Source organism: Anomalospiza imberbis, chromosome 11, assembly GCF_031753505.1.
Source record: "Anomalospiza imberbis isolate Cuckoo-Finch-1a 21T00152 chromosome 11, ASM3175350v1, whole genome shotgun sequence".
In the NCBI taxonomy this organism is placed as follows: Eukaryota; Metazoa; Chordata; class Aves; order Passeriformes; family Viduidae; genus Anomalospiza; species Anomalospiza imberbis.
The window spans coordinates 4584301-4728479 of NC_089691.1; the positions used below are offsets into that span (position 1 = coordinate 4584301).

The window sequence follows — 144179 nt, forward strand, 5'->3', positions numbered from 1 at the left end:
TCTTCTCCCACTTCTTCTTTGCCTGCTAGGAAATGTCAGAATAAATATTTTCTTTTTTTCCAGCGAGTCTGGAATAGTCCTGCAATTGCAAAGATGAGCTGTATGCTATTTTCATGGAATCACAGGATAGTTTGGGTGGGAAGGGACCTCAAAGCTCGTCCAGTGCCAGTGCTGCCATGGCAGGGACACCTTCCACTGTCCCAGGCTGCTCCAAGCCCTGTCCAGCCTGGCCTGGGACACTGCCAGGGATCCAGGGGCAGCCACAGTTGCTCTGGGCACCTGTGCCAGGGCCTGCCCACCCTCACAGCCAGGAATTCCTGCCCAATATCCCATCCATCCCTGCCCTCTGGCAGTGTGAAGCCATTCCCCATGTCCTGTCACTTGTAAATCATCTCTCTCCATCTCTCCTGCAGCCCCTCCAGGCCCTGCAAGGCCACACTGAGCTCACCCCAAAGCTTCTCCTGTCCAGGTGAGCAATGCCAGCTGTGCCAGCCTTTCCTGCCAGCAGAGCTGCTCCACCCTCTGCTCCTCCTGGAGCCTCCTCTGGGCTCTCTGCAGCAGCTCCACTTCCTCCCAGGGCTGGAATTTGTCCTCACGTGTGGAAAGCCCTGTGCTGCCTTTTGTGAGAAGCTTGGAAGGGCTCTCAACAGAGAGGCCAGTGCCTGTGTTTGGGTGGATCACCCCAAAATAGGGCAAAATCCACACCAAAATGTTTCAAATGATATAATTTTCTATAAAACTCCACATCCTGAGAAGACAACTGCTGGAGCTGCCTGCATTGGATTTTTTGTGTGTGGAGGAGGGAGAGATCTGGAATTCCAGCTCTGTGGACAATGTCCAGCCACTGCAGGGAAAGGAGGATTAGGATGGTGTTCTGCTGCACTCTAAATTTTGGTTATTTTGAGGCAGCCTGAGCTCTGCTTTGGTGCTGGAGGACTGGACAGGAGAAGGGTGGGAGATGAGGAGCTCCTTCCACTCCAGCACCTTCCCTTTCCAGGGACAGCACCAGGGCATCACCTCACCAGGAGCCAGTGCCATTTCCCCCTGTCCTCACATAGCTTTTCCCTACAGACTGATTTTTGGAACCAGGGAATTGTCACTGATGTGCACCATTTGATTTGGGAATTGCCAAGGGGAAAACACAATGGTGTTGAGTTCTTACCTGGAATTTTGGTACAATTTAAGGATTCAGGAGAAGACCAAACAGATGTTCAGGAGGGAGGGAGGAGGACAAAGACTGGAAGTGCCCAGACTTTATTTTGGCACTTTGGGTTCACTGCCTGCCTTGGAGCCCTGAGCTCAGGCAGAGTTGGAGTTTTGGGAAGCAAGGATTTGTGTGCAGAATGTGATGCCTTAGAGGGCCCCTAGAGCAGAGGGCAGGCAGGGTTAGGAGAATAAAGTGGGTATTTATTAAAGCCTTGGGCAGCCACAGCCTCCAGAGGCTGCACCCAAGGTGGGCGATGGGCACGAGTTTTTCACACAATTATCAGTTTGGGCCATTTACACATCAGGGGTTAACGCTGCAGTTCCAGCTGCAGGTCATGGAGTCATTTACCCCCTGTTTGCTCCCCCAGCTCACTTTTGTTCATACTTTGTGGGGCCTGAGGCAGTGAGGTGTCCTTGAGATTCAGGCCCAGAGAGGAATTGTTGTATATCTTATAATGTACACCATTTATGAGTATGGCAGTGCCTGTGTGTAATTAATAATTGTGTCTGACCAAAGTGTGAAGACAGTAGCTAGCACTCTGGAACTGAGAGTTATGCACTAATGCAGTACAGGAATTGAAAAATACAAAAGCTAAAATCCTAAGGGATCAAATGGAGCAAAGGCTGATTGTACCCAGCTGCCATTCCTGGAGGGTTTTACCTGAGTGTTTCTCTTTGCCATCTGAGAGATTCCTGTTCCAATCCTGTTATCCCAACATAAAACCAGGCAGCAGCACCTGCAGAAGGGCACAGAGCCATTAACTCTGGGCCATCTAAAAGCTGGGACTGATATCCAATTTCATTAATGTCTCATGTTGCAAACCTCGCTTGTTAGGATTCTTTTTTCTGTCAGATTTGCATATAAACAATTCAGATTTAAACTCAACCAGTGTATTTTCAGAAATAACTCCAGTAAGTTACTTTAATCCCCAGTGTGCTCTGTTAAATATAGTTGTTGTTAGAGTGTAAGCTGATATCATTAAAAGATTTAGCTGAGTGATGTCATACTCTGCTTTATCTAAACTGCCTTTTGCAGCTGAAATAATTAAGCACCAACATTTTTTCTCAGAGGGCATCCTGAATCTGAGACTATCCAGATATATCTTATTTTTCTCCAGGTTTTGGGATTGTTTTTCTGCAGTTAAATATTTTAACAGAGTGAGCCTCACTGGTACTATTTTATTTGGTTTTTTTTCCCTTTCTTTTGACCTTGGTGTGTCCTCAATCTTTGCTGGATTGCTTGGAGGCTCGTCTGAGCGAAGAACCTCATGGGTGTGATGTCAGCTCCATGCCACAAGGCTTGGAAGGTGAAGAACACTTAGATTTTCCTCTGAAAGGCTCTATGAAAAATATTCTTTTGCGACAACATAAATTTCTATCACCGGGTTTTGGATTTTGCTGAGACGTGAAGGGTGAAATCAGCAGCAAAATGGGAATGGGGGGAGAAAAGATTGTAAGGAGGTATTTGAAATTACTCTTCAAAGTATTTATGATTTATTTAGCAGAAGAGGTTATAAAACACAAAAGGCTTGTGATTAAAAATAATAAAAAAAGAAAGATGAAAGGAGATGCAGTAAGAAGCTGCAAGTGTTCTTTGAGATTAAGTTGGCTGATCAAATAATAAGAACTAAAAAGTGTGATCTGCTCCATTCATAAACCGATCTTGGATTAATTAAATCTGCCATTTATTTATTTTAAATACATGTCACATTGCCATATTAAGATTTCTACCTAAAACAAAAGGATTGCCGGGAAAACCAGAACAATTTCGTTTAAAATCAAAGACACGAGCACAAGCTGAAGATCAGGAGGTGTTATAAATTCCACGTGTGGCTGCCTCATCTCAGCATTCTGGAATTTATCATCCCCCAGAGTTAGATGGGCAGCATCCATCTTCTCCTGAAGCTCTCTGGGAACATTTCAGGAAATGTCACTTTAGTTTAGAAGGTTGTGCTATTCCGTGTTTGTCTCCATGGTCTCAGTTCTGCTGAGCTTCTGTGAAACAACCAAATTATTTTCCTTTCATCATCCAGACAAATTTTGGTGAGGAGGAAACCTGAATTTGTGCTGAACTCTGTGGAGTTGCCTCGTCATGAGCAAGCCCACAGATGACAGCGAGGCAGAATTCTGGTGCTGGGGCTTTGCAGAGCAGCAACCTGAGCAGAAAATAAATTATTTTCCCCACTTTTGCTGCCCTGGATAAACAAGCACAGCTTGCCTGATGTGGGGAAAAGAGAAGAGCCCTTTCAAACAGACCCTGGGACCTGAGCTGCAGGTGCCAGATGAAGCTTTGTGAAGTTATTTCCCATGAATTTTATTTCAGTGGCTGCAATGGAAATGCACTTTGTCATGGGCAAATATTTCCAAATGTAGGGAAATATTTGTGAAATAAATGAATGTTAAGTATAAAAAAAAAGGAATTTGGACAAAGTCGGAGGAGTCATGTTCCCTTCAGTGCCCTTGTATCAGGTCACCAGAAACGGAGATTTTCCACAGGAAATTTCTGCAAGTTACAGGGAATAGCATGAGTGAACCAGAGGAGTCTCTTCCCTTGCTTGCTTTGTGTAAGAATTTAAATTTTTCAGCTTTTCATAGAGTTCATGAACATTGCAAAGTCATCTGTGCCTTCCTGTGTATGAATGTGAATTTCAAGCCAAGATTTATTACAGATAGGGGGAAATTAATGGAATTTATCACTTCAGCAGCTTCAGAGGGGTAGTGAAGTTGTTGCCACTAAAGAAATACTGTTGAACAGGTTGATAGAAAACATGGTGTTTTCTGTGAGAGGAAATGGTGTTTTCTGTTTCCCTCTCTGCTCTCCACACAGATTGTGACTTTCATCTTGTGCATCTGAGAAAAGCTGCAGCAAAAATCTTGTGGGAAATGCCTTTAAATCTCTCAGATCCCAAAGTCCAGAGGTGCTGCTGGAGCTGATTCCAGGACCTACCTCAGCAGGTTCCTCAACTCCTGCAATGCAGAAAGGGCTGGGGGAGCTGATTCAGGACTGACAGAAAATATCTGAATATCCCAGAAAATGTCTGATGGTCAAAGCACAATTCTCTGCTCCCCTGAAGAGCACGGGATGGGTGCAACTGCCTATAGCAAGGAGAAATCAGGAGAAAATGAAAATTCTTCACCTTTTGGACTTGTTTTCCACTCCAGGACAGAATTGATGGAGGCACACACTCCAAGGAAGCCTTTGTGGGGTTTGGTTTTCATCTCCAGCTGCTTCCCAAGACCTCCAATTTGTCCCAGCTGCAAAGCTCATATGACAGGGTGATTATCTTGATTGGTAGGCAAAACAAGAAGGCTCTGAGACAGACTAATGAAGTCAATTGTGCTGCTGCAGGGGCCAGTATACTTTGTGGGAAATAGATTCACTCAGCTTCTGCAGAATGTGTGAAAAAAATCTATATTTTCCTAAATTCTTATCCCCCAGATTAATTCTGAACTTTAATCCTGTTTAGAGCCATGATACATTTTGAAATAAGAAGTTCCGGGCACCCTTCAGTTTTCATTAAGAAGGAATATTCTGGTCCTTTGCTTGATGCATTTTGAGAAAAGGAATTTTTCAGGCAGTGATGTTTTGGGGTGACCATGCTTTGGTGTGGGCTGGGGAGGGAGTCCCAGACAGAATTCCCCAGAGTCTTAGGGTGCAATGCAAGATGTGGCTGGGCTGTGCATTCTGTCACCATCTGTCAGAGCTGGGGCAGTTCTCTGCTGCTCATGGGGCAGTTTTCTTTATCTCTTCCACAACCAATCCTCCCTCCAGGAGATCTCTTCTGTTCATGGCCAGTGAGTGTCCCTGCATGGCTGAGAAAATTCCATCATCCATGGGGAGAGGCTCTGCCCAGGGGGAGGAGCCAAGCATTCCTACCTGGATACAATCTGACCTTGGGAACACCACAGCAGCCTTTTCCCACTGCATTCCCAGAGAAGCAGCTTTCTTCCCCACTGCATTCCCAGAGGAAGCCCAGGCCCATCCCCAGCAGCCCTGGAGCTTCAGAGGAAAACTCCAGCCTTGTGCAGGATCCCTGCTCCAGCAGAAGCACAGCTGGCACTGCAGGAGGGCTGAGCCACCATGGGATGGGACTGCTGCCACCCCCCTGACCCACAGGCTGCCAGGGCCTGCTCTGACTCTGGCAGTGCTGTTTTGTGTTACTGCGTTTTATTTTAATTTTCCTAATAAAGAACTGTTATTCCTACTCCTGTATCTTTGCCTGAGAGCCTTTTAATTCAAAATTGTAATAATTTGGAGGGAGGGGGTTTACATTTTCCATTTCAGGGGAGGCTCCTGCCTTCCTCAGCAGACACCTGTCCTTTCCAGCCAAGACACTGTGGGAATTGAACACCTCTGGAGTGCTGGCCCTGTCTGCAACTGGACAGTGATGGGAGGGCAGTGAAGGAGCTGCTGCCCTGTAAATCCTGTTTATGGGTAAATGGGATTCAGACCTTGAATATCCAGCCCAGGGTGTGCTGCTGGTACCATTGAAACCCCAATGATCTCATTCAAGGTTCATCAGCAGGCTAGATGGAGATGATGATTTCTTCTATTTTACTCTAGGATTAGTTTATGGTCATTTTTCATATTTGCTAACATGATCATACATTTTTACTTTCCTTCTTCCCTGAACTGCAGCTCCACAATTCATCTGAATTTACTATACCTGGTACCTTTCACATATTTTAAATAACCTTTTTTTTGTTGCTTTGTCCCTCTCTAGGTCTGCATTTCTCAATATTGATGAGCTGTTTATTGCCTTGGAGGTCTCTTGTGGCCCAGATTTTACCATCCCACGTGTGATCTCTTCCTCCTGTGGCTCCAGTTCTCACTGCTGCACCAGACCCTGCATTTTATCTTTGCATTGCAGTCATTAAAAAGCCCCTTTCACACAGAATTACTGCTGTGACTATAAAACTATGTTTGTAGCACACCAAGGTAACAAAACCAAACCGGATTATCCATAGATAACTGGTCATTTAGAGAAATTGCTGTCACAGCTAAACCAAATACCACAAAACTGTGGGCAGGTCAGGAGAAGTTCAGACTGAGCAGCCCCGAGGTTCTGCAAACCCTGCATGAAACTGATGGCTTGTTACTAACACAGAAAATGCCAAAAAATTCCACTTCCTACGGCCTCTTCCTGCTGGTGAAGATGATCATGTTTTACACAGAAGAAGGTCAGTGTGTTTTCCTAATTTCCTTTTGAATCGGGGTTTTTTGGACACACGGAGTTTGCCTGCATACACCCCTCACACTCCTGATTTGTACAGATGTTTTTAGGGATGTTACCACTTGGACAACATCCATCAGTGTAGGTTTTCTAACAAGGAATTCCAAACTCCTCAAAATGCCCAAACTGAAATCATTAGAGGCAAACCCTGCAAAAAATCTGCACAAAGGAAGAAAAATCTGCATGTGGGAAGATGGATGAAGAAAACATCTAAGGCAATCTTTAATTATTCAAAAATCAACCCAAAGAACCCCAAACCTCATTGCCTGGAAAAGTTTGTTTATAGGAATGAGTATATATATATATATATATATATATATATATCTGTATGTATTTATAGAAAAAAAAATACACAAATTATATATATAATATATGTTATTTGTAATTTATATATATATCTATTGATAGGAATTTGTATGTGTATATACACACACAAATTATATATACAAAAATATATATTTATTGTATAATTTTTAATATATATATTTATTTTTAATAGTGTATATATATAATATATATAATATATATTATAATTATTATAATTATTATAATTATTATATATATAATATTATATATATAATTATTATAATTATAATATATATATATATATATATATATATATATATATATATATATATATATATATATATATATATATATGGTTGCTCAGTGCTGTCACCAGCAAGGAGGATACTGGAGCAGATTTCCCTCCTCCTCCCCTGATTTTCTGTTTCTCAAGAGGCTTTGGAAGTGCTGGTGCTCCCCTGTGTTTGGATTTTGCTGTCATCACCTGCCCACACAACAGATCCTCTGCATTTAGCACAGGAAACAGCCTTCCCCTGACAGGGGGAATTTCCCACTGGAATTCCTGCTCCCTGTTTAGCACAGGTGAAATTTTCCAGGTTTTTTTTACAAGCTCCTAAATTCAGCCCTGCCTCCCTTTCTGCACTCTGTAGCTGCGTTTTTCCTGTGGCCCCTTTCCTCTGAGAGGTTTTGTGTGCCAGAAAGATGTGGTGCTTTGTTAGAAAATTCTTGGAATCAAAAAGACCCTTTTTAAATTAACTGTTTCATAATTCTCCTCATTAGTAAGCAGAGGGAAAAATCAGAAAATCATTAAGGTCAAAAAAGAGCTCCAAGTACCTTCAAACCAACACCACCATGATGCAAAGAGCCACATAGATGTAATTTTTTTTACATTTTCAGGAATGGTGACTCCGCCACCTCCCAGGGCAGCCCATCCTAATTAATACCTGAACAATTTGATTTTTTTGAAGTAATTTTTTAACTTTGAAATGAGGACATGTGTATCAAAAGTATGTTTATCTGTGATTCTTCAAGGGAAAAGAAAGTAAAGGTTCTTTTTAGCCATGAATAAATATTTTAAAAAGTATGTTATCTGCAATAATTTATTCAAAATACTTTTGTTCCAATTAATTTCTAAAGTGTTAAGAAATATTTGCATAAGGAAATCTTTGTAGTTTTGACTCCTTTAAAAAATAAAATCAGCCATTCATGATGTAATAATTAGTGAGAAGTACAAAGTGATTTAATACCCGTTCTTCTGCATCAAACTGGCTTTCATTTTTAATCATAAACGCTGCCATTCTTAGCTCTGGAATAATTACAATTTCCATCGAGCTGCCCTGGGGGATGTGCTCAGCCCTGGGAGAAGGAAAACAGGTCACTCCTTTGTTCTTTTTCTCAAAGGCCAGACCCAAACTTTTCCACCCATGGTGAGAAAGGTGTTGAAAACCTCATCCCATAAACACATCCACGCTTCTCCCTCAGCTTTTGGCATTGCTGCTTTGCCTTCTGTGGCAAATATGGGTCTGGAGAGCCTTAGGAAATAGAATCATAAAGATCTGTCTCATTAGTGTGTCATTAGGAAATGCTTATTACTCTTAAATCAGCTCATTGCAGGTTCCTCCAGGTTAAAAACCAGCCCAGCAGTTCCTGAAGCAGTTTTATTTTGCATGCTGTAAGTAAAATAATCAGGCTGCAGAGTCACAATTATTACTGAATTTAGGGGCCACATGTTGATGCCTTTTCTGGGGCTACCTAAAACCAGAGGCAGAATTAAGAGAATCAAAAGCAGTTTTAGTTACTGAGGGGCCTTCAGGTACACTTAGGGCAGACAAAGCTCCCCAGGGCCTACACCCAAAATGGACCATGGGTCAGGGGTTTTATACTTTTGTAAGTTTGGTCCATTTGCATTTTGGGGTTAATCTTCCAGTTCCAGCTCCAGGTGATGAAGTCATTTACCCCGGGTTTGCTCCCCCAAGTCCCTTTTGTTCCCATCTCTGGGCCCTGAGGCACTGAGGTGTCCTTGACTGCCAGGCCTGGAGAGGAATTGTTGTGTCTGCCCCAAATGGGAAAGCTGCAGCTGGCCCTGGGTGTGGAGTTTGGAGTTACACACTAAAGAACTGCAGGACTGCAGATAGATGGAAAATACACAAGCTGAAATCCTAAAGCATCAGTGCCTTTTTGCTGAAGTCTGCTAGGCAGTGTGAGTGGGTAAATAGCTGCTTTTGCAGAAAAACCTGATGCTCCTTTCAAGTGATGAAAGGAAAAAGGAGCTAATTTGAGTCCTCACAGCCACCAGTGGTGTCTCTGGAAAGAACATTCCCTTGAGCGTGGGAGGTGTGCAGTAATACCGAGTATTTGCATGTACAGGTGTCATAAGTCCTGTGGATTCAACAAGATTTTGTGGAGGGAAGTGTGTGAAGATGACTTCTTGTCTGAAACAGCAAGATTCAAAGTTCTGGGGAAGACCCCTGTGAAAAGCAAAACTGGAAGCTGGACCTGGTGGGGTTCATTTTTTAAAAGATGCTGAGCACCTTCTGTGTTGAGGCTTCTGTTTCCTTGTCCTTTAGGATGCAGTTGGTGGGGATGTCACCTGAGCCTGTCCTCACCCAGACTGGGATGTCCCCCTGCCATGGGAGTGGGTGGTCACTCAGGATTTGGATTTGTTATTCACAGATGAACAGCGCCTGGTGAAGGAGCTTTTAGCCCTGCCTCCAAAGCTGAGGTAAAACCAAGCCCTCGAAAGCCAAGCCCTGCTTGTGGCTTTGTGTTTGTGCAGTGTTGAAGGAATGAGAGCTTGGCTTAGCCAAGATCCCTGTGCTGCTCCAGTGGCACTGGGAAATAAGGAAATAAGGAAATAAGTCAAGGAAATAATCCTTGAGCAGATAAAGCCCACGACAAGTTGTCAAAGTGGTGGTGAGGTTAAAACACAGCCGATTGAGCTCTGATGTAATCATACAACCTGCAATTTGCCACCCTTTAAAACCCATCAGGATGTTCCCAGGGCACTGTGAGGGCAGTGTGTGGCCAGGAGGTGTGAATTTGGTGAGTTTAATGGGCAATGTTGCCCACTCTGTCCGAGCTGAGGCTGCCCATCCCTGGGATGCAGAAGAGGAGCCACAGGCTGCCTGCCACCCGGCTCTCAGCATATGGCCTCACCAGGGACTTCAAGGGAGATGAACTTCCCTCCTTTTTTGCCTCCATCAGTCCCTAAAAGAATGTCCCTGGCTGGTTTGAAGGCTTAGGCAGTTGTGGCATTTGTACTTGCCCTGACAAAAAGCCGGGCTGCGCGGAGCGGCGCGGGAACATCGTTCTGACAGCCCAGTGAGTTTTACACTCCCAAACTTTCCTGGTTAATGTACCATGGGCTCTGGCCTGCTCCCTGCCTCCCTGTGCTCACTCCAGGCCCCAGGAGATGCTGGCACACGTGGCCTGCATGGCTCCTGGCAGCTGGGATCACCCAGCAGGAATGGGAGTGGGAATGGGATATTTCTGATCCCCCTCCTTTGCCAGGGGAAATCTGTGCAAGGGTGGAGAAAGAAAAGTGGCCTTGGCAGGAGTGGTAAAATGCTCAAAAAAGAGACAATGAAAAGGTTGGAGCAGGGAGTGCTCCTTGGGAAAAATGGGGATTTCCAACACTTGGACAGAGGTGTGGTGGTGCTGTTCTCTTATTTACATTTTTGTGCTAATGAAAACTGCTAATGAGGCTGCTCCTACAGCAGTGACTTATCTTGGAGAATTTGGAATGCAATGTTTCCTGAAAAGCCAACAGTAAATAAAAATAACCCCTCATCCACAAGTTCCAGTTCCATAATCTTGGAGAATCCAGGTTCATGAGATAAAGAAAAATCAAAGCAGAATGTGGAAGTACAAAACAAGCCAGAAAACCCTGGGAAGAAGTGTGGCTTACAAAAGAAAAAGATGAGCCAAACCCACAACAGATCATTAAATATTGAAAGGTAAGTAACACAGAGCATGTAAAGAACAAAGAAAAAAACTTCTCTGAGCATATTTGGGCAAGTTTTCAGTGAAAGTGAGAAGCTTAAAAGTGACACACACAATGTTTTGTGCTGACACTTGAATGGCTTTGAGTGATGGAGCTGAGCAAAATTCCCCTTTTCCACCAGCAAAAGGCAGTGGATTGGTTCCTTGATGTTCTCCAGATTTGTTTTACTGTGCCATTTGCTTAAAAGCTGCCATTTTATTATTTAACTGCAAACATTCAAATCCATGTAATTTCCCCCTCAAAACCCCAACAGCAGCCCCATAAAATAGTGTGTAAAGAGAGCAAGTGATGAGAGCAAGTCCTGGGAGAGGCTGAGGGAGCTGCAAAGGGGCTCAGCCTGGAGCAAAGAAGGCTCAGGATGGCCCTTCTGGCTCTGCACAGCTCCTGACAGGAGGGGACAGCCAGGAGGGTTCCAGGAGGAGAGGGAATGGCCTCACGTTATGCCAGCTGGGACATCAAGAGGAATTTCTCCACAAAAAGTTAGAACAGTGATGACTGAGTTGGGCAAGAGCAAATATCCCTTCTCTGTCTCGTTCCCAGCTTGCATTTTCTTATCCCAGCTGGGCTGGAGGACCTGGTGGATGAGCTCGGTGCCTGCAGGGGGAAGTGGACTGGAACGCATTTCCCCTCAGTACCACGGGAGGAGTGAGGCAGAATGGTTTTTAATGCACACCCAAGTCTAAATGTGTAGGTTTGAAGCGGATCCTGACAGGCAAGCTCTGTCACGATATGGGATGCTCAAAACAGGAGGAAGCAGGCTGGGAAAGGTCACCCTCAGCCCTCAGAGTGAGGCTGGATCTGAGGAAAATCAGCAGGAAAGGTCATGTGCTGCTGCTGTGTGACAGCTGGGAGAGAGCAGGTTAAAAAGCGCTGAGCTCTGTCACTGTCGGGCAGAGTTTGTTGCCTGCAGTGTGAGTTGGTGTTTCTCCCCAGTGTTTTGATTAATTATTTTGGTCATTCATTCAGTGAAGAGTTTGCAGTGCAGTGCAGTGAACTGAAATGACCTAGAAATAATTCCCTAACACAACCTGACTCTCTGGCTTATATTAAGAGAGAGATTTATTGTTTTACTCCTCACCAAAGCGCTCCTCAGCCATCCCAGGGAAGCTGGCGCCTTTCCTGCAGGACCAAACAGCTTTCCATGCACCAGGTGATGTTTAGTGGCTTCCTGCTCCAGCACTGGAGTGTCTTGGAACAGAATTTTTGCCCATGGAGCTTTGGAGGAGCCCTGTGGGACCTGCCCAGAGGTTGAGCCCCAGCAGCATGAACTGCAGCTGATTTGTGGGAATCATCCCCAGGTTTTGGGAATCAGCAGCTCCTCAGGGACAGCCAGGGCTGGGGGAGCTGCTGTTTGTGGGGTCCGGTTAGGGTTTTACCAGCGTCACTGCCCTGCAGGACCTGTAGTCCATTTTTGGTGACTTTCCACTCACTGGGAGCACTGGGATGCAACAGCAGCTCTGTGTCTGCACAAGGTATGGCCAGTAAATAATAGTGCCAGTGGGGCCTGGAAAACTTTTTCCTAGACTAAACCGAGCCTCCAAGGCTTCTTTTTTATGTTAAACAGTTTTAGACATTCCCAGGTTGCTTTAGAATAATTATAAGGAACAGGAAGTGCACGATGTAAGGGAATAAGGCAGCGACTCGTTCCGTTCCCTTTTATTCCCTTCCAGCACTACGTGGGTTTCCAGTTTGGTGAAGTGCAGGGGAAACGCCAGACTCCCTCCAATTGAACATGTACGTTTTGGCTATTTTCTACCTCTGATACTTTGTTTGTAGCCACCTCTCAGCTGCTGATCCCCAAAGGCACGGCAGGCAGCTCTTGCAGCCTGACTAAAGCATCATTGCTGGCAAAACAGATTAATTTTTGTCCTGGTGACAATGCCTGATCCATCCTGTCCTTCTCTTAGGCACTGTTGGACACATTTAGCACCAGCATGTACTTATGACTCACAAATAACTCACAGGATTACTTCAGCCTGTTTGAAAGTCCAAAATAATCACTCAGGATTTGCCACTGAGTTGAATGTGAGACCGTTCACAAACCTGGGGGGAAAAGTGATCAGATGTGAAGCTGCAAAATCACGGAATCATGAAATCACAGGATGGTTTGGGTTGGAAAGGACCTTAAAGATCATCTCATGGGCAGGGACACCTTCCACTGTCCCAAGCCCCAACCTGGCCTTGAACACTGCCAGGGATCCAGGGGCAGCCACAGCTTCTCAGGGCTGGAATTCCTTCCCAATATCCCACCTAACCCTGTCCTCTGCCAGTGTGAAGCCATTCTCCGTGTCCTGGCACTCCAGGCTCTTGTAAATAGCCTAAAAATTCTCTCCCACCAATCCATACATTTTAAAAATAATGACAAATCCTGAATGAAAGTGCCGGTGTAGTGTGTGGTCAGAAGGAAGAACAAACCACAAGAATACGACTTTAAAAGTTAATGGGATTTTTGTTAAAACAGAGGAAATTTGCCCATTCTCCATCAGTTGTCAGTAGGAAAGAGTGATGTAATTATTGACTGTAAAGGCAGGAATGAGAAGTGGCAATACTTGGACCAGCTTCTAAAGAATACCAAGCTTTGTGGAGGGATGAATATTTTGTTTACTTTACCCCATTTGTGCTCTAATATTTTTTTAATTTTGTTTTTTTAGGTTTTTAACTTCAGAAGAAGAAGAGAGGAAGTAATTTAGATTGCAGGAAAAAAATGTGTATACGGGTAAATCCCCTCCTTGCACCTTATTTTTATTTGGTTTATTTAAACACCCCCAGGAGGGCAAGAAACTGGGAGAGGAGAGTGAGGCAGGAGTAGAAAGAGCCTTTAGGGTGTAAAGGTGGGTGCCTTCCTTCCTGAGCAGTGAAAGTGGGTAATTGTGGTGCTTTGGCAGAGTCAAAGAGGGGCTGGCAGCTGCTGCAGCTCTGAGCTGGTCCCTTCAGGTGCTGGGAGGGAGAATTTGGTGTTGCTGCTTCCTCGCCATGTCTGTCCATGGATGTCTGTCCGTGCTGTGCAACATCTCCCGGCCTCCTCGTTCTGGGAGTGGAGCCAATCCATCCCGGAGGGAAAGGGATCAAGAGACGATGTCCAAATGCTTTAGTGCAGCCCATTTTGGCTGTGGCCTGCCGGGCAGCGCCCACAGAGGGGTGTTGGCAGCAGGAGCTGCTGCCCTGTGCCATGGGATCACCCTGCCTTTGGGCTCCAGCCCCCAAGAACCAGTCAGCAGTGGGGGCTGAGCAGTTCTAATAGTTAATTGTAATGCTATCGTGGCCTGAACAGAACAAAATAGAAATAATCAGGCTTAAAACAAACAAAAAACCCCAAAAGCAACACAGTGTTATTTTAGAATAAAAGCACATGTAGCTGAACTAATACTCCTGACGAGCAAGGACATGGATTTCTCCCAGGGCATCCTGCAGTCCTGTAGGGAAGAAGTGACCTTATTTGCATTTTTCTTGTTGAATTGCTGTTGGGATTTCTGCAGCACAGCAAGAGCAAATTCCTCCAGGAGAACATGGAAATATCACAGCACTAACGCAATATCCTCCAAGTAGCTTCCTGCTCCTCAGCCCCTGCTGCCCCCCTGCCCTCCCACCACCCCCAGCCAGCATTGACAGCCCTTGGCATATTCCTTTCCCATCCCCTCTAATTTCCCTCTGTATTCCCAAAATCGCTGCCTCCTCTTTTCCAGAACAATCTGGGACCTCCCCTCCCTGCTGTGCCCTCGCCGTGCGCTCCTGCCGAAGGTCAGCACTTGGCACTTGAAGGCTGCGATTCCAGACGCCTCTCTCGGGAGAGTTTTCCATTCTAATCAGGTCCTCTAAATTGCTTAGGCTCTTCCCCAGCATGAAGCCCTGCTCCAGTTTTGCAGGCAGATAATTAAATCCCGAGCCCAGGAGCGGTGTCGTGGCTGCGCCGCGACTTCTTCTCTGCATCTTCTCCACATCTTCCCACCCTGCCAGGGCAGCTGAGACAGGACCACGGAGCTTTTGGAGCCATGGATCATCTGCCTGGGGGGGATCCAGCACTGGGATGGCTCCAAAACCAGGGAGGTGCTGCAGCTCACAGCAGCAGCAGGAGTGCACCCGAGGAACCGTCCAAAACATTCCAAAATCTGATTTTTCCTTCTCCTGGATCTCACTCTGCCATCTTCCCGCAGGAGAATTAAAGCAGCAGGATGCCAGGAAGGGCTATTAGCTGTCACCTCTTAAGCTCCCTGTATAATGTATGCACATACTAATTACATTGTAGGAATAGCATGGATTAATTATACACATCACAAGTGGGATACAACATTTTGGTATTTAAAGGATATTTTTATATAAATGACACATTTGGAACTTGAAAATAGCACAGATTGGGTTTGTCCAATGAAAGACTGCAAAATTCTGAATTTAATGTATAATATAACCTTTATTCTTTTCCTCTAAACTCTTGGAAACTTACATAACAATCGTGCTTTAATTATGACACCGTTTATAGACATTTAAAATGCATCTTAATTTATAAATATTTTACATTTGGTCCATAGAACAGGTTGCAATTTACTAAATAATACTGTACTCTTTTAAACAGGCTCTGTATATATTTTTGAATATGTATATATTACATATATATTTTTATATAGAGATAGATTTGCTTGGTGTTGGATATTTCCTTATTGCAAAAAGCATATATGATCATACAATAATCTTTCTTTTTCAGGGCAAGTACTACAAAAAAGATACAGCTATTCACACTTTACACACAGTAGTTCTACAACACTAGTTTGTGCTATGTGATAACGTTTGTACAGCTTTTTGCTAAAGAGCAGGTCTGTCAAACATCTGTCATAATTGTTTACAATCAAACATTAAATACTGCATTTTCCTTAGAACAACATGGGACTTGGTTACATTAAACAATAAAGAGAAAGTTGGAGTTTTTATCCTTAGTCTAATGAAATTCACAAGTATGATGTATCACGTGTGATGTCTGTGTAGGATGTAGGGGTTCCTCTAAATCCCAAAGACTTACAGGATGTTTGCATCTCAGCTATGGCCGTTTAGGATGGAGCTTAGATCTCGTAGTATTTTACATTTGACCTAGGTATGAAACAGTTTAGAACCTACCCAACATACTCTGAGAGTTTAGGATGTAGTTTGAAATACATGTGTATTATATATATATTATTTCTACATAATGTGCTTGACATTCTGAGAATAATACCTTATTGCAAGAACATGTTTGTCACCTTCAGACGAGAACAACGAAAAACCCAACATTCACAGGTAACATGTTTTTTTTTTTTCCACGTAGTAGTTCTACATAAATTGTGCTATCTAACATTGTACGGTGCACAAAAAAAGTTTGCTGAAAAGCATGTTTTCATTGCACAGTTCTGTCACAGTCATTTACAATCAAACATCACCCTCCCAAAAAAAAAAAAAAAGCCTCCGTGCCTGTCTTATAGCTGCCAAACGAGAAATGCCAGCCGGGGCTCCCGCTGCATTCCCCACACAGGGAAAACTTCCAGGGGCTGGCCGGGCTCGCTGGCCGTGTGGCAAATGCAGGACGGAGCCCAGAGCGGGATTGCATCGGGATCAAAGAGCTCTCCCTCGTGCCCTCAGCACCACCCAGCCCCTGGAAATGGAAATCCCACTGCTCTCAAAGTGTCGACCATGCGGAGTTTGGGATTGGGAACTGGGAAAGTTCTCTAGCAGGTTCAATCGAGCCCGAAATTGGAACTTACTTCGATCTTTAAGCCGTTGTTTTGGTTTCTATTTTGGTGGCAATGCAATAATAGTAGAGTGACAACAGCATGATAAAAGCTCAGGGAGTCTGAGCTTGAATGGCAAATACTTTGTATTTTACTCCTGGGAATCTTTAAGAGCTCTTGGCTATTACTTTGCTAAAAAAGTTAAAAGTCGTATTGATGCCTCTAACATTGATTCACACAGATATCTTCTTTTTATAAGAAGCAAGATATGTACTTCTAAAGAAATTTATGACCTTTTTTGAAAGTCACCCTGAAAGGCTGAGCACAGCCAGTGTGTTTGGCCTGGGCTGCTCTGCCACAAAAAGACTCAATTTTTGCACTAGGAATGTTTATAAAGGCTGTGCCTGTGTTAATTGAAGGAAGAGTCTCTTCCTCCCTCAAATGGCCTCAGCTGGAACAAATTTTAAGGGCAGACTTTAGCACTGGAAATCACTTGTTTACAAAATACTCCATTCTCTTTGTACAAAACAACTCCAAACTTAATTTTACTCCTGCAAAGTCAGAAATAACAGTCTTGGGATTCAGCAGTAAGAAATAGTGATCAACTACTAAAAATCAGCAGCACAAAACTTCAAATAGTCGTGCTAAAAGGTAGATTAAAAAGGTCTTGGCACATCAATTTACAAATTCCAAGGTATGCAACTATCATTGTGAAAGGATAAAAACATTAACAGTCTGTGGATTGCTGGAGAACACAAAAACACTGTCAAACATCTGAGCTCACGACGGCTGGATCGAACCCATGGCGATTCCCTCGGAGTGGAGATGACCTTGTTGCTTTTTTTTCCTTTTTTTTTTAACATGTATTTTTTTTTTTTTTTTTTTGCCACTAGAGGTAGGTAATTATATTCTCAGACGTGAATTTGTGGTCATATTCAACCATATTTTTTGTTTTTCTGGAGGAGGAGCGGTACTTGGACGAGAGAGGAGTTTAGATGTAGGCTTCTTTGTTGGCAGAGTTGCTCTGTTGGGCCTGGTCTGGCCCGTTCTCAGGGTGGGTGATGTCTTCACTTGGCTGAATCATCACTTGGATGCGCTGTTCAAAGGACAACAGTAAATGTGAGGCAGCCAAGAAACTCTTTCTAACCTTACTCTTCTTTTTTTTTTTTTCTAAATATTTAAGGACAATTCTTTGCAACTGCCTGTCTTCCCAGAGACCAGCAGTGAGCCACTTCCACTAAATTGAATTCCAGCTCTGTCCTGAACGTGACAGGAGGAGCTGAAAAACCCCATGCTAAATGCTGGGTGCCAACAAGGAGCTTTCCTGGGGAAAAGCAATGAGGAGAGGCTCTGCTGTGAGCCCAGGGTCCAGCACAGGGCTGCAGTGGGCAGCAGTGCTGGGCACCAGAGTGATGGGCATCTCCCCAGGAGAACTGAGAGTTCCTCCAAGGACAAACCAGGTGAAACACACTTGTGTTTTGGAGTGTTTTATTCCCATTCTGTCTTTCCTTGTCCTTTTGTCCTCTCTGTTTATTCAGCTTCTCTGCCCAGCTCATGTTCATATCTCAAAAAAAAAATCCTAGTTTGGCTCCTCAGAGCCTCCCACTGGTGCAGGCTCCTCCCATCACTTAACAGTAATTTGTCAATGCTTTCAAAAATGAACCCTTAATCCACAACAAGACTGAGATGAGGAACTGTAACCATGGTCTCACACTACCCTGCCCAAACAGCAGCTGTATTTTAGAGCAACAGTTCTCCTTTTGCACATAAAATTTTCTGTAAGACCAAGGGAAATCTATTCAAAATGTAGGAGCTAAGAACAGGCATGGGGGGAACAAAAAAAAAAAAAATCAAAACCCAGATGTTTTTCTGCAAACTTCTTTGAAGCCTAACTGGGTCCTTCAAAATTTGTTGAAGACAAATACTTGGATCAAGATCTGAGCATTTCATGAGCCTCACTCGTCAATTCTGCTTAAGATCATCCAGCCCTTTGCAAAGATGGCTCTGTCAGCTGATTTTAGAATATTCCAGAAGCTCTGACAAATTCCTTTTGACAGTCTTTGGTTCCCACAATCACAGAGTGTTTCAGTACTTGGGCTGGAGAACTGGCTGTGATGTACAGGAGGAGCTGGAGAGGGAAAACTGAGGATCCACCCAGATTGAGAAAATGAGGTTGGTGATTGTAGGTGGTTCCTGAACTGTGTGTGAGGCAGTAATGTGGTCAATATTTCCCACCCCTTTAGCAATACATCTCTGAGGACTTCAGAACTGACTGAAATAGAAACTGACTGTAAGAAAAACTGACTGAAAAAACCCTGATTGTCTTCCATGAGAAATGTTACCTCCTTTAAAAAACAGGATGAGCAGTCAGGGAGAGGCTGAAAATGAGAAAAAAGCCCCTAATGTTCTTCACAAAGTGACTGCTCACAGAAATCCCTTGAATAAAGGCTAGAGGGAAGTGCTCCCAAGGGATTCCATGTGCTCCCTCCCAGCTGCAGCAGAGCAGGGCAGGTGTGACTCAGAGCAGGTGAAATGCAGGAGCTCAAGCCTTGGGGGCCATCAGGGAGATGCAGAGCAGGGTCACTGAGCAGACTCATGCAATCCCAGAATTTTGTAGCTCACTCTCTGATTTTGATTCCAGCTCCCCAGAGCATCCCCTGCCGTGATCCACGGCCGCGTGTCTCGCATTAATCAGGACAAATTTCCATATTTTGCAAACCCCTCCTCTATTTTCTAGGTGTGAGGAGCTGGAATGCCAAGTGTCTGCGGCTGCCAGAGCAGAGATAAGGACCCTGTGGAACGTGGGGAATTGTGTTCAGCAACAGATGGCTCAGACACTCCCTTGTCTTTTGGTTGGTGCTTTTATAGGGTTTTTTTTTTGGCTCAAAGCAAAATATCTGAGGGGCAAATAGATGACAGGAAAGAAATGTCCAGCAATCTCTGATTGCACAGGTGCCAAGGGGGTCGGGACAGGCAGACTTACCTGTTTTAGGGAGCCTTTCAGGGTTAGGAACATGTATGCCATGTAGCCAGGTATCAGCACCATAGAGGACAGGGCCATGAACCAGCCGACCCCCTGGCCCCATTTTGGGAACACGTAACTCCCCATGGTCAGCGGGGTCATCTGCACAGCACTGAAGATGAACACTCCCTGCAAAAGCAGAAGGGAGGGTTTGGGGTGCGATTCTCAGAGAATTCTGGCTTCAAGAGTTTTTCTGGATCTTCTCAAGACGCCTCTTACCAAAACGAATGTTTGACCTTAACGCTGTATTTTCACCTTATAAACCTGCACCTCAGATGATGCAGGTGTGCTGCTGGTACCAGTAAACTCCTTGGATAAGCTGCACAGAGCCAGAGGGAAGGGGCTGCTGGGGAAAATAGGGATCCTGGGAATACCTGTGGACATGTGCCATTGAGCAGCAGCTCACATGTTGCTTTTGGGATGTTCTCCAAGGATGCCCTGCAGACACGGTATTCCATAGGCTATTCCCAGGAAAAACTCCTGTCCTGACCTGTCTCAAATGTCTAAACCAGCCAGGAAAACCTGCTAAAGTGAATCAGGAGAGAGGAAGGCTCATTCTGATCCCAGGCTGAGGCCTTGTGCAGGACATATTCCCAGAGGAGGATGCAGAGGCAGATTTTTGTCCCTGCTCTGAGCTGGGCTGGGCAGCACATTCTGCTGAGGACTTGGCAAATCTGACCAGTTTGACAATGTTTGGCATCTTCCTCCTGTGCCACTAAAATCAAATGTATTTTTTATGCCTTCCTGAACACTTGTATTTTACAAAAATGAAATCTGCCTTGATCTGGGAAGGGATGACTCGAGGAACCCTCAGCGTGAACACATTTCTGTGTTTTTTAGTGCTCCTCATTTGCTTTTCTCTGGTTAAATGCTGGCTCATGGGTAATAGTGGCTGCTTGATTAGTTTGTTACATTGCATCTGGGTTCGGTGTATGTGCAGTACATTTACATTTATTTGCTTACTACTTCACAAAGTACTGAATGGGATTAACTGGGTAAAGTTTAGAATCAGAAAAAGGCTGTCCTGTGGTTTCCAGTACAGATTCCTTGCAGAGTTTGCCAGAAAACCCACAGCAATGTAGTACAAAATGATTAATACATGCCACAGAATCCCCTGAGGGAAGAACACGAGTTTAGAACCCTGCTCTGTCACCAGAAGTGCTTGTGGAGGAATTCAGTTTACAGAATGTTGGCATTTTTGTGTATGTGGAAAATTTAGATTTTAGATTGCTAAATTCTATTTTAGAACAAAAAAAAAAAAAAAAAAAAACCCAAACAAAACAAAACAAAACAAAAAAGGGTCAAAATTTGTTCCTTACAGTTTTCTAACTCTGACAATCAACCTCTTGAGCATTTCCAGAGGTCTAATAAAAATCTTGGCTTCTCTTTTTGGGGCACAGTCTTCCTGGAATGACACTGCTTTTTGCATATTACCTTCAATGAGATTGTTCAAATCCCTAAAAAAGGAGTGAGGGCAGAACTAATATGAACCTGTGGGGATGGAAAGGACAAAGCTGCAGCACTCAGGCCACTCATTTACATCCTTTCAACCAGACAATAAAAGTTTGTTCCTTACTGCCACAATGATAGGAGTGAAAAAGGACCAGCAGAGTTTCCACCAGATGCAGGGTCTGTATCCCACCATCTCTTGGATGTTGTCATAAAATCTATTAACACCTGGATGTAGAAATAAGAAACAGCACAGAAACATATCAGGTAGTGGAGCTGACGGGAAGCTCAATGGTTCTGAGAGACATTGTCATAAATTATGATTACATTTGGACACTCTACAAAGATCTCAAGATAACTTTTCCTCTGTCTGGATGGCAAAAAAAGTGTGCAAGCTCAAAAGCACAAAAAATTACCTGTTCTCACTCTTCCACATCATAATTAATTAGAGACCAGCAAACATGTTCCCATGCCAAATGAGGAAGTTGCGCATGGGAAGGTCAGATGCAAGAAACACCCTGGATTGATTTCAACTCTAGGTTATATCAGAATGAGAAATTTAGGGTATTTCACAATTAGAAACCTCCCCAACCCATCCCAGCTTCGTTGCAGTGCCCACCATGCATGGGCAGAAGTGGAGCTGAAATCAGAGGGGCCCTCCTGCTGCTGCTGCTCTGCACCAGCCTCCCAAAGCTGTGTGTGTCACTAATTCATGGCTTTGATTTCTTCATGGAGAAGAAATCTGGAGCTCATGATTCCAAGGTGTGGTTCAAGCCCTGTATGGACCATCCACTTAAGTTCCTTGTGGGGTCCCTTCCAGCTCAGAATATTCTGTGGTTTCTGGGAGAATATTGGTGTGTTTTTTCCATTTGCTGGGTTCACCAGCAGTGCCTCTCGCCTGTTAAATGCTGTTCCATCCTCTCAGGCCCACTGAAATCCAGCAGGAAGGCTCCTGGAGCAGCTGGAGTGCCTCAGTGATGATGGGAGCAGCTCCTCAGAGGAGCTGACACAGCTCTGAGGTCAAAAATGCTCTGTGACAATATCCCACAGATCCATTAATCCTTAGAGCCAGAGATTGCCAGTCCAAGCTTCTGGATATTTCAAGGTGATTATTCCCTAACTGACCAAGGAGCCTGGCTCACTGCAGGACTCTGGACTAAGAGACTTTCTGGAAAAATGAAATATTACAAATCCCAAGAGCCCTGAGACAATATGTACCAACACCTCTGAAGATCCAGGCTTCCCAAGGGAGTGGGACAGGAAAAGTGATGGAGTATCACCCTGTTAATGCTTCTGAAACACTTTGTAGCTCCCAGGCCTCTAGGCAGGGTGTTTAAAAGGCAGCAGCACCTTCCACAAGCCACCTTTGAATTACATCCACAGAAACCAAGACCACTTTCAGTTCCACCCCCAGCACGTGCGCAGATCAGAGGATGAATTATCCTCAGGGTGTGTAAAGCTTAAGGGAAAAATACAAACAGGCTGTTTACCATAGCACCAGGATATCGAGATGCACTCAAAGAATACAAGGAACAAGAGACTCATTCCACTGGCAGAGTAGTAGTCAAAAAGCTTAAACACATAGATTCCACCCTGAAATGGAAAAGAAAGTATAAAAACATTGAGCAAGGCTCCAGCTTCAAAATGTAAGATACAAACTGTGGTGGGTAGGTTAGGGCTTACTAGTGTAAATTAAACAGGGTAAATTTTTTTAAGGCTTGAGGTCAACCCTGACAAAATTAAGATTGTTACTGTTTAAACTGATGTTTCATTTAACTTTTTGCTCTTTATTTGATAATTTAATAATTAATAATTTCCCTCAAACAGTTTGCAAAGTCAACATCTCCAGCTGCCACTTTTTGAACTGTAAGAGTGTGGGGATGTGCATTTTGCTGTCCTTGAGCCCTGCAGGGGACACCCAGGTGATGCCTTTTTGGGAGTACCTATAACCAGAGGCCAGACAGAATTAAGGGAATCAAAAGCAGTTATTTTTATTGAAGGGCCTTCAGGTACACTTAGGGCAGACAAAGCTCCCCAGGGCCTACACCCAAAATGGACCACGGGTCAGGGGTTTTATACTTTTATAAGTTTGGTCCATTTGCATTTTGGGGTTAATCTTCCAGTTCCAGCTCCAGGTGATGAAGTCATTTACCCCGGGTTTGCTCCCCCAAGTCCCTTTTGTTCCCATCTCTGGGCCCTGAGGCAGTGAGGTGTCCTTGACTGCCAGGCCTGGAGAGGAATTGTTGTGTCTGCCCCAAATGGGAAAGCTGCAGCTGGCCCTGGGTGTGGAGTTTGGAGTTACACACTAAAGAACTGCAGGACTGCAAATAGATGGAAAATACAAAAGCTAAATATATAAAAGCAAAAAATCCTAATATAAAAGAAATAATCCTAACATTAAAAAAAAATACAAATAAAAATATCAAAGGTAAAATCCTAAGGCACCACAGGGTGTTCTACGCTTAAACCACCAAAACCTGGCGAGCGCCAATCCCTGACAATCCTGTGGCTGGCAGAGATTCCTGGCTGGAGTGGGGAAGGGAGAATGCTGCTGATGGGCAGAGCCAGACCCCAGGCCAGCAGTACCTGAGTGATGTTGGACAGCCCTATCACGTAGGACACGATGCACACCACGGCGATGAAGAGCTCGCGGCGGTTGCGCAGCAGCTTGGGGAACTCGTCCACCAGGGCAGTGATGAACCCTTCCACGGTGCAGAACTGCAGGGAAAGGGGACACAAAACACAGTCCAGAGCCCAGCTGGACACAAAACACAGCCCAGAGCCCAGCATGGAGTTTTGGGGACCTGTTTGTGATTGGACCCTTCCCTGGCCTAAGGCTGCAGCCGTCCAGCGAGAAGTGAAAATTCGCTTGACGGCAGCGGAAGCTCTGCTCCTGAATATCCTTGTTTCTGTCAAAAGAGATCTGTGCAAAAAGATTTCCAGCTTGAGGAACACTCAAAATTCTAAGCTATGAACCGTTGCTTTTGCTCTGTGAACAGGAACTGCTGTTTTATTGTAATAAAAATTATAAACCTACAGTTGAGGACTTTGATCCCTCAATTCTACTTATAATAAACTTATTTTTATGTGATTTACTCCCTTACAAGAAAGTTAGCACACAGAGAAAGTCTAACCAGATTAGTGCTTCATGCAGAAGGTTAAAGATTCTCATGTGATTCTCATATGGAATAAATAAAATATTCTTTGTATCCCAAGAAAACATTTTTGTTGAGGCTGTGTCCTCCAAATGGAAATCACGGCCACACTCCAGAATCCTTCTGTGTGTATATATTCAGAAAAATGTTACCATTATGGTGGCTGAAATATGAAAACAGGAAGGTAAGTAAAGTTTTACTAATTTTCAACACAGCAAGTAGAATTCAACCAGTGGTTATAGCTCCTGTAAATTACAGTGGATGAAATGTTTCAGTGACAGACAGAAAAGGCAGAGAGCATGACAGCCTGTAGATACACATTCCTTTTAATAATATTAGACCACCTTCCTCAGCTGTTAGTTGCCTAGAGACAAGCGCTTTCAAGAATATTTTTGACCCAATTTTTCACAGCAGTTTCCCCCCAGACTGAGCAGTGGGTTTTAATGTCAAGCCTGAAGCTCACTGAAAAACAAAGAAATAGAAAGTGTAAATTTTCAACTTTCTTTCATTTCCCAGGATAAAATGCCTTCTTGGTCTTTTTGTGTTCACAGGCTGAAGTCAGCTTGGATTCACAGAAAATGATGGATTTTCTCTCCTGAAAGACTGCTACAGTGCTAAGGCAGTAAATCCCAAATTCCTTTACGTGCTGGGAGGGCTGTGCTAGGGACTGGGAGGTGTTGCTTTGCCAACTGCAGCTGACTGCAAGTAAATTAACACGTCTGCCTAGGATGGGGCTCATAAAAATGATCCAAGAGTCCAGCAGCCAGGGGCGACTTCCCTGATCCAGACCTTCAAGTATTCTTTGTAAAATTAGGCAGGGTGCTCTGCTGCCAGTGGGGTTGTTCTTTGTATAAAATTAGCACCGATTAACAAAAGCTTTTGTTGGACATAGTTATTTCTAAAGAGTTTTCTCTCATGCTATGTGCTTTTTTATTTGCGTCACAATCAACGTTTCTAATGATTCCATGTCTTAATTATTTAATAGTTTAATCTAGACAGGGAATATCTTGGATTTGCAAACCCCAGGGTTGAGCCTCCTCCTTAATTTCCAGTTGTCAGATACCACCCAGAGCTTAGGTATGGCCTGAACCAATAAATTTGTGATCTTTCCCTTTGGAAGCGATCTCAGAACATATCAAAGCCCAGAATATCCTCAGTAATGATCCCATTGCCCACTGAGTTAACTCCAGATCTTAAAATGAAATGTGTGCTGTGTCTTTTCGCTCCACTGGTGAATTCTGGAGCCAGCCTTCAGAAATACCTGTGGCTTCCAAATCTTGTAAAACATATCCCAGTGTCTCCTACACAGCTGAACATTGCACAGGTGTTTTTAACATTGGGATTTAACAGGGATTTAACAGGCAAAAAGGTAAGCTCCTTTTTGCCTGCAGAATAAACTTTCTGCCCATTTTTCATGTGCTTCCAACAGTTCATGAAAGAGCAAAAGTGTTTAAGCATCAGTTTTTTACTCAGTGCCTCCTATTCTTTATTTGATTATTCCAGGGACTATCCTTCCCCACTTCCAGCTGGCAGTGGAGAGCCCTGTTGTGCTGTTGTGTCTGACCAAAATGGGAAAGCAGCAGCTGACACTCTGTGTGGAGTTTAGAGTTATACACAGAAGAACTGCAAGATTACAAATATATGAAAAATACAAAAGCTAAATATATAAGAGCAAAAAATCCTAATATAAAAATAAATAATCTTAATATAAAATAAATAATCCTAAATTTTAAAATAAATCCTAAATTATAAAATAAATAATCCTAATAGAAATAAATAAAACATAAATAAAAATATCAAACTTGGTTCCACCCAGTGGCAGAAAAACCTGTATTTTAATTTGTTTTCACCCCAGTTTTACCTGACTGTCAATGCCGAGCATGAGCAGCATGGAGAAGAAGAGTATTGCCCACAAAGGGGAGATGGGCAACTGTGTCACTGCCTCTGGGTAAGCCAGAAATGCCAGTCCAGGGCCTGGGGGAGAAACAAGAGACAGAACATCAGTGGGGAGGGCTGGGGCTGGGATCCTCTGCTCCTGCTGGGCTCTATTTGGGAGGCTCTGGACACAGCACCTGAGCAGGGATTTCAGCTGGTCAGTGCTCCCTGACCACCAGGGCACTGCAAGCACCTGGTTTTGAAAATGAACCAGCCAAACCCAAAACAAACCCACCCCCAATCCCCCCAAAGCCAACCAACCAGAACACTGAATGAGTTCAGCAGCTGCTCTGAGAGCCCCTGGCACAGCCAAGGCAGGAATGCTGTCCTTGGCTAGGGTTACATCTTCAGGCACTGCTCAGCTCTCTCTCCCCTCAAGCAGTTTTTGACAGGTGCAATCTCCAGCTTTGCACCACTCAGAAGAGGAACAGACACAGCTCAGAAATGGAGAAGACACTTTCCAGCATTTCCAGTATTCCCATTTGCTGTTCCATTTCACTCACTCTCTCTAAATACACATGTTAATAACTCTGCATTTGTGGACAACCAAACTTTTAAATTTTTCTTCTTGCTAACTGCAGATGGGGGGCAAAGTGTTGGAAGGGGAATAGAAATTCCTATTTAAAAGGAGTTTTTTGTTCTCATGGCATAGCTGGACGTCAGGGTCAGAGGAAAAACCAGCAAATTTAATAAACAAAGAAATAAAGCTCATGTGCCTCACCTAAGGAGTGCCTCTATTTTTTCAGTTTCCATTAAAAGTCTGTCAGTGACAAGTGCTTGGTCACAGCTCCCAAACCAGTGGAGCAAGGGTGGCATCAACACCTGGATTGCCAAAGTCTAATGAGGATTTTGAAGCAATTAATTGCTAACAAGAGCAGATATGACTGGAAAGCAGTTCAGAAAGCATTCCAAATAGCAGTGTTACAGCAAAATAAGCTTCAGACAAATATGTTAATTTTATTCTGTTTTGCATTCCACAGAAATGCAGCTACACCTTTTAATAATATCATTTACTTTGTAAGGCTGTATAAAAGATGGCAGAACAACCTCTCATGGTGGTAAAATCTGGCACCAGCCTCCAAGCTTACTAGGAGAAATAGAAGCCTTAATTAAAGGGTCAAATTTTCAAATATCCTTTGCAATTAGTGGTCACGGGCATCTTTCAGAGGTCTGTTATCAAATGTACTTAATATGATGTAAAAATATTGTGGTGTTTGCAGGTGTAGCCTTTATATAACTCCTTCTGTATCAAAGACATAAATCCAAAAAGCTTATTTCACACACCACTGCCTTTCCAGAGCAGCTTTTAATAACAGTGCCTGCCATCATCATTTTGCACCTAATCTCTTTGTATGTGTAATTTATTGAAGATTATTTTCAGGGCTTAAATTCTCTCCTTTTCTAACCAAGGAGATATTTCAGTGGGTTGTGTTTGCTAATACAGTCATCCAGATTTTGTCCACCAGTGAGTTCCAGCCAAGCTTTGAGTTATGAGATCCCTCCCTGTGGCCAGAACTGCTAAGTGAGTATCTGGTGCACCAGCTGGGTCAGGGCAGCCATCTGCTCTGCTGCTTTAAGCTTTTTCAGCTGGAAGACAGACAAGAAACTGCAAGGAAGTACAGAATCCTCCCATGGACAGCTCCACAGCTCCCTGCTCTAAATAACATGTCTTTCATGATACAGAGTCACAGGAAATAGCTGTAGGTCTGAACAGGGGAGAAATGGATCTGCCTTGAAGGTCTTGACCTCAAGAAATGAGAAAAGGAATTAAAACTCAACTGAATTGGGAAATATTAGCCTAAAAACCACCCCATAATGACCAGCATTCCTCCTGCTCTGCCTGGAGTGGGTTGGGACAACACTTTTCCTTCTGCCTTTCCTTCTGGGAGACTGAGGGGACAGGGAGCTGAGGAGCCGTGAGGAGGGATTTTGAGCAGTTGCAGGAACAACCTACAAGCAAAAAAAAAACCTGATGCACAGCTTAGAGGAAAAGATTTTGGGTACCTGATGCTGCAACATCTGCAATTGGCCTCTTTGTGACATTGGCCATGAATCCCACAATGGAGAAGATGACAAAGCCAGCAAACATGCTCGTGCATGAGTTTATGCAGCACACTATGATGGAGTCCCTGAAAAAAAAGGGAAGGGGCTTTAAGCAGCAGGGAAAGCAAATGTTCATCCTTTTTGATTTTTTTTCCTTTTTTTTTTTCTTTTTCTTTTTTTTTTTTTTTTTTTTTTTTTTGGTCCTGTGGAAAGATTTCAACGATTTAGGATTTCATGATTTAGGATTTCCCAGTTTGGGGTCTGTTCCATGCTGGGAAAGTCTCTCCCATTGGTGTAAATGCAGTTATACATCTCACCCCCAACCAGATAGAACAGTTAATATTCAACACTAAACTTTATTTCAATTATCTGTACACAGAGACAGAACTCAGCTCCAGCTGAGACAGGCAAGTGCCACTGCAATATGTGCAGTCATCTGCTTACCTGTAAACATTATTGTGGAAAGGGTTGTAACTTCCAAGGGCAATCAGTGAACCAAGACCCAAACCATAGGAGAAGAAAATCTGTGTGGCAGCATCCAGCCAAACCTGATTGCAGGAAACAATTTTTTTAAAAATCTGTTTCTGCACTTGAGAGCAGGTCATATGTCTGCAAGGGGAACAGTGAGGAGTGAAACTTTGGTTTACCAGCACAGAATATTTACCTCAGAGTCTGAAAGCTTACTGAAGTTGGGAGTTATATAGAATAAAATGCCTTCCTTTGCTCCAGGCAGTGTTACACCACGGAAGAACAAGATAAGCAGCATAACATAGGGATAAGTAGCAGAGAAATATACCACCTGATGTGAAGAAACAAGACAGTGTAAGTGTGCAAGGAAGAATGATCAAAAGTATTTGCTCCCTGAAAATACTCTAGCAGCAACTGAGGATGGCTTTTAAAATGGAGGCAGTTTTCAATGAAAATGCTTGGGAAGTAGCTACAGCAAAATTCTCTAAACTCCAGCTCTAAAGGCAGGTGGCTGCTGCCTATTTTTCTGAAAAGAGAACAGCGTGGACTAGGATATTTTCACGCTTTTTTTTTTTTTTTTGGTATTTAACACAAGGAAGTCCCAAAAGCACAAGGATCATGGCACCAGGATCCTGCTCGTAAAACATCTGGCAGTTCATTTTCCCTACTCTCTCCTCCTCTATATTACAGGCTCCTACTTTCTTGCCTTTTCAGAGGTGCTATAAGAAACCCTTTCTAAAGTCAGATTCAGCCCTCTTTTTGCCCTCTTTTTGACTACTTCTTGCCCTCTTTGTACTTTGGCGACAGGAGAAAGAAAATGGTTTGCCCTGAGCTCAGCTCAGCCCTGTCCAACACACAGTTCAAGGTGGGTCACAGTTATAACCTCTTGTCAAAAACCAGCAATCCCTTCCCTCAGCATGAAGAAATCCCAGTCCTCTGCACCAGACCTGAGGTCTTCTAACCCAACACCAAACTCCACTGCTGTGGCTTTTCATTTCCCTAGGATTTCTTCTGACAGGGAAGGGCATGAGCCAACATCAGATGTTGCTGCCCTTTCATTCAGAATATCTCAAGCCTCTCAAGAATATAATTTCCTTTAATTAATTAGTAAATCCTAATTTCCACTCACAGCCAGGCAGATCCCAAGAAGCACAGCGTGAAATCCTGTGAAAGGACCTCAAATGTTTGTCACTCACATGAGGGAAGGTGGAGGCAGCTATTCCCAGCACTTCCTTACATATCCAGGTCCAGCAAGAGCTGTGCAATAAATGCACAATTCTTGCTGGAACCAAACCACTCCAACCTCACTCTATTGCTATCCAAACTTGCTGGAATATTTACCTCAGAAGAAGCAGAAATGTTTTTAGGTGATTTTATACCTGGCCAAGCCAAGAGACTTAAATGAAGCATTTAAGGCTGTGGTCTGACCTAGCTACAGAGAAGCCAGCTCTTCCTAGAACATGGGGATGTATCAATCCAAGAAAACACAAATTAAATCCTTCACAGAGCTCTGATAGCCAAATTGCCCCCAGTGCCTCTTACCTCAAGAATTTTCAGAATATTTGAGCAAAATGGGCATTTTAAATTGAAAGGCATTTACAGTACTTTTTGATCTTACCTTTCCAGTCCAGCCTACCCCCTTCCAGATACAAAAATACACCAGAATCCAGGCAATTGCCAGGGTGATTGCCAGTGGCCATCGGATTTGCCCGGGCTTTTCCAAGCCGTCGGTCATTTGGTGCATGTTGCGTCTGGAATGAGCCAAGACAACATTTGGCAAAGAATTCAGAAGGTGAAATAGGAAGGATAACAAGGTGATCCTTGGACATGCAAGGGAAGGAGAGAGGAAAATGCTGAGCTTACTCCCAGAACTCCACCACGGCACTTGTCATGTTGGTGGTGTTTGCTAAGGTGTAGTTGGAGAAGCAGCGGTCGGTGTTCCAGGGATTCTCACAGTGTTTCCAAGGAAGGGTCTGGAGAAGGGAGAGGACCAAAAACCTGAAGTCAAACACTTCTTAAACAATAATTACTTCAACTATCTCTTTCTTTGCTAGAACTGACAGCTGAGTGCAGAACTAAAGCACCTGGAGCTCTGCAGACATTGATCTCCCCAGGGTGAAAGTTATTTCAATTCCTATCAGTTGTGGGAGGCAGGTGTGGAAATATTCCCTATTTTCTTTAACGTAGCAGCCCAAATGCTCTGGATTCAATACACTCACCATGAGAGTATATTGAAACAGCAGAAAGGAACTCCTGGAGGTCCTGGTACCTCTTGTTGCACAAGAGATAATAAAATTGGCATGGTTATTGATCAGAGAGTTTCATTTTCCCCTTAGGTCAGGGGATAATTGGAGAAAGGTAACATTTCTATTTGTTACGTGCATGTTCTGCATGTGTCCATCCCATCTTTCAGAAGTTCTGAGGAGCAGAACCTGTTTCTCATGGTACCCATTAGAATAAGCCTCATTTGCATGTAATTTATGGATCCTTCTGATGGCAATTGTTGGACAATCCTCTCACAGAACTGCTGTATCAGGGCACCGTGTGCTTTATACACAAGGAGAAGAGGCTTCTGGGGAATTAGAAGTCAATATTCATTTAACACGGGCCACAAGAAACACTTCCAGACTCTGCCTGACCTTTCACATTAATAACAATTCTGAGGACAACAAAGCAGAAATGGTCGTGTCACTCCCAGACAGTAATTAATGCAAAATTGGTCAAGGCAAGATTCTTTAAAGCCAAGAACAAGCAAGCATGAGCAAAATTTATAGAAGAGACAATTGAACAACGATGCATTAATTATATACAACTTATGTAAGAATGCTTCCTCAGATGGCCAAACCCCACAAATCAGACAAGACTTACTCAGCTGATGAATCACCCTTGAGGGGGAAAAAAAGGCAGCTAAAAATAAAGTAAACAGGAAAGAAAACAAAGCAAAAATAACAACAATGAATGGAAGTTCAGAGCTAATCAAATCACAGACCTTCCATTCCATGGAGGTTTCTTTAAAAAACCCCTCCATCATTAAGCCACATTGCAATGATACTGTTTCCCAAAGAACTCATATTTGTGTGGCTGCTACTGAAGAAACAAAATAATTAGTTGTACACTACAATTTTTCTTGGGGGAGTGACTGAACTCTAAGCTCAGTTTTCTGCTCTGAATTTCTTGTGGAGAAAAAAAAATTAAAAGGGATTTTTTACAAAATGGGTTTTTTTCAGTAAGAATGGATTATCCTACAGATTTCTGTGCGTGCTGTGTTAACCTCACACATCTACACTGAAGCAGATTTGTGATATATCCATATTTTACTTGGCTGTACATCCAAGAAACAATTCCCCATCCCCTCTGACACACACTTACAGTGGTAAAGGAATTATACAGGTAGTATATGGCCCATGAAATAATCACAATGTAGTAAATATTCAGCCAAAAGGACAGGACTGCAGCGGCCAGTCCCACACCTGTAAGGAAAACAAAGAGAAATAAACCAAGGGAACTTCCAATTGAAGAGCTGCAGTTCAGGGCAAACACATCACATGGGGCAGGCACCACCTGGGAAATGTTGTAGGAGTGAGAATTTCAGAAGTACCATTCCACAAAGGTCATTATTTGGGTGATGGCTCAGCCATCCATGAACTCGCTGCCAGCATTCAGCTGTCTCTGTGGTGCAGTCCCACCTGCTGCTGCTGCTGCGAGTTACCTGGCATGTTTTACTCCCAGGAGAAGGAGCTAAATCAGCTCATTCTCTGGAACAGCAGCCCCACAGGAGCTCGTGGCAGATGCACACACAGTGAGAATGTGTTCCAAGGCACTCAGGACACGATCAGAGTTCCTGGTGCTCAGTGCAGGGCTGTTGGCACGTCACACTAAAGACATGGCAGGGTTCCACCATGAGGGTGTCTTCTGCTCCACATGGACACTCCAGGGGTGTTCTGAACTATTCAGGACAGCTGTTCCATGACCCTGAGCAGGAGGAAGTGCTCACCATTTCAGGATAATGCAAAGCAAGGTTGATCCAACCCCTACCAACAGCAGCAACGCAAGCAAAACCACTTCTCTGTGAGAGACAATTCCATCTCCTTGCGTTTTCCCAATGCTAAATCTCCCAGAGCAAAATCCAATCTCAACAAACTTGCAGCTCACCCTGTGCTAATTGTCAGTCTTAATGTGTGAGGTAACTTATAACACCACATGCAGCTCTGCTGGGCCAGAACTCAGCTCAAGAGCTCAGAAGTGTCAAAGGATTTGGGATTAGAAGGGTGAAAATCATTGTTTGAGAAGTTTGTGGGTCTGTGCAGAATTGAGATTAAAACCCTGAGGTTCTGGCAATGAAACCTCAAACTCATAGCGTGGAGTGAGTTTTTCTTAAGGAATTCAGCATGAAATTACCAAAAGTGTCTGGCTTTCAAATTTTAGTTAAAAAAACAAGCGATGGCAATCTCTGTTAGCTCAAAAAAATTTACCAAAGTTTACCAAACTGCTGAGAACACGTCCTAACCTGCTCAGACAACTACTGCTATTTTTAACAGTCTTTACACATTTCTACAGACAACCCCAAGAGATTTTGAAGATCCAAAACAAGTTTCCAGCAATTCTAATGCCTAAATCCTGCTATTTTTAATGGAGAATAAAAATATAGCCCACGCTGTTTCAAAATCATCAGTTACACCTCAGAAAATCAGTGTTTTCTCTAGAAAAATAATGGTTTAAATATAAATGAAAGGCACTAAGAAACATCCTTGCCCTGGCACATTGTGAAACTTCTGCAGTTTGGAAACAAATGAGAAAGGATTGGAATCTGTACCGCACCTTTGAACATTGGAGCAAGCTTCCACACTCCAAGGCCTCCTATAGATGTATACTGACCAAGGGAGCACTCCAAAAGGAACAGTGGCACTCCAGCAAAAATTAAAGTAAGGAAATAGGGAATCAGGAATGCACCTAAAAAGAAATTTTTAAAAAGCCTGTTACAGTGGGGAAAAACACAAGCGAATTTCCAGTTTCCATCCCTGTTATGTATGAAAAGAAATCCACAGGGTTTTTTTCCTCAGATGTAACTTTTCAAATATGTTAGTGGAAATCACACGTGCACTTCTGAACCAGCACCTTCAAATACAGGAAAAAACAGAACTCCCCATCATTTAAATGTTTTCTGTTGAAGTAAAAAGCTGAAATCCAGAAGCCTGTGGGCTTTGCTGCCTTCACCTTTCACAGAGAGCACAAAGGCTTTAACCAGTCCTAGCTGCTTTCCAGCCTTTTATGGGGAGCTCAGAGTCAGCTACAAACCCCATGAAATCCTCTCAAAACTCAGCCCACAAGAGAGGGATCTGCAGGGTTGGGTGGAGGGCAACGTGCTTTAGTTCTGCTCTGATACTTTATGATCTTTTAAGTGCCACTGGCAGTTAGGAGTTAGAATAAACTTCAGGGCAGAGCTTAAAGCAGAGCTTCACACTCCAAAATGGCTCTGAACCTCCTGGAAAAGTGGAAAGCAATAATATCCCAAAAAACAAGCCAAGACAAGAACAAAACCCCAAAAACTCAAAACAAAAACCAACCAAACAAACAAAACCCCAAAAACCCAACCAAAAAAAAAATTCCCAAAAACCCCCCAAAACCTCCACAGCAAACAAAAAAAAAACCAAAAAAAAACCAAACTGAAATAGCAACAAAACCCAAGAAATCCAAAACAGAACAAAAACCAAAAAACCCGAAAAGACCCCACAGCAAGCAATCAAACGAAAAACCAAAAGCCCAAACCAAAACAACAATAACATATCCAAAAGACCCAAAACGAAACTAAAACTCAGAAAAACCACCAAAACCACCACAGCAAACAACCAAACAAAAAGCCGAAAAAACCCACCCCCAACCCTGCCCAATAAACCAAACCAAACCAAACTAACCAGCCAACAACAACAACAAAAAAATCCTACCAAAAACCCTTGGAAAAAATCCTGCCACCTCCCAAAAAACAAACAAAAAACCAACTATTTGTATGAAAAATCTATCCAAACCATGTTTTGATTTGCTGGTAATTTGATGGTGACTCCTAACACACAAACACGGCCAACGTACCTCCACCATTCTTGCCGCACAGGTAAGGAAATCTCCACACATTCCCTAAGCCAATGGCATAACCTACACAGGACATAAGAAAGTCAAATTTCCCTTTCCAAGTGTCTCGGTCTGGAAGGTCCGACTTCTTCTTCTGCACTTTTACTACCAAGGTTTTGGGCTTGTCGTTGGTGATGGAGGCGTCGACCTCGGTGGAGATCTGTCCGTCCGCCACTTTGGTGCCGTTGGTGGCCATGTCTCTGGGCTTGGCTGGCGAGGCTCTGGCGGCGGCCGGGCGGGAGATTTCAGCACCAGTCCACGTGGACAGCAGCTTTGCGGCTCGTGGCGATCCACGCGGGAGCGACGGCGTGCGCAGGGCCGGCCCGCGGAGCCGGGACGCGGAGCCTCAGCGCGCTCCGGAGCCACCTGCGCGACACGGGGACACTCAGACAGCCAGCCACGGCCTCGTGGGAGCGCTGGGCTCTGCACTAGGGGCTGGTTCTGGACTCAGCAGGGAGCAGGGGAGAAGCCCTACAAAACAAGCCCTAAGATCCGCTGATTGTAACTTTTCCCTATGGATCGCCCGTGAGTCTACAGGGAAAAAGTATTTTAAAAGAAACAAACCAAGGAAAAGCAGTCACCACCTTTAACAGTGGGTTAATACTGAGTTTAGAATCTTCACAGCTAATCCAAAACAATCTCCAAGACCCATTTCCTGTATTCTTTCCTATAGATCTCCTGTGAGTCTACAGAGAAAAGAATTAAAAAAAAAAATCAAGAAATAGCAGTTGCCACCTTTAATAGTGAGTTAACAGTAAATTTTAAAAGTTCACTGTTAATCCAAAATAATCTCCAAGACCCACGAATTGTATTTTGCCCCTATAGATCTTCTATGAGTCTACAGAAAAAAGAATTAAAAACCCCAAACCCCAAGGAATAGCAGTTGCCACCTTTAATAGTGGATTAATACTGAATTTAGAATGTTCACAATTAATCCAAAATGATCTCTGAGACCCATTTATTATATTTTGTCCCTATAGATCACTTACAAGTCTATAGAAAAAAAGAATTAAAAAACCTTATAAGAAATAGCAGTTGCCATCTTTAATAGCAGGTTAATACTGAATTTAGAACATTCACAACTAATCCAAAACAATCACCAAGACCCACTGATTATATTTCATCCCTATAGATCTCTTACAAGTCTACAGAAATAATTAAAAAAAAAATCAAGGCATAGCAGTTACCACCATTAATAGTGGTTTTAAAGAGTTCACTATTAATACAAAACAATCGCCAAGATCCACTTATTATACTTTGTCCCTATAAATCTCTTACGGGTTTACAGAACAAATTAAAAAATAAATCAAGAAACAGCAGTTGCCACCCTTAATAGTGGATTAATAGTGTGTTTAGAGCATTCACTATTAATCCAAAACAATCTCCAAGACCTACTGATTATAATTTTTCCTATGAGTCCTGTGAGTCTACAGAAAGAATTTCTCCTATGAGTCTACAGAAAGAATTAAAAAAAGTAATCAAGGAATAGCAGCTGAATGTTCACTATTAACCAAAACAATCTCCAAGACCCATTTATTATATTTTTTTCTATAGATCTCCTATGAGTCTACAGAGAAAAGAATTTTAAAAAATCTAGAAATAGCAGTTGCCAGATTTTATAGTGGATTAATACTGAATTTAGAATATTTACTATTAATCCAAAACAACCTCCAAGACCCACTTCATATATTTGTCCCTATGAATTTCTTATGGGTCTACAGAAAGAATTAAAAAAAATTAAGAAGCATCACTTGCCACCTTTAATGGTAAATTAAACAGTAAATTTTAAAAGTTCACTATTAATCCAAAACAATCTCCAGCATGCACTGATTACATTTTGTCCCTATAGATCACTTACAGGTCTACAGAAAGAATGTAATAACAATTTCAACTAATAGCAGTGCCATCTTTAACAGTGGATTAATACTGAATTTAGAATATTTACTATTAATCCAAAACAATCTCCAAGACCCATTTATTATAATTTTTCCTATAGATCTCCTATGAGTCTGCAGAAAGAATTTAAAAACTATTTCAACTAATAGCAGTTGTCATTTCTAATAATGGGTTACTAGTGAATTTAGAAAGTTCAGTATTAATCCCAAACAATCTCCAAGACCACTTATTATTTTTCCCTATAGATCTCTTATGAGTCTACACAAAAAAGAATTTAAGAAATACCAACCAAGTAATAGAAGTTACCACCTTTAATAGTGGATTTGTTCTAAATTTAGAATGTTGGCTATTAACCAAAACAATCTCTCTGATTATATTTTGTCCCTACAGAACTCTTAAAAATCTACAGAAAGAATTAAAAGAAGGTACACCCCTACAGAACTCTTAAAAATCTACAGAAAGAATTAAAAGAAGGTACACCAAGAAACAGCAGTTTCCACCATTAATAGTGGATTCATAGTGAATTTAGAAAGTTCTGAAATGCTCCCAAAGGAATTAAACAATAAACCAGATCAAGCAACGGGACTTAATCCTGGGTAAGGATGTCAAGTTTTATATGTGGTTATAATTAGCTGCTATTGTAAGACAAATGTTTCACGAAGCTGAAATTACCAGCACAGTAAGATGACAGCCTGCAATGGTCGCTCCTCATTTCTGTTTCCAAGTATTTGTGGACCTTTTAAAACACCATTGCTGTTGCTAGGTACACTTTCAAAATCTAAATAAAACAATAATCAAGGAAGCAAGTATGGATTATGAAAAATGACCTGGGGTATTTTAATCAACTTTGAAGAGCTTGTGGCTCCTGCAAACTTCCACAGCTCTGCTTCAGCTGGAAAAAACACACTGAAATGATGCTTTTCCTGTCTTCTGTGACCCATCCACAATCAATTTGTCTGTTTTCTCTTGGTAACTCCTTATTGTCAGCCCAGTGCTCAAACCAGGAGCTGCAGCACATGAAACAGTGGCCAGGGTGAAGGAGCTGCACCTCGTGTTGGCAACACTGGGCACGAGGTCAGGCAGAGACCAACAGTAATTGTATTTTCAGATTTTTGGAAGGGAGGATTGAGGTTATTAGCCATTCACTTCTAACTGAAAGTTATGGTAAAAGAAACATAAAAAAAATATGTAAAGGCTGTGTTTTTCTTTGAATTGTCATTTCTGATCACTGCATGATTATAAAGCAACGTGCAACTATTAAAAGGAAGTTTTTGGTTGGAAGCTGTAGAAAATCAGCTGTAGGTGTGGCTGGGGAGAGGAGAGAACAAGGATGGTGCTTGTAACCTTCCTTCCTTCCTGTCCCACTTCAGGGTGGGACTCAGAGAGGGAAAATCCATCTCTGCCTGCATCCTCCCAAGTCCTGTGTGCAGATATCTCCCTTTTTAAAACCCAGTTTTCCACATCCCACGCCTGTCCAGCCTCCTGTACCAAACCCCACCACTCCCAGCTGTGCTCAGCATTCCAGGAAATGCATTTCAGAGGAAATTGGGATCATCGTGGTGGCCAAAGGGAGCTCCTCTTGGAGAGCCCCCCGAGACTGGGGCCTGCCCAGCTGCAGGGCCATGCGTGGGTGGCTGCAGCCAGCTGCAGGGTGCAGCCCCAGATGTGCAGTTTGGCAGCTCCATCTGCTGCTCAACGCCAGAACTGAACGTGACTCTTCTCGGCCAACAGAGCCTGGATGAAAAATCCCACCAGGGTGTCCTGGGACTTTACAAACAGTCCTGCACTAGATTAGACTTCTTGTTGCTGCAATTTGTGTTTGGGTTGGGCTTTGTCATCAGCAGAGTTTCCAAGTATTGGAAGAGGCTGAATGTGTTGAGGATGGGTGGAAAAAAAACCTAAACCAACATAAAATCCTCCTCCAATAACCCAGCAGTGCATGGAGAGATCTACATGTACAACTCTTGTTTGGTTCATCCTGAGGGAGAAATTCCTGCTCCCAGGGATCTGGCCTGAGTCAGAACGGAGCAACCAAGCCAGGAGGAACAGGGACTGAGAGGGACAGGGAATGGAGGGACAGGGAATGGAGGGACAGGGACTGAGAGGGACAGGGAATGGAGGGACAGGGAATGGAGGGACAGGGACTGAGAGGGACAGGGAATGGAGGGACAGGGAATGGAGGGACAGAGACTGAGAGGGACAGGGAATGGAGGGACAGGGAATGGAGGGACAGGGACTGAGAGGGACAGGGAATGGAGGGACAGGGATTAGAGGGACAGGGACTGAGTGGGACAGGGAATGGAGGGACAGGGATTAGAGGGACAGGGACTGAGAGGGACAGGGAATGGAGGGACAAGGAATGGAGGGACAGGGACTGAGTGGGACAGGGACTGAGAGGGACAGGGACTGAGAGGGACAGGGAATGGAGGGACAGGGATTAGAGGGACAGAGAATGGAGGGACAGGGACTGAGAGGGACAGGGAATGGAGGGACAGGGACTGAGAGGGACAGGGACTGAGAGGGACAGGGAATGGAGGGACAGGGACTGAGAGGGACAGGGACTGAGAGGGACAGGGAATGGAGGGACAGGGACTGAGAGGGACAGGGACTGAGAGGGACAGGGATTGGGGGACAGGGACTGAGTGGAACAGGGATTGATAGGGACAGGGATTAGAGGAACAGGGATTGAGAGGGGCAGGGATTGGAGGGACAGGGACTGAGAGGGACAGGGACTGAGAGGAACAGGGATTGGAGGGACAGGGATTAGAGGAACAGGGATTGAGAGGGGCAGGGAATGGAGGGACAGGGACTGAGAGGGACAGGGACTGAGAGGGACAGGGAATGGAGGGACAGGGATTGAGTGGGACAGGGATTGAGAGGGACAGGGATTACAGGAACAGGGATTGAGAAGAGCAGGGATTGAGCCCCTCAGATCTCCAAACAGGTCCTGCAGGTGAGTGCTGGGCATGGAGCCTGTCCTGCTGCTCCAGCTCTCCCAGGCTCTGCAGAACTCTGCTGGGCATTAAAGCCTCTGCTGAATGCACAGAGAAACTCAGCCCAGTGCAAGACTCTGTGACAAACCAGAGAGTTAGTTAGGAAATCTTCAGGAATAAAGCAAGAAGCCTCCCTGGGGGAAAGAGTCCAGACCTGTTTCAGCACCTCTGTAGTGCTGAGACTTCCCAAGACAGCCCAGCACATTTGTGTCAAGGGTGAGGGGTGGCTGGCAGGCAGTCTGGGGATTTTTATATTAAAAGATATTGAAAACAGTGGTTCAAACAATCACCTGGGGATGTGCTGCACTTTATGACACAACACAACCACTGCACACACCACAAGCATCCCAAACCTTGCCAGAAGCAAACCCAGACCCTCAGCAGAGGCTCCTTTTGAGAGGATGCAGGTGGGGATTGACCAGTTTGCTTCTGTGCTGCCCTACCACTGCTGGTGCCATCATTCCAGCTTTTCCTGGCATTGGCATCGTGCATGGGCATTTGTGCATTTATGGTCATAGAGCACATCAGCATCAGACAATGAACAAATACTTCAATTCCACAGTTTGGAAGCAGGAAAAGTAACTTTTCCCAAGCCTAAGAAATAATGATAATAAATTACAACAGCAGAAGTGGAGTCTAACCTCCAATCCACACTCTCCATACACTGCAGTGCTTTATGACTTACAAAAACCTAGAAGAACTGGCAGTGCAGTAGCAAAGATCCTGGGTACGCACTCTCTAATCAGATTAGGCACTATCCCACAGCACTGGGATTTAAATTTCAAATTGCTCTGACATGGAATGGGACAGAAAGACACTTATGTAAGCTCCATGGGCTGGCCTGGGCAGGAGGAAATACAAATTGCAGCTGTCAGGCAGCAGAGCAGGTACAGCACTTGCTGGCTTTGTGGAGAGGAGATGGAGAAATCCATTAAACACTCTCTCTTTGCTCCCCCACCCCTTCAGGCCAACCCTGAGTGTGCGAGGAAGGGCACAGCAGCTTCCCAGCACATTCCTCAGGGCACAAAGGAGCTTCCTTGACTTCAGTTACTAGGGCTGCTGGGCCAAGGGCTGCAAGCCCTCTGCATCAGGGGCTGCATCCCAGCTGGTTGTCCCGCAGCACCACCACGCTGGGGAGGAATGGCCTGGGGGAGCCAAGCTCACATAGCAGCCAAAGGCATGGGCTCTACCAGGGAAACTGCAACAAAGGCAGGGCCACTGCACAAAAGCATTTTTCTGTCTCCTGGACCGCACAAAAGTGGATTGGAGGAGTTGAGCTCATGAAAGTGAACAGCAATATTGCTGTCATCTTTCACAAGTTTTCTTGCTTGTGGCAGCAAAAGGCAGGGAAGTCTCTATTTGTGCACGACCAGCTGTGCAAACACTTCTGCCTAGGATCGGGCCAGGAAGTGGGGCAGTAGAGGGAAATGCATCAGATGCACTCTCCAGACTGTGGTGCCTAAAGCAGGATGTGGAAAGTGATTTTTAACATGTCTATATAAATGTCAGTGTTGAGAAAAGCAGAATTGTCCATTTTGGATGCCTGAAACTTCTCAAGAGCAGGGATCCAGAGCCCATTTCTGGAAATCCCAGCTCACTGGTTTCAAAGTCACCTGTAAAACATCACCTCACCAAACCCCAAAGAGTACAAATTTGTGAAATAACCAGAACTGCAGAGTTAACCTAGGAAAACCTTCTCTCTTCAGGCACAGCTTTTTAATCCAGCTGTGCTCATAGAAAAGGCTTCAGAACCTCAAAGTCAGATCCCTGTGCACATCTGGACCCAAACCCTGCAGAAAGGAACCTGCAGGGCTGGTCAGGGCTAGGCTTGAGGGAGGGCTCAGGGCCACAGGCAAAAATGCTGATAATTTGTGGCCACATATTCATCAGGAGAAGGCACCACCGTGGTTTGAGCAGCAGAGAAATCTCTTCTGAATTAATTCTCTACTGATTAAACCCCCAACAGTTCCAAGGCATCTTTGCCCTTCTCCACACAGGACATGCTAAAAGCAGGAAAGGCTCCAATTTGAGGCAGATGTCACAAGCCAGAAATGAGGTATTGGAGCAACTTGGACAAGTTTTGCCATTCCAATATCAATGAAAACCAATATCAATATTCTACTGCCTGCTGCTGCCTGCTGCCTGCTGCTTCTGCAAGCTTAGGTTCCAGATTAATTCACTCTTTTATTTTATTTGATCATGCAAGTCCATGCCTAGTCCAAGCAGGATGGCAGAACCGTGCTCTATCCAGCAAACATTTTTATTTAAAACAGATTTTGCATGGATGTGGAGAATACACTCCCATCTGAGTCCAGTTCCTTGGTGCAATCTGATGCTCCAAAGAATAGCACAAGAAGGAAAAAGAGGGAAAAAGCCTGGTTGAAAGCCTGGCAGAGGGCAGCCCATGTTCAGGTTTCAGACACTGCCACCTTCTCTGATCTTTGTGGCTGAGCTCCCACTGAGGAGGTGCTCAGTCACATCCCATCCTCCCCAGGCTGATGGGCTCTGCTTCCTGCACAGCCTGGTCCCTAAATCCTGCAAAAAGCATCTTCAGCAGGCAGCCAGAGGAACCAAAATGAGCCCAGGACAGGGAGCAAGGGGCCAGTTTGGAGGTCAGGGAGGAAAGTGAGGGGGGACCAATGCAGGGGCCCTTGGCAGCAGCTGGAGGCTCCGTCTGCCACAGCAGGGCTGATCCAGCTGCGGGGCAGATCCAGCTGTGGGGATGATCCAGCTGCGGGGCTGATCCAGCTGTGGGGCAGATCCAGCTGTGGGGCTGATCCAGCTGCGGGGATGATCCAGCTGTGGGGATGATCCAGCTGTGGGGCAGATCCAGCTGTGGGGCTGCCACAGCCAGCACTGAGGGACAATTCCTGAGGCAATTCCTGCTGTGGGGAACCTCAGGCCAGAGGAGTCAGGCAGGAGGTAAGGTGAGACTTTGAGCACCAACTTTTCCAAGAAAGGAGCCACTGGAGTGGAGAACCAGAGCTGGGGTCAAACAGCAGGTGAGACAGAACTGGAAATTAGCAGCAGAAGAGGCCAATGGATTTCCCTCTGTCCCTCCTTTCCCCACACAGTGCTTGGCACAATGAGGGGAAACTACAGGAACTACAATGAGGGGAAACTACTGCCCTGGAGCAACTTGAGACCATTCCTTCTCCTCCTGTCGCTGTTCCCTGGGAGCAGAGCCTGACTGTCCCCTCCTGTCAGGAGCTGTGCAGAGCCACAAGGTCCCCCCTGAGCCTCCTTTTCTCCAGGCTGAGCCCCTTCCCAGCTCCCTCAGCCCCTCCTGGGGCTCCAGCCCCTTCCCAGCTCCGTTCCCTGCCCTGGACCCCCTCCAGCCCCTCCAGGTCCTTCTTGTGTGGGGCCAGCACTGCCCCAGGACTTGGGCTGGTGCCTCAGCAGTGCCAGCACAGGGGACAATCCCTGCCCTGGTCCTGCTGCCACCCCAGGGCTGGCACAGCCCACCAGTGACCTCTTGTCCACCTGGGCACCCCTGGGCACCCCTGGGCACACCTGGGCACCCCTGGGCACCCCTGGGCACACCTGGGCTCGTGTCCAGCCGCTGTCCCCAGCACCCCCAGGTCCCTCCCTGCCAGACAATTTCCCTTCAGGCTCTAAGACATGTCATGAAAGCTCCTCTGCTTGTTCCCATTCTAGCCACCCCTAAGGAAACAAATTTCCTCTCTAGCCACACAGCAGAGCCTGCATGTGAGGGAAAGAAAGAAAATAGTTTCCTAAAAATAGCCTCTCTTGCCTCTCCTTAAAGGGTACCAGCCTTCCTATAGCACTCATCTGCCTCTCATGGGATGCACAAATTGCCACAGGAATCCAAAGAAATCACAAGGATGTCATATTTAACTGTGGCTTGGAAACAGGCCCACCACCCCCAGGAAGTAAAAGCAGCTGCTTTGTTTTCCAATCTTCAGGTGCAAGGATAACTCAGCATTCCAGAAATAAAGATGAAACCCAAAAGCCACAAAACGTCTCCAGAACTGTCCAAATTTCTGTGGCATACAGAGATTCCTGAGGAGGCATCTGTGCCATTGAGAGCCCAAAGAACAGGTGTTTACTCCCCAAGTCCAGTTCAATGGTGAGATTTATCATTTTCTGTAGCTCTCCTGGTACAAAATTCCCTCTTAATGTAAAGATACAAAGGTCTAACCTGCAGACAGAGCTTGTCTCTTACACAGTGTTGCTATCAAGGACATATCTTGGTTAGATCATTAAATAAATATTAATCACTTCATCCTCAAAAACCCAAGGTTTCATATTTCTAAAGAATTTACTATCAAATGTGTAGTTGTGCAATTATAAGGGATTCTGTAATCAGTCTGGAAAAAAACCACAGTAAAATTAAAGAAAAAAAAAACACACTAAAATTAAAGAAAAGAGAAACAAAAAAGAAATGCAAGATGCAAAATCATGGAAAGTGCTGTCCACATAGCCCACAGCAAGGTTATTTCTGAAAGACAATGGATTCTGTTCTTTTTGGTAACATCAGGGTCAGGATACAGCCAAACTTAAACCACAAGTGCAAAATTATACTGACAGTCTTGGGAGTCTGCATGAGGCCCATTGCAAAATCTGCAATACTTTCTTGTAAACATGGAGTGATATGTAAGATTTGTTGTAAGACTTTTGTTTAAAATAGATGATAGATGCTGGAAGGAGAAGGTATTTCCACTTGTCATGGAATTATATCAAAACTAACTGATAATCAGTCCCTTACAAAGATTTTACAGTGGTCAACAGCAATTCCTAATCAATCCCAGCAGCTCTAACAAGGCTGGGGGTGGTCATAAACTATTTTGAGTGTATTTCTCCTGAGCCCACATTAGCACCATCTGCTCCTACTACTTTATATTTACACACCACAGCATTTTGGGCCCAACTTCAGATAGATTTCTAGCAATTTACAACAGAACCAAATGGCTCTGGGGTACCCGCTTGCTTTGGTGATTCTCGCCTTCTGGAACGGTGTTTCCTTTGCTGTTTGCACTGTTGTCTTTGTCACAATTTCTATTTTTAGCTCCTAGACTGATTAAATATAATAAATAATAAGTAAATAGAAATAAATGTAACAAAAGTTAGTAAGTATAATAAAATATAATAATCACCACCTACTGCAAGCACACATTCACTTCTAGCTCCACACAGTAAAAAGGATGTGCTTTAGAAAAGCAAGGACAGCATTCCCATATTTATTTGGACTCCTGGTTGTACTCCCATCCATCTGAGGTTTAATGGAGCAGGGTGATAATACAAGTTACTGCTGCATAAAAATGGGTTTGCTCACTGTTTTTTATGTTGATTGGGTGTCATTCTTTAGCCCTAGTTGGTGTTAATTGCTGTTGTGCAGACCCCAAGGCCTTCCCTGAGAGCCCACACTGGTTTGCAGGTAGAAAATGCAACACAGAGAGGCTCAAAAAAGGACAAAACTGGTGCCTAGAAAATGCAACATCTGGGGATCTGGGAGAGGCTCAAAAAAGGACACAACTGGTGCCAGTCAGCATTGGGGTTGGTGCTCCAACAGGTTCCATTATCCCTCTGCTGACACCCAGGAAATAGCCCAACATTGCTGGTCCATCCTGGCCACAGAAACAAAGGCAAATTTGGAAGAAAAAATGGATTGACTGCTCTGTGCTGAACTGCAGAAATTAAAGGTTCTCACTCACAAGTACCACCAAGATTTGCTCCCCTTCTCCCATCCCCTTGCCTGGGAGCAGATGAGGGTGATAAGGAGCCCACCCACCCCATTTTCCTGCTGTTTTCACCTGGAGTTTGTGCCTGGGGGAGCTGCTGCGGGCAGGAGTTGGGCAGTTCTGACTTCCTGCCTTAGGGGCATTGACAAAACCGTCCTTGGAGACACACCAATGCAGGAACCCAGCCCAGAAAAAGGGAGCAGCAAGTACTCAGAAAGGCAAAGTCATTTGCCCAAGCAGGAGGCTGGAGCAGAATTTAGAGCAGAGTTTCTTTGCGTGCCAGTGCAATCCCTTAACCTTCAATAATAATGCTGCTACACTCTCCTAACGGCCTCTTTTCATCTCCAGCATGTACAAATGCCTAAGTATGAAAGACTTTTTGCCTCATGGAAGCAAATAAAGGCAAATAAAAGCATATAAAAGCTCCAGCAAGTATCACGGTCTCTGGGGAAAAAAAAATCTCAGTGTAAGTAATTGGGGGTGGTGTTTGTTATTTAATTTTTACCAATCTCTAAGCTCTGTGCCATTTCTCTTCCCAAAGAAGAGAATGCCCTGGCATGCCAGAGCCAAATTTGCTGGCAGGCAGTGATCCATGAGGGAAAAGAGCTGGAGAGGGTGGTCCTGCTGCCCTGCATCTGCTCTGCCAGTGCCTAAATCTGCCAGAGCCAGGCCTGGGCACTCAGCACAAGGGCTCACCAGCGGTTTTGGAAGCCTGCGAGAACCAACGCATTGCCTAAATTATTTGGAGGTGCCACGTTCTCGAAGTAAAACATTTCCTTTGGTGAAAACATGATGTGAAAACATGATATCAAACACTCTGCCTGCCTTCTGTACGTGCTGCTCAGTCCCCCAGGATTTTGGTTTGTTTGAGGGCTGGAGGCAGCTCCCATCTGTTACTGTGCCATTTTTTAAGTGTCATTGTTTTGGGTGAGAGTAGGTGGAACCACATGTCAGAATACAGCAGAAGGAACATCATTCCAGCCTGAATTTCTCATATTTAAAGGAAACACTGACTTTTGATCAGCAGCCTGGGAATGGCTCCTGCTTTGTGTCAGTCCCCATGTCACACACAAGAGCCCAGTGTTGATGGGGAGCGGCAGCCAAGACAACACTGAATTCTTTCACCAAGATTCCAAGGCCAAATCCACAGAATCTGACCCAAACACCCAGATTTTCACCAAATGCTTGTTGCTCCTCAGCCTCTAATTTCCCATATCGTTCCCAGTGCCCGATCATGCCAAATTTAGACCAGACACTGTCTTAAAATGGATCTCTAATCTGAAAAGGCTGTTGGCTCTTCATGCTTGAAAAGGGACTTCTTCACCATTGTGGGGGTGAGGTGGAGAGAGAGAAAAAAAGTTTTAACAATGTTTACAATTATCTTTATTAGATTTAATAATATAACCCAAGTTTCAATTTCATGCTTAAGAATGAAGCCACAAGGAGAAGAAAAATAATTTCTGTAAAGTGATGCTGAAGAAAAATTAGAGCTTTGAAGATCACTTCAAACTCAAGTAGAGCTTCAAAATCATCGATAAAACCAACAGAATTTGGGCTACAAAAATACAACATTTTTGTTCTGGATATCTCCCTTATGTTTCTCCTGCCACCTCCAGTGAGTGCTTCAGATTTTGGGGATATTTGAGTTTCTCTTAAACCTGAAAATGCTGCCTGAAAGTGCCAGGGCCGAGTTTTTGTTCAGGGGATGACATTTTGGCACATCTGAGATCAGATTTTTTCTGTGTGACTGGGCAAGTCACTCCGGGTGACATCCAGAGGGGGAAGTTGTCTGCAGCTCCCAGACCCACCCACCAGGCAGGATCCACGGAGCTCCAACATCAGAGTGAGAGCTGGCAATACATTTTGACAAACAGAGCTGAATTATTCCCTTTTTTTAGAGGCCGGCTGTACCACCTTCGTGCAAGTCAAGCTTCTTTCACTTTCTATCATTTTGCTGGAATTTATCTTTTTCCCCCCACAACTCCCACAAAACTCTTTCTCCAATTTTAGCCCCGCTCAAGGCCTGCACTTCCCCAAGCCTGGTGGAGAGGAGGCAGCTCTGGCAGATGCTGTTTCCTGGTTTACAAAGCCTCTCGACTGGCAACAGCAGCTGCCAACACTGCTAATCCAAAGGATTCTAATTTTGGGGCTTCCTCTGCGTTTTAGCTCGTGGCTCCTTTGAAATAGCCCTGTTTTCTGAATAAGAAAAGACTTTACATTTGTGATTCTTACATGCAGTTATCATACAGAGCAAAGCAAACAAAAAAAGGCTGCAGGCACATGCACATGTTAATGCAGTTAAGACTCTTGGCAGGAGAAATTGGAAAATCAGACCATTTTGGAGGGGGTGCAGTAGAGAGAAGAAAAGCCCTGAATCTGAGGTTACCCTTTTCAGATATAGCTCCAAGCTAAAGCCATATTTTCTATGTGTTCTGTTTTCTTTGATCCTCAAACTTAAATCCAAACCTTCAGCTTTAAATGGGATTTCAGTCTGAACTAAAAGCAGTTTAAATGGAAACAAGAAATTCTTTTCCCCCCATCCCTCCTGCCAAATCAGGAGTTTGAAGCTGCAATATCGAGGTGCTTTGCAAATCTATAAAACTTTCTGCCTTGAAGTGATAAGGACAAACAATCAGGGCACTCACTAGGAGGGTGGGAGATAAATAGAATAATTTAGTTTTTTTCAGTTGAGAAAAAGGAAATGTAAAAATAATAAAAGTAAAAAGCTGAATAGAAATGCAGGCATTTTGCAAGGGGTCAGTGCATGAAAAGCAGTTCTCGCTGGTTTTGGCTGATGGCTCAATTGCATGACGATGCCAGCAGGGCAAGGCTTCACGCCTGTCCAGGAGGATTTCCAGCCTCCCTCAAGAGAAGCATTGGGGTCAGGGTCTGTTCTAAAGCATTAGCATGGCTCTGAACTGAACACAAATGCGTTTGGGGGATTTTGGAGCCCTGAGTCCCAGCCCTAATTCCCGTAACAACCACTCAGCAGCACCTCAGATCATCTTCCTGGAACTAATTGGCCTTGAAGAGATGCAAACCTGCTCCTGAATTCAATTCTCTCATGGCAGGAAGTCTCTGCTCACTTTGGGGCTCCAAATTGGGTTTGTCAGGTGATACCTGAGGTTGCTGCAGCCCCTGCTCACATTTCCCTGCATCTGTCTTCTGGAATGCCAAGCCCTGGGTGAGGGGATTTGGGATCCCTTCCTGGAAGGATTCTTTGCTCCAGGACAGTCATATCTGTGCTGTGGTATTTTATTTATAAGGTTAAAAGCGCACCTGGGTGGTTTTTACCTGACTACACTGATGGTTTAAATGGGTTTATTTTGAATATATTGAAGTATCATACAAAGATTTCCAGTGTGGAGGATATGCATTGAAAACCATCAGCAGAATTTTGGTTTTACCTCTCTGGAGCTTTCTGGCTGCAAAGAAGCTTCAAAGTTTTGCTGCTTTGGTTAAAATAAATATATCGAACAATCTCCTCAGGCATGCCTTGAGCATCCACTAACAACTCTCCTTGCTCGGGACCATTACAAATATCTGCCTCTTACAGCAAGTCAGTAATTTCAAATATAAGACAAAATATCCACTTTACTGGCTGCAGTGTAAACACAGAGTAACAATTTCCTGCCTGGTGAAGGAATTGATTTGTGGGTTTTCTTTTTATTTCCAGCAAACTTACCAGCACATCCATGCACCAGCAAGTGACACTGCCCAGAGCTGCCAAGCAGCTGAAAGGGTCATGGAGCCCCACAGCACCAAATGCTGGGTTCTGTCATGGCTCAAAGCCTGCTGCTCTTATCACACACAAAGATAAGGCACCATCTCAAGGCTGGGAGGAGAACTCAAGACAATCTGGAAGCAAAGGGTAATTCTGCAACCTGAGAGCCACTGTCAGCATCTGGGACAATTTTCCCCTCGGTCTGTGCCCCAGAAGAAGGGCTTTGAGCTCTGCAACTCCTCTGCCAGGGATGGTGAGGCCACACTGGAACAGAATTCACTGGGATAATTGATCAGGAGCCCAGAGCAGCAAGCAGGAGGAGGAGAAAAGCAGGTCCCAGACAGAACAGGGCGTGTGGGTAAGTTAGTGCCAGGTGAGCTCCTGAGCAGGGCCAGGCAAATGTTCTGAGGAGAGCAGAGGTTCTTGGGGAGCCTTGCTGGTGACATGGCAGGTCTTGTCCAAAGTGTTAAATCCTCACTTGAGCCCACTGATCATCTCTGTTTTAAGGGGACAGCTGCTCATTCAAAGGCACAAATTGAATTATTTACTCCCAGCCACTACAAAACACATTTCCCTTGATCTCTAGGGCGTATTTCTCAGTATAAAGCCTTAGGAGGCAAGCGCCTTCCTCGAGGAAGCAAAGGAAGGAGTTATTTTCCCCCCACACCATTTGTTTGAATACTAAACCACTTGAGCAAAAATAAGACACATGGGAGTTATGATTTTTTTCCCCTGGAGGAGCTTAACCTAAGCTTGCCTTTTTTCCAAAGGTACACAGTTCATCAGCAAGAAGTTCAAGGAGGAAAAATGTGTTTTCATATCGGGTAAGAGTGCACACAGTGCTTGCCTTGCTCTCAAAATGGATGAGTCTGCAGCAATCTGCAGGACTGACAGCTTTATTTTCATCTGCTTGCCCTGATAGAGCATATCAGGAAACATTTTTTCAGATCCACACTTGAGGACTTGAACATTCATTCTGATACCACTTTAATCTCATTTGACTCTATAGAAAAAACAAAAAAGCCCACTCATATATGCATTTAGTTACATCAGATAAAACCTTATTTGATACAGCAAATAATTTGGTTGGTGTTTTTTTCCCTCCCCTTCTTTTGGGAACTGCTTTTTCTCCCCCTCAGACTTTCACAGCCTTCCAATTGCAAGGTTTGTGGCACTTGCCAAGGGTGAAGGAATCTAATTTGCTAATTCAATCATCATTTGCAAACTAATGACTGGGAGCACATATAAAACCAACATTACAATATCTGAAGCAGCAGCCATGGTGGGGAATACATTCTCAGGGTAAAAAAAAACACCTTGCAACTGAAGCATTTGAAGCCTAAGCATATTTCTGCTTCAGGAATTCAGTCTCTTCCTGGACAGCAGGTCCATTATTAATGAAATTAGCAGTAATAAACCATAGATCAAACCTTCTCCCACAGCTGGGCTTCTCCAAGAACTCCAGCTGGACCAAATTTGGGTTAAGGCAGCACAACAGGAAGAGCAATAAACCCCCTACTTCTCAATCAGTGCTTCAGATTCACCCAAGAAATGACATTTCTCAGTGTTTCTCTTTAAAATTCCTCAAGCTCTCTAAATTCCAACTCAGATTAAAGCACATATGTATGAAAATAAACAAAAAACCCAATGTGAGCCAACAGCAACATTCAGTTCTCTCTACTGGCATTGCTTTGGGCCAGATCTGTAGTTGATAATCAGCAAAAATTAATTTTCCTGAAGCACATCTGGAAATTCTACCTTTAACCACCTGTAAAATCTGCCTGTGACCCTGAGCTGGCAGAGAGGATCCTCGCTGGAAAAAAGGAATGTACAAATACCCCACACTCCTGCCATTCAGGTGTTGCAAATGACCCCTAATCTCAGTGAGTCCAAATTAGATTATTGTGCCAGAGTTTCTCCAGTGGAGAAGAGAGCCCTCAGGGCATCACAGATGCAATAGTAAATTAATTTATTTGAGAAAACAGCCTGAAAATGGTTTTTTTTTATTATTTTTTGGACAATCAGGAAAATGTGTCTTCTCAGCTGCTTTTGGATAATAGATGAGGACTGTTATTTATCAGCAGGCATATTTGGGATGGATTACCAGCTGTATCTTTGATGCCACACTGTAGTACATGTTCTATTCCATGCTTTTCCCTTCATGGATTTCACTTTTCCCACCACAGGGGCTCCTTGGGATTGATGCATTCCCCTTCCATCAGCATCTCAGGACTGCCCAGACAACCTTTCCAAGCAGGAGTGGATTTCCAGGTAAATCCATGGAGCAGATCTTAGAAAAACATGTATTTTCACACTGGAACAAATTAGGGAGGCATTGATCTTGCATGATGCCTGTGAGTTCTCTCAGCAGTAGCAATTCCCTCCTGCCAGGATGTTACACAGAGCAGCTTTCAGGGGGCAAAAATCAATGGAGGAACATTTGTCTGTTTTGCAGCAAAGGCAGAAACAAAGAAAGGTGAAATGACAACAACCATCTAACAGGAACTGATTAAGCTGGAATGAGAACCTGGTCCAACATTAAAATATCTGAAACAGCAGCTGTGGTGGGGAAATACATCCTCAGAGTAAACAAAACCACCTTGCAACTGAAGCATTTACAGCCTGAGCATATTTCTGCTTCAAGAGTTCAGTCTCAGCAAGAGCAGGTCTGACTCTAGAGCACAAATTTTCCACATTTCCACATTTTTTTCCCCCACCCAAGAGGCTCTGGAGGGTCAGGTGACTGCAGTACGTCCAAGGGCAGCCTCTTCCCACCCAGAGCTCCTGTGGACGGGAAGATTCAAATTTCTGAAGGTCACCATGAACTTCAAAAGAGTAGCTGACACAACGCCTGTCCTCCCCTCTCAAAATCAGAGTGCAATTTGCAATGTCCAATGATTTGTCTCACCAATCCCCACGTTTTGGAATGAGCATTTCAGCAGCAATTGGGTATCCAGATCCTTGGGGAGATTTTAGCATTTGAAGTCTGACTACCTGTGCCATGAACAACTTCCCTCTTTGCCTGTGGGGTTTGATCAAAAGAGGGGCAGGCTACAAATAAGCTAAAAATCAAACTAGTGCATAGAAAAGCTTTGCATAGAGTAAACCTGGAAGGATCTGGCTAATCTCGGCTCCAATGCAGGTTTCAAATGCAAAGCAAAAAGAACCTCCATTTATTACCAACCACTATTTTTGCTTTCCTACATTTAATTTTATGTATTTGATTGAAAATAATTCAGGGTAGACTGAAGGCAGGATGGTACCACTTAAAATTCTTCACAAAGAAGCCCCAGAGTGCTGGTGGGAAGATCCCAGGTCTCACAGAATCAGCACCAAGCAGAGCATTCCAGCAGCCAGGCAGTTAAAAAGGCTCAGAAAATGCCAGCTCAGCTGCCACACACAGCCCTGTTGAATAAGCTCATCAAATTACCCACTGGAGCATTTCCAGTGGCCCAGCTGACTTGCTGAGCTGGGGGATTTGCTTGGCTATGCTGGCACAGGGAATTTCATCCCCATTTGTGTGGCCACAGCCTGTGGGATCTGCTGGCACAGGGAATTTCATCCCCATTTGTGTGGCCACAGCCTGTGGGATCTGTTTGTACAGGGAATTTCATCCCCATTTGTGTGGCCACAGCCTGTGGGATCTGTTTGTACAGGGAATTTCATCCCCATTTGTGTGGCCACAGCCTGTGGGATCTGCTGGCACAGGGAATTTCAGCCCCATTTGTGTGGCCACAGCCTGTGGGATCTGCTGGCACAGGGAATTTCATCCCCATTTGTGTGGCCACAGCCTGTGGGATCTGCTGGCACAGGGAATTTCATCCCCATTTGTGTGGCCACAGCCTGTGGGATCTGCTGGCACAGGGAATTTCATCCCCATTTGCGTGGCCACAGCCTGTGGGATCTGTTTGTACAGGGAATTTCATCCCCATTTGTGTGGCCACAGCCTGTGGGATCTGCTGGCACAGGGAATTTCATCCCCATTTGTGTGGCCACAGCCTGTGGGATCTGCTGGCATAGGGAATTTCATCCCCATTTGTGTGGCCACAGCCTGTGGGATCTGTTTGTACAGGGAATTTCAGCCCCATTTGTGTGGCCACAGCCTGTGGGATCTGTTTGTACAGGGAATTTCATCCCCATTTGTGTGGCCACAGCCTGTGGGATCTGCTGGCACAGGGAATTTCATCCCCATTTGCGTGGCCACAGCCTGTGGGATCTGTTTGTACAGGGAATTTCATCCCCATTTGTGTGGCCACAGCCTGTGGGATCTGCTGGCACAGGGAATTTCATCCCCATTTGTGTGGCCACAGCCTGTGGGATCTGCTGGCATAGGGAATTTCATCCCCATTTGTGTGGCCACAGCCTGTGGGATCTGTTTGTACAGGGAATTTCATCCCCATTTGTGTGGCCACAGCCTGTGGGATCTGTTTGTACAGGGAATTTCAGCCCCATTTGTGTGGCCACAGCCTGTGGGATCTGTTTGTACAGGGAATTTCATCCCCATTTGTGTGGCCACAGCCTGTGGGATCTGCTGGCACAGGGAATTTCATCCCCATTTGCGTGGCCACAGCCTGTGGGATCTGCTGGCACAGGGAATTTCAGCCCCATTTGCGTGGCCACAGCCTGTGGGATCTGCTGGCATAGGGAATTTCAGCCCCATTTGTGTGGCCACAGCCTGTGGGATCTGTTTGTACAGGGAATTTCATCCCCATTTGTGTGGCCACAGCCTGTGGGATCTGTTCCCTCCATCATTATTTGCCAGTTCATCATCGTGGGGCCGTGGTGTGAAATAATTCCGGGCTGGAATGGGGCACCCAGCTGGAAAATGCCAGAGCAGTGCAGGGACAGGCTGAGCCAAGGGAAGGAGCCTGCCCAACCTGTCGGGAGCAGGCAGAGACCCAGCTTTGCTCAGGGAGATGTGGCACTGCTGCTGAGGACATCACTGCCCCTCTTCCTCACCTTCCCATTTCCAGCTGCCCTGCTGAGGAGTGGCTGCCACAGCAGAAGGGGGGAAGGAGAGGGGACTCTGCCAAAGGCAAAATGTCCACCCCTGTAATCTCAGGAGTGTGATTACGGACCACACTTTAATCTAAAAAGTCCATCTTGTGCTCTCTTTCTCAGGCCTCAAGTGTCTTGAATGTCTCTGAATTACCCTTCTCCTAAGGGCAGACTGCTTTTCCAAGAAGTATTCTGATGAAATAAGAAAAAAATGGATGTTTTTCTTTATTTTTCTTCTCCCTTCTGTCTTTTTTGCTATGCAGAAATGGCATACTTTTGGATTCCAGGCTCTGACGTGCTTACTGAAGCAGCTCCCAGAGGATCAAAAATTAAGGTGACCACCACACTGTATCACTGATCTCAGCTACCAAAATACAATGTCTGGGGGACTAAAGCCCCTCAAACCCTACAAATCCCAGCCAGTTCTTTCTCACAAAAAGACCTGCTTGCTCTCTGCTGAAAATTTAGCTCCTGGGTTGGTTTTGACTGTGCTTCACAAGCCTGACAAGTGTTCCACACGTTTTGTCCCACTTCGTGAATGTCTCCATCCACTTGCCGGTGGGACCAACTTGTTTGGAAAGGATTACTCAGACCCAGAAGTGGGAATTCTTTGCTGCCACCTGATAAGGCAGCAGATAGCCCCAGCTCAAAACCTTTTCTGATTTTAGTATGAAACTAAACAAGTGAAAAAACAAGCAAAATTTCTTTTTCCAAATGGGCTTTATATTTAACCTTCAATTATATTAACTGTGCCATAAAAGTGGATGTACTACTGTAATTATACACTCAAAAAAGGCTGCTTAAAATCTGAAATGATTGCACTGTTTCATTGCCTCGCTGCTTTAGAATATTTCCTTTTCCAAACATCTCCTACCCTCAGTCCAAGGGAAATGTTAAAGGTGACAGGATCTCTCTGAGCCCTGAATTTCTCTCAGAAAATTGCACTTTCAGGTTCTACAAAGCCAAGAGGAGCTTAATTGCCTGAAACTGCAATTCAAGCCACTGCAAATCATATACAGCTCTCCCATGAAAGCATTAAAGAGCTAAGACTTAATTAGCATCCCTGATTAAATAGCAATTCATACAGCCATTATATCTTCCAGTTAGGCAGCGCAGTGCTCTGGAAAAGCAGAGAAGGGAAAAAAAAAAAAAAAAAAAAAAAGAAAAAAAAAACACTCACACACTCCTCCTCTCAACGAAAAAATTCATCTCCACCCCTTTCTCCAAACTTTATCCTGGGAAATGTTCATTATTTACCATGCAAAGACCACTGCCAGGCACACTTTGAATGCTCCCAGGCAGAGTTTCCATCAGCAAACTCGAGCTGTGTGAGAGATCAGAGAGCCCCTCACAAGGCTGGCAAAGGCAAAGGCAAGCACAAGAGCAGCTCAGGGAGAGCAGCACGAAAAGCCTCCCACAGGCAGTCACGTTCCTGCAGCCTGGGGGAGGGAAGGGGCTCTGATCACAGAAAACCCCACGGTGCTGAGGAAAGTCTCCAGAACTGGCATTGCTCAAACTCTGCTCCTGTTCTGCTCCTGGTCACCATTTCAAACACAGCACAGAAGGAGAGGATGAGCTCCTTCCTGGGACAGCTGGGATGGCAATTCTTCACCCCCCTTGCTGTTGGGAAGTGAAGTGATGGGAAAAGGGGAGCAGGAGCAACACTGGCAGGCAGAGGCACATCCAGGGACACTCTCTCTGTGCTGGGATAGTGTCGGAACCCAGAATCTCCCTTGGACACTCTTGGATGTTCCGGGCCCAAGTCAAAAGCATCTGAGACCCTGGAATGCAGCCACAGACCCCTGTGGCTTTGAACCTGATCCATGGAACAATTTACCAACCTTGCAGGAAGAACAAGAAATCACAAAAGTTTAGATATTGTAGTAGAAGTAGTCACAAAGTGAGAGGAAGAGTTTTTGAGTGCTGTACAGGGGGGTTTTAGGCCTTGTACAGAGGGGTCTGAGTTTTGTACATGGGGGTCAGAAGTTCTAAGATGGAGGGACTTGGGTGTGCCCTGTCCTCCTTCTTTCTCCTTCCTAACCTCCATGTTCTTGGTGATGTTGGCATTCACAGGTTGGTTTAGAGTAGAAAGTCACCATTCAATATAGGTGATGGGCACTGGGGAAAAACCGTAAACATTTAAAACGTAATGTATGATACAAAAGAAGGCACCAGCCCCCTGGGCATCGGAGTGTGCCCTTGCCTGACTGCTGAACGGACCACAGCAGCTCAGGGAGAAATCTTTTAGATAACATACAATAAACTACCTTGAGACCGGATGACTGAAGACTACTGAGTCTTTCTTTAGAGACACGGGTTGGAGGAGAGACTTTTCCACCTTTCCGGGCCACCCCAATCTGGGAGTGAGCCCAGACAGGATAGCACAGCCAGGGGTGGCTTTATGCTGAACTAAGAGCTCGTGTTTTGAGGTGGAGGAAATCCCTTGGATTATGAATTTCCAGGCCTGAATATAATTATTCACCACTTAGTTCTGCCCAAAAGGTGCTGTCTTGCCCCTGTTTCTTGCTGGATGTGGGAAGATCTCCAGACAAAGAGGAGAAGCATCTGTTGCAGTTTTTACCAAGTGGTTTGTGCAGCACCAACAACTCCTTCTTCCCAGCTAGCTTACACCCTGGCTGTGCTCTCCAGGCTGGAAGGATCATTCCAGCCCCTTGAGAATCTCATTTTATGAAGCCAAGCAGGAAAAATGTACAAGAAGCAGTGATGACACAATAGCAACAAAGAAATAAGGAAAGGGAGCAAAAGTAAATTTGCACCACACGTGCAATTACCATCATAGAACAACATTTTATCAGGACAGGTGCAGGATTAACAATACAACAGACTCTCAGTTTTCAAATCAGCAAGACAGATGATTTGTGGCTTTTAATGACAAAGCACAGGGTCAAGAACTGATTTGGGGTCCTACCACACTGCTCCAGGGGAGCACATTGAGATTTTGGTAGCTTATCTCTCAGACAAATGGAGAATTGCTCTGCAGCAATATTCCTTCCCTCAGCCAAACTGGAAATCTTAGATACATGAAAGAAGTCTGTGATGAGGATAAATAAACTGTCACAAGACAAGACTCCAATAAATTAGCCAGCCAGACAGAACAAAGACAGATGGGATATAGGAGGAGAGGGAGTTGCTGTATTTAGTGTCTGAAATGTCATTTGGATGCTGCTCACTGCTAATGTGCCTCCTGGGCCTTGCAAAGTCCTGCTCCATTGGCCTTCAGAAAGCCAGAGGTCAAATTTACATAGAATAATCTGAATACTTGCTCATATTTGAACATTCCCTGCTTCCTGCTAAAATCATTCTCAGTAACTTTCTGGAACAAATGTGTTCTCACACAGCTGAGCAGTCCCTCATATGCACCTCACACTCCTGTGCCACCTCCAGCATTCCTCATTTCTGCCTCTAGTCCCATCCCACCCTATTCCCTTTCCAGAGATCTTGGAGCAGTGTTTTTCCCACTCCTTTTTTCCATCACTCCCAAATCTCACCCGGCTGTCTGATGCCAGTACTCAGGGCACTGTTTGCCCCCTGCTGCTCCCCCAGCCCAGTTCACCTCTGGCTCTCATTTCTGCAGCTTAGCCACTGGCTCCTGCTGAGGCAACAACCAGGATTTTTGGGTTTGCACAGCCCCAAAGAACTCAAGGCCATCCCTGAACACACAAAACAACTCAAAGCTGAGTGTGGAGCAGTTTCAGCTGTTTGCACTGTAATACATGACTGCTCAGTTGAGGAAAAGCTTGGAACAACATATGGTCCCAATTACCTCTGTCCTCCTGCAACCAATACTTTTCTTTTCGAGACACAGTTTATCTGTGCTGCTTGGCAGCTCAGCTGGCTCCCCTTCTTCTCCTGAGGAACACAACCACATGCAGATGCTATTTATACACCGGGCAAATTATTTCTGCAGCCATATTTTCCCAATAAAACCGGCCTCGTGTCCCATCCAAAAGGTGAGAGTCATGATCTGTGACTGTGAAAGATGTCTTGGCACTTTCTGAAAAGTAAATCCACAGTCCTGGCAAAGTGTCAGCTTTGTAATTGCATTCTGTGGACCTGTGCTAGCTCTTTCCTAATAAATAGCTGATGAATTCCACCCCAGAAGTGACTGGGAGTCAGTCCCAGGTTCCAGGAAGATGTTAAATCAAAGAACAAACTTCATAATGAGCACCATAATTAAAAGCTGTATTTTTCTCATGGCTCTGTCCTTACAGGTATTTTTTGTGCTCTTTTTCAGCTCCCACAATCCCTTCACAATAGCTGGGCTCAATAGGAATCACAGGAGGAAATCTCTTCCTCACTTTGTGTTTGAAATGCTGGTCAGAAGCCCAGGGGGGAATACAAATGGCACACGAAACCTCATTTCCCTCACTCCCTACAGCAGCAGCCTGGGAGTGCTCAGTTACTTCCCATTTAAAACTTTCCAAGCCTTGGCTGAAGGGAGAGTCCCACAGCCACAAGGGTGACAGTGCCAAATACTGACAAATGGATCTGAAGGGGAGCAAAATGTGTTTTGGAATAGTGAATTCAGGTTTATTTCCCTTGCACTGGATTTATAAGGTGCATTTTTGTATTAGGAGCAAAAGTAAACCAAAAAAAATTGATTTGTAAAAAGCCAATTACAAACCAGCTCCTTCTAGGTAAGAAAATAATCCCTCCACAAATGAAAACTGCCACAGAAATCCCCACAAATGCCAAATATCTTTCTATCCTATGGCTTAGGGTCCATTTAATTCATAAAATTTGAAAATGAGCACAACATGCTGTCACCTAAAAAGCTAGAAACCCAAGCCCAGCATTATTCTGAGGCACCATATTTATTGCACACCAATGGAATATCCTTGCTCAGCTTATCAACGTCCACAAAAAGCCCCAAACACAGGAATTGTGTAGCCCTGCTCTGCAAGCTCAGCCAGAATGTGAAAGAGAAGAGGTGTTTGGATCATCTCCTCTTCTGTCACCACCCCCCAGGCTGCACACTTGTCACAGTGCCATGTGCTGCCAGGTACCCAGCAATTTGTTGCAAAGCAGAGAGCTGGATGCTCAGTAACCCTCCTGAACTAATTTTTCTCACTCTCTGGAAACAATTTTCTAGGCCATCTATCTGGGAATGTCACCTTCTTAATGGGGAAGCAAATATCTGCTGCCTCCTCGAGCTCCTGGAGAACACAGCTGAGCTTTACTTTTCTTTTTATCAACGATCTACAGCAGTGATGGCACAGGAAAAATGTATTTTACTCAAGATTTTAATCAACACGATGAGAATTACGTGTTTTCCCTCTTTAAATGTAGCTCTGTGCCTTTTTTTTTCTAATACTAAAATGAGTAAGTTTTGCTTTAAACTGGTGAGATTGATGCTTGAAATTAAGGTAACACCCCAGAAGTTTAACACAGCTGAACAGCAGAAGGAAAACTTTGAGCCATGCTTCCATGAGAAACCTGCCAGGGAGGAGGTGTTTCCATTATTGGAAATGTCTTTTTATTTGCCTCACTACAAAGGCTTCTATTAAAAAAAAAAGCAAAACAAAAAAAGCTGAGATGTTCCCAACTGGTTTGAGGTTTCACAGCAACTGGGACAACCCCAGTGAGCACTGAACTTTTCTGGGTCCAGTGACTGGGAGCACTGAGAGAAATACTCAAAATACGATCTTAATTCAATGAATTCTTAAAATAAAAACTAAAAAGATAATACTGAGTACCAACATTTCTGAAAGAAATGCTGAGCCTAACGCAAGAGCACTGAGCAGCACTGCCCTGCTCCTGCAGAGCTCCTGGAGCAGAGCTACAGCAATGGGGAGTAAATTCCCTTCCATTCCCTCCACTATCCCTGGCTCATGGTTGGGAAGAGAAGGAAGGAGAGAAGTAGGGAGCAGGCAGAATATTATATATGTTCTATATATTATATATATTCCTTACCTGCCACAGAGAATCCCAAGGCAGCTCCTCATTCACAAGAGAGCAAACCACCTCTGCCCCATCAATGAGTCCGCAGAACCCTGCACTGACTCCTTTTCCAAATTATTTTTCTATTCACCAATTAAAGACAGTTCCCGGGGGCTCATCCACGTCCCGAGCAGCAGCAGAGCTGTTTCCCCACAGCAGCACCGGGCTCTGGAAGGTTCCCTGCCCCTTTTGTCCCTGGATTTCAAGCTGGGAACACTGTGGTCTCACAGAGCTGCCGCCTTTCTAAAGGAGCTGAAAGTGTTCCTCAGGCTCCGGTCCCAGGAGTGCATTCACCCCTCCGTGCTGGGAGCCCTTCCCTCTCCCCTCGGCAGGGAAGTTCCGAAGGATTGGAAGCCAAATCCTGCTCCCATTGTCGGGGCCCTCAGAGGTCCCGGCCGAGGGGAGGTCACACCAGCCCTGCGGCTCCTCCAGCCCCAGGAGCAGGGGCTGGGGGAGCAGAAGCTCTTTTTGGGAACGCAGCATTAACCTTGGGAAGGGAAGCGTTCAAAAGGCTGAGGACTGTCCCAAAACAAGTCCTGACCTATAGAATAGGATGGGTTTTGTTTGCTGAGGCACGAGCAGACGTTACTTCGCTGCTTTAAGTGAGCGGGCCCAGCGCCAAAGCTATCAATGGAATTATATCTGCTCATGCTGCTGGGAAGTTCTGCTCTTTGCACAGCATTCACTGAGGTGTAAAATGAGGACTTAATGTTACTTGCTTGGACTCATCTCAAAAGCAATTGCTGCACCTGTTCATACCAAGGCACAAAGTTCTTTTATTTTTTGCCAGAGCCCAACACCACAAAACCTGGACTGAAATAACAACACTTATCTTTTATATTATTCCACATTTCTTTATTCTTTACTAATCACCTCCTTTCCAAAATGCATTTTGCCCAAAGAAATCAAAATAAAAATCTGTTTCTGCCTATTAGACAATAAGCAATTCCTTGGCTCTCCAGAAGAACAGAAATCTTTCTGTATTGCACAATATTGAGTTGGAGCATCACATCTCAGCTCCTCTGGAGCTTCATCTTCCAGGTATTAACCAGGCAATGGGGACTCCTCAAGAATAATGCACATTGTAGTTAATTCCATACCCTCTGAGTGCAATAGCAAAACAAGTCAGATTTCTTCACAGAAAAATCTCAGTTCTTATCTGCACGGCACAGATTGAGGGAAGAGTTCTCCCCTGTGATTGAGCTCTAAGCCAGTCTAAAGCAGCAATGGACCTACTCCAAATATCCTGCCAGACTGCAGGGATTGTGCAAACGGGGGCCTTGGCTCTGGAAAGCTGTGAATATCCTCAGCCTCCACTGGGAGCCCGTGTTACTTTGAAGGAAAATGGAATTTCACTAAAGAGAGCGGATTTTAACCTAAAAAAACAAGCAGCACACCATGGTATAAAGTTATTACAGTAAGGAGAGAAATCTTCATCGCCCTGTGTGCTTGGAGGAAACAGAGAAAGTGAGAGATGTGCATAATTTATTGATTTATTGCCATTTGTCTATAAGCCAGTCAAATGCAGGCGAATAGCCAAACCCACAGCGCTCCTGTATGAGTCTCATGACCTCCAGAGGCTCTTCCCAAATTTTCTGTAAGGTGCACCATGAATTTTGAAGATGTCCATCACTTCTAAAGGTGGCCCAGAGATCCTGGGGGAAGCCAAGCTTATGGAGGCAGCTGCTGGGGATGAAGCTTTCCATCAGGGAAGGCAGAATAAATCCTCCTACCTTTACTTATTTATTTATTTGTTTATTTATTTATAGAGGAAATAGGCTCCAAATACTGTTTCTTCCTGGTGTAAATATTGACTGAAGTGCCTCCCACCAGCAGAGGCTGCACTCAGATATCTCCAATTTTGCACTCCCATCATTCCCATCTTCAAACCAAAGGGCCTTTCTGTTTGGTTACCAACACAAGTATCAAACTCTCCCAATAATCCTGAAGGGATAATGACACTCAGGGCAAAGCTGGCACGTTGCTTAAGAGGGCAAAACCTTGTCACACTTCAGCAGGGCCATTGCTATTAGCACATTATATAGTGTTCTGTTTCTTCAGGTTTGTTCAGAATAAGAAAACTTGTGCAAAATTCACAGCACATCACTGCCTACCTCAGTGAGAGACAAGGAGAAAGCTGAGGAAAGCTGGGTTCTCTTGAGCTATGGAAACACTTGTGAGTATCAAGTGGTAAAATTCAATAGAGAGAATAAAACAACTGTGGGAGCATTATTGTTTTCAAACATTATATGGGCAATGGGAGTATCACATGGCAAATATTTATATGTAATTCAGAATGTGTTGATCAAAGATCACCATTGGTTTATATTAAATAGTGTGGCTGAATGTTTCAGAAATACACACATGCATTTCTGTGGGATTGAGGTGTCTGTCTTCCTTAGACTCCTCAGAAAAATTAAAAAACCCTATGCTGACTGATTAAGGCCTAGTTTGGGTCGGAAATGCCAGTTTTAATTATGTTTTGGTCTAAGGGCCGGCTCAGACTAGGAAGGGAAAGATGTGGATGGGGGCAGGAGAGGGGTTACAGCTGCCAATCACATTCACAAATGGCAACACCATTTTTAAGACCCATGGGACCAGAGCTTGGAGCCTTTTATTAGCCAAGAAATTCCCATTACCTGCGAGTGTTCCCCACAAGACAGCGCTGCATGCCTCTCGTAACTCAGTATGACTTGTATGACTCTCCCAGCATTCCATTTTTATTCTGCACCACATCCTCCAGTGCTTTCAGCAGCTCTTTGTAGGGCTCATCACAGCGAGATGACAAAGTGTCAGCTCCCAGCTCCCCTTGAAGATCCCCCCTCCCTGTGAAGGTGCCAATCTGAGATCCCACAAGCCAAGGCACGCTCGTGTTCTATCACATGTCAGGAGCTAGAAACAACAGCCTGGAGGGTGCCTTTCCCCCCTCCACTCCTGTAAACAAAGGAACTCTTTATTGCTGGAGTATTAGATCTCGCAGGAAAGCTGTGAATCCTGACTGCTACATGGCACAGAGAACTGCTGCTCCTGCTAAGCACAGCTCCTACAAACAAACCCTGCTGGTGCTGGAGACATTTATCGGCAAGGCACTTCAGACATCCTCGCACAATTCATTCTGTGTATTTCAGAGTGATTCCAGTGATGGAGTTTCACTCTGTTTTAAGGAAGATGCCACCATTATACAAACAAAATGCAAAGCCTTGGTTTAAATTGGGTGGAGGTTATTTTAATTTGCTGTTCCAGAACTGGAAACATTTTGTGGAAGCAATGGTGACATTAAGTAGCTGGAACTGAATTAAAACTGTAAGGAGAATAAATGGAAGCAGCATTCTTTTGTGATTCCCATCCTCCAGAGAGAACAATAACCAATTCAGCTTTCCTGGGGAAAATAAGGACCCTCCCACACAAAAAGTCACAGTAGCCCAGCTGCCACCCAGTCCACATTTTATGCTCCCCATCACCATCTAAAAGCACAGAACTGCATTGTCCACTGCTGGAAGACCAGTGGAGCTATGGCTTTCTGCAAAGACCCCATTTCTCTCTTCCAGCTGCCCAAATTCCACCCCAAGAGCATCCTCTCATTTCCAGCAGCTGTGTGCAAAGCCTCCATCTTGAAGGCAGGAATACCATGGAGAAAAAACTGCTGTGCAACAAACATCCCAGCTCAAAATAGAGCTTAGAATAACCCCTTGCCATGAATTCATACACAAACACAGCAAAGGCCTTTAACAAATAATAAACACACAAAGCAGTGTGATCTTAACCAGCCCAAGCCAGCAGGAAAGGCAAGGGGATGTGGCAAATCCAGACTGGCTTCCCGTAGAAACCATCCCAGAAAATCACAGATAACACAAGCCCAGCAGAATGGATGGCACCCATGGAAATCTCCTTCCAGCAGCCCTTCTCTGCAGGAGAGCATGAATCCAGGCCTGATGAACAAAGGAGCTTCAGACAGATTTCTTATGTTTTCACACACGAGGCAGGATGCCACACGTGCCAGTGCTGAGCAGAGTAATCTCTTGTGTCCCAGAGCTGCTTCTAAACAACAATTTTTAGGGGTTTTACTCTTTGCCTGTTTGTTTGGGGTTTTTCAGATGGTTAAAGCACTCTGCAGAAATTTTTTTTTGTTTGTTTATGCTCCTAATCCAGAAGCAAGCATTGAGCAGACTGAGGTGTTGCAAGCTGAGATTGTTCTCTCTGTTGCTGTTCAAACTCTTCAGCTGCAAACTCTCTTCTTGGACACAGCTCCCAAACCCTGCACCTGCTGGGGAATGGTAGATTAAGTGCAGCAGAACTTCTTGCTACCAAAAATCAGCAGACCAAGTGGGAAAAGATGGTGTATGAGGGCAAAAAAAAATGCCCAGGCTTTGGCTCCTTGGCCATTGTTTCATCGCAAAGGATGCAAGAGGGAGCAACTATTCCTTCAGGAGCAAGCAGCAAATATTTCTGCACTGCTGCTGCCAAGAGCCTCCTGTGAGCAGCCAAGGCAGGCAGGGAGGGTGGCCTTGATGGTTCCCATCTGCTTCCCACAGAGGATAATTCTGAGCTCCCTCATTGTGGCCATTCCTTTGCAGAGTTAATTATTTCCGTGTGCTTCTGTCCCCAAAGGAAGTGCCACTGACACATCTCTGGGCACTTACAGCAATCTTCCCTCAGTCTGCACACCTTGGCCACCCCCAGGGAGAAACCTGCCCAGAAACCTGCCCACTTTTATTCTGCTTGCTTTGCTATCTGTTTATCATCAGCAGTGTGGTTTTTAGATTGACTGCATGGATGGAGAAAGCAGCTAATTTTGACATGAACTCAATTAATCTTCATAATAGGTTGTGACTAAAATTAAGCTACACGAGCTTTGGAGGGAGTCAGAATACAAGGAATTTCATACAACATCTGTAAAAAGGCAGATTATAGCCCTGCCCCTCCATCTCACCTCTAACATCAGCACATCTATAAGTGAAAATAATTCACCTGTGGCCACAACACAGCTGGATTTTAACCACCAGGTACTCACTGCCATGCCTCAGGCATCTCTCAGCAATCCTTTTTTTAACCTCTTGAAGCAAATCCCAACACAAGCAGCTCTGTCCTTGCAATGCAATTCTGTTGAGGTTTTCTACAACTTCAAAAATAGTGGCCAAATGAAAATGTAGTGGTGTCATGACAGGAAAAACAATCTCTTGAGGGGTTTGCTTAGCAAGTGTGTGTTCCTTGAAATAAAACAGCTTTTGTGTTGTTCAGAAGACAAGGCAGCAAGTTCTTATATAAAGAACAAAAGAAACTAAATGGGGTTGCCTTTCTACCACTGTCAGTGCTGGCACAGATGTGAGCTGAACATAATAGTCTGTGTGGTTTTTTTTTTTAATAGACTTTAAAAAAATTGTCTAGGAAATTTTGGGATATATTTAAAGGCCCATCTAAGCATTTTCCAGGTGCATATTTGTCTATTACTAAACCACTTTGGCTAAGATATACAGGCTCCTGTAAAATAAAAGAATTCTTGGAGGATTTTAATTTGAACCTTCCCCGTGCCCAAGATATTGCCACCATCAGCCACCCATTTATTTTTATGTAATCTGCATAAAGACAGGAGCAGGCTCTCGTGCTGAAGCTCAATTTTCAATATGAAAAGGTAAAAAGCTGTAATAAATCCCACCAGTCACAGCTCAGCTCCCTTCTGTGGGAGGAATCACACTGAGACAAATCCAAATGTTCCACGGCTGCTCCAAATTGCTTTCGAACCATGTCCTTGAGCACCTCCACTTCTTTATTATTTCCATCTAACCCAATTTCCACTGGGGCTACCCCAGCAGTTTATCATCACTCTATAAACCTGTCAAGTGCCTTGGCAACAGCTTTTGTCACTCCAGTGCCTCCTTGGAAAATCTTGTTGTGTAAAAGCAAAATCATCCTCATGCTCAGGGGAAATTGATATCCTCGGAGTGGCTGAATGCAAATGTGGGAGAACAATCTTCCCCACAGCCCTGCCTGTGTTTGGGAAGCACAGCCATCCATCCCCTCTTCCAGCCAGCCATGAAGATGGAATCCTACCACGTGTCCATGCAAAGCTGCCTCCTCTGGAAGGTTGCTGTGAGCACTTAAGAAGGGAATTCTGAGTGATAAACCACAGCCAGTCCCCTTCGGTGTTTGTGATCCAGCAAAACCCTCCCTGTGCTCCTCAGGGGAGGGACCAGGATGCCAGGGCCAGATTCACAACCAGGGCAAACTCCTGTTTGTTTATTCAAGCCCTTTCCAAGGCACACACTTGGCTCCCTTCCCTGCTGTTTTCTCCAGAAATATTCCTTCTTATTCCCCTCTCAACACCCCAGCCTGGTCACTGGGACAATTTTGTGTTCAAGTCAGCAAGCAGAGCTTTTGTGGGTTTGGGAAGGGGGCAGCAGCCACATTTTTTCTCACACCTGCTCTTCTAAAACTCAGCCAGCGACAGGGAGGTAATTTACTTTATAATCCCAGTTTTAGTTCAGTGAACAGGGAGGAATTACAGAATGCTGTGCACCACACCCCAGCAATCAGCAGTGGCTCTCAGGGTCAGAGGAGTTCAGCCAAGAGAGGTCACCTGAGGGGTCAGGTGGAAGGGGAGCATTTAGATGGTTTTCCATGGAACAGCAGCACCAGATTCCCTGACCTTCATGTGGCTTTGGGATTTATCCCCTCAAAGTCTACTTTTTCAGAAAAATAGCGGGTGAGAAGATATCTGTAAACACAGCCCCTGGTTTTATCAGATTAGCACCATTTTGGTATGGAAAATTCCTGGCTGCAGAGCAATAGGCTGACAGACATAACACCATAAAACCTCATAAAACACCATGAAACACCATAAACCGCCACAAAACCTCATAAACCCCCACAAAACCCCACAGGCACACAGCCAGGCTGCTGTGTGTGGTTATAGACATTTCTGCTTGCCCCCATACTTCAAGCTGAGCTTTCTTTAAGATGCTGCTTGCCCAGGACTAGCCCAGACACCCTAAGAACAAACGAGTGACAGTCAATGGCTGTGCCACTGCTGCAGGTTGGCTCAGAACGACACTGTCACCTCGTTATGGTGACAAACCATTCCCAGCTGGGTGCACAGCACAGGCCAGAGCGAAAGCTCCAGCTGACATTCAGTCTGTTCACTTGGACCTGGACTGAAGAACTTCATAACCCCAGAAATCATCTTAAACACTGCCGGGGGAGGGCAGGAGCCTCCCTGACATGGGAAGAGGGAGGAACGTGGAGTACACACATTTTCACACACACACAAATGATGGTGGGGTGTGGATTTGTACATTTACAGGCAAACCTGGCCAGCTGGTCCCTGCCAGCTGGCAGAACTCCCAACCCTGCTGTGCACAGCAGCTGCACGTGGAGGGATGGATCACAGGGCACGGGAGGCACTGCTCCACCACCAGCCAGGTTTCACTCAGGCAGAAGTCTTACTGATATCTAAAGCCATGCCTAATGTCCAAGTTCCTTAATTAGTTCACCCCCTAAATCCAAAATAGATTTTGTTTCTAAAAAAGACTACGATTTTCACCTGCAAAATCATTACCAAAACTCAGAAAACATTAAAAATTACAAAAAAAAAAAAAAAAAAGCCAAAAAAACCCAAAAAAACCCAAAAAACCCACAAAAAAAAAAAAAAACCAAACAAAAAAAAACCCAAAAAACCACAACAAACAAAAAACCCACCAAAAATCCTAACCAACAAAACCCCCCACCCTAATGGCTTGAATTAAACATACCAAAGCCCAGTAGAGTGTTTAGGTGCTCTAAAATATAACTTTCTGTACCTAACAGAGCAGGTGTCCTGGTTATCAAACGATGTCTTAAATGATATCTCAGTTTGTCCTGGCTGTACAAAAACCCCAGGAATCCAGAGGAGCTGATCCTGTACAATCAGGTTTTGGAATTGGCAATAAAAGTGGGAGCTCTGCTGGGATGTGGTGGCAGGATTTAAACCCAAAACCAGCAGGAGAGAATAAACTGAATGGCTCTCTGAGCACCACATTGGACACGACCTGTGCTGAAGAACAAAGTCACACAAACCTGCAAATCGTGCCCAGAGGGCACAACAGCCTAGAATTTCTAAATCTGTCCTTCCAGACACATTTCTGACAAATAACACCTCAGATATTTTTAAAGTTCACCATCTCTGCCTCAAGATAAGCATCTTATTAGAGCTGCCACAGAAATTCACAATTCCTAAAGGTCCAGTACTTTTAAGGCTGATCCAGACAACACCAGGAGGTCCAAACAGCATGAGGCAGATATGAAAGAATTCAGATCATTTTCCAAAACCTGCTGAGGTCAATAATTACACAACATTTTCTCTAACAGGTGGCCAATTGCCAGCAGTCCTGCTGAAGGTAAGCAAGAGTTTGTGGCATCACCCTTCCCGGAGGGGGGAAACACGAGAAGGACAGGAATTTAATTTGCATTACCTCATCTGCACAATCTTCCCGAGCAACAGTGGCCCCAGCTGCCTCTGGCCAAGCAGAGAAAGCACTGAGGAAGTTTTGCTGGTTTTTGTTACTGAGGATCTGGGTAAAGGAGCAATAATTAGAGTTTCTTTGTCATTCCAGAAGCCAGAACTTCAGGCAGCAAAACTACAGCAGAACCAGTCCTACTTCATTCATTTTTATACAAGAATCCCAACCTCACCTAAAAAACAGGACCAAGTATGATCCTGCTGACAGAGAATTCCTCTAAGTTAAAACCCTCATGTTTTACTTTCCCCCAGGATAAAACCTTCATGTTTCACTTTCCCCCTGGTTAAAACCTTCATGTTTTACTTTCCCCCAAATTAAAACCTTCATGTTTTGCCTTGCCCCAAATGAAAACCTCCATGTTTCACTTTCCCCCAAAGGAACTTTCATGCTTTACCTTCCCCCAGCTTGGGGAAATGGCCAATACTGCCATAATAATAATGTTTGGCTGCCAACAAGTTGATGTTTCTTAATCCCACTATTTTGCACAGGCCTGCCACTAATTGGACTCATCCTTGACAAGCTGGGACAAAAATGAACTTTTCAGTGTTACCAAGAGGAGCAATGAAGGGATACAGAGGGGAACTGTGACACTGTGCAGGTGTCCAGGTGACAACCACCACAAGGAACATTACACAGGTGAAAGTTCAGCTTCCTGGGGCATTTTCTTGTCACTTTAAGTCAGGGCACTCCCCTGGAGCACCTCAGTTCCAGCTCTTCATTAACACCCAGGACTCTGTGAGCTCCACAAGGAACGGCTGTGACCCTGATAATTCTCCCCAGGAATTCCTGCTCTTTCTTCCCCCATCCCATGGAAAAGCCAGCTCTGCTCAGAGGAGGAAATTCTCCCTGGCCCCAGCCCAGCTGATGAACTGCTCTGCCTTGCCAGGTGGAACACCCGATGCAAAGCCCAGCACTTCCAAGGAATGCAGGAAAGCTCAAATCAATATTCAGCACAGATCCCTGCACCACAGCAGTTACATTATCTTGTGTGGCACATGCACCGTTCCCATGGCAACCAGCATCCTTCATCCTGCTCCATTATTTGGGCGGTTGGAGGCTCTCAGAATCTCTGGTGCCCAAGCCACGGCTCAGAGCTACTTTGTGCTAATCAGCCTCAAGAACAGACACAAGAAGAAGAAAATGCAGCAAAGTCTGGTTTTTCTAATCTATCAGCAACATGGAAAGCGAGAAGTGGCATGGGAAATAGAGTTCCAGCAGCTGAGGGGAAGGGACTCTTATGTAACCACCTTCATTAGGCGAGACTAACGTGCTGCAAATCCACTCCAGCCTTTTATTTCCACAAACTGAACAGCCTGCCCAGGCAGGTTGTTCACCAGGAACAGCTTTGGAATGGGTGTTAGGAAATCAAATCTCCCCACACATCTATTGTAACATTAGTGCCTCTATAATTGATATCACACAGGTCTTTATTTTGAAAAAGGGCTCAGCTTGTAAGCACCAGCAGCGTGGTCCAGGAAAATAATTTGATTTTGACCTTTTTATGATGTCTGCTATTAAAGTTTTAAAGGGCTATTATCAAAATCTATAATCTTTATAGTATAATCTATATTTGCTTGATATAAACTGTCCCTAGATACCTTAGGCAAGCTCTATCAATAATACCATTTCTTTTTCTTTTTTTTTTTTTTTTCCTTGGGCATTTAAGCATTTCCACATCAAAGCATTACAGCAACCTCATTATGCTCTGCACAGCTTAATACAAAGTTTGTCTTAGTCACCAACCAGGGAATTTCAGGCAGAAAATAAATAACCTCATTTATTAAAGAGACCCTTGAAAAATCATCCCTAAGTTGCCTGCCTGGGGTTTATCCCCGGGAAATACACATGGGTCAGTAGGAACACACACAAATGCTTTGAAGTTGGAGGGTTTGAAGGCTCCTAAAAAGAGATGTTGAAATAAATAAATAAGGCACTATGCCAGCAAATGTTCTTACAAGTGACAAAGGAGACTGACAGGCTGCTGAATTAAGCTGAGCTTAAATGTTCTCAGCACCTGTTGGGAAGAGCAGGGATTCTCTGTGTCCTGAGCAGCATCTCTGACAGCCACATTCCCTGTCAGGGCAGCTCTGGGGTCTTCTGGAGGTGAGCAAGGTCGAAACCAAGGTCAGCCATCCCCAGGGGAGCGGGGAGATGGAGGGGAGCAGCTGTGGCCCTCTCACCACCCCATCCCTCCCCAGGGCATCCAGGCAGCACCAAAGCCCCATTTCCTGGTTTCTCATGGATTCAAACAGTGCAGGAACAGGGCTGGCTGAGGTGGGAGCCACTCTCCTTTCTTCCCCAGACCCAGAACAAACATTCCAGCCCGAGCAGAATCCAGGAGGGGTCCTGGCAGGCCCTGCTCTCCCAGGCTGGAGAGCTGACATCATGCTCTGCCCACAGTTTTCAAGCAGAAGCAATAAACACTGGAAACTTCTACAGAAAAGAAGACCCCAAAAAAGCCCTTTTACCACTGGCTCGTGAATGTGTCAAGCCCTGCGGGATAGCAAGAGCAACATGAGAGGTTTGCAGCTGCTGCCAGGGGTCGTGTCTGGGTGCAGGGCACAACCCCAGAGCCTCGTGCCCTGCTGGTGTCCCCAGCCCAGCCCTGCAGCCAGGCTGACCCACTGCCTTCCCTGCCCCCTGCAGCTGGCTGAGCCCAGCTCAGGACAGCAGAGAAAGCCATCATCCCCATCCAGGATGGAGCTTCCACGTGATTTCAGAGGATTCACACTGGAGCTGGAGGCATGCTGCTCCTCAGCCCCGGGACAGATTTGGAATTCTGATCATGTTCGACAACCAGCGAAATCAATGGCATTAAATTCAGCCCTTTTGTACCATTTAAGCCCACAGAGAAGCTTAACATATTTAATAATATAGCTTCCTTCCATTAAATAGTTTGCCAGAGGAAAAGGCATGGAATTTTCCATCCACACTTTCCCTTTGGAACGTGCATCACAAGCGTGCACAGCTCCATTTTTCCTGCTCCTGGTATGGAGAAACTCTGCTGATGACCCAGGACTGCTTAAACTGCTCTCCCTTTTTGTGTGCTCCAACCCAGGGGTGGCGATTTCCTTTCAGGCTCTGTGTCACCCTCCTGTAGGTGACCAGCAAGGGATGCTAAAATGGGAATAAAATGGGATTGGGAGATAAAGGAAGCAGCACATGCAGCTGAGGAAGATGACATTGTGTTACCCTGAAGCCCATCTGCTAAGCCAGAGAGGATCCAGCAGACAAGAGCAGCAGGATCCTTGAGGAATGATATCTTTTTTCAGAGATGTTCAAACCCCGTTCAAATAATCCCAGTTAATTTTAATTTCGGAAGGTTAGATAGTCCTCAGAATTTTCTCTAATTGCATATTCCTCAGAATAGACTCCTCTGGTTGCTCTGTAATCAAATCATAATTAAAGCATCTGTGTCGTTTTATCCATCCCTTCCTGCTATTTGTAACATTTACAGAAGGCAACAAAGATGCAGAATGCAAAATTTCCAGCACCAAGGCTGGGCAGCAGCAGTGCAATAATGGGGACTTGTGCTGCTGTGACTGCCCGAGTGTCTCCTTAGGCTTTCGTTGGCCTTTCAAAACAACCGAGGAGGAGAAGAGCACCAAACAGTGCCCCCCTTGTTGTGGCCACGAGGGAGGCCGTGCTTAATTCCTGGGATCCTTGTTTTTAACCAGCTGCCTCCTTTCATCCCAGCTCCTCTGGGAAGCAGGCCTGGGGAGCCAGAGGGGCTGGCATTAAGGGAGGTGTTAAACAGCAATATCACCTTGGCAGAAGAGAGGATTTTCTCTTTGGGCACCGTGGCAGTTGTTAGATGAGCGTCCACTCACCCAGGAATAAAATGAGTTTCCAGAGGAGTTTCCACTGCCTTCCAGCCAGGAAAAAAATCCCAGACCAAAGCAACCAACAGCAAAGTGATTGCCTGAGCTTTATCACAGAACTCTGAGTAACTAATTGGATTATGGGTGGTACCCTTTGCCTTCCAGAGCACCATAGAAGTCCTATTTCAGAGAAGTGTTTCCAGAAACTTTTCACCCACTGCTGTCCTGTGATGTGATGAGCAAACCTCTCTGGGAAAAGAGTTTGCAGTTTGAGTTTTGTCTGCTTTACTTCAGAAAGACAGGGGGAAAAGAATCATAATTCCTTGCACAAGAGCAGTTCAGGATCAGACAGGAATAATTTCCTTAGGAATTTGTAGTTTGCATTAAAGGGAATACATTGATTGGTAAATGAAAGCATCTGTTAAAAAAAAAATTGTGATATATTTATGCATCACTAGCATGGCTTTTTCTTCCATCCTAGATTTTAGTCTTGTTAAACTATTTTGTAATGCTACACAATGAACCTCAGCTGTGTAGGCATCGCTTGATAAATTCCTGAATACAACTGGTATAAAATGTATTGATTTTTCACTGTATGTTTTTCATTGCAACATCATTCTAGTGAAACATTCAAATAATTGTTATTTTGCACAAAAAAGATTCCATTTACACAAAAGTTACTCTAAGCACTTCAGACTAAAATCAGCACTGAGTTTGCTCTCAACATCACTTTCCTTCTGAAATGTAACTTACAAATAAAGATCAAAACTGGAATCAAATAAAAAATTTTCATCTTAACAATTCACTGTTGGAATAATTTTAAAATAACTTCTATTTTTGGACAATGAATCCTTTCAGAACTGACTTTGAGTGGAAAAGAAATTTTGGAAAAATTAATATCTCTATTTGCTTAATTTAAGTCTTAAATAGAATTTTCATAGCTACTGGATAATGCTAGCTACAATATCTGGGGTGATTTTACTAATTTCAGGGCGTGTTTTATGTCATTAGGATTGCTGCAGATCATTGGGGTTGCTGCAGATTATTGGGATTGCTACAGATCATTGGGATTGCTGCAGATCATTTGGATTGTTAATTATTTTACTTCCTAGTTTACAAGGGACAAATCCTGTCCATGTTCTGTCAGACAGACTTTTTTTCATCAATCAAGAAAATCCAGCTGTAGATGAATTCACTTATCACACTACACATTTCAAATATCCAGCTGCCAGTCTTGCCCTTATAAAAGGCTCACACAGGTCGTCCGTGAAGCTGTTATAGATACTATTTTCCCCTTAAAGACCTACAATTGAAAAGCAGAAAAGTAAATCAAATAATCGAGTTGGTGTCTCGTTCTATCCTCACGCAGAGCTGAGGACGGGAGCAGAAGTTGGGGCTGAAACACTGGCTCTCCTCACCCTGGCAGTCACAGGGCTGGAAGCAGGGGGACAAAACATCTCAGTCGGGGTCTGAAGCAGATTGATTGTGGTTTAAAAACCTAAAGGTTGACTTTCTCATTGCTATTGGCACAAGCAGAGACTCAGCTGCCCGGTCCGAGCTTTGCTGCGGCTCTGCACGAGCTGAGCCCGTGTGTGTGTGAGCTCTGTCCTGCTGTGAGCATGGCCCTGTCCCCTCTGTCACCTGCTCAGAGAGCTCAGGGATGCTGCAGCATCACCCCTGCCCTGCCAGCTCTGGGGAGGCTCTGAGGTGCTCTGCTTTATGTAACCAAATGTGGCACCACATCCAAAGCACAACCATGCAAATGTCACAGCTGACCCTCTAACGTGCACTTGGAAGGCACAGATTTATCCCCGAGTCCAAACTCATTTCTCGTCTCCGACGTTCAAGGCAGGCATGAGTTAGAAAAGATCATGGTAAGTAGAAAATCCTAAGATAACTTGAAAAGAAATTGTCACCAAGGATTCTCTTCAGAGATAATATTTTTTTTCCAAATCACTTGTTCGTAGTTGAGTCATCCCAGAAAGAATCTAAAGCTTGTGGAAATTTGTCACTGCGTGTAGTACGAGGAGTGCAGAACTCTTGCAGATTATTTAGAAATTTCCCTTTTGCATCTGGAGCTTGGATTGCACTTACAGGGTGAATAGATTCAAACACACAGCCAAAAACATCTTCTCCCACCTCCTTCCCACTCGTTCCCACTCCTCATGTTCAATTGCTACTCTGTTAGACTTAACAGTGCCATCAACACTGCAGTTCTGGAGCAGGAATAAAACCAGCAATCAGTGCCTTCAGTAAATACATTAACACCAACTCATCCACGCCAACAAATCATTGTTTACTTCTCAAATATGCTTTAGCAACCCACAATATTCATCAATCAAGTGAGACTGGGCTGTGCAGCCTCTGAATGTTCTGAGACCGGCTCAGCTTTTCACTTTACCAAACAGAACCACACGTTCCACAAAACAAATGGAAATTGCTTCGTTTCTCCCTTTTCCACATGTGAAGCAGGAAGGTTTGCACACCTAAAATATACACCGCCCTGTCTGGAATCCTTCAAACTCACTGTCTGTGGAGAAATTCATGATCACAAAGCTATTGAGGAGGAAAACACCTAAAATTCACACAGACCATGCTCATCTGGACACACACAATGAAAACCAACTGTAAAAACCAGCAGTCCTGTTGATCATCAGCAAATGACACCATTTGTGCCTTTAACCTCAGAAGAAACAAAACCCATCAATTCTGTACCCATTCCATACACTCTAAAGATTTTAAACTCTCTTCCAAGGAGTTCCCTGCGATGGCAGTGTTGCTGTTAAAATCCTTCAAACTTACCAATTATGCTGCCTAATTAGAAAGAGAAATAAATTCTGAGCTGTCTTCAGAACCGTTCAATACCATTCTTAACATGGCAATTCCTGACAGATTTCATGCATTTGCCATTAGAATTGCAATTTATTTTGGCAGCTGAAACAGCTCCTGTTTTCTCTGTGCCCCTGCAGCACCTCCAGCACTCCGACTCACACACATCAAGTGACTTGATCCTCTTTGAAACCCGAGCCACTTTCACACCTGCACGCAAATTTAATAAGTCCGAGTTTTAAATCACTGCCCTCCATATCCAGAATTCCACATTTGAAACACAAGCTGCCAAGTTCCTCAGCTTTTGAAAGGACCAGGAGTAGCCACTGTCCCTTTAATGTTCCACCTCGTCTCCAAAGGAAACGTCTTTTTACTAGAGCTCCGTGTGATTCACTGGAATTTGCCAGGCAGGTCAGGAAATCCCCTGAAGCAGAGGAAGAATATTAAAGAGATGGGACATGTATATCAAATCTCATTACTGTTCTCTTCTGAGAATCAATCAGGTGAAAGGATGTGATGATGTCATTATGACATCATTGACTTTGGGATTAGCAATTCAGAGCTACTTAGCAACCAAAGCTGTCCAATACAGAAGTAAGAGATCCAGTGGAAGATGTTATCATCTGACCCACTTACTGCAAGATAAATATTTGTCAGTCCTGGTTTCGAGACTTTATAAGAGATGCAAAAACTTACGAACAGCCTTGTTTCAAGTGCAGAATATTTGAAATAAAACGTCCCCTCTGAACCTTTTCCATTTATATCCAAGCGTATTCTTTACTCCATAACAGCTCAATCCATGTTCCCTCTCAGTCATCTTTTTCCTCACCTTCCCATAAATCTAAACCCGGAAAATGCACAAAGAAAAACCTTCTGCTAAACAGACTTTGTTATTCTAAGAACTACAAGCTATACCAGAAACTCAAACCTCGTATAGTCAAGGGAGACTAATATAATTGAATCAAAATGCAAGCTTAGAAAGCATGCTTATTTCATTAAAGTAAGCTGAAAAGATCCAGTTGATGAGCTCCGGTATCCGTCAGAAATTCCAACCAAAATAAAAAAGAAAAAGCTTTGTGCATGAAAAAAAGAATTGGTCACGCTTCTTCTGTGGCTATTTCTGGGACCTGAAAGGGTTTGATGCCCGCAATCTATGGCTGACCTGATTTTCTTTAAAGTTCACTCGTCTCCGTTGAAAATACAGTTTTAAACGAGTTCTAAAGCAACCGAGCGAAGCTCTGAGATGCACTGAAATTATAACTAAAGCTTTAAATCCATTACCAACAAACCAGAAACGGAGCACTGGGCTGACACTTCGTGTTTCCGCAGCCGCGCTCCGCCACGGGCGAGCGGAGCATCAGGACGCGTTTGACGAGCAAACGAAAGAAAATAAACCACTCCGCCTTCTGCAAAGAACTTTTATTATCGGGCCGAGGCCGGTCCAGCTTTCCACGGCGCCGAGAGCCCCGCGCTGCCGGGAGCGCCCGCGGAGCCCGGACCCCGCACCGCCGGCTCTGCCGCCCGCACGGAGCGCGCAGGGACCGGCGGAGGCTCCGCAGAGCCCGGCACGGCTGCCCGAGCCCCCGAGCGCCGGCTCGGCGCCTGCCCGAGCTCCCACGGCCGGCAACAGGCGGCCGCTCCCGGCCATCGCCGCCGCCGCTCCGGCCGCTCCGCGCTCCGCTCCCCGCGGGGCTCCGCCGCCCTTCGAGGAGACGCCGGCTCAGCCTCCATCCCCCGGGGGCTGCCGCGTCCCCCTCTGCGCCCCGGCAGCATCCCGCGGCATCCCTGCATCCCGCGGCATCCCTGCATCCCGCGGCATCCCTGCATCCCGCGGCATCCCGCGGCATCCCGGGCGCGGGCACCGCGCGTTTCCCCCGCGGGGCTCGGGGTCGGGCTGGACCCCGCGGTCACAGGCGCACACCTACCTGCCCCCGCGGCCGAGGAGGAGCAGGAGGAGGAGGAGGAGGAGGAAGAGGACGTGGAGGTGCCGCTGCCGCCGCCGCCGCCCGTCCCGAGCCACCGGCGCTGCCCTCCCCGAGCGATATTAATGTTCATTTAAAGCTCGGCGCCCGCCGCTCCGCCGCGCCCTCCCCGCACGGCAGCGCCCGCGCGGGCTGGGGGCCGGGCCCGCACCGCCCCTGCCCGCCCCCGGACCGCCCCTCGGGAGCGGCGGGTCCCCTCGGGGCTGGCAGACCCCCCTCGGGAGCGGCGGGTCCCCTCGGGGCTGGCAGACCCCCCTCGGGAGCGGCGGGTCCCCTCGGGGCTGGCAGACCCCCCTCGGGAGCGGCGGGTCCCCTCGGGGCTGGCAGACCCCCCTCGGGAGCGGCGCATCTGATGGATCCCCCTCCGGGCTGGCGGGTCCCCTCGGGAGTGGCAGATGCTCCTTGGGGCTGATGGATGCCCTTGGGGCCAGCAGATCCCCCTCAGGGCTGATGGATCCTTTCGGGGCCGGTGGGTGCCGTCAGGGCTGGTGGCAGGCTGAGCCCCGTGTCGTGTCGCAGGGCCAGGTGACACCTGTGACCAGCTCACCCCCGTTCCCTCATCCTCTTCTGGGCAGGCTCGAGGATGGTGCCGGGCAGACCCAATGCACGGATCTGGTGCCCTCAGCTGGTTCCCCCCTGGCCCTGGTGACCCAAAGTTGACCAGAGAAGTTGAGAATGGCAAGTTGGAGGCTGAGAGCTCTCTGACCAGGTCAGAGTGTAGAATTGATTTCAAACAGGAATGCCTAGAACTGTGTTTTGAACCTGTGGAGGCACAGATGTGTTCCCGAGCCTCCTCAAAAACATGGCCAGAATGGTCTCGTTGCTGGAGTCCTGCTCAGTCTGGTGCTCCTAAGTAAGATCAAACAGGGGCAGGTGGGGTCACCTGAGCCACCCCAAGGACAGCCCCAGCCCAGGTACCTGGGGAAGGTGAAGAGCAGGGAGAGGAAAGATGGAACTGAGCAGGAATGTCACAGGCAGGGACAGCAGCCGAGAGGACAGACCTCAGGGAACAAACACCTGCTGGAGAGTGTTGCACGATGGTTTCTCTTGCAGCAGGATTCAAGCAACCATCACAGTGATGGATTCAATCTTGTCTTGTCCTGTGCCTCACTGCATGAGAACACAGCTTGGAAAGTGAGGTAACACTCAATTTTTGTGTTAAAATGCACCAAATTTGTAACAAAACCAGGCACATGAACTGCACTGTCAAACACATGTTGAGTCAAGAGGATCTGGCCTCCTCTTTTCCATCCCAAACAGGCCTGAAGGAGTTTTTTACTTTTATTTTCCCCACCAATGGATCATGAACCCATCCCAGATGCTTATTTTCTCAATGGCCACATTGCTCAGTGTGAATTTAAAGATGATATGTGAACCAGTGTTTAACACGTGATAATCACACAGCAAAAGGAACATAAACACTGATGTTTATTAGGACATAAAGATAAGGAGGCTGTATCCCATAAAACGGGCTAATTGCCATTTCCAAAGCCAGCTAATTGTGCAGAGGTTGCCAGATTACTCAAAATCTTCAATGACCTGCTTGCAAGTTTCAATGGAGAAAACATGTCAGCAGAGTTTAACTCTGTTGCCCATTAATTACAAAGAGTATTTATGCTGAGAACAATAATTGGATTGCCCTGTAATCCACCATAATAATCAGGAATTTTCTTTGCCCATGTGGCTTGGAAAGGTAATAGCTAATGATATTTGAACTGATTTCTGCAGCAGCAATGAGTAACTCCTATCATTACTTCTGGGTTATAGATTTTGCTACTGATTAGCACTTGATTAGTCCTTGTCTTCATCACAGTGCCATTGTCCTTGCATTTTGGTTAAGCATGGGTGCTGATTGACTCAGCTTTTTAAAATACAGGATATATTCAGTTGTTGAGAGCTGCTCTCAGAGCAGCACAATCTGACTCCTCATTTTCCCTTGAGGCTGGATCTGGAACAGGAGAGATGCCTTTCTCTGGGCTTGGACGTGCTGTAAGCTCTGGTGACACTGCAGTGGGGCTGGCTGTCTTCTGCCTCTGACAATTTGCTGTGGATAGGTAAAAACTGCTGGAGAAGGTTGAAACCACTGGAAAAAGTCAAAACCACTGGAAAAGGTCAAGACTACCTGACCTGACACTGGCAGCCATGGGTAGGACCACTTCTTACATTTTTGATGCTTGAGCCTAGATGTATTTATACTGGAAAGCTCCAGTTTGGAAGAATAAATTGACATTAAGAGAATCAATTCTGTGAGGGAATTAAGGGAATAAATGACACTAACAGCCACCAAGGTGCAGACCAAAACCCTCCAAACCCTAACGCAGTAGGTTCCAAATTCCCCTGGCCAGGGCTGTGACCTGCATTTCAGCCTGCATTTCAGGAGATTTCAAGCCCACCTGAATTCAGTTTGGTCTGACCCAGGAGAGATTTGAAAATCTAAAATAATCCTGTCATTTTGATATTAGAGAACAAGTCTCAGGACAAGGAGCTGAGGGAGCTGGGGTGGTTTAGCCTGGAGAAAAGGAGAGTCAGGGGAGATCTTACCTCTCTCTACAACTTCCCAAATAAAGGGAGGTGGAAGTCAGTCTTTCTTCCCAAGTAACAAGGGACAGGACAAGAGGACACAGCCCCAAATTGTGACAGGTGGAATTTGGAAAGGAGGAGTCTGTGCTGTGTTTTTGAGGCAGTACCATAATCTCTCTCTAAGCCTTACCTGCCAGGAGAGCTGTGGTATGGTCCAGTGGAAAGATCAGTTTGAAGTTGGATGTCACACTGCACTTCATTGACTTGAGAAAGATCTGCAGCTCTTCCATCCTCACTCAGAGATCTGGGGGCTTAGAAAGCCCAGAGAAGTGTCCAAACTGCCTTCAAACAAACAGCCACGAGATCAAGGCTTGGATTTCAGCACAGGCTTGTGCTGCTCTTGGTATCTACAGGTGGAACCCTCTCTGTCCCCTGAATATCCTGATTTGAATTCCTTTGTGTGCTGCAGAGTTCCTTAAAAATATCTAAAAGGAGATCCTGTTGCAAGCAGCTCCTATGAGGGAGGAAAACTCTGGTTTTCCCTGACTTTCCCCCAGATTATTTATAAATGTGCCAGGCTTCTCCTGCTGTGTGGGCAAGCTGGTGACTCAGAAGCACAAATCTCAGGGAGTCTGTTGGATGGAGGCAGGCCATGCTCCTGTGGGGTGTGCCTGGGTGCTGGCTCCCCTCAGGGACATTTTGGGGTGGCATGGGCCTGGCTGCAGGTGCTAATGAGAGAGAGAGAGAAGTCTGGGGCATCCCACTGTCAGTTCAGTGAAAATACCTCAGATTCCACGTGGGACAGGGCTGCTCACAGGAGCAGAATTCAGTGTCACCTGGAGAGCCTTGGCAGAAAAAGTCACCCAGGCACTGCCTTAGCAATCTAATGGAATATTGAGGGTTTGAGGGCTGAAACTCTGCACATATTTCAGTTGAAAAATGAGTGTAAACTGGAAGCTGCTCCCTGCAGGCCTGAAGGGAGACCTGGAGCAGTGAAAAGCACAATGCACCTCAGCCTGGTTCTGGCAGGTGTGAGGACTGTGGTTGTCTGTGTTTGCAGCAGTTTTCATGCTGCTGAACCCCCCAGCTCCAGTGCTGTGCTCATGACGGCTGTTCTAGGTGACACATAAACAGATTGGTGCTTTGATCATTCCATTTGTCAACTGCTTAAACAATTCCAGAGTGTCATCTTTCATCCCAAAAGGTAGCTGCTTTTTCTGCCAAAAGGAAAATGCAGCCTTGTGGCCAATGTGGGTTGTTTCTTGGTTTTACTTTTTGCTGCTTTTGATGTCTGGAGATCAGACAGGAATTTACTCAGAGCAGATAAAGATCATGCCCTGAATAAGGGACCAGATTCAAGCAGTGCCATTTGGCCTTTGCTGCTGATAGTTTGCTAAATTGTCAAGGTTGGTGGTCATTGTGGGTTGCAAGTCCTCAGGTTTGAGTTCAGTGAGGTCATGGCCAGGACTTGGGCAGGGACATCACCCTGTAGGTGTGACCCTGCTGGTTGAGCAGAGAGCTGCTTGTAGGGAAGGTTGGAAGGGGATCCAGTGAGTCCCAGAGTCCTGGTCAGCATTTCATGCAAGGCCCTGTGCATGCTGTCTGTACAGCATTCCACTCACACAGTTTCCAGCTGAGAAATAATTGCCAAATATTCCCACTGAGTTTTCCAGAGAGTCTTCATTCATTCCATGCCCCTCTCCATGCACAGAGAGGTGTGGTTAGGAGAGCAGGGTCAATCTTCCCAATTTGCCTTCAGTTCCAATCTTCCTTCAGGTGAAGGGGCTGCACTGCAGAGGTGAAAGAACACCCACCCCCAATTGAACTTGTAATTAAGCACAGCATTTGGCCAACTTTTTGTCAAGAGCTCTCGGAGCCTTTGGGATGAAATATGCTATTATGATTGTAATGTGTTCCTAATTATCTGTTGATTAAAGCCAGCAGGAATGTGTGTCACTATCCACAGCTCCCTGCTCATGGGGTCAGGCAGCAATGAAATCTTTCTGCTGCTTTGGGACAGTTGGGTTTGATGCGGAAGTATTTCAGTATTTCAGTATTATTTCAGTATTTCAGCTGTTACACTTGAATTGGTGCTCCTTATCCCTCGTGGGAAGGTTTATTGCCATCACCTGACCTGTTAGGGCTGGGACACAGCAAGAACTGGAGCTGTTGAGGTGGGGATGCAGAAAGGGCACAGCCAGAGGAGATAACTGAAAGACAAGAAAGAAAGAACGGAAAAGTTCAGGAAAGAGCTGAGCTGTTTCTAGAACTGGTTGTCCAAACTCCCCCAGGCAGTGCTGTGGAGATCTCTGTAGCTAACATCTCCACCAGCAGCACCCTCTGTGCTTATTTTGGCTTTGGGAGAACCAAAGGCAGCCTCTGCAAGCCTGGGCAGTTTGGAGCCTGATCCAAATTACCCCAAACTCAGTGGGAGAAAGTTTCTTGTTGACTTTGACAATGGTTTTTGGAGTAGGTCCCTGGTGATGACTGCTCTGGAGCCCAGCCACAGTGACTCTGTTAGAGCTGTGATTTGGCCTTGACAGATGATGAGAAATAATCTAATGGCTATTACAGCACTTATTTCTGCATTTCTATAGCATTAAAAGGCATTCATAAGGCTTTGTTGTATTTTTACATCTCAAAGAAAGAAAGTTGGCTTGGATTGTACTTTAAAAAATAGCTTACATCTGTCTTGGCTCCACAGAGCAGTTATTGGACTTTGCTAACATCTGGAAGGGATATAAACTTGCACACAAGGAGAGGGACTAAGTATAGCAGGGACAAAAGACTTGAACCTCTCATCACAGCGTTGAGCCAAGGGAGAAAAGGGACTAAAGAGGCCTTGTGTGGCTGAGGAAGTGGCAAAAGCCAGCTTCAGCAGGGACAATGGCTGGGAAAGCTGCTGCCAGGGCCAGCCTTTCCTGTTGTCCAAAAAAAGTTTTCAAAATTTCCTCCCCCAACACACTCTGCTTCAAAGCAGCCCCTTCATTCAGGCTGGTTCTACAGTTTATTGATGTAGTGAGGAGATTATTTTCCAAATGCAGTTAACATTGTTTTCATCCTGCAAACCATGTCAGATTAATTTGGGACAAGCTGTGTTTGGGTTTTTTTTTTTTCCCCTCCTGCTAGAACAGTGTGTTGGGCACTTTTTGGAAGCCAGAAAGCCAGAGGACCTTGCTGTCTAGGAAGATGCCACACAGAGGTGGCCACAGCCACACGTCCCACAGCCCCAGTGCCACACAAATTCTGGGGAGAAAATCTTTAAAAAATCGATAAAATTTGTTCATAGCAGGAAAACAGAAAATCTTCATGGACACAGCACAGGGAAAACTCTCTCCTCAAAGTCATGGGAAGAAGAGGACAGTTCCACATAGGCTTGATTGGTTTTTAACCTTTACATTCCTTCTTAGGTTATCAGTGAAGAGCACAATGAGATCAGTGAGACCTCAGGGACAAAACATTTTTTTTAACATCATTTGAAATATACAATTTCCTGATTGCAGGGTGCTTGTGCCAGGATTTGGGCTTCTACAGACCCTTCTTTATTATTTTCCCCAAAATCTTTTAGAAACAACTGTTTCAGACACTGAAAACTGGAGGAACCCAAAGGGCTTTGTACTCAATTCATTGATTATTGTCCTCTGAGGGATTATTGGATCTCATCCGTGGGAAATGGGCTCAGGACTGCACCGAGTCAATTGAGAGAGTCCTTTTGTACCACTTAATTGAATCTCATCAGCATTTCCTCCTGGTTGTGCAACTGATAGCAAGCTGTGTTCAGGCAGTATGATTTGCTGAGGAGAAACTGAAACTTTGTATAAATATAAATATATAAATATAAATATATAAATATAAATATTTCTTGGTGTGAATGAGGTTTGCTGTCCTGGTGTGAATGAATTTTGCTTTCTTGCTCATCCAGAGGGAAAATAAAGCATTAAAACCCTGGAGGGGTGACTGCAGAAGCAGCAGATCCATCCTCCACCTGCTCTTGAACAGGTTTAAGGATGCAAGAAGCAACATTTTATTCCCTCTGTCAAGGAACTTGAAAGCTCCCCTCACTCCTGTAGCACTTCTCTACATCCAAGTTTGTGGTGCACCTTGGAGATGAAGGTGGTGTTTGTTCAAAGCATGACTGACAAATCTGCCTCCAGATTTCACACCTCGAGGGGTTGGATACCACCACAAAAAAAAAAAAAAAAAAAACGAGTTATTATCTCAAAGCATCAATGCATTTTTATTTTTTTTATAGATACAGTAAGGCAGGTGATGCAAAGGACTATAAACTTTAACTGTAAGAGTTTCTGCTTCAAACCAGTTTTCTGGAAGGAAAGCAGTATCCCCAAGTACTTACCTGAGCATAGGGACTGATTTTCTGAGACAAGGGGATTTCTAGGGATTAAATCTAAGAGACTGTGACACTGTTTGGCAGAGCTGTGTCAATAAGAGAAATGAGAAGGAACATTTCTGCCACCAAGTCAGAGGAGGTCTCTGGAAAGTGCCAGATAACTGAACCCAGGACAATAAATGGACTCACAGTGAGGTCTGTGTTATTCAGCCAAACAAAACTTGGATCCTTCTCTACAAAGAATTGAGGTAATGTCATCCCCCCTTATCTCCTAACGAGCTCCCAACTTAAAATAATCACTCACATCAAAAATATTTAACAGCCCATGGAAAAGGGAGTCCTCAAATCTGTGCCAATCTCTTTTCCCCCCACACCCACATGAGCTGTGCTATGTGAAGTTGTTGATGTGCAGAACTGAGTAACACTCAAAGCAATGCTAGACACCCAAAGGAATGCTAAAAATGCTGAAAATACCCTCAGTTATCAACGACACACACCAACATATCTGTTTGGAAAGAGACTAAAAACCATCAGAGATTTAATTCAGACTTTACGTTGGAATTACAGGACAAACCTTTCCCCAGTGGAAGTTGTGCCACCATCTTCTGGTAATTGGATACCCTCACCCATGTGTCAGCCTTAATGTCAGTTTGGAAACAAGAAATATTAAAATATTGACAATGATTTTGTATGCAGAGCCATTTAATAGACTTATTGCCATTTTAGGAGCCTGCCAGCATTTTCTGTTTTCTGCTGGCACTGTGACTGCACTCAGTGCTGTGTTTGCAATGTCTGTTCAGGATAGTCAGGGAGATTCATTAGTTCTAGCTCAGTAGTGCAATATTTCCAATATTTTGATGTTTCTTTTTATTACTCCTTCTCTAGGGTGGTTTTTCCTCCAGTAGGATGTGCAAACAACTTTTAAAGTCACCTGCAGGCCCTGGATTGCCAGCAGTCCCCTGTTCCAATGGTGCTGTGCTCTCAAGTTTGGCAGCAAGTCCCTTAAATCCCCTCAGTGCTGTGGGCTTTGTGTCTGAATTGATTTGGCTTTTTCCCCCAAGGCAATAAACACCAGAAAGCAACAGGGACCAGTTCCCTGGGAGCTTGTGGCTGCTGAAATGCTGGCAGCAGTGCCCTGGGAGGTGCTGTGCTTCAGAGAAAGCCAAATAGATCCTGGTGCTGTGGAAAAAGTGGGTTTTGTTCTTCCTTTCACGAGAGGAAGAGCATTAAGCCCCGATGTTCTGGCCTTATTCCACCCCATTCTGCCTGCCCCGGGTTTTCCCTGCAGCTGCGATTGCCCCCCGTGTCCTGCTTTGGGCTGAGACACAGTTCATTTTCCTCACAGTTCCTGTTGTGAGGCTCATTTCTGGAATTGTGGCCAAATTTTGGCAACGTAGGGATGTTCAAATCACCGGTGAAGAGCACTTTTGTATTTGCACATCAAGGCCTGCTCTGCTTCTGAGCCTGGCAGGAAGGAAACTGGGGGGTGCAGGAGAAACTGGGAGGGTGCAAAGCCAGGAGAGCTGATCCCAGTTATCCAGAGGGATACTCCATGTCCTAGGGCACCATGATCAGCAATTAAAGCCAGAGAGAAGGAGGAGATGGAGTGGGAAATGTTCAGAGCTGTGGTATTTCTCTTCCCAATAAAATCATGCAAGATGGAGTTTGGCTTTCCTGGGAATGGGAATCTGGGGTACAGGGAATGACCTCCTTGCCCTGCCTTCCTGTGCACTCAGCTGCTGTTTCGCCTCTGGCACCATCTTCATCTCTACCCTTTTCTCACTTTGCTGCCCTGATCCCAGTCTGCAGGGTGGGAATGCCACAGCAAAGCCACAACTCCAGGTGAGGACTGAGTGTCCTCCGAGTGAGGTTCCTGATGCCTTTCTGGGGCTAACGAAAACCAGAGGCCAGACAGAATTAAGAGAATAAAAAACAGTTCTAGTTATTGAAGGGCCTTCAGGTACACTTAGGGCAGACAAAGCTCCCCAGGACCTACACCCAAAATGGACCACGGGTCAGGGGTTTTATACTTTTATAAGTTTGGTCCATTTGCATTTTGGGGTTAATCTTCCAGTTCCAGCTCCAGGTGATGAAGTCATTTACCCCGGGTTTGCTCCCCCAAGTCCCTTTTGTTCCCATCTCTGGCCCTGAGGCAGTGAGGTGTCCTTGACTGCCAGGCCTGGAGAGGAATTGTTGTGTCTGCCCCAAATGGGAAAGCTGCAGCTGGCCCTGGGTGTGGAGTTTGGAGTTACACACTAAAGAACGGCAGGACTGCAGATAGATGGAAAGCATACAAGCTGAAATCCTAAGGCATCATTCCTACTGACACCCAGGAAGTCACTGCTTGATTTGGAGTAAATATCAGCTACAAGGGGGATTTGATTTCTGTGAGGAAGTCCCAGCAAGCAGGAGCACACAAAGCAGGGATAAAAGCAGGCACTGCCACTTCATGCAACTTCTGAGAGTGACTGCTCAGCCAACACGACTTTGAGTTCAAGGTTTATGTGAGCAACATCTACAAGGGAGGAAGTGAACTCCAGCAGCTGGAAATATATTTTGATTGCACTCTGATTAATTTCCTGGGGAGAGGGTGAGACGCTCTCGTTTTGCAAAAATGTGGCACAGTGGTTTTTGTCCTCCTCTGAAGTTCTCCAAGCCTTATCCTTGCAAAGACATTGAAGTCCTCCACAATGGGTTTTCAGTTTCAGTTTATTTTGGGACCTAACTCTAACCCCAAAAATGGGGTTTTTGTAGACATTTTATGACCATTCTAATGATCTCTTTCCTACTGGCCATGGGTGTCTGATAAAGGGGAGCCCCCTTGTAAAAGCAGATCTAAAATCAATTTTAGCTGGAAGAACAGGAGGGAGAGGGAAAAGCAATTAAGCAGCTACAAGAGAATTGATTTTCCTGGGAGAATAAACAAGTATTCCGTATTTCTCTGTTGAGTTGTGTTCTACTGATGATGGTGATTGTATGGTCCCATTAGCACAGTGTCACACATTTTGCTGTCAGTATAAAGTTATTAAAAAATAATTTCATGTGTTGGAAAGCCCCCAAAGAAGTGCCACATGTGCACACACTCAGGAATACATATCCCAGCAGGAGTTAATGTTAAAAGCACATTGACAGCCAGCACTGCTTTTCTATGGATGGTAAAAAAAAAAAATCAATTTTTAAAAGTCTCTCCAATCCTTACCCTGTAATTTCCTGCTCTCCACACACTCCAGCCCTGTGGCAGAGATGGAAAAGCAGCAGCAGCAGTTTGAAAAAGGAAATTTCTATTCTTTAGCACCATCTCATCACTGCCCCATCCTAACATGGGAAGATAGAGATGTACAAAGAGCATGTGTGGCACAGATGTGTGAGGAATTCTCCCAAAGTGACACCAGGAGATGTTCCAGGGCAGCAGCACTCCTGACTGGAATTTGCACACAGAAATGTTTGTGTCTGTGCCTGTGCAAGACTTCATGGAGCATGAACAACATGACAGCCACAAACTGGCTGTGCACAGCAAGGTGTAAGCCCTGCTTAAGGCTGTAATCCCTGTAAACCTGGTTTAACCATCTTAAAACACTTCCAAACTCACCCATAAGTTTTTGAGTATTTTCTCTGCCCTTTGTTGTCAATACAACTCCCTTAGCCTCACCCACTGTCATTGTCACTTCCAGGAATGAAGGGGTGGGACTATTTTCAAGCTAAGAACGATTTATAGCCCAGCTAAACATCAGTCTCAGAGGCTGTGAGATTTTAGAGGAGCGAGCATTTGGCCATAGCTCAAGAGTAGTCACAAGTTCTTTGTTACAAGACAATATAGAACTTTCTAACCCAACAGAGACTTGCCACAGAATTTATTTTGCTTTTCTAACCCATCACATGTGGGATGTGCCCATGGGGAGGTCAGTGTGGGAATGCCATGGGCTACAGTCGTTTAACAAAGGCATTTCCCCAGAGTCCTCTGCCCCCCAGTGCAAATGAGCACATGCCCATCACCTGTCAGTTTGTGGTTGTCATCTCCCCAAGTTCTGGAAAGTTCTCCGTTCTTGTTGTTCCTAATGGTTCCCTCTGTAAACCACTCCTTCCCTTTTCCCTCCTTGGCCCGGTTTATGTTACCCCGTCCCTGTTCCTCCCTTACACCCTCTTCCCACTGGATCATTTGTACCCTGGTTCCTCCTTCCCTCCCCAGTTATATACTCTGGCCCCTCCTTCCCCGGGGCTCTCGAGTCTGCTCTCCCTGAGTGTGGTTGTCTCCCTGCTCCTATTTCTGCCTCCCTACTCCTTCGATCAATCCTCAATAAACCCGCCCGGATTCCAGCAGCTCAAGAGTCCTTCCATCTTCCTGGTGGGGATTTTAATTACGCTGTCCAGCACTCATTCACCAGCCAACTGAGGGCCACCCCATGGGACTCGGTCCAGGGTAGCCCATAATCACCTTCACTTACTTCTGCTGCACTGCAGATACTTTTGTCCAATGGCTTCTGTCTCACTTGCACACAAACGCTTCTGTTCTAACTTCTAAACTCTTGGCTCACTCCATCCAACCACACCCCTACACTGTAAGCCCTGCACCATCTTCTCAGGGCAGTTTCTCACTTTCTTAAGGCATATTCTTACTTACAACCATAGAAACACAAGTTTATGATTTTTCTGCTGAATGTCTGTGTATTGTATTTTTACATCAGTCCGAGCTTCTTCCAAGGCTGTAGATCAAACCCTCCCGTGTCTGTGGGAGTTTCTGTTTTTCTGATTCCCACAACACACCACAGCCAGAGTTCGAGTTCAAACACTTAAAATCTAGATTTGATGGGGATATCCCAGCAGCTGAGCGTATGGGGGAAGAAATGTCCTAAGGACCAGAGAAGCCATGAAAAAAATGCCATGAATTTCACCACAAACACCATAAAAACAGCCAGCTCTTCCCAGGCTTGTTTCATCCTTCTCCCTTCACACACAAGAGCTCCTACTCACAGCTATGACCCCTCCTCTGCTGTTATTAACAATTTTAAAGTTGTTCAAAAATCATCAAACCAGGTTCCTACAACCCCAAAGATTCATAGACTCCGCCCCGCAGGTTGTTACTGGCCCTGTGGGAATCCAGCATGGATGGTGTGGATGGTTTGGGTTACACAATAGGGATTTCAGAGCCCTGGGGGTGGAAATTCCAGGAAGTTTCCAGAGTCTCATTTCCAGCAGTCTCAGCCATCCACTGCCCCTCTGACTGGTCCCAAGCAATCCAGGGAATGCCCTGGTAGCTGATTTCTCCAGCTCCTGGCAATTCCATGACATGGGACAGGCTGGGGATGCTCCATTTACTCAGCAACTTCTCCACTTGCTTAAATCACACTTGATGGAGATCCCCCTAAAACTCTTTCCTTACTCCATTCTATAAACCAGTTCCATTCCCTAATGGACATTCATTCCAATTCTTGCCAGAGAAGAATCAGTGGAGCAGTAGCTGTAATGCAAACTGCATTTATTAGTGAGACAGAAAAACCAAGATTGCTGAAATTCGTGATTTCAGGTGCCTGTCCTCAATAAATGGGAAAAGGATTTCTCTCTGGGAAATGCTGAGCAGCAGTGCTCCGGAAACCTGGTGAGTCTCTCAAATTGAGCACCCAGAATTACCAAGTTCTTTTGAAAAGGGATCCCATGTCATTTTAGAAAGAGCCAAAAAGGTTTGCAGTCTTTGTTTTATGTCTTTTTGAATAAGGACCTCCCAAAAGTTCAGAAGCAAAGTGGTTGTTAGGAATTATTTGAGGAAATCAGAACACACCTTTTTAAAATTTGTTTTTGGCAGGAAAATAGAAATGTTTTAACCACAAGACAGAGATTGCCAGTGTAAAGATAATTTCTGCCTTGCTCTGATAAGAACATTTAAAATAAAAGTCCTGTATGTAAGAGATAAGTTGAAAAAACCAAAGCTGATAACATTAATTAGCTATTCATGTAAAGAAAAAGGACACAGAACTTGAACAAAAAATATATTTGAGATTCCAAATTGTTTTCACCTTTTTTTGAGCTGGCATAAAATCCTCATGAGACTGGTTTGTGTGAAGACTGATAACTGAGATAAAAATGAACAATGTGATTCTGGGTTTGAAAGTCAAAGAGTTTGGGATTGATCCTATCCCTCAGAGAGACAAACATGATCTATCTTTCACTGTAATTATTTGTACCCTTACAGTGGGCAGGAACATACAACAGTCTTGGAAATCCAAAGCTGTAACTTCAAAAGATTTATGATTTCCTTGGGACCATGAGGGAAGGGAATGGAGGCAGCACAGCTGTTTCTGCAAATGCCTTCTTGCTTCATAAAAAAGATTCAAAGTGAACACAAATTATATTTATATATCAACTATAGCTCCTGCTGTCCCGTGATGTTTGGAGCTCAGAATGATTTTGGCTCCTTTCAAACCTTCTTTTGATGGTACTTTAATTCTCTGCTGACTTTTCTTCATTCCCCTGCCTGTCTCTGCCTTCATCAGCCATAAAAAATGGGCTGGCAAATGCATGAGCTTTCTGAGAAGGTTAAATGTTGTCAAGCACCTGCTCCTCTTGGTTAATGTCTGCAGCAGTTTATTGCCACCTCCTAAAAATGCTCTTCAGTGTGTGATGGATGATGTCTAATACCAGCTGTCAAGAAATCTCATCCCATCACACAATAAATATTATTCACCCTCCCCTAAAATGAAATAAATTAACCAGCTTCCCCTTTTCCTGAGGCTAACTGGGAGTCTGCTTTTTGTGGGAAGCAGGATCGGGAGGATTCTGTGGCAGTGCTGCTCTGGACAAGGATTTTTCCCAGCTCACTTCAGTGTCCTTCCTCTGGCCTCAGAGGTGGCAGCATCAGCCAGGGAATATCAGTCCAAGTGTGAGTGGCTGCAGTGCTGCTGCCCTGGAGCTCTGCTGGAAAAGCTCAGACACCAAATTCCCAGTCCTGGGCTGAGCTTGCTGCTTTTAGCAAAGGTAACCAGCAGCTGCCTTGATTTTACTCCTGGGCTTGGTCCTACCACGGAGTCATTAGGAAAACACACGGGGTTTGTGGAGAAGGAAACACTTCCCGACCTGCCAGCATCTTCTGTGGAAAATCCCAGCCAGGACAGAGGTGGTGGCAGCTTCTTAAAAAAGAAGTAACAGCAAATCATCATCTTATTTGTGAGAGGTGCCATTGGGGTGCTCTTTGATTCCACGTGGTTTTATATCATTAATTGTGAGCTCTGGAGGTGAATGTGAGGAAGGTGAGAGGTGAAGCTGCCCTGGAAACCTTGGCAAATACCAGCCATTCTTGGTAGCCAGTCAACATTCCTGCTTGTGGTTTAGACTGCTTTGTGTGCTACACTACTCCCAGTGTCCAACAGGATCCAGGAGAGCAAAAATCAGAGCACTTTTAATATTTATTTCCATCCATAATTATTTTGTAGGAAGTATCCTGAGCTCACCCCAGATTAAGGAGTCATTTCAGATGCAACTCCAATTTTCATTAATTAAACTTTTATTTGATCAAAGAAATTACCCAGTTTTAGCAGCAAAAGCTGCTGAGTGCTCTTCCCTTAAGGAAATTGTCCTGAGGTTGAGTCCATCCAAGAGTTCTGTGTGTGCAAAAAACAACACCACTAAACCAGTGTCACCTGCAATGCTGGTGCTCTGCTTCACCTCTTTTGCCATCCTATGAACTGGTCTCCTTTAGTCAAGGAATTTGGAACTGGAGATATTCAGCTGTTAAAAACATTTCAGTTTCCCCTTTGGTGACCTCAGCAGCTGCACACACAAATGCACTCACACGTGCATGTGTGATGGAAAAACAAATGTAAGAATGTGGTAGGTTAAAAAAAAAAAGGTTGTCAAGGTTTTTTTTTTTTTTTTTTTTTTTACTGGATGTCAGTAGTTTGTGAATTCCTCTCCAGATGTCTCAGCACTTGGAGGCATGATATAAATAAGGTAAGGGATGTTTTATATGGAGTAAATGGCTGGAAGAGCACACTGCAAGAACAGTGCCAGGAAAAAACCCAAGAAATGCTAATCGGAGGGCTGTGAGCAAAACCACAGGAATATTTAAATTTAGCATCACTGTAGTAAGAAAATCCATGTGGAAAAGGAGAGGCAGAATCACAAGACTTAACAATAAAGAGTAATTCTGGGGTCCTGCCAGGCCCAGAGACAGCAGCAATCATCAGCTTTCCAATGGAGATGTTATGATGGAAAGGCCACGTGGTGCTCGTGGTGCATCGTGCCTCACATCTGCACAGATGCTCTGGAAGCTGCCCTGGCACCCTGACAGCATTTCTGGAGCTCAGGAGAAGTGCCCAGGAGCATGGAAGCACTCGGATTTTCTGGAGGATGATGTTCTGATTGCTCTGAGTTTTGGGAGTGATGCTTCTTGGTCATTCCCCAGTCAGCATCTCCTGGGAAGATGCAGAGCAGTGAAATTAGATAACAAGAAACAGGCTCAAGAAATACAATTTTTAATGCTGGCTTCCTGCAGAACTGGTGAAGACACCCTGGTTTAGGCTTGGGGAGAAATGTGAAATCATTTTCCACTGCAACAAATTCGAAATGCTGAAATCAAAATTGGAATTTTTCAGAGCTATCTTAAAAGGCTAGATAGGCATCTGCTATTCAAATTAATGGAATTATTTAAAGCAGATTAAGTAGCTTTGTGTCTTGGAAGCTTTTCACTAGATCTCACAGATAAGAAAGTTAGCAGTGCTTCATCCTTCTCTTTGAGTGTGCAATCAAGCATTTAATGGTCTGTCATTGCAAATTCATTGCAAACTACCATTGTTCATCTAACTAGTAAACTGCTCCTCGAAAATGTGAGCTGGATCCCTTTGTAAAAAGGGAATATTTGGGCTTTACTTCAAGCAAGGCAGCTTTGGGGATATTTTGCTTTCAAAAGGACACATTCCCTATGCTCTTTTGAAGCTAATGATTTTGTTAAATGATTTTGTTAAATGATTTGTTTCTCTCCAGTCTCAAGGGATCAGAATGTGGGTTCTGTACATGCAGAGAGGTGTTGAGGCTCCTGACAGGCACTGAGGGTTCTAAGGGTGAAACTATTTGAGACTTGTGAGATTCAGAATGAACAGCTGCAGGTGGGATAACACAGAACAAGTCAAAACCCCACCTGTTCCAAGTGGATATTCATCCTCATTGGTCCTGATATTTAAAAGGAAGAAAATTTGAGTGAATAATTTCTCTTTCTGTTGTTCCTGAGGAAATAGGTGCAGTCTGGAGCCCTGTAATATAAGCTTTGGGATAAGAGGATTGCTTGTCTGTACATTACTGGGGCTGGAAATGCAGTTCTAAGCCCTAAGTAATGAGATATTAGAAATCCTATTAGGAACCCTATGGTTAAACATTAAACAGGAATCCCATGGTACCATTGAACAGACAGCTGCTACAAAGCCACCGAGGCAATTTTAGTGGCAAAGCCATCTCCAAGCTCACTGGCAAACAATCAGGAACAAATGGGGGAGCTAAAACCACTGAAGTCTGCAAAGAAGAGCAGGTGGGGTTGCTCAGTGTATGAGACACAAGGGTGAGAGACGTTCACAGCGAGAGGGAAGGAAAAGCTACTTTAATGTTGTTTTTGGGAACCCCTTTGCATGGCAGGCAGGACTGCCCTTGAGCTGCACTTTCCCCCCATTGCTGAACAAGGTCCAGCCCAGCCCAGCCCCTCTCCTCCTTTGGAGGAGATTTCAGCTTGTGTGCTTTCCATCTATCTGCAGTCCTGCAGTTCTTTAGTGTGTAACTCCAAACTCCACACCCAGGGCCAGCTGCAGCTTTCCCATTTGGGGCAGACACAACAATTCCTCTCCAGGCCTGGCAGTCAAGGACACCTCACTGCCTCAGGGCCCAGAGATGGGAACAAAAGGGACTTGGGGGAGCAAACCTGGGGTAAATGACTTCATCACCCGGAGCTGGAACTGGAAGATTAACCCCAAAATGCAAATGGACCAAACTTTATAAAAGTGTGAAACCCCTGACCCGTGGTCCATTTTGGGTGTAGGCCCTGTGGGGCTTTGTCTGCCCAAAATGTACCTGAAGACCCTTCAATAAAAACAACTGCTTTTTATTCCCTTAATTCTGTCTGGCCTCGGTTTTTAGGTAGCCTGGAAAAGGCATCAAAGGGAGTTCCCATCAGTGATTTCAGGAACCTCCTGGGTGGTTCCTGCCCTGCTGTGTGTCCCTCCAGACACACTGGGCTGAAATCCCCCTCCAGGATCAGGGTTTAGGATGAGGCTGCTCCTGTAGAGTCTCCCTGGGCAGATGGCCTGGAGCAAACCCCACTGAATGTCACCTGTCCTGGCCTCCCTCAGTCCTGACCCTTGGTGGTTCTTCATCCATGCCCAGGTGAGCTCTATGACACTCCCTCCTCGTGTCCCCTGCCTGTCCTTCCCCCATCCCTCCATCCCAACACTGCAGCCACGGTAGCCAGAGAAAATACAGAAACACACAAAATACAGTTTTACTCTGAAATGCCTTGGAACCTGGAGATGATTTTCATTTTCTGCCCTCCTTCACATGAGGAAAACTGCTGTTAGCAGTGGAATGGAAATGCTTTCCCAAAGCCAACAACTGTCTCCAGACTCGTTTCCTTTTCCAAATGTAGCCTCTTGTCAGTATTGTCCTGTGCCTTCTTTTAGATTAATAAACCCAATAATCTTCAATTTCCTTAGACTGTCACAGATAATGAATAACTTGCTGCCTACCTGAGGGTAATATTAAAATTATGTGATGTTGTATGGGATGAGCAGGAGGAGGTGACAGAAGGACAGTTGATTTTGTCCATGATGACTTTTTGGAATTTGGGTCTAGGCAGTGTTAAAATTTAACAGGACACTTGCCTGGATCTCTGGTGGGAAGAGTGTGCAAGGCTTTGATGTCTGAGATTGAGCATAAAAAAGGGCCAGGAAGAGCAACCAGATCAGAGATCCCTGCCCTGGCTGGGATCCCAGGAAACATAGGAAAAATAAACATGGATCTTTTAAAGTATGGAGAATAACCCAACAGAAACTGGGAAGTGCCCTAAGTTTGGGGTTTTTTTAATGTTCAGTCACAAATTCTCTGAACGTTCTCTGATCACAGCTGGTGACTGGATTGTGCTCAAAGATATGGGACTCCAAATTCAGCTGGAGATGCAAAAATTGCCATTTAACTTACAACACCATTTTTCTCAGCCCTGCCTGCCTCAGGACCTTAGGCTTTATGTGATACCTCTGCTGGATCTGTTTTTATTCTTCCTTCTGACTCTTTTCCAACCAGTTTTGGTTGCTGCCAAATCAAAGTTGTTATCACCAGGTTTTACCCACACTTATGTATTATTGTGGAACACTGATAATTTCTCCTAAATTGAATCATTGTTCAGAATATGAAAGTCAGTACCTGCTGAAAAAGAGAGTTTGACAAAACCAGGTATCTTTTCTTGAGTGATGTTTAGATGAAAGGGGCTCTAACACTGTTGAAATGTCATTTTCTCACAGAAATATCCTATTCTTATTATTTATTGTAGCAGAAGAGGCCTAACCACATGAATAAGGTAAGGCGTGCTGGGAGACCTAATATCTTTTATTAGGCCAGATGATCCATCTGGAAAGGAGTCAAAGACTGTTTCTGTTTCAGGCCTGAAGCAGGAGCTGCATGCCCCAAACCCTGTTGTTTACCAATAATAGCAGCTGGTACAATAAAAATTATTGCCATTTCCTTCTTCCTTACCTGCCTCGATTTTTTATTTCACAGTTTTCAATGTGCTCATTTGAATTTTAATTATTTTTTGTTGGAACTAGAAGAGGAAGAGGCTTTTTAAAGAGCCAGATTCAGGATAGGATTTTAAAAATGGGAAGATTTTTGTTCCATTTAGAAGCAGAGCTGAAGTGTTAAAATCTCACTGTCCTTCAGAGCAGAGAATCCAAGTCCTGCTCTTTTCACCTCAGTACCTGATTTCTCAGTGGACAATCCCTAATATTGACTTTTCTGCATCTTTACCAATAATTAGGTCCACGTTGATGGTCCAGGCTTTAGGGAGCAGTCTTTGCGAGAAGAGCTGAGTCCAACAGCAGGGAGATGGAATAAGCCTCATTCTCCTGGAAGGGATGATCCAGGAGGATTGGAGCAGCCCCAGCTGAGCACCAGGACAGCAATGTGGGCACTCAGGTCCTGCAGGCTGTTTTCTCCCAAGGTTTTCTCTACCAGGTACCAATTTTAGGCAGAAGAACCCATCCATAACATTGCCCATAAGAGCCAGTCTGGCCCTTGGGTGGAGAACATGAAGATGGAGGAAAAGTGGGCACTCAGAATTCACAGAATTCACAGAATGACCAGGCTGGAAGAGACCTTCAAGATCATTGAGTCCAACCCAGCCCCAACACCTCACCTAAACCCTGGCACCCAGTGCCACATCCAGGCTTTGTTAAACACATCCAGGGATGGTGACTCCACCACCTCCCCGGGCAGCCATTCCAGAACTTTATCACCCTTTCTGTGAAAAACCTTTTCCTAACGTCCAACCTACATTTCCCTTGGTGCAGCTTGAGGCTGTGTCCTCTGGTTCTGTCAGTTCCTGGAGAAAGAGCCCAACCCCACCTGAGCACAGCCACCTTTCAGGGAGGTGTAGAGTGATAAGGCCACCCTTGAGTCTCCTTTTCTCCAGGATGGACACCGCCAGCTCCCTCAGCTGCTCCTCACAGGGCTTGTGTTCCCGGCCCCTCACCAGCCTCGTTGCCTCCTCTGGATGTGCTCGAGTGTGTCAATGTCCTTCCCAAAGTGAGGAGCCAGAGCTGGACACAGCACTCAAGGTGTGCTGTCAGGCCCTGCAGGCTCTTTTCCCCCAAGGTTTTCTCTAGCAGGTGCCACCTCTGGTCACCTTTGGAGCCATCAGTAACATTGCCCATAAAAAGCCAGTCTGACCCTTGGGTGGAGAACACGAAGATGGAGGAAAAGTGGAGCAGGTTTAAGAGAAGCAGAGCTCTCAGGGCTGTTTGTTGAGCTCAGCAATGCTTCCCTCAGCTCTCTTCCCGGGGCTGGGACACGGGGGTGCTGGGCTGGGAACGGAGCAGGCTGCAGGGAAATCAGGGGATGCTTTTGCCCTGGCAGGGGGCTGTTTGTGCACTGCTGGGATGAGAAAAACCCTATTTGCTTCGTGGCAGGGTGCTGCTTGTGTAGTGAGCCGAGGGCCCGGCCATGGGGAGAGCAGGCTCTGAGCAGTCCCAGCTGCCAAGGGACTTTGTTGTTCTTCCCATCCTCGGAGCTGAAGCATGGAGAGAGGCAGCCTAACCTTTTGTTCCAGCTGCATTTTTCACATTTCATGTTGGTTTGTGGTATGCTGAGCGAACTGCTGACATCTGGAGTCCCAGCAGTGCCTGGCCCCTGAGCACAGTTTCCATTACAAGCCAGACCCCCCTTTACCTTTTTATTTGCACAATAACACAACACCCTGGCTCTGCATCCCTCTGGGCAGTGGCTGGCTCCCAGAAAACCACAGACACTTCATGTTCCACCTGGTTCTCTGCTCCTCTCCTGTATCCTGCCATTTGCAGATGCATTGACTGTTATCAACTTTTTTCTTCCTATTCAAGAACTTAATTTAGAAATTCCTGTAATGTATATGGCTGGACAGAAAGCCTCAAGGAAGGGATGTCTATTTTGCCTCTTTTGGATTGGCTGAGTCCCATTCCTTAAGCTTGATCCAGATAAAATTTGTCACCCTGCACTGCCCAGATTGGGAAACTGAGGCACTAAGGAGTGCAAGAGACATAGCAAAGTCTACACCCCTGTTGGGGCTCACATTCTGATCCTTAAATCAGCTTCTCATTTCCCAAGGGCATCAGGTGATGTTAGAGTTCTGGTTTGACAGGAATGGCAGAATTAGCATTTCCTTACAGGAGTGCTCCAGCAAATGTAATATTAATTCTTCCTCCTGATGTCTTTAAACTGAGAGCAAAGCAGCTTTGTCAAGTGAGAAGATGTGAAATTTTGATTTGTGGGGTTGTGCTGTGTCTCTGCTGAAATGGTGTGAGGCAGACATGGATTTGGGACTGAGCTCTTGCCCATCAATCCCCCTGGAAACACCAAGGTTCTGTTGCCTTGGCAGTGGCACAGAGTGGTGCCTGACGTGTCCATCCCTTGCAGAGAGCATAAAATCAGATTTTAGTGATAACCCCACCACCTAACTGCCCTCAGTGTGAACAGCAGGAGCTACTTGTGGGACTGGGGAATCCACATAGGCTTTCCAACCCAGGAGGGAAAATTTGGTGACTTTTCTGATGAGAAAAAAATGGCAAAAGCCCAAAACCCAATATAAAAGAAATGCAATGAAACATAATGTAACTTCTGGGTTTAGCTAGTCCCCTACCAACAAAAATGAAACACAGAAAAACCTCAGAAGTTACTACCTATCTTGAAAATGGAGTTAAATAACATAAACAAATTACCCCCCTAATTACAGGGCAGAAATTCAGAGGCTGGGCAGTGGAATTGTCCCAGAGGCAGGCAGAGCAAGGCAGGGCAGACAGGAGCAAAGAGAAAATGAACTCTGAGCACACAGCCCTTGTACCCAGCCAGGAGCACTGAAGATACAGAACCCTTCAAACCATAAACCACTACAAATGTTCCCCACAAATGCAGCTGATGAAATCTCACTGCTTCTTTCTTTTTCTCCTCTTTTTTTTTCTCCCCCTACAGCTGCATTTTGTGAATAGTCCTGAATTCTGTTTTGTCGCTTGCACTGTGCTCTCCCAATTAGAGTCACGGAATCATTTAGGGTGGAAAAGACTCTTTAAGATCGTTGTGTCCAAATATTAACCCAGCCCTGCCAAGTCCACCAACCTCTATCCCCAAGTGCCACATCTGCATGTCTTTTAAACCCCTCCAGGGATGGTGACTCAAATACTGCCCTGGGCAGCCTCTGCCAGTGCATGACAACCTTTTCAGTGAAGAAATTTTTCCAAATATCCAATTTAAGTCTCTCCTGGGGCCACTTGAGGCTGTTTTTTCTCATTCCATCCCTTGTTCTGTGGGAGCAGAGCCCGATCCCCCCGGCTGTCCCCTCCTGTCAGGAGTTGTGCAGAGCCACAAGGTCCCCCCTGAGCCTCCTTTATTCCAGGCTGAGCCCCTTCCCAGCTCCCTCAGCCCCTCCTGGTGCTGCAGCCCCTTCCCAGCTCCGTTCCCTGCCCTGGACCCCCTCCAGCCCCTCCAGGTCCTTCAAGTCCAGAGGGTCCCAAACTGACCCCAGGATTTGGGGTGGCAGCTCCCCGGTGCCCAACACAGGGACTGCTCTCAACTATTACTCCTGGTAACTCTGAGATTTTCTCTCTTTGAACACACTTGAGTGGTTAAAAAAAACCCCACTAGATTTTCCTGTGTGTCAGGCAGCACAGGGGTTACCTGGTGACTCCAGCAGTTTGACCACGGACTAGTTGAGAATTTTCTTTTTTTAAACCCAGCAGACCAAGAAACAGTGAGAATCAACTCAATGAAATATAAAAGTGAGGATTGTCATCAGGAGATTGTCATCACAGTCCCTCTAGTCCTATAAATTTAATAGACTATTCTGACCAGAGCATAATTCAATCCAGCAGGATTCCCACATCTGATTGGTGGAATGAAAGATGTGGAAAGATGTTCTGGCCTCAGTGTCTGACACACTACACTCTCCATGGCTATTCCATAAAAAACAAGGAAATTAAAAGAATGTTTATGTTATTTAACTAAATTTTCAAAATAGGTAATAACTTCTGAGGTTTTCTGTGTTTCATTTTTGTTCATAGAGGACTAACTAAGCCCAGAAATTGCATTTTGTTCCATTGCATTTCTTTTATGCAATGAAACATAATGCAATTTTTTTGGGGATTTTGGGTTTTGGGCTTTTGCCATTCTTTTTCTCATCAGAAAATCACCATATTTTCCTTCCCTACTGAAATTCAGGTGAGCAAAGAGCAGCCCATTATTCTTTGGCAGATAAAGAGCTGTCCTTTATCCCCATATGCTGTGGTTTTGCCTACAGAATTTCACTCTCAATTTGTAGGGTAATTAAACCCCAAATGCAGTTGAGAACACTTTTTACCAACAGAGGGATATTTTATATTCTCAGTCCATTTTTGTGCCTGTTGGTTATGAGCTGATCCCATCACAGATTTACCAGACAGATGTACCCACTCAGTTGTGTGTGCAAAAACAGAAAATCCCAAATAAAACAAAATAAAATCAGGGCTGGAGTGTTATCCCCCATTTTACTAACTGAAACAACAACTGCAACCCCCAAATTTTCCCCTAATTGCATCATTATAATTTGTAATTATTCTGAAATTTCATCTCCTAGTGACTGGAGGTGGAATCTTGTCTGGGTTTGTGGGGTGACGAGTTACACACACATTTTTCCTGAAGTAATGACAGATGGCAAACAAATGAGGGATGAAGTAACCTGTTCCACAACACGAGAGGAAATGTAGCATTCAAATTCCCATCTGGAATGCCTTTCCAGTCAAACTGGGGGGTCTGGCCGTGGATTTGTGTCCCCGAGCCCGTGATGTCACTTTGGGTCTCTGAGCTCTCCTTGGCTGCTCAGCTTGGGGGCACACAAGGCACCAATTCCAGCCCCTCCCGCGGGGCTCACAGCCTGGGGCTTGGGCACATTGTCATTTTTATTTATTCTTCTTATTATTTTATATGTTCTTTATTCCAGAAAGCTGGAAAACAGCAGTTTTCCTAAAAGCAGCCCTGATCCTGTTGCCACGTTTGGATTTTGGGGCTCCCTGGGATTTTGTGATTTGATGTCTCCTTTGCCATAAAGCATTTAAGAGCACATTAAAATAATTTAAGTCCTGGTTAGATAAATAACTTAAATCCTAGTTAGATTTCTCACAAATCCACATTTGTATTTCAGGGCTCTGTGGGATTCCATGATTTGCTGTTCCGTTCACCAAAAGGAATTTAGGTGCACGTTAAAATCATTTAAATCCTGGTTCGATTTCTCACACATCCATTATCCACATTCAAATTTTGGTGCTCCCTGAGATGCCATGATTTGCTGTTCTCTTCACTGTAAAGAATTTAGCAACACATTAAAATAGTTTAAATCCTGGTTAGATTTCTCACAAATCCATTGTCCACATGCTCCCTGGGATTCCATGATCTTTCCTTCACCAAAAGGAATTTAGGAGCACAGTATAATAATTTAAATCCTGGTTCGATTTCTCACAAATCTATTATCCACATTTGGATTTTGGTGCTCCCTGGGATGCCATGATTTGCTGTTCTCTTCACTGTAAGGAATCTAGGAGCACATTAAAATCATTTAAATCCTGGTTAGATTTCTCACAAATCCATTATCTTCTCTGCTAATCCAAGCATCATCTCTATTGGCCTTGCATTTTTGCTCCAAAGTGCCTGCTGGAAATCATGGATGGTCACACACCACCTGCTGAGGGGTTCTGAAAGGTGCCAGTGGTAATATAAAAAATATAATATATCATTATATTCTATAATTTTATAATTATATATATATAATTATATAATATTAAAAAAATAACCACACACACACTTTTTACAGGAAATGCCAAGTATTTCTTGACACATTTTTTCAAAATATTGAACTCTGACAGCCTCTCATTACCAGTATTCAGCGCTTTGTTTCCATAGACTTCCCACTTTAAAATGCTATTTTATATATCAAAAATGGCATTTATGCCATGCAGCCCATTCCTTTTTGGTAATGCTGTATGCTCAGGCTTCTTCCTCCTGTTTTTTTTTTCACAACAATGGTGGCATTCCCTAAGATTTATGCTGGCTTCAGGAATGACTATTGAGGAAAAACTCCCAGCACTCTGTTTGTAATTTGTGGCAGGACTCTCGTGTGCACAGAGCACATCCCAGCTAAGCCTGGCTCAGCCAGATGTTGCTGCACTGAAATTACCAAAAATAAGCCCAGCAGACTAAAATCCATTTAGCATTACCCACTAGCAAAACTCCCAAATCCACTGGCACTTAGCTTGAAAAAAAATCATTTAATACCTGATTTACTTTTATTAGGTTGGGCTTGGCATTGTGTTTATATTTGGGATTTGCTGTGGAAGAGGTTGGTTGCTTTTTGTACTGTCATATTTTGTGCAGAATAGTAAAAATTACTGAATAATCCCCTCAGATAGGTCTGCTAGGAACTTTGTGTCTACATTAAATTATAGACACATGAAGTTCTTCCAGGCTAGTTCTTATAGCTTTTGAAATGGAGTTTAGTAATTTAATAGCTAAAATTTTACCTAAGTATCACGTGGCCAGTCAGCATTATATCTATAAATATAATAACTTTACTCTTAATACTGGTTTTTGGTACAACTGCACCTTTTTTTAGGTATTTTACATGTTTTCATGAAAGATTTTGTGACTTCCAGACTCTCCTTGGTGTTCCTGCTGCAGTTACCTATGGGATTGTTTTCCCTGGAGAGAGTTGGCAAGGAAAGGTCAGAACACACCTGAGAGCTTTGGGATTGTCCCTAAAAAGAGACAATTTGCACTCATCTCTAATTAATTCCAGGACTAGCAAAGAGTATCAGCTCCTCCTGGTTCTGCTGGCTGTTTTTCACTAGTTTAAGGCTATCTAAAATTATCCTGTTTATATTTTTGCCTTGTTTTACCTCCCTTTTCCCACACAGCCCTGCTGAGGGACACAGCTGTATTGTCTTTGTGAGGACAGAATTCCCCAGGGCCAAATCTTTCCCACATTGCCTATCTTTAGCCCTCCTGTGTTTCATTTGAAGATGAATAAATAAACAGAATACACCAAGAACAGGGATCACTTTCTGGAGTCAGCTGGCTGGAAAACAACCCGCTGAACAATTATCTTTGGGACAAACCTGTTGTTCTTCCCTGGAGCTCCTCTAAGGGCAGGCTCAGAACCAGTTCCACACTGGGCTGAAGCACTCCAGCACTGGATAATTCCTTGCTGAGCTTTCAGAGCCCTTGTTTGCTCTCCTGAGGGCTAGCTGGGATTTTTATATCCATTCCAAGAGCATCATTTGTGAATATCAAAGCACTGCTAACCACTGTGGTTTAGATCTGGTTAAATTCACTGATTTCAAGGAAACTGTGCCAAGTTAGAGCAGAGGAGCTCTGTGCTGCCATTAATCAGAAACTTTCTGAGGAAATGTTGCTTAAAGGTGAATGTGGCTCTCGGTGTGGAGACAGTGAAAAAAACTATTCACAAATTTATTTAGACACAAATTTATTTGGTGTCTAAATTTAGGCACTAATTTTTTTTAGACACAGCCCTGTCCTGGGTGTGCAGGGCTTGAATTCTTCTCTGGTCCCTAGGACCTGCTTTGCCTGCCCAGCTCTCTCCCCCTGTTCAAAAAGGGGAGGATTTTCCTCTAAATGGTGAAAACAGGACACTGACAGTCAGTGATCACTGGGGTGTTCAGTTCCCTCATCTATATCCTTGGTTTCTTTTCCATTACCATCACAGGACATGGTGTGAAACTCTTTTAGTGGAGTGAAATTCTTCTTCTGTGTCTAAAGATTTGGGAGAAGCTTCCGAACAGCCTCTTGAAATGTATTCTACCCTTAAATGTGAATAATGGTCCCTGTTGCTGTGCTGTGAGGAGCAGAGACAATGCCAGCTGCTGACACAGCACCACGTTCAGGCCTTCCAGTGGGTCTCAGAAGGACCCAGAAGTTAAAAAAGCACATTTACATTGAAATCCCAAATTCATCCTGCCATAGGAATAAATCTTAGGTGAATTTAAGATCAGACATTTGATGTTCATTCCTTCGTAGCTTTGAAGCTTCCTTTGCTGTGCATGAGCAGGGCCTGCCAGCCATTGTGACCCCCAAAATATGGAAATGAAGGAGCAGAGTTAACCCTTCCACAAAGAGGGAATGTTTCCATCCCCAGGGCTTTCCCTGGCCCTAAAAGCTGTGCCTGCACTGGGGTGGGGCACACAGGACAGGCAGGGCACTGAGTTCACAGTTCTCAGGGTGCTGCTGCCCAGGGGCAGGAGGTGCCCAGCCAGGCACAGAAAAGAAAGTACAAATCCTCTTTTTAAAGCTGTGTAAGTCTAAGTAAGGACTGTGGCCCAAAGATATTCCTTTTGATAGCTTTTCAATCTCCTTGCTGTTATTTTCCTTGGTTGCCCCTTGCTTGCATTCTGGGCATGCCTTTTTGCTGCCCCAGCTGACCTCCCCACCCACTGGGATTTTATTGATCATGGAATCCCAGGGAGCACCGAAATCCAAATGTGGATTTGTGGGAAATCTAAGCAGCATTTAAATGATTTTATTGTGCTCCTAAATTACTTATAGTGGAGGGAACAGCAAATGATGGCATCCCAGGGAACACCAAAATCCAAATGTGGATAATGGATTTGTGAGAAATCTAACCAGGATTTAAATGATTTATCTAACCAGGATATAAATGATTTTAACGTGCACCTAAATTCTTTTCAGTGTCACCCTTCTCTTTTGGCTTTCTTCCAAGGTTTTCCAGGTCTTAGTCCAGGACTTATTCTTGTGTGGAAGCCAAATCATGTTTTTCACCATTGTCACACTTGTTGTCTACGTTAATGCATGAGTTTCATCATGGGCAAATGAACTTGATTTTTCAGTCGCACCTCCAATTTACAGATGTGCAAATAGTGAGAACCAGACACAAAACATGAGCAGGCCTTACACAGTGAGGGTAAGAGGGTAAGGACTCAAAGAGCTGCCTGTTAACAATGTTCCACACGTTTTCATCAGACAACAGCCAGGATTCATCCAGCCTATTTGATCCTTGTATGGACCAGTCACTTAAGAGCTGGACCTTCCAACTCAGAATATTCTGTGATTCCCTGTTATGGTAAAGAAAAAAAAAAAAAAAACAAAACCACAAATACCACATTAAAGATCTTCCATGTCCTCTTATTTTTCTTTTTCCCCAGCATGTAAAAGCAAAAATTTTAAAATCAGCCACATCAGCGTCTCAGCTCATTATGTGTTTGAGAACAATTAAATCACCCTGGAAATTGAAAACCTTGAGACAACGAAGTAATGAGGGAAATGGGCCTGGCTCAGCAGAGCCTTCAGGCCTCCGATAGCAAAGCCTGTGCTTGGAGAGCAGGGTCAGATCAGACCTGGGTGCTGATTTCTGCTCTGGGACATGCTGGAGATCCCAAAATTGAGCTGCTGCATGATCTGCACTGGAATTCTGCTGGCTCCTGGAGCAATTGCAGCACTATTTTGTTTTCTGCTTTTGCTTCCAGCTCCAGCAGAATGAAGCTCTTCCTGCCTTTCCTTCATGGGGGGCAAGGATAAGCCAGGCAGTTTTCCTCCAAGCTCCCCTGACTGCAGGGAGGTTTCAGTCCAGCTGCATTTAAAAGATAACATTTAAACATTACATTAAAAAAATAAAATTATGTTAAAAATTAAAATTAAATTTTTAAAATGAAAAAAATCAATAAAATTAAAATAAAATATCATTTTAAAATATCATTTTGAATATTTAGTTTTTAATTTTACATTTCAAAGATAACCCAGCCATTTGTCCAAGTGAGTTCGAGGCAAGGGCAGAATGTGACACGTTGAGGAGTGAATTATCATAGCCAGGATGGGTTTGGATGTTGTTAGTGGGAGTCAGTGTGTCAGGCACTGGGAGGAGCAGGGGTTGTCTGAGTGCATGTGGCATCCATGGCAGGTGACCCAGCACCAAACACTTCTCCTGGGTAAGTTCCTCTCTGAAAGGCTGAACCCTTATTGATCCCCTTCCCTTGCTTTCATTTTCCTCACAGACACAACTGAGCCTCAGAGCAGCACACTTTATAAAATACAAGAAAAAGCAGCAAAATGTGCAAAAATCTCCAAGGGGCTCATTTGAAACGACATCAGGACTCAGGGGGGACAAAGCTCTAGAGCAGCTGGGAGTGTGGAGCCCCCAGGGCTGCCCGGGGGGCAGGACAGACCCAGGGATGCTGAGCTGGGTGCAGGGACTGTGGCACACACTGCCTGCCATCAGCTGAGCAAACCAGGCACAGAGGGAAGGGGAAAATCTTCTGGGAGCAGCAGAGCAGAGCACAGAGGTGTCCTGAGGCTGCTCCAGCCCATCCCTGCCCTGCTCCCTCCTCTGTGTGCTGGCTTCTGCCACCCCCAGAGAAGAAAAATCCCCTGGAATTTCATTCATTCTGTGCAACCCATTCTCCTCTTCGTAGCACAGCTGGGGGGCACAATTAACAAAACCCCCTCCAAAGTGAGCCAGACTGCAGGGAAATAAGCCAGGCTTTGCATTCAGGCTCATCTAGCTGTGGTCTGGCTTAAGGACTTCAGAAAGAAAAAACTTCTATCATTTATTTTGCATTCTTCATCAGGGTTAAATAATTTTCTCCTCTTTTTTTTCCCCCCTCCCCTCCCCTTCCCTGCCCCCAAATTGACTCATCCATCACTAGAATCAATATGAATGCAAAGATTTTTGGTGGATTTGTTGTCATGGAAACCACTTCTCCTCTCTGATATTCCCTTACAGGCTTTCCAGACCTTTTCTCGCCTTGAAATTACCATTCTGCCCTACATTCCGAACACACTGGGTTTTAATTCCGCGTTGTGAGCTCCATTTGGAAACAAACTGTGCACAAGCACAGCAAAACCAAGGGCCAGGAGAAAAACCATTCCCTGCTGGAAGAGTGAGCACCAAGGATGGTCCCAAAATGGCTGCGGAGGAAAGGGATGCTGCAACCCCCCTCCCTTGGAGGGCTCTCAGGACCTCTGTGAGACTGGATTGCTGTTTAAATTCTCTCTCTGGAGCTGCTTTGTTGCTCAGAGAAAGGCTCATTTTGTGATTAAGGCAGCAAGGCATGAAATGAGGCTCCGGACCAGTCAGAATTACTCACATAAATAAAGTTTGCAGGGTTTAATCTTGCTCTCCCTGTTTCCACTTGGCACAAATGGCCAGCCCAGGCACTTGGATTTTCTCCTGCCATGACTGCACAGACACGAGGGTGATCCCTGCACTTCCTGTCAGATGTGCTGGCAGCCTGGGATGCTGCAGGAGGCACCAGGAGCAGGTATTTATTTGTATAAATATCAAATACCAGGGGGTTCAGCCTGTCATTCCTCCTGCATTCACAACCCACTGTCAAGTCCCAAGCAAACTGCACATTCCATTAGGAGAAAATACAAAGCTCTTACTTTTTTTATAAATTTTTATGCTAATTTAGAAGTTGAAGGAAGTTTTCCTAGAAAGCCCAAGAAGTTTTGTGGCACATGGCTCCTATTTAAAGTGAGTGCAATCTGTGCTTTTAACGTGGATAAATATAAAAAACTCAGTAAGAAACTTACCATCTAAGCAAGGTAATTAAAGAGGAGATGGAGAAATAGAACCCCAAAAATGTACATTTTTTGTACATTCCCAAGTTCCTTATGGACAGTTCAGGGGCCGGCAGGAAGCCTCAGTGTGACAGGAACTGGGGAAGAAATTTGATTTTCAGTTTTCCTGTGCTCTGCTCTCCTCTCTAGACAGTTGCTTTCACTCAGCATAATTTGCTATTGGTTGCCATCCATTCACATCAGCAATATTTTAGTAAAAAGGATTTAAAATCTCCCAAAATGGTGCTCTTTATATAAAGGTGCTCCATGAAGCATTGTGGATGTGAAGAGGTCCTGCCTGCTCACAGAGTCTGCAAGGAATTTCTGATTTTTACCTGCCCTACTCAGCAAAGTCTGGATTAGGTCAAACTGGTTTTTTTTAGTTCTGGGCAGGTAATTTTTTTAGGGTTGTTTTGGGGTTTTTTTGAGCACCTTTTACAAATCTAACTAAAGCTTCTAACTGAAACATTTTGAAAAGAAAAAAAGTCCAAATGAAATTTTATGACATTGACAGAATTTAGTTCCTCTGGCCCCTGGAAGAAAAAAAAAATCTACTTTGTCCAATTTGATGCCAAATTTACAAGCAAATTTAGACTGAGCAGGGCACTCCCAAGAAGATCTGATGGAACAAGTCTTGCCTGTCAATAGTTCAGAAGTTAAATCAGGAGTCTGACAGGCCTGCTCATCCTCTGAATTAATACTTTGGGACAGAGAAACAAGATGCATCTAGCAAGTCTGCAAACTACAGACATTTCTATGCATAAAAATACGAGTTTTAAACATGTAATAAATTCCTTTTTTTCTCCTTTTAAATTAAAGTCATGAGACCTTAGGTTGAAATTCTGCCTTTCTGTTGGAAGCATTACACATAACATATCCACCTGTTGGGGATTTGGTTATTCTTGTTCAGTGCTTCTAAATTCATTTATTGGGTCAGAGCAGGTGCTGAAGGAAAAGGGGTTTGGTCCTTTTTCACTCTGTAGCAGTGAATATAAAGAGTGGACAAATCACCACACTTGCACTTTTGCCTACATTTGTCTATTAATTGACCTGTGGAAGGATGGATCATCCTGAAAAGAAAAGAAATTTGGAAAAAAAAAATCTCCCAGCAAGGAGGGAAAAAAAAATAAGATGGCAGCAAATGCAAAAAGATAATTCTCCAAATAGAAGACAAAGTCTGTTCCAGTTATTTTTGTAAGGGGTTGATTGCAATTTGCATCCTGCTCAACCAGCATCTGCCATCAGCAGTGCTCAGTAGTCTTTTCTCTCTCTTTTTTTTTTTTTTTTTTCTGTATTTTGCCTGTGAATGTGGCTTGATGACATTTCCTTCCCAAATCCTTGCACAGTGATCACTCCCCCTTCTCCTCAGACCTGAACATGTCTTGCCATAGGGTACAGGTGATCTGCAGCTTTTATTGCTCCCACATCCCATTTCTGCCCGGGGGGTCCTGTCAGCTCTCAGGGTGTGCTGGATTGAATTTTATTGGAAAATTGGATTCCCCAGGGAATACATCTGGGATCTTGGAGCTGTGGGATGCAGAGCAGTGTCTTGTACTTTCCTCTGGACTGAAAGAAAGACAACAGATGGGGAGTGAGAGGGGAAAATCAATCCCTGTGAATTCCCCACTTTCCTTTTCCAGAGGCGCACCTGGAGCCGGCAGAGAACAAAGCACTGCTGGAGGGAGCACAAACTGCCCAAAACGCCTCCAAACCCTCCATGCTGTTCTGTGGGGGCTGCAGGAGTCCCCCCACAGCTCACAGGAGTCCAGGGGGACCAAATTTTGCATTTTCCATTCACTGGAGACAGGCAGCATTCATCCCCCAGTGCCTCGGAACTGCCTCTGAGCAGGGCAAACAAGGACAGAAAAGCAGCAAAATTGATGTTCCTGTGCAGCTTGGGTTTTTAACTCTTCTTGCTTTCACGGAGTAATTAGATCCAGATGTTGGTTTTGTTTATCCCTTTCGCCTTTGAGTCTCACTCAGTGCATTTTGATGACTGACAGGGGGAAATTCATCTTTCAGCAGCAATTATTAACCTGGGGGAACCTGCAATTCCTTCCCCTCACAGCTTGGAAGTTCGACCTGCATCTTCTCTTGCTCAAAGGCCAAAGAATTCTAGTTAAAAAGGCATTGAGAGCCCCCATAGGTTTATCGTGAGAATTATATTCCTGGGAATGCCCAGTGCCTGGAAATTGCTGGGAGAGAAGAAACCCAGCCAGGCTGTGTGAGGCAGCAGGTGTTGGATCAGTGAGAGAGGAGCAGCTTCCAGCCACTTCCAACTCTGCTAAATTACAGAAACAGGGATGGATTTAGGGAAATGCTGCTCACAAGTGAGTTAGTGCTCACCAGTCGCCAGGGAAAGGCAGTGAGCACAGCCCTGATAACCAGGACATGGCACAGAACTAACCCCAACCTTCCACAGCCAGCTAATAACCTCACTGTTTGTGTTTATTTCAGCTGAAAATGTGAAAAAAACCCATATCCTCCCCATTTAAATGCACTCTGCTGGTGGGCAAGAGCTGCTTTATTCAGAACAGAGAGCAGGAGATAAAAAAGAGGGGGCAATAATCAGTATTAGAAAAAATGAGTGGTGCTGTGACAGCAGGGATTTTGCCATCGTAAGCAGCATAATATGTCAACAACAACAACAAAAAGATAGCAGAATTCTGCCTGCAGTACAGCTATCTACAAGCATGTGTAGCTGTAAATTTGATTTAACTGTGGCAAGTAAACTGCTCAGCTTCAGGTACCTGGGGTTTGGAATGCTAAACAGCACAGCAAAGATGTTATGGGCAAGATGAACCAAAAGAAGAGCACAAATGGCAGCTCAGTGGGAAAGGAAGGACTTTAAGGTGTGAATTTTCTGTTAGCACTGGTGGGACTCTTGCACCTCATTCTGTACACACTGAACCAGTACAGCTGAAGAAAGGAATAGTGTTTGCAATTGGGTTTTCCCCGTAACATTCAAAAAGAAGATAAAATGAAGAAAAAGAGAAGTAGAAAAAGGCAAAAAGGAATGTGTTCACATTTCCCTCATGACATGGAAATAATATTTATCCAAAGGCCCAGAAGACAAAGGTCCAGGATTCCAAACATAACCACAGAAAACCCATTGTCCCAAAGATTCAGGCCTGTGCAGAAACAGCCCCAAACACCTCGAGAAGCTGCTCCAAGAGGCGTTCTGGGAGAATTTATTTTCCACTGCATTTCAGTTCAATTATGCACCCAAAGTATCTCCCACTTGTCAACTCTTGTTTCAACTCAGCTGCGAAGGGGATTGGTAAAGAAATAATTGCAGCAGGGCCGGCGCTGTGCCCTGAGCAACGCTCTGGATGTGCCAGCACAGACATGGAGAGCACGGCAATAATCACTGGGTAGTGCAGCTGAACAGCTCTGCCTGCTGCTCTGGCCACAGGAATGCCCCACAGGAGTGTCTCACAGGCTTCTGATTCCAGCCCGGAGTTGGACACAGCCAGGGCTGGGGTGTGCCTGGTGGCATGGGGGTTGATCTCTGGGGATTTCCTTTGTGATTCCATTTATGATTTCCATTTTCATCCCCCCAGCACATCTGATGGCTCCACTGGTGCCTTAGGATTTTGGATTTTATATTTTTCACATCCTGTACTGCATTAGTGCATATCTGAAAACTCCATATAGAGTATTAGTTACTGCCTTCAGGTTTTATTCAGACACAACAATTCCTCTCTTGTGGCAGGCACATTCTTCTTTCTTTGAGGATTTTTCATAGAGGACCACAGAGGAAAGAAAGAGAAAACAATTTCCATTTCTGCTCCTTGTTTTTCCCATGTGGAATGTGTTGGAGAATTGTTTCCCTGGGGTGATTGCTTGGTTGGGTTCTGGTGAGGATTGTTTGAGCCTGATGGCCAATCCAATCCAACCCACCTGTGGCTGGACTCTCAGAGAGGGTCAGGAGTTGTGAGTTAGATATGGTAGTTAGAAAAAGTAGGTTTGTAGTTTTAGTATCTCCTTTAAATAGTATATTAATGGATTATAGTATGGTTATAATAAAGAAATCATTCAGCCTTCTGGACTGGAGTCAGACATCAGCATTTCTTCCCACTGTGTTCACCTGCATTTACAATGCTCTCTAGGCCTGGAACTCAAGGACACCTCACTGCCTCAGGCCCCACAAAGTATGAACAAAAGTGAGCTGGGGGAGCAAACTGGGGGTAAATGACTCCATGACCTGCAGCTGGAACTGCAGCGTTAACCCCTGATGTGTAAATGGCCCAAACTGATAATTGTGTGAAAAACTCGTGCCCATCGCCCACCTTGGGTGCAGCCTCTGGAGGCTGTGGTTGCCCAAGGCTTTAATAAATACCCACTTTATTCTCCTAACCCTGCCTGCCCTCTGCTCTAGGGGCCCTCCAAGGCATGCCCACTTTGCAGAGATGGAAGGAACTCGGGTTGCCCACCTTCCTGAGGGGCCTCTCCCTGCAGCGGGCCCAGCTGGCTCCGCACGGGCACCGAGGAGCGAGCGCGGGGTGAATGTGCCAGCCAGTGCCAGTCCCCGTTAGATGTCACTTTAACTAGTGTTAGCAGCTTAATATGCTGATGGTTAATGAGCCATTCAGGGAGATCCAGCTTTCTGCTTTGCTGGCTTGATGAGTTAATCACCGTTCCTTAAAGCTCCTCCTTTGCTTTGGAGGCTGCTGGCTGCCAGGAGAGGCTCTGGAGGGTTCTGGGCATGGGGAGCCACTGGGGCTTCAAACTGCAGCCCAGCCATAGGTGGGGGCATGTGGAGTGCTGATCCACACCCGCTCAGCAAACACCAGGAAAGAAATCCGCTCGCTGAACCAGCTCTCTTTAGAGAAAACTTTGGGAATTGCTCTATAAGCCTCTGTAAGCAGTTTAAATTTGGTATAGGACTCTTCCAGGTGGCTCTTTTCCTTGATTTTCTCCTTAATCTCTCTTTTATTAACTCCATCTAGTTTTTTTTTTCCAATTTAACTTTTTTTTTGGTGTAGTTTTTTTTTTTTTCCCAATGGAAACAAACAATTCAAATCCACAAGTACCTCAAATGTTTGTTCAGAGAAATCAAATGCTGGAAAAGTGTTGGGTATGACAGAGCCCAGAAATCCCACCCAGGTTAACGTGACCCTTGCACAGTGAAGGGAGGGAAAGTGGAATTAACATCTCATCTCCCTCACAAGGAGTCGGACTTTTGGAGATGGTTCCAAAGAGCAAATTGAAGCCCTGAACAAACCCATGGAAACACAGAGCTACAAAGAGCAGGATTTTGGATTAATTACCACCCAAAATCCCACAGCTTTTCTCTCAAAGGGAGCCACAACAATTCAATCCCTGGTTCCTGGGGAAGGGAATGGTCTCCAGGAGGAGGTGGAGCATCCCAAATATCTCAGGCACCATTTACCTGAGCAGACACAGCTGCAGTTCAGGGCCTGGGAGCCACTCACACCAAGGCTGGTGAAGACATCAGTCATTCCAGTCCCAACACACATTAAGTCAGAGGCTATTTCAGTTATTTAGAAAATAAGCTGACAGAATATGACTGGAATGCAGTTTTGGTGAGTTTTGTTTAAAACATTGAGAGCTTTTAATATTTTTTTTCCCATGGCTGAGAGACAAATTTATTTATCAGGCAGAATTTTCCAGTCAGAAAACATGTGCATCTATACATGCAGATGCACACAGGCCTGCCCCCATTTACATGGATTTATCCATAGACATTCATGCAAAACACTTGCCAGAAGCATCAAAAATGGATTTGAGAATGCAAAATCCAGAGCATCCGCTGCAATTACTGAGTGTCTGCGAGTTCCCCTGCCTTCCAGAGGGGAATAAAGACATTCAGCAGCTGCATGGGGGATGCAGCCCACTGCCACCACTGCACAAAGCTCTGAGAAATGCTCAGATCTCACAGTTTCTGCTTAGAGTGGTGAGAAAATCAATTCCAGACCGAAAGGGCTGGAGGCAAAGGGATAAGATGAAATGTGACTGACAGAGAGACAGCATCCAGTAATGCTCAGCCAAGTGAAAAGGCAAAAGAACACAGGAATAGTAAAACCTCTCCATTTTTGTTTTAATTGGGAGGGGACTTAACAGGCAGTTTTGGTGCTGCAGGCAGCCCCTGGAAATGTTAACTCTGCTCTGTTCTGAAGGAAAACATGCAGAACACACACAGGGCTCTGCCTCCAACACTGTGCCACGGGAAAATGAGACTGTGATTCTCTGTGACATTAGGATGAAATGAGGCTGTCAAATCAAGTCAAAGTGAAGTGCTGGGGAAATATTCCTCTGCTCTCCAGTGCTGAGGTGGGGTTTTAAGTCAGTGTCCTGTGCCTTTGCTTCTCGCTGCATTTTGCCCTGATGTTTGTGTTCTTTAATGGTACAAATACAAACAATGAAGTAATGAGGCACAAGTATGGTATCTGATTTAGCTTCATATTTTTCTTTTTGTCTTTTCCCGATTCTGTTATGGGACAGGGAGGTGGGAAAGGCAAGGCTTTTCTCCTCAATCCACTTCACGCTCTGGAAAGGAATCCAAAACATTGAATTCTAAATATTGAACCCCAAGATATTGGCATTATCATCTTAAATGTTCAGCTTGGCTTCATTCCCCACAGCTCCAGTTCCCCCTCCCATGGAGCACCTTGTGAGCAACATCTTCTGAGGGCTGTAAGAGATTGCAGTGCTTAATGAACACTAAAATGTCTGGCTGAAATGACCCCATAATTATAAACTATTGCTACTGCAAGAGTCGAGTTGAGGCTTTTGAAAATCATGTGGCATGGATTGGGAAATTCCATTTTTGGTAGCTTTTTTCCTTCTCTGGTCCTTCAAGCAGTTTGAAGAGACTGAGGGGAAGGAGCAAGTGACAGAGACCGAATGAGTGGTAGAAAATGTCAAGCTGAAGGGGAAAACAAATACTGACCTACCCTCCAAGGCAGCAAATGTGTCATTTTTGGAGGTGCACACCCTGACCAAAGTAGGGTCCATTTGTTTATTTATTCATTTATTTGGGGGGTTGATCACATTTATTTGTGGTGATTTCAGAGAGGAAAGGCAACTTCTTCCTGTCCCATGGCAAAGAAATTGTCTCCTCAGTAGCACCTGGCTTTTTTGAGGATTTCCTGCCCTGGGTGGTCCCTGAGACATCTCCATTCCCATGCAGATGGGAGAGCCTCAGCAACACAGGGAAGAATTAGGAAAGCTGAAACATGACAAATGCAAGATGGGGAGAGCTGGAAGCAGAGCCAGACCAGCTCAGGAGCAGGGGAGAGAGCTTGGGATGCAAATCCTGCTCACTGTTCCAGAGGAAGCAGTGGAGTTAGCAAAGGAAATGCTTCCTGGGAATGGATTTCTACCCACGCCTTCATGGGTGGAGATGAATTCTGTGTTCTGAGGATTCCATGGTGAGGCCATCACACCACACATGTCCTCCAAACCAGAATGTCTGGTTGGCATCAGCCACTCAGGAGGTTTTCTGTCCTGTCTGTCCCCAGCAAGGCAGGACTGCAGAGCTCCTTTGTCCCCACAGGGCGCTGGTGGCTCTTGCTTTGCCATGGACTGGTCCTGCTCTGCTTCTGCAGGGACACTTTGCCCTGCCCAGCTGTCCTGGAAGGATGGGAGCAGTTGGAAATGCCAGGACAAGCTCTTGTTTAATAGCCTGAAACACCAGGGCATTGAGAGGAAATCCAGCAAACATCTCCTAGGTGAAAGCAAAGACAGGAGAAGTAGAAACGTGGAAGGAAAGGTGTTCATTTAGATGTAGTAAGATGCCTTTAGAAACCTAGAAGTGGCTTTTTTTCCCCCAGTAATTATTAATGTCAGGCTCTGAGTGAGTCTCTGACCATCCCTGAGTGTCCCTGCCTGGTTTTGTGCTGCCACCCCAGCTGGGCTGCGATGTCCTGGTGTGGTCGGACTGTTCTTGCCGAGGAGGACTGCACAAGTGAAGCTGTGCAAACCTGAGTCTTTTCCAGAGGTTTGTCCTTCCAGCAGTGTGGAGAGAGCCATTGTTGGGGTGCAGATTAATGAGATGTTAATGGAGCAGTGGGTGAATTCCAGTGTCAGTGCAGCGGGGGCTGAGTTGAGCAGCTCACTCGACAAAAGAGCTGTAAAAACGTGGAGTGCTCTGAGCTGCAGCAAAAGTTGAAGTAAAAATCTTTGCTCAGCGATGAGAGCATCATTAAATAACCATATTTTCTGATCCAGGCTGGCTGGGAAGAACAGAGTCCTGCTCTCTGCTCTGCACTGTCAGGATTTCACAGGCACAAAGACAAAGTGTGGCATGAACAAAGTGCAAGTGTGGCTCTAAATACAGAATGGGGCAGCAGAATATACCAGAATATCACACTGCTTTTTAAAACAGCTAGCACTCCATTAAATGTGGAAAGAACTGAAAAGCACAGCATTTGAGAGAGTCAGAGAGTTAAAAAACTACAGGACTTGACTGACAAGCTCAGTTCTTACAACTGCTGCACTGCTTCAAAACTACATCAAACTGCGCAAGTTCCATCAGTCGCTGAGAAAATTGGGTAACTCCATGGGCACTGTCACTTTGGCAGTCCCCACAGTGCCATGCTGAAAGCTGAAATGAGGAACTCTGGGTACAAAAAGCAGGGGAAAGTTTTATCCCTTAGATCTCCTGTGGGGGGACTTTGGTGATGGGGACAAGCTGCTCCTCACATGTGGGGCCTGATGGCACCCTGCAACTGCTGCTCCTTTATTTGCTTCAGTCTGACTGTGCAGCACTGGCATTCTCAAAGATTTAAAGTGCTCAAAACGACCTGGGCAGGCTCTGCCTTGCTTTCCTTTTCAGAGGTAGAGAGCAGTTCATGAGTTAAGTGACCTTCCAAGCCCAAAACCAGCTCAGAAAAAAAAAAAAAACTCCCTGAAGCTTTTTAAAACTTATTTTTAAGGGACATTATAATAAAATTATAGAAGGGTTTAGGTTGAAAGGAACCTTAAAGCCCATCCAGTTCCATCCAGGGACACCTTCCCCTGTCCCAGGGTGCTTGAAGCCCCTTCCAGCCTGGCCTTGGACATTTCCAGGGATCCAGAGGCAGCCACAGCTGCTCTGGGCACCCTGTGCCAGGGCCTCCCCACCGTCATGTAAAGTATTTCTCCCTAACATCTGCTCTAAATCTGCCCTAACAGTCCATGAAATATCAGAGCTCTGCAAGAAACCCAATAGGGTTTGGCCTGAAGGAAGGAATGGATGTGGAGGTAGAAACCCAGGATGGAAAATGAGGCAGGACTTGTGAGGAGAAGGGAACTACTCTGAGCTCTGCTTGGAGGTGATGGCATCGCCTTTTCTCACATGGCACAAGTGACATGGGACTCCTGTCCCTTGAGCCCTGTGCCTGCAGCACCACCAGTGCCACCAGTGCCTCCCTCCTGTGATGGATCAGTGATGCCATGGCTGACTCTCACAATTAAAAGGCAAATGTCATGGATATGTGTTAGGAGAAGCTTTATAGATTCTCCTAACCATATAGAGGTATGTTTTACCCCCCGTGTGTTGTTATCAGGGGGTGCCTGGGTTTGGGACATTTGGGACATTTGGGAGGGTTACTTGTTACCATGGCAACAGCTGATCTCCAGTCAAGATGTCAGGAAGTGATCTCCAGCACTGGACAGTGAAAGAGGAGTCGATGGACAGAACTTTGGGAGGGGCTGAAGGGGTAAAAGGTGTGAGGGGAATGGTGGTTTTGTCTTTACGAACAAGGTGTGGGTCTGCTGGTAAATAAAACTAGCACTGAGAGATAAAAGAAACAGTGATTCCACTGTGATGAATGGAAAAAGATATTTGCTTTTACAAATAAACTTTAGGTTTCCTGATAAATGAAATTGGATACTGAAAGAGGAAAGAAACAATGGGGAAAACCCCTAAATTCCATAAGAATAAACAATTAAAAGGGAGGGTTATACATCAGAGGGAAATCTCTGGTACCAGGTGTTCTGTGAAGTCTGAACTTCTCAAATCCCTCAGGCAGTTGGGAAAGAGAGAAGGGAAATGAGGATAAAAAGGAGGCTGCGTCCTCCAAAAATTGGAGAGGCCCCAGGGCAATGCCCCATGGCCTCTCCCTTTATTAGAATAAAGTAAAAGGACTCCTCTGTCTCCTTTTTGGAAAAAACCTCTGATGTTTGGGGATCAATCTTCCTGACAGATGAAACCTCCATTGTGTGGATGAGCACATGGTGGGAAAAACCCCCTGCTCCTGGCACTGTAATATTTTCTCTATTCAGTCTTCTGTTGAGTTTTTGATAAGATTTTAATAAACCTTTTAAATTTTTGAAAGTGAGTAGCATTTCTCCCACTCCCACCCCAAGAGGCACAGCCCCTGCCTTGCTGACTCCACGGGTCACCACACACAGCCAGAGCTGTCCCCTGGCTGCAGTGACACGGGGATGGCAGCGCTGAACTGCAGAGCAAAGCTCAGTGACCTGCGGGGAGAAGGGGCACACCTGGGAGCCAGGGGACACTGGGGACACCTTTCCTGGGGGCTGGATCCTCTCCATGCTCCAGGGAAAGCGCCTGTGGGGTTGTGTCCACATGGGGCACACACAGCTGGAGCCTCAGCAAGGACAAATGTCTGTGAGAGAAAAGAAACACAGAATGAAGCTGGTGGAAGGGCAAGGACACCACACAGAGCTCATCACCCTCTGCAGCTGCTGGGGCTTGGAAGGCGACCAAGGAAAGGCTTCCCAGAGGTTTTACTTTTGGCATTTCCCTCCTCTTACACTAACCTGCTTCTGAAAGGAGGCCCCCACTTTCTGTCAGTCATCAGGAAAAAATAGGCCCGTGAGTTTTCTGTGCAAAGCAGGTAGCTCATTTCCATGCAGAATCAATAAAATTGCAAATGGAATCATTGCTGCTGAAGGAAGCTGAGTTTAATGGTGTGTATACATGCAGAAATATGTGTGGGCTTGGCAAAATCTGCACGGGGCTCAGTCTGACCTCTGGAATTTGTCAAGAGCCCCTTTGTGAGCCTGTGTCAGACCTAGACACAGACACACACCCCTGCACACCCCAAATATCCTCGGGTGTCACCCCAAAGATCCCTCCAACCCTATGGCTATTTCATCCAGATGTGCCAATCTGTACAGATTTTAGGTATCTTGATTTTAGGTACCTTGAACTGAAGGTTTTCTGAACCCACACTGATCAAATGTCAGTTTCGGATGAAATTCTGTGAATTGTCTGAATTCTGTGAATTCCCATGGCACATATGTGGATCCATAAGAAATGCTGCCCAGCCTGCTCAGCTTCCCACAGCACAAATGCTACTGGAGGGTTATGAATTGTGAGATCTCATCCCTTTTTTTGTCCCATTTGCCACTTTCCAGCCCTGTGGCAGTTACTCAGCACCATCAAAAGCCTCTGAAGCCATCCTGTCTATTCAAGGTGAACATATTTTACTGATCACTGGTCTAAGAACCCTCCAGAGGGAGATAACTCCTTAAACAAAACAATTCCCTGCAAGAAAGGCTTTGGGAACAACAGAAGTGCCTCTGTGGAGAACAACAGGGGTGTTTTAGCTTTCCTGTAATTTTCTGTCTCACCATGAGCCGTGGTAGGAATTAATCAGCGCCGAGCAGCAAGAGCTGCTCCATCAAACAGAGAAAACAATTCTGTCCACCAGCCAGAGTGGGAATAAGCTGCTGCTCAGCTTCAGGCCTGGAAAATGTTCATTCTGCTTCTAAAGTGGCTCTTCAAGTGTTGTGCAAAGGTAGAGCCAAGCAGAAAAACTCCCCTGATCCCACATGAGAGCAGAGCTCGTGCCAGAGGATGCAGCCATAACACACAGGAATGCAGAGTGGGGATGCCTTTAGGCAGGTCACAGAAAATCTGGGGGATTTTATATACTCTGGTTTTCTTGGTGTTCTTGGTAGGTTTTTTTTTTGGTTTTTGGTTTTTTTTTTTTTTTTGGGTTTTTTTTTTTTTTTTGTTTTTTTTTTTTTTTGGGGTGGATTGTGCTCTGAAAATTCCTTCGGGTGAAATGAACAGAGCACTGCAACACTCCTGCTGAACCTTCCTCAGATGTTTTCCTAATCTTCCATAGGGAATGTTTCACCTTTCTACCCCTCTTCCCCTCTGTTTTTAAGGGAAAATGGATGTAATTAAGACCTATTATTTGTGAAACTATTATTGCAACCCTCAAATCAATTAACAATAAAGAAAATCATGCAGCTTAGGTCTGTGGTTATGTTGTGCCTAAAGCTGAGGATGAAGAGCCATTCAAGAGAATTGGTGCAAAACAGCCCTGATTTTGTTCTGTGCTTGCCCCGAGTTCATTTGAAGAGTTTTTTGGAAAGTAGATATCATGCAATTACAGAGGTCACGTTTAGCCCAGTGTTTTAGCTGGAGTTGTAAATAATTTGACAGAGTTCTTGCAGTGCAGTGCAAAGGAGGGAGTTGCTGTCCAGGACTGGACTCGCACATGGCTGAGTGGATTTCACTGCACAGAGTGCTGGAAGCTGCCCATGGTCACTGTGGGAGCACTGCTGAAAGAAAAACAGGAACAGGTTCCTGCAGCAACAACTCCTCAGGACATAAAATAGGCTTTCAACAAATTGTGCTCCTCTGGGCTTCACAAATATTGATTCCAGAGCTGTAGAGCTATTTACTCCAGGTGTAGGCTTTGCTCGGGAGTTCATTCCTCACACAAGATTTGCATGCCTGTGCCCACATTCCTGCCTAGATTTATAGCTAGAAATGCTTAAAAAGTCTCTATAAAACATTTTTCTACTGGTCAGGGATCTATGGCGGTGTGCTAGGCTCAGAGGAAGGCTGGACACACTTCAGACATGGGAGAACTTTGATTTTTAGGGGTCAGATTGTGGTTTTGACTGAGACACCACAGTGGGAAATGAATAAGAGCAAAGTTCCTCCAGTCCAGTCTGGCAGCACTGCCTCCATCTAATTCCCAGAAAATCCCCCAGGGACTGTAACCATGGAACACAAACACTGCATCTGGTGGGTTCTAGTAGCATCCCTTAATTCCTTAAAATTCCATGGAGGAGAGCAAAGACTCCCCTGCCAGCTGAGCTCTCTATTTGTATTTAACACCCAAAAATGATGGAAAGTCTATTTACTACAGACAAAGGAGAGAGAGTCTATCTGCTTCCATCAAACATATTTATTGATTGACAAATATATAAATTGAAAATCAAGATTTAATTTAGCCCGAGGAGCACCAAGTGCACATTTTCAATGCATGAGAAACGCTGGTATAAATCAAACTTAGAACTGAACCCTGCTATTACTTGAAAATAACTGTCCAATATCTCTTTGATCTACAGGCAAGAAGCAGAAAGAAATAAATGTGCCTCTGAGGAATCAGGACAGCCCTAATTATTTTCTTGTAAAGAGTGTATTTCAGTGCTGTGCAAGCAACATGTTCAATAAAACAAAGAAATCCAGTCATTCAGCCCTCATTTATTTATTTATTTTGGACTTACTAGAAATATTTTGCAAAAAAATTTGTGGTAGGCTTTGGTTTCTCAGGTTACCTGTGTAGACTCTTGAGTTAAACACTTATTAGTGTGGAAAAGTGTCCAGAAAACATCAGACAATGCCTCTGAATACAAATCATTTCATAAATATGCAAGCGGTGCCTCAATGTGACACTTGGCTTGTCTGAGGAACACTGATAGACTTTAAAAAAAATGAAACTCCATCAAGTGTGAGTACAATTTAATTTAATGCTTTTTCCGCTGAAGGCAAAACTATGAATTTACTGGATTTATAATGTTCCAGCTCATAGTTAAAATAGAATATCCATAGCTTGGCATGAACAGGGCAAATATTTGGGGGAAAAATCAAAATCAAGGCAAGGAGCAGATTTAATGGTGCTGGCACAGCCAGAAAAAGGAGAAAAAAAAAAAACAAGAGAAGGAAGAAAAAAAAAGGAGGCAACCAGTCCAGATTGGGAGTCTCAGTTTAGTCTGATTAGTTTAGAAATAGTGAGGAAAATGGATTTTTTTCCCTGAAGTTGAGTGGGTGAATCCTCCCAGGACAAAGAGCTGTGCACATGGAGGGGTCAGTGATTATCCCCTGGATCACAGCCTGAGTGCCAGGAAAAACAGCTTCAGGAAAAGGAGGAAAAAGGAATTGCATTCATTTTTAATTATTTTCCAGAATTTAATGGACCAAAATCACATTTAGTAACCAAATCTCCCTCAAGCTCGACTTCTCTCCCTTGTATCCACTTTATTGTCCAATACACTCCCACAAGAAGTAATTTTCAAGGTTTCACATCCACGAAATCGCTTTGAAAGTATCAAAAATGACATTTTCCTGGTCGAGCCTTATTGAACTCTGAGCCAGATTCTTAACTTGGTCTTGGTGGATTATTTCTGTGCTCAAAGTCATTTACATCCTTCTCAATCTACTGCCAGCTCCATAATTCCTTAATTCTCTTCATTTCATCTTGGCAGCCACTACAGGGTCACAGAGAGATGCAGACCTGTTTGGAAGGACTGACAGGAAATAAGCAGTGAAATACCTGCTCTGCAGAGAAGGACACACAGAAGATACCTATTTAAATCAGATTATATGACTTTAAAGAGGATATTTTACCCCAAATGAGTGTCCACAGAAGGCCCCAGCCTTGTGGAATCACTGTGGAGATCAAACACAGGAACAGGCACACTGAGAAAGCTGATTTTCGTTATCTGTGGCTATTATGAAATAAAATAAACCTTAACCACCACCAGGAAACATTTTATTCTCTCAGGGAGGTTTTGTAGACCTGCAGAGAATTGGGTGCTAAATGACTTGGGTTTCTATTTCCTGGCATTTTACACAGAAATTTGGGCTTAAATTACCTGAGTTTCTATTTCCTGGCATTTTCTGCAGAAATTTGGGGGTTAAATGACCTGAGTTTCTATTTCCTGGCATTTTCTGCAGAAATTTGGGGGTAAAATGACTTGGGTTTCTATTTCCTGACATTTTCTGCAGAAAATTTGGGGTTAAATGACTTGGGTTTCTATTTCCTGAGATTTTCTGCAGAAATTTGGGGGTTAAATGACTTGGGTTTCTATCTCCTGAGATTTTCTGCAGAAAATTGGGGTTAAATGACCTGGGTTTCTATTTCCTGGCATTTTCTGCAGAAAATTTGGGGTTAAATGACTTGGGTTTCTATCTCCTGGCATTTTCTGCAGAAAATTTGGGGTTAAATGACTTGGGTTTCTATCTCCTGACATTTTCTGCAGAAATTTGGGTGCTAAATGACCTGGGTTTCTATTTCCTGGCATTTTCTGTAGAAATTTGGCGGTTAAATGACCTGGGTTTCTATTTCCTGGCATTTTACACAGAAATTTGGGGGTTAAATGACCTGGGTTTCTATTTCCTGGCATTTTACACAGAAATTTGGGGGTTAAATGACCTGGGTTTCTATTTCCTGGCATTTCCTGTAGCTGACTCTGAACTCTGTGTCACTTTCTCCTCGATCTGACCTTGTCCCAGTGCCTGCCAAAGGCCCTCACCTGCAGCAGGTGAGCTCAGCTGCTCTTGGGCCATTGTGGTGCCTTTTTCCCAAGCTGGAAAGGCAACTCAAGATAATTTTAGTAAAGAGGTCATATAAGAGTGGATCTTTATCTGAAAGCCTTCAGGGACAGGCATGGAATGATGTCCACAAAAGCCCATCTTTTGGGATGAATACATTTTTATAGGTTTTAGGAAATTAGCACAATTGATTAAAATCACAGGAGGACAAGTGGTGATTTAATTTCTCCCCATGTTAATAAACTTATCTGGAGCTTTCTTTCTTGGTATTAATTGTACTTTGTTTATGAAAATTTACTTTGAACAGTTTCTTTTGGCCTTGGTTCCCAACATGGTATAGGGGCTTTGAAATTCTTGGGGCTTGGAGTTCTGGAATTTGGGGTTTCTTGCTTAGGGAAAGGCCATGGAAAATTACTGGGGAAATTAGCTGCTAATACAACAGGCTACAGAGCTACAAATACATGTGTGCAGAATAAAATATGGGGAATACAGGGAGCATATCACACCAGGCTCACACACAAATCATGAACAAATCACAAAAAACACCAATCACAAACAAATCACAGCATCTCCAAAGGCATCCTGAGACCTGAGAGGGGCTGCTGGTGGCAAAGGGTGATGGATGATGTTCCTAATCATTAATTTCCACGTCCGTGTTTGGCAAGGAGAAAGCAGGAATTCAATATCTCACTTAAACCTCTGAATACATCGATTTAAACTCCTGAGAGTTGCAGCAAAAGCCCACTGCCTTTTTGCAGTGATATTTCATACTGGATTTTTTAATTTTCTTTTGGTATTTGCAGCTGGAATTTCAGATCAAGGGAATGAAGGTGCTTTTCCCTGGTGCTGTGTGAGCACAGGCTGATGTTTCTCTCTCACCTGATTGCTGGTGCCATCACATCCTAGAACCCTGGGTATGAAAATACCAGAACCCTGGTTACTGAAAATTTTAGAGTTTCTGTGCTAACAAGCATTGACCCCCCAAAAACACACTACATTTAACCTACAAAAACCCTTCCATAATTAAATAAAACTGAAATTATAAGTGTATAGTTTAAATAAAAATATGTAATATCACATAGTAGAAAACTTAGTTTTAAAATGTAATAATATATAAAACAAAATAAAAAATTTTAAACAGAAACTAATCCTTTTTCTATACCTTCTTTGTCATAAGTTTAAGTAATATTATATAATTTAATAAAAAGGTCCGCATTACAATCCACAAGTAATTCATTATTGAATTAAAAATAAAAAATAATTTAAATATCATTTCTTAATTAAACTATTTATCCTTAAAAACCTTATAGAGAAAAAATTGTCACTCCATTTTTAGTTTATTAAAATACAATACTATAAAACTCACAATTTGTGAAACTATAATAGAAATAAAAATTAATCAACATCTAAATCCAAACAAAAAAATATCATCTCACACATTTAATTCCAACCCTAACAAAAAAAAAAAAAAAAAAACAAAACAAAAACCAAAAAAACCAAAAAAAACCAAAATAAACCCCTAAAACACTACAATCACAAATGTTTTTTGGTTTTTGTTGTGTCGAGTTACCTTGTAAAAATTTGGGATTACCCAAATTAGAATTGGAAGACACAGCAGGGAACAGTGTTGGTTCCCTTCTCTGAAACACAGGGGTCCCACCTCTGATATTTTAGGGAAAAATTGAGCAGCAAACAGCTGGAGCTGGCATTTACAGCAAGGGAGAATGAATCAAAAGTAACCAAACAACTCAGTGCAAGCAGAACATGAAACTGCACAGGGGGAGTGAATCTGAATGTTCAGGTGTTCCACTAAAATCAGAGGCACACCTGGATGAGGAGGGTGTCAAATGGAAAATGTGCAGAATTTCCTGGCACCTTCCCATGGCTCTGCTGGCTGAGGTCTTGTTCTGATGCCTGAGGGAATTTGAGAGGGAATAAATCCTCCCCCACGCAGGTGATTTCTTGTGCAACACCTCAAAGGCAGGCAGGCAGGTGTGTAACACCCAGCCAGGTGACTGAGGTGAAATCTGGAAATTCAGGATGTATTTCCTTCCTGGCCTCAGTGTACCTCAACACTTCCCTCAAACACCATGGGGTCCTTCAGCAGCGTCACATCCCATTATGCAGCTTGCTCACTCTGGGACACATCCAGTGGCATTTCTTCTCTTTTTTTGCCTGCTTCAAAATTTCAGCACAAAGAGGACATTGAAAATTAATGCACAGGCAAAGATTTTCATTCTTGGCAGGTAAAAAAATGACGTGAGAACTTTAAAAAGCAAAATAAAGCTGGGAGTTTTTCACAGCTAAATGAATGACTGCATTCATTTAAATCTAAGTGGGAAAAGGCTTCATATACATCGCTCTGAGCCCAGGTGACCAGAAAGCTTCCACAGATACAAGGGAAAGGCTTTAATAAAGCCTTAGCAATAAACAGAGCCCTGCAGAGATTTGTGCCATCCCAAACCTATCCAGGACATTTGGTATCACATTTCCCAGTAAATTGGAAGGGAATGACAAGAATGAACACAGGCAACCCAAATCATGCACCACAACCAAAAAAAAATATCTCCAAAAATGGCACAGAATTGAATCGAACACATTCCACTGCAGGTGTATCTGAATTTCCTTTTCCTTCAGTACACTTTCTGTTGATTTAATCAAATTGTCCTGCATCCTGCCTTTGACCCTGTAAATACTGCTTTGAGAGGAAATATGCATTTCACCTCAAAATTATATGGGAGTGAAGAGCATTTTAAAATTATTTTTTGTCTGGGGCCATAACAACTTTGGAAAGCCATGGAGATACCTGTTAAAAACATGAATTAGTTAATGTGAATATTAAGTCTCTTCCATCCTCTAGAGAGACCTAGTAATCCTTATTTGTGGAAGTTCCTGCTGAAGTATAAGAGAAGCCAACCTTCAGAGCTGGTGGCAATGTGGAAATAATTAGCCCAGCCAAAACCAAAGGGACTCCACCCATGAGCCAAAGGAATAAGTGTTGAATCATTTATTTATTTTTAGGAGAAGACACACAACAAAGTGCAGAACATGGAAAACATCCTGGTTCCACCCAAGGGCAAATCTTTCCCTCCAGTGGAGCAGCACAGATAGATGTCCAAGGGGAGAAAAAAAAACAAATCGAGCCAGCCAAGAGAAGGCTCCTTTGTGCTGCACCTCATTTATTTCACAGCCACTCAACCCAGGAGGTTTTGCTCCCTTATCTGCAGCAGCCTCTCACCAGGAAGAACTCTGGCTAAATGTGGGTTTTGGCAGGAGAAAACCAAACCTGCTCTTTGCAAAGCCAGACACCAAGCTTAAAAGGGCTCTTGAGGGTTTGGACCAGCCAAGATGCTCAGGCAGTGACACAATCCCTTTTATTTTTTTGGCCCAGTCACAAAGAGAAAACGCATCTCAAAACCAAATTCCAGGGTGGCTTCACCTCTCACCAGCTCATGTGCACTTAGAGCCATCTCAGATTTATGGTCAAGGGATTTTAGGGAGTGTGGGCAGCAAAAAGGTGCTGCTGGAATGAACCACAGGGAATTTCAGTGCTCAAATGCACCCCTGAAGGACTTTTCATTGCTTGTCTCAGGACCAGACTTCCACGTTTTGTCTGGTTCTTCCTTTCTAAAACCATCTCTTTGAAATGGTTCCCCTGGACAGGGCTCTGATCTCTCCTGATGCTTTTTCCATTCACCCTGGGGGAGTAGCTGGGATTTCCAGCAGGGCAGGCATGGCAGAGAGCACTGGACATGGTGTTGTGCAATAAACAGAGATTTGTGCCATCCCAAACCTATCCAGGACATTTGGCATCACATTTCCCAGCAAACTGGATGGGAATGACAAGAATGAGCACTGGCAACCCAAATCATGCACCACAACCAAAAAATATCTCCAAAAATGGCACAGAATTGAATCAAACACTCCAGGAGGAGTTTTTCTGAACTCAGGGACACCTTTTTCAGTGGTCCCTGCCTCAGACAGTGCACTAAAATAAAAAAAATATTATTTACAATACGATATATTATCTAGAAGTGTATTTACACAGAAGAGTTCATTGCACTGCCCCAGCAATTTATTTCTCACACATAATTCCTGTATAAATGAAACTACATAAAGATTATGGAAATATTGGTGAGGAAGTGAGAGCTCTGAGGCCTTTGGGTTTTTTTTCAAACCATATTGCTGTTGGTTGAAGAAGAATGAATTTTGGTTCAGATCAATTTAGGTAATAAAAAAAGAGCAAAAATAAATTGGAGTATTGCATGGGCAAAAAGTTCCAAACTTCTGAGACTTTTTATTTTTATTTTTATTTTTATTTTTATTTTTATTTTTATTTTTATTTTTATTTATTTTTATTCCCTTGGAGATTGCCATTATAGTGTACATTTTGTGGATGTATACATGCTCAAGGAAGGGCAGAGACAGCACAGGAAACACAAATTTTTCATTTAAAAACCTTTAAAAACTGCAAGCAGCAGCTGGGTAATGCCTAGAAAAACCTTTTACTTCCTTAAATCCAAAGCAATATGAAATAGTCCATAAAGGTGGCCAAAGATGATAGCTTAGTAATTTCTTAGGGTTATTTTTAGGATGTAAAATTGAGACATTTCACAGAAAAATTCCAATAGAGAGTTTCACTTCACTTGCAGTCCTGCTGGGTAGTTATCTGAGGAGAAACAATACCTCAGACGTGGAGCTTAGCTTTTCCAATAAAACCAAAAATTGGAGACCTGGGGGCCACCACAGCAGAAAGGTTTTAATTTCATTATTACATACAAATCCAAATGCCCTGGCAATTTCTTTGGGTACAGCTGTTTAGGGTGAGCCAAGCACCACAAGAGATTGGCCTGGTGAAAGGTTTTAATTGAGAAGGCAGAGCATGAAAGAGAAGAATGGAGAGAGGATTTTGCTGAGTTCTCCTGAAAAGGAGGGGTAGACGCTACAGAACCTGCACAAAATGATCAAAGCAAAATGAGCCCCCCTTTTGGTGCAGCCCAAGGTGAAATTCCAGAGCAGAAGAAGCTTCAAAGCCTCTGCAAAATAAGAATTCCCTGCTCTGAGTCGTGGTAATTAGCAACAAAATACCAAATTATCTTCCAAAATGACATGAAAAGGAATGTAAAATAGGTAGTGCTGGCTCTGAACATGGCTCTGGGGAGCCCAGTGTCCACTCTTTCTGCTTAAGAGAAAATTTACCTGCAGAAAAGTTGTCCCAGTTTCTCCTTGAGTAGCATGGGCTTGGTTTTCACACATGTATCAGAGCTGGTGGCAATGTCGAAATAATTAACCCAGCCAAAACTCTTTAGAGGGAGCCATGAGCCAAAGGAATAAGTGTCGATTCATTTATTTACCTTTAGGAGGAGAAACACAACAAAGTGGAGAATGTGATAAACATTCTGATTCCACCCAAGGGCTCTCAGAGAGATGAGAGTGATGCCTCAGGGCATTGTGGTCTTGGGAAAATCCCACAGAACCCTCTCAGGGTCCGGGTGTTGGGATGACCCCGAGAGTGTAAAAGTCCTCATTTCACAGCCCGTGTAGCCAAAGAAGGAGTCTGGATGTGTAGGATCAGCTTCTCAGGGTTGTTTATTTTCCCTTATCTAGAACATTCTCTCTCTGCCCTGCTGAGCTCTGTCCAGCAGGTCGGCCATGGCATTCTGTCTGCCCTCAGGCAGTGTTCACATTTTATACCAAAAACTCCGTGTGCCATGTTTACAATACCGTGCCAATATCTGTCATTTATGCTGGACAGTGTGTCTGTACCTTAAACCAACAGAAAAGTGTCACCATCACAGCAAGACATGGAGGGCAAGGAGAAGGAGAAGAAGGTCAGGACATGCCCAAACCCCTCCATCTTCACCCCCTCAACCCCACTCTAAAAACCCCAAGATTCTACTTTTTCACCCTTTGTTAATTCAACTACCACACTACTCAAACCCTTGTGGCTTGTAATTCCTCATACAAAGTTGGCAGCTTTTCCCACAGGCTAAAATCGAAGCCACAGGTGTTTTTGACTTCATGCCAAGGTCTCCGAGCCCCCTGCCAGGGTCTCGAGGCAGCCAGGGCAGCCAGAGGGATGTCCTGGATTCCCACAAATCCTTTCCAGAGAACTGGTTTTCTCCCAAAATCAAGAGCTCTTTTCCTTTCAGTCAGCATCTCCCTGCTCCCTCCTGCTCTGGGCAGCTCCTCCACCCCACAGCACAGGAACACAGAATTCCCTGTTGAACAGCCTGGAACAGGAGCTCAAGGAGGAGTTCTGAGGAGTGGAACAGAGGCTAGATGGAGTTAAGGGGAATAAAGAGGAGATTTATTGAAGTGCCCTCAAAGGCCACACCCTGGCAGTACCAGAGCCAGAGTCGTGGCTCTGCCCGCATGGCTCCAAGGTGGGAGCAAAAGAGGGTTTGGCCACAAGATCTCACACTTTTATAAGTTCTGCTCCATTTGCATATTGGAGTTAATTGTCCAATTAATAGCTTCAAATGATGAAGTTTCACCCTCCTTGCTTGCCTACCCTCCTCACATTGTTTATGCTTTGGGCCTGAAGTTGGAAGAGATTGTCCTTGAGTCTCCAGCTGGAACAGGATTGTTTTGTCTTCCCCACCCTGTGAGAAGATCCCAATAACATTTAATAAAAAGCTAAAAGCTGCACACCAAAGCAGAATAGAAAAACTTAAAACCCAAGGTATCATGGCTGTACCCCCAGCTCCTTGTAAATCCATTAATGTGAGATTCAGTGGGGAATTCTGGATCTCCTTTCACCAACACCACACAGATAATTAACCACAAAATTTCACAGATAATAATCACAAAATTTAACTTTAGTAAAGTTATTTTCTAAGTTTATAATATATTTTAAATCATTATTTAATATTTATTTTAATTATTTATATATTTTATTATTTTATTACTTATTTTTTAATTATTTAATATTATTAATTTTTTATACAAACAAATACTTTACCTATTAAATAAGCAGTTTTCCACTTTTCTCCAATAAAATCTTTTTCCCAAACCAATTAAAAAAAAAAAAAAACCCTACTTAAATTTTATTTTTCTAAAAAAAAAAAAACCCTTTAAAAATTTTTCTCCCAAAATTACCCTAAACCAAAACAAATATGATCTCCAGAGATAATTAACCTCCAGCCTAGCAGAGGGCCTACTTTTATTTGTTTTTCCCCACAAAAGCTGTTTGGAGCATAATTTAACAGGACAAACATCTCAACCTGCTGTACATTAACCCCTAAAGAATCAATTTGGTGAATTCTGCCCCTCTTCTGAGGGACGATGAAGAACACAAAGTGATAGCCTTCATCTGCTGTGGTTAAAAGCTTTTGGAATGAGGATTAATTAGCACGTTGAGCACACATCCAGGGATGAGATAGTGAGCTGCAGAAATCACAAAGAAATTCTCTGTGCTGGTCTCCTCTCAGCTTTTCAAAACATCTCCCACCTGTGAATGCACTGAGAGTTTAACCAGGGCCTTCATCTCCACTGAGCAATAATTTCTCAGGGGAATGTCCCTTTTTGGTTATTATCTAACAGAGGGAACTGACCTCGTTTGGTGGCTGCAATTTGCAGACAAAAAGAAAGGAAAATTTCAAAGAAAAATTTCTGTCGATGATACCTAAACCAGAGCAATTCACAGCCCAGGAACTGCTCAACTCCTGCTGAAAGTTGGATGGAAAACTGACAGCAAGAGCAATTGTATTCCTTTATTCACATCTGGCAACCAGTCACGAGCTCAGAGAACTTTTTCAGACCCAATATTTTCTCAAGATGGAGAAAAGTCCTCCTTTTTGTAGACTCATGTCCCCATAAACAACAACAACAAAAAGACTGGGCTCAGAGGCAGCCCAGCAAGTGTTGTTACAAATTAATTGCATCACTTAGCAGGGAAAGTCTCTTTCATTTTAGCTCAAAATAATATCTTCAAATTGCATACAGAACAGAAAGACTTTTTTTTCCCTCATGTTTGGATCCCACCAAACCTGGTTCTTAATTCCAAACTTGGTGAAAATAGCACCAAAAAAAAGACACCGATGTGAGTCAGATTTTTGGTTTGGAGAAATGTAAATTTTTCTGTTGATCTCCGCTCTTGACTATAGTTTTGATTCTGTGGAATTAGAGCAGAATTGTGTAGCTTGACATAAAGATGAGCGTGGATTCAAGAAAACTAACCTCTCTTCCATACATGTAATATTTTAGCCACTCAGGCTGCTGTACAATGAAGGGGAGAGGATGCAGTTGTGTTTTCTGCACCAGAGGGATCTCTCCCCTGTTTCCAAGCTCCACTGCAGGATATATTGAGTTATAACTGCACTAGAAACCAGAAATACTCCTACTTTTGGAATTTACTTAATTCCCCTCCCACGCTGATGTGAGGAGGAATTCCAAAGCTTGATCTGTGACTGAGGGCACATCCAGAGGTGACACAGCTGATGGCAAGTGACACTGCTGAGGACAAGAGCAGTGTGTCAACCACACATTTCTGTCCCTCTGCTTCACCTCAGAAAGATTTTATAAAGCAAAACAAACTTTCAACAGCAGAAACAACATTAAGATATAGAGTTTAAGAGCTTTGTTTCCTTTACAAAGGCCTTCCAAGCTACCACCTCCTCAAATAAAATGTGCATCACAGATATTGATGTTTAATATTTATTTAGCACACGCATTGTGTCTTTTTACCACTCTGGAAAACTTGTGGTTGTGAGATGGAAATTCTTCAGATGAGCTCTGAAAACAGAGGAGAAGTCAAATCAGTGGCAACCACACAGCACTGAGGAAGAAAAACTTTTGAAATCACTCACAGCACTTTTTTATCCACAGAAATTATTCCTATTTAATCTCTGAGCAGGAATAACAACAAAGAAGAGGCAGACTTCATTCCAGCTCTGAGTATGGAGATGGAAAATGATTGTGCTACCAGAGAATGGGGTGGTAGAACAGAAAGCCCTGTGGGGTTGTTGGTGTGCTGAAATGCACACTAGGCCCACTGTCCTTTCCCTTCAGCTGAATTATTCCTCTGATACTTTGCTGAATTATTCCTCTGATATTTTGCTGCACTCCCCAAACCCCTTAAAAGCAGGAACATTGCTGGGATATGCCAGATAAGAATAGAATCACGAGTAACACTCAGCGAGGGTGGGCAGGAACAGAAAAATCCCATTGTCTAATTATTAGATCTATTCACCAGGCTGGGGAATGTGTCAGAACACTCAGGAAAATTCATCCCAGCAGCAGTGCTGCAATCAGGGAGGTGCTCCAACAAGTGGGGGGAGACAACAAAATGGGAATCACAGCTGGGGGTGGGGGAAAGTCCATTTAGGCTCCCCAGTTCTGTCCCCAGGTGTTTCTCACCTGCCTGGGTGGGAGCAGGGGCAGAGTGGCCAGAAAGGATCACGAGAGATCTCAGGAAAGGGAATATTGGAGAATTTGGATGGATCCCAGCCTGTTTCAAGGAGAAAGGCAGTGGAGGCAGAGCTTTGTGTTGGTTTTCATGGAAGGAGGAAGAAATCCATGAAGTTCCTTCTGCCCTCCCAGTGGGGCTGAGCTTTTGCCAGCAAAGGGATGAAAATGATGGGGTGCAGCAGCAGCCAGCAGGGATCCCCCTGGTTCATTCCCAAACCTTCCCAGGCCTCGTGTGCACCGTGAGCTTGGCATTTCTGGGATGATCCTGGAGGCCCATCTGCAGGAGCCAAGTGATGACACAGCAATCTCAGCTTCCATCAAAAGCCTGATATTAATTTCCAACCATGCTAATTGCAATTTAAGAGGTGTGAAAGCAACTTCTTTAAAAATTGCATCCCCCACAAGTCCAGTAGTATTTTTAAAATTATGAACATCAAATTTTTCAGGTGCACATTTTGGGAATTCACAATTTTGAAATTCAAATAGTAATGCCCTTTTGCTGGACCACCCCATCTGACACGACCTATTTTTTGTGGGCTTTTTTGTTTTGGTTTTGTTTTTGTTCTTGTTCTATGTCTAAATTTTAATTTAAACTATAGAATAGAAATGACTGAATTTATTTATTTTATTTAGAAATAGAAACAGAATTATAGATTAGAAATAGAAAATAGAATAGAAATACAATTATAATACAAATTACGGAATTTATTTATTCTTTTTAAAATAGAATTACTGAATTTTGAAAAGAGTTTCATGCTTGTAAGTGTATCCGTGATACTTGAAAAAATGATGTTAAAGCTAAATATAAGTCAAAGCCCCTTTTATCTATTATGATCTCTTATGCAATGTGTTACAGAGTGGCTGCATAGACTGCATTATTTTTTTTTTCTCACTTACACAATATCCAGATACAGAAATCAGTACTCCTGGTATTTCTCAGATAGAGAACCTGAATTCAGATTCACACACAAGAAATAAAAAGAGGCAGCCAGGAGAGAGCAGATAGTGACTCAAGAGAACATTCCTTGAACATTAACCATAATTTTGAATAAAGTCTTTACAGTCTTCCAAAATTTTGTTTGCTGTTCCTCAGAGCAAATATTTACAGAAATAATAGAAGGATTTGCTGGGAACAGCACAAAATATTCCCAGCGTGGTGCTGCGGGAGCAGTAGGAACTTCCTCAAAGCATTTTTGTGTGTACCTCCAGCTGAAGGCAGAGTGTTTACACTGCAAACAGCCTCATGGAGGATTTCAGAGAAAATTCATCATCTCAAGGCAATGCAGAAGGGATTCTCAGCTGAGCCTCCAACGAGTAAGAAATGTCTTTATTTGTGTGTGTTTAGGAGAGGATGCTGTGCTGGACCAACGGATAATCCAGGGATGTCAATCAGAGACATTGTGGAATACTCAGAAATGAAAAATGCAGAATTTCCACGTTGCTGACATGCATGGAAACGAGCCCCATAGAGAGGAGAAAAACAAAAAGGAATTCCTTCTGCATTGCCTTGAGATGATCAGTTTCTTAAGTGGAACAGCTGGCAGGGAGGGTAGGAATGGAAGCAGCAAAAAACCAAAATTACTGAATTTGGTAAGTGCAATGCCTTTGAAATGGCTTTAAAAGTGGAATTATGTGGGCAGTATCACCAGAGAAAAGTCCTCAAACTTAAGAGGCCTTGTTTGTGTCAGATCTTGGACACCTAAGAAAATTCATCATCTCAAGGCAATGCAGAAGGGATTCTCAGCTGAGCCTCCAATGAGTAAGAAATGTCTTTATTTGTGTGTGTTTAGGAGAGGATGCTGTGCTGGACCAACGGATAATCCAGGGATGTCAATCAGAGACATCTTGGAATACTCAGAAATGAAAAATGCAGAATTTCCACATTGCTGACATGCATGGAAACGAGCCCCATAGAGAGGAGAAAAACAAAACTTCAGAGAGGACTCAAGTGCCACACGGAAGAGCAGGAATTCTGCAGGGCTGCTGATGGTGGGAAACCTTCCTGTGTAATTTTGTGGGTGAATTATTGCATTTTGGGTCTGCAGGCTTTGGGGTTCTTGCTGTGGACAACAGGGATAGGCCTTAAAGCTTAAACTTAAGGAAAGTCCAAAATCTAAGCACAAAAAAGGCCTCTTAACTGTGAGGACAATTTTCTGTGGCAATAATTCCACTTTTAAAGGCATTTCATAATAATTTCACATAATTTTGCATAATTCCACTTTTATTTTTAATTTCACATAATTCCACTTTTAAAGCCATTTCAAAGGCACTGCACTTACCAAATTTAGTTTTTTTTTTTCCTGTTTCCATTCCTACCTTCCCTACCAGCTATTCCAGTTAAGAAAATGATCCTTTGTCAGCCTCTCATGTGTGCCCTAAATAAGTTTGGCCCTGCTGGTGTTGGAAATAATTAGGCTGGAAATTTTGCCTGCTTCTCTGGGAGGGTAGGAGCTGCTGGAGCCATCCAGCACAGGACACTGTGGGCAGAGCACAGGGCCCACTGCTTTAAGGATTTTAGTGCAAAAGCTGAAGACAGCAGGCAAAATATTTAATAGTTTAGAATAAAGTTTATAACAAATAAATAATAAATAATTATAAAAAAATATTTACAATAAATGTACAATAAATTAAATTTACAATAAAATTACAATATATATATTTTTTTAAATAAAATATCCATTGATATGGCATGCAACTCCTCTGCATCTCCCTCCAAGTGGCAAAGACTGTTGGGCCCATTGTGGTGATTTATTGGCCTGAATTTTTTGTCTTGAAGACAATGATTTCTGAGGGGTTGACAGTTTCTAACTCCATCAGAAGTTGCAGCTGCTGCTGCCATTATTCTGATGAGTTATTGTAAATGCAGGTGAACCCAGTGGGAAGCAATGCTGATGTCTGACTCCAGTCCAGAAGGCTGAATGATTTCTTTATTATAACCATACTATAATCCATTAATATACTATTTAAAGGAGATACTAAAACTACAAACCTACTTGTTCTAACTACCATACCTAACTCACAACTCCTGACCCTCTGAGAGTCCAGCCACAGGTGGGTTGGATTGGCCATCAGCTCCAACAATCCTCACCAGAACCCAACCAAGCAACCACCCCAGGGAAACAATTCTCCAAACACATTCCACATGGGAAAACAAGGAGCAGAAATGGAAATTGTTTTCTTTCCTCTGTGCTCCTCTATGAAAAATCCTGAAAGAAAGGAGAATGTCCCTGTGACAATTAGTTACCTTGAATTGCTTGGCAGAAGACAATTATCATTCCAGCTTTGCTGGATTTTCTTTCAGCCTCTCTGGCCCCATGTTGACCAGGCGTCCCTGACAAACATCATCTTCTCTTTGATTTATGCTGATCTTAATTCATAAAAATAATAAATTTTTATGAGAAATCATAATTTCTCCAGCTCCTTCCTTTCACTCAATTCCAGCTCAAATGGGACAATTTAGTTTTTATCTGACAGTTTAATTCCTGTCTTAGCACCCAAATGATACCAAGCTGGTGGAATTGGACAATTTGAAGCTAGCCTATGGTTTTCTGATACCGAACCAAACATCCTGGGCTCAAAACTCCACATGTTATGAAAAATCTGAGACCAGACCCATTGCATTTTTTCAGTCACAGCTGTCTCACCCTGTCCTTATTTTGCTGACTTGCATAGGAAATATTCCTGCAAAAAATGTGATTTTTTGTATTGGGCTCCCAAGGCACAAAATGCACAAACCCCCTGATCTTGGGGATTTTTCCCCCACTTTCCATGCCGATGCAAAGTTGGTGCTGAGAAAACTCAGTAACTTTTGCTTCCCCTGCCTCACTTCACCTTTAATAGCTGCAACCTTATTAATGACTAATAACTCACAGCAAGGGGCTGTGGCCACAGACAATTCAGCAGCTCAATTTTCCATGGATATTATGAATAAAATGAAAAGAAAAAAGACATTAGAAATCTCTTTCAGGTTGCAAAGTCAAGCACCAAACAAAGAGGAAGTGCTGGAATTAAACTTGCCTGCAAAACCTCAATTTGGCCCTTTTATGCACAAGTATTGTGATATAGACTTTAATTACATGAACACAGCCTATTTTTTCCACATCTAAATGCATAGATGTGCAAATTCTCAAGCAGTTGACTTGATTACAAGGATGCATAATATAAAAGTTCAATAGTCTATTGATATTTAGTCAGATTGCAGAAATTCCACATATTCATGGCAGCAGCTGACTATGTTGGGAGACTATGCCAAGAGCTGAACAAATGAAATCAGATTACTGCAAATGACAAGGAACAAATAGCCAGGAAAAAAAATAGCAGGGCCACAGTAAAAAAAAAAAAAAAAAAAAGCTAGCATGGTGAAGAGTAGACAACTGAACTAGGTTCAGCTGAAACAAAGCAGGAATTCTAAAGCAGCCCACAAATAATATTTAGTTTTTCCTCTGGTCCCAGGAAAATAGAGGAATCAGCACAGCACCACTTGATATTGGCTAAGTCCAGAGACTAAACCATGAAAATGGGGTCAAAGCTGAGGTTTGAAATACACACAAAATATTTGAGCCGACATCTTGGCCTGTAGGTCTTCTTCTGGCTGCAGAAAAAATAGAAAAAGGTTAATTTGAAGGTTAGAACTAACCTTGTTCTGTTTTTTTTTCTTTCCCCAGAGCCCAAAGCAGAGCTCATGGCCAAGATGTCACCTCGAATATCCTTTACTGTCTCAACTGTGAGTTTTATATTAACCTTTTCTCCTAAATTTGGCAGTCAGGATGCTCTGAAGGTTTTGCTGCAGTGTGAAGAAGCTTGGCTTGATCTTCTTTTAATCACTGGCCAAGAAGCTCAGAGCCTGGCAAATGTTGGTGGCAACGTTGCCACCCTTTTGCACCTCACAGAGGATAAATCAAGGCAGAGCTGGGCTGATACCTCTGCAAACAGAAGACAAGGAGGGAAAGGCTTTATTCTTCACAGATTTATTTCTCCTTTTGATATCTGAGGGAAATCCTTGGAGATACAGGAACATTTTCAGGCTCTTTTCCTACATGCTGCACATTGTCATGCTCAGTAATTAATACCTAGTCCTCCCTTGGTTTGCTGGAGAAAAGTTCATGACCAGACCTCAACAGCTGGCCTGGAAAATTCCATACATTGCATATATTCTAGAGATATTCAGATAAGATTGAATATTCAATCCAATTTTCAGCAGAGCCAGATTTTCCTTTAACACATCCCTTTTTTTCTTTTGGCCACTCTAGTTCCTCAGCTGATTCTCTTCAGTCGCAGTCACATCCCTGTCAATAAGCGGGGATACTCAGAGCTAATTGCAACTTAAAAGCTACAGATTGGTCTGAACAACAGGTTTACCCACAGGAAAATCTAGAGAGGTTTCCAGTATTTTATTTAAGGTTCTTTCTCTGGGGTAACTTTGGTGATGTGAGGGTAAGGTGGTGCTTTTTTTTTTTTTTTTCCACACAGAAATTCCCTTATCCCACCTCATTCACCCCCTGATACCCAGAGCAAAGCATCCCACTGGAAAAGCCTGGGTCACTGAACCTTTTCCTAGGCTGTTGGATTAATTTATTTTTGATTTAGAGATGGGGTAATTGAGAGGTGCTTAAAAAAATTATTTTATTTTCAGTTTTATTTGAAGGGTGAGATAATAGAGATGTTATAATTTATGTTATTATTTATTAAACTCCAATATCTCTATAAAAAACTTAAACAACTATAAATATCCATTAAAAATCTCTATTAAAAAAAAACTAAAACAAGTGTGAAGCATAAAAATTACTGTGTGATGCAATATAAAGATTAGCATAAGAACACTAACTTTCAATAAACAACAAAGCTGATTTTACAGGAAACATATATTCAATAAAGTATTTCATACTAAGCTATTCTCAATATTATGAAATGGGGACAAGGGAAACTAATAGAATAATAGTAGAGATTTTTTTTTCTACAAATCCATTTCCCACATTAGGCTTTTCCAGGGCATTTTACAGCACATCCCGGTGGCATCAGGATTGCTGGAGCCAGCAGCGCTCACCTCTCGTGCCAGAGGTGAAAATAATACAAAATAATATAAAATACAAAATGCAGTGCAGCCTGCATGGGTGCATTAATGTTGGAGTGTCTGCCTGCCTCTTCTTGAAGCAAAACATGGATACTCAGCTTTTAGTTCAAATTACTGAACTGAGCCTTCTGCTAATTTTTCTCTTACGTGAGAGAGTTAAAGAGAATTTCACGTTGCAGATCCTTCTCAGGGCTCACAGGCTGGAGTGTACAAATATAGTCCACAGGGAGGAAAGCTCCAGGGAAAAGCTGTCAAAGGCAGTGTCAGTGCCCTGGTACAGCAGAGCCAGGCACAGGGAATGCCCAGGGCATTGCTGGGCTCCATGTGCTGCAAGGGGATTTTATCTGGGGCAATTAAAGCCAGGAAGAAAAGGGATGGAGTTCAGAAACAGCCAGCAAATCTCGCTACCTAACCACCTTCCTGTTTTGTACAGAAATATCTCCTGGCTGTGCTCACGTTTCTCTTGTTTGAAATGGGGGGTTTGGGGAAGAGCAGCACAAATCCAGGCACACCAAATGGATTATTTCTTTGTAGGTGACAGAGCAAGAGCAGAAATCATCAATTTAGCTGTGCTGGAGAGGAATCAGGCTGGTGACAGGACCCAGGGCTGGATCTGCTCCATTAGCAGTCTGACAAGAACAGCTTTACAGCCCCTGGGAGGATCCTTATTTATTCCTTTCTGAAGGAAATGCAACGAAGACTTTGAGGCTGCAGGAGATAGGATGGCTGCAGGCTGCTGTAACAAAGCATGGGGCTTGTTTCTGACATGTTCCCTGCAACTGAACCTTCCCTCCTGCCAGAAATATCCAGAGTTCCATGCTCTGACTCAGTCTGGAGCGCTCCCACGTTCTCCAGGGATGGCTGGTGGCAGTCTCATTAAAGACCCCCGGGAGCAAGCTGGCCATGGAGCTGTGCCACAGCCCCCTGGCAAAGCCAGGCCAGGCTCCCTGCAGCCCCCACTGCAAAGAGAGAGCCAGGAGAGCACCAGCTGTTCCTGCTGCTCTCCTGCAAAAGCAAGGAATGGAGTCAGAAATCTCTTTTAATTCATTCTCGGGTTGGTGCTGCCTGTGCTGTTTGAGAGGGGACTCTGCCCAGCACTTCAGGGATTCTGAGTCCATGGATTGCGAGGCAGGGAATGATTCCTCAGGTTTTGGCTTTTCTATTTTCACATTCTGTGCTGCTTCAGTGTGTGGGTCTGGGCTTCACATCAGGGGATGGTGAGCTCTCTGCACAGAGCAGGGAGACAAAACAATTCCTTCTCCAGCTGGGCACCAAGGACAAATGATCCAAACCTCAGCCCAAGAGCACAAACAACGTGGGCTGGAGAGAGAAAAACAAGCAGGATGGGACTGCATGGGCTGGAGCTGGAATGGGACAATGAACTGCAATGTGCAAATGGAGCAGAGCTGATCACAGTGAGAGCCCCCGGGAGCGCTCGTGCATTTTGGGACCATTTGGGTTCATCTTGGGTGCAGCCCTGGCTGGGCTCTGGTGCTGCCCAAGGTGGATCCATGGAGGAGATCCTTTTCATAAATCCCTACTTTATTCTTTAGCTCCGTCCAGCCTCTGTTCCAGCTCAGCCTTCTCAAGGCATCAAGGAACAAAATGTTCCTTATTCCATCAGGAAAAGCTCTGTCTCTGCAGAAGAAGAGACTGCAGCTCCTCTTCACTGGAGCAATGATTTCAAATCTCATTTCAAAGACCTGGAGTGAAAAGGATGAAGAAGAAAATATCTCAAATATTCCTACGTGCTCTTTCTTGTCACCTATAACTCAAATCCTCTGTCCTGCCCCTGGGTCCCAGGCCACACCACAGGTACCCAAAGGCTGGCACACAATCTTCTTCTCTATACTGCAGCAGGAATTTTATTACTCTTCCAAGGCAAGACTTCCCAGAGCTTTCCTAACTAGCCGAGAATGACATTTTTATGGGATTAACAGTTGCAATAAAATGCAGCCCTGGCTCTAAAACTAAGTTAAGAGCACAGCATCAATGAGATGTGACAGAAGAAAAGATGAGATATTAAAAAGTAGAATAAAAGCTTCAACTTCAGCCTCCCATAGCTCCATTAAACACTGAGAGCCATGTGCTACTCAGTCTCCAGTCCCACAAAACACCAACAAACCTGTTTGTCAGAGGTTTTTTACCACATCACCTCTGATTTCCATCCCAGTCCTATTCTTGAGGGTCTCAAAGCCAGCATCAAGGGTTGCCTAGTGACAGCGCTGAGCCTGGTGGGATCATCCTGCTACCGATTTCTGCATCGATAGTTTAGTTCCCAAGGATGCTTTGGAACAATAAAAGACACTAATAACCCTGTTTTCTTAATTAATGCTTTTGCTGGTGTGAAACTCATTGCTTTCCAAAAAATCTAACCATTTGTCAGCTCTCTCAGGGAATTTGGGAGCAGCACATGGCACTGGGTCCAGCAAAAGAACCACAGGTTTCAAACAAACAGCATCTGGAGATCCCTAAATCCACACAAAAGTCACTATTTGCCATGAATTATTGCTGAGTGTGACTTCTGAGGCCACAGGAATAAAGCATTTCAGGTTGAGGAGATGACTCCAACACCACCTCAACTCACTGAAGGTCTTTTTAATTTATTTTATCCCACTCTTGCAATCAGTGTAAAGCCTGGGAGCTATTTATTATACAAATGGATTACTTCAAGTCCAGACCAAAGGCAAAGGCAGCAATGATTTGTATCTTTAAGAAAACACAGTAATACTCCTGGGCCAAGTGGTGAATTCCTGTTCCATCCTGCCCCAGCCCTAAGGCATCACCAGCTGAATGATACAAATAAAAAACCTTCAATGACTGAGGACAGGACTTTATTCCCCTTTGTTTCTGCTCATCTGAACAGAGAAGTCATAGCTGTTGCTACAATAAATATCTTTCTTCTATGCATATTAAAATGCAAAATTTGGGCAAGAAAATCCTGGGGCTCTTAAATCCCATGGCCAGCACAGTAAGAATCAATGAGACAGAGAATTTATAGACCTGCAAATAAATCAGCAAGGTGTGAAGTACATCCTAGAAATGGGTCTTAATTTGTGTTTGGGGAAAGTTTTAGGATATTCCTACTCCTTCATCTTCTGGTGGCTGCTCAGGTAAGAGGCAGTTTCAGTTCAAGAGTTGGAGGATTCTTCTTCCAGAAGGAAAAAAAAATCTGAAATCTGCTGATGTGCAGCTCACACCAGGACTTTTAAGTCCCTGATTTGTGAAGCCTCTGTACCTGAGCAGGCACTTGGACACAAGGACAGAGAGGGGCTGGGAGCTGGGCGTGGGATCTGAGAGTGGCAGGGACAGGATGGCTCCTTCCAGCACAGTGGGACAGAGGTCAGTCCTGTTCACAGTATTTGTGCTCCTCTCATGTGCAGTTCCATGTGAAGTTCCTGCAGTTCCATGTGCACTCCTGACCCCAGACTAAAGCCCAGACTAAAGGCTAAATCTTGCCCAGGTGCTCTTGTACAAGCTGGTGTCAGATCATAGCATTTCCAGGGTACTCCATACCAAAACCCCCCAAAGACCCAGCCCAGACTGGCTTTGCAGTAGCAGTGATGGAAGCATCCCAGGTTTGATGGGAAGCAAGATTCCACTAATTCCACACGGGAATGGATTCATTCCCACTGAAAATTGCTGGTTCTTGGCTTCTTTTCTGCCTCTGTCCAGGTTGGGATTAAAGCGCTTGAGATGGTATTTGGTGTTCAGACTCAGATGTTTATCAGTTCTTATCAGTGCCACAGTCTCACAAACCCTGAGTTCTACAGCACTTCAACAAACTAAAAATGGAGCCATATCTCTCTCTCTACAAGGCCTTTTAAGGATAAACTGTCCAATTAAGAAATGACACCTAAATTATTTTTACTTTTAACCCAATAACCAACCACCCGTGACCGCAATGGGGACTTTTTTATCCAATTCCACAAAAGCACCCAAACCCATGGAGAAGGGGGTGAAGAAGAAGGAGCAGCCTCCACCCTAAAACCTCCATCTTGCTTTATATCTATTACTATATTCTAAACTCTTAAACTCTGAGTTTTCCACCCTGTGATATCACACACTTCTATTCAAACTCCACCCCCACAATCCCAGTTCCATCATTCCGTTTTGGAAGCTTCTCCATGGCCTCAGGTCAATGCAGTGTTCTCCTGGGGGTCAGTGCCTGGCAGCACAGAAAGTCTGAAATTCTCAGCAGCCAGGGTTCCAACTGAAAATGACTGTCCATCCATGCCCTCAAACCCAAATTTCAGCCATCAGGCTCTGCAGAGCTCTCCACACACAGATTTCTGCTGCCTCTCCTCAAATTAACTTTTCCTCTCTGCCTCTGCTGTGGCTGCCAGGAAACTGCAATGGCACCTCAGCTGGCTTTGGGGAAGGCTTCAACCTTCACCCCAAAGAAATCAGCTGGCACCATTCCCTCTATTTTCATGGCAGAGGCAGCTCTCTTTAACAAGTGAATCCCAAACAGAACGAGCGCTTTCACAATTATCATTTTGAACAAATATTTCCAGCTCCACGCAAAACACCGTGGCATAAAAAAAAGCAAACTTTCAATAAACAGAAAATAGATGATTGTTCTCAAATGACAGCTTTCATGCTGTTTATCCCAAAGGATCCTCAGAGCTTATGGAGCATGAAATAAATTTGCCACTGGTTAAAAATGTAAATTCTTTAAATACATAAAACCCTAATGAAAAGGCTTGTAACATTTCCCTTTTCCTGATTCCCACTTTTCTCTTTTTATCTTCCTAGAAGAAGACGTTGATTATAATTACAGTGGAAACTAAAATGTAGGCTTGATTTTGTGTTTAAAAAAATTTTGGGAAGCAAAAGGAGCTCTTGGTGTGATTGGGTGTGTGCGTGTGCTTCCACACATGCATGTGTGGCTGAATAGTGTCATGGCATTAAAAAATACATAAAAGACCTGATAAACTCCATATTTAAATGCACATAATTTGTGTAGAGCACACAGAAGAGAGGCTCTGCTGATGGAGATGAGAGAGGAAAGCTGCTCTGAGCTTCCAGCTCCTCTTTAGTGCTTGCAGAATGCACAGGGATGCAGAAGGCAGAGGCTGATGCTGCTGTCCTTGGTCAGAGCGAGGATGGAAGGATCAGATCCCTTTACTATGGAAGAGCTCAAGTTTTGCTCTGGAGTTTGCAACCCAGATTCTCCTCTGCTTCTTTATCTCTTAGTGAGAAGAGCACAGACACAAGAGACCTCACAACAATGGGCTGTTTGTATTTTTAGTGAAATGCCTCGCAAACACTTTCCACTTTTTTCCTAAAAAATACTATTTTTACAATCAAATAAACAAACAAACAGTGGGGAAAAAGAAATGCACCATCAGCTTTCTTTAGTTACGACAGAGATAGAAGTACAAAAGGAGCTCTAATGTTCATGTGGGCTTGAATTCAGATTCAAATTGTGCTTTATATAAAATTTAGGCATTCTTCACGTTTTATAAGTTCTTCACGAGGGAACTTTGACTTACTGGGTTGTCTAAATTTGCTCTGAGCATGAAGCTCACGCTGACTCTGGGACTAAATCAGGCAGCCCAAGTAAAGCCTCAGTCAGGTCTCACCCCAGGGTCGTGGCAGGGGAAACCAAAGTGCTTGAAAATGCAAACCCACAGTCAGGTTTCTGTGCTAGATAGGGCATTTTCCACAGCACTGTTCAATGATATGAAATTCATTCAATTTTCCACTGCATTAATGACAAAGGAGTTGGGAAAAGTTTAAAATAGTCTGTAGCAAACTAAAATATTCATTGCCCACTTCACATTTTTATGTGTCCCCTTTTTTTAGGAATGGAGATGCTGAAAAGTTTTTTGTTTTTTCTCGAAGTGATTTATTTATGTGAAGAATAAGAAGGAAAGGTTCTTCAGAGAAACAGATATTTCCAATCTCCTGCTAATACTATTTCACAGATTGAAAACAGTGGGAAGTTGTCATAGAAGATCTATTACAAAGATTATAG

At 44.3% G+C, this 144179-nt stretch overlaps 1 protein-coding gene across 2 annotated transcripts; it reads right to left on the bottom strand.

The window, feature by feature from the left end:
- Window positions 1-17303: 17303 nt before the first annotated feature.
- Window positions 17304-77174, bottom strand: SLC6A1 (solute carrier family 6 member 1). Of its 2 annotated transcripts, none has more exons than XM_068201513.1 (15): window positions 76976-77174; window positions 34596-35000; window positions 33330-33461; window positions 31881-31981; window positions 30375-30484; window positions 30130-30262; window positions 28708-28842; window positions 28488-28591; window positions 28005-28129; window positions 25927-26039; window positions 23497-23628; window positions 22401-22503; window positions 21038-21138; window positions 19423-19590; window positions 17304-17535 (listed from the first exon to the last, which is right to left on the bottom strand). In XM_068201513.1, exons 2-15 carry the CDS (start codon window positions 34828-34830, stop codon window positions 17431-17433), a joined length of 1797 nt encoding a protein of 598 aa, XP_068057614.1. In that variant the 5' UTR covers window positions 34831-35000; window positions 76976-77174; the 3' UTR covers window positions 17304-17430. The 2 variants fall into 2 exon arrangements, with proteins under 2 accessions (XP_068057614.1, XP_068057616.1); XM_068201515.1 differs by lacking the exon at window positions 76976-77174 and adding an exon at window positions 59882-60022.
- Between the last annotated feature and the right edge of the window lie 67005 nt (window positions 77175-144179).

Bases quoted from the DNA above. Each gene is read 5' to 3' on its own strand.
- SLC6A1 (XM_068201513.1), bottom strand. From the start codon at position 34,830: ATGGCCACCAACGGCACCAAAGTGGCGGACGGACAGATCTCCACCGAG. The intron at 33,462-34,595 runs GTACGTTGGCCG...ATTTCTTTTTAG, and splicing joins GTGCGGCAAGAATGGTGGAG to GTGCATTCCTGATTCCCTAT. The intron at 30,263-30,374 runs GTAAGCTCAGCA...GGCTCATTCCAG, and splicing joins GCCGTGGTGGAGTTCTGGGA to ACGCAACATGCACCAAATGA.